Below are 120875 nucleotides of genomic sequence, written 5' to 3' on the forward strand. Positions count from 1 at the left end.
CAGGGTGAGTCATAGGATCATTACAGATTCAGCCCAATCTCCTACACCTTCTACATCTACAATGATACTTGATGTTGATAATGATGACCCTGAGGCACTGCAAGATCCTGAAGTGCCTTCTGAATCATCAAAGAAAGATTAAATTATGTTCAGTATAGTTTTAGTGTTGTGTATTTTTAGTTATCTGGGTGTTCGCCATGCACTGCCAATAGTGGTATGTAGTGTCATGAGAACCTACTCTATAGAAAACTTTACCTGTATATGACTAAGTGCTTCAAAAAACCAAACACTCTGCAGTGCACTACTACTACTGGATTGGTGAGTACCTGTCTACTATTTTATACTTTATTCCTTTTATTGTATTGTAATTCTTTGAAAATTGGTAATCCATTAGTAAGTATAACTTAGTTAACCAGAATTTTTGACTAACAGTCACCCCCCATTCCCTCCCCCTCCCCAACATGCTGGATAACAAAGCTTTTACTGTAGTTAACACACAAATTTGGGTTAACTACAAATGGGTTAACAAGATAAACAGATAAAACTGTACATCATCATTTCACAGGGATACCAAGAGTGGAACAGGGATGCCACAACAAGATCAAGATCAAGACCATGGCTGGAACAGGAAGGGAAGAGGACCACAACCAGGAACACCGCAGACTGGACAATGAGGATCACGAACGACACCAGCTCAGGAACTCACAAACAGGTATGTTAATCTTCTTTCTTGATGTTATTCTGCAGCCACTGGGCTGCCTCTGGGACAGACAGCACACTTTCCTCCTCTTTTTTTTCAGCTTGACTTGGTATACAGTTGGGCTAGCCTTGTTGGTTATGGCTACCCGACAGGTGAATAAAAATCTATGATTTTTTTTAATTTAAATCAGATTTTTTTGATAAAATGATTTTTGAGGGGAAAAAAAACCTATCTAAAGATATCTTTGAGCTATAGTGTATCTTAATTAAAACTATCTCATCATGGAATAGGGATAATAAATTCTAATTCTATAGTACGAGACAATACATTCGTGCAATGTTTAAGAAAAGTTTTGTAAATGAGTTCCAATAGTTCATGGATTAGGGACTCAATCTTGTGGAGTTCTAGGGGCTCCTGTATAGATTATTTAGGTTAATCTTTCTATCTTCCCAGTGGGACTCAGTGCTCAGTCTAGAAGATACCATCAGAGATGCTTAGTTTTGCAGTTCTCAAACTGTGGATTTGTGTCTCCAGAGATAACATGACTGCTTGCATCCGAAGAAGTGGGTATTCACCCACGAAAGCTCATGCTGCAAAACATCTGTTAGTCTATAAGGTGCCACAGGATTCTTTGCTGCTTCTACAGAACCAGACTAACACGGCTACCCCTCTGATACTTGACAGAGATAACATGCTTGCTAACAGCAAAAATGCTTTTAAAAATAATATATAGAGGTGAGAAATAACAGACCTCAACGCTATTGTCCCTCTGACAATTTATGTTCACAGAGTCGATCCCTTACCTCTCTCTAAAAGTGCAAAGTTTCAAAAAGTTAATTGAATAGAAGATTGTTGGAGGAGGAATAGATCTGGATAAGGAGACGAAGTCTGGAGATAAATGTGAGAAGGGAGGGACAGGTAGTAGAAACAAAAGTGAAACTGTTTGACCAGCACATTCCAGAAGTCTTGATGTCTTTCTGAGTTTAGCCTTCATTGATTTGAGATCTACCATACCATTCTCACTTTCATCATCATCATCAACGCAGCTTCCTCATCATTTGGGCAACCAGGCCTTGCATTTCGTTGTTGCACTGTTTGCATTTTGCACGCATGCCTGTCTTAACCATAGGTAGAGAAACTTCATTAGAATATTCCTAAACTGGGTCTCTTTTACGGCCTGTTGCCATTATAGATTTTCCCTTCCAAGACTTCACCCTCAGCTGCATAGAAGCTTAACCTGTGCAAGGTTTATCATGATAGAAACAACTCCCCTCAACCACCCAAATGTCTATCTTTTTGTTCCTTGCTTCTGCATATGTGAGACCAAATTTGAATAGGAAGTGAATTTCTTGCACATCCTTGAGAGGCAGGGGGCACTCATGGTCTTTCCCATGTTAATGAGGCGTAAGGGATGGCGGACAGATATGGTATTTTGATGACTTCAGTATTTTTGTTCAGTAAACTTAGGGTCCACCCCACCAATCTGGGGTTGGATACCCTTCCATCATCATTAATCTGTCTGGATAAAACATATTTTACAGGTGTATAGGTTGTTTGGAGCATAATGGTGACATGCCTATCAAGTAGTCCCAATGGTGCATGGCTCAGATCAGTGCCAATACCTCATGCTCACAAGGGGAATACCTTCATTCAATGTCACTCAGTGTCTTTGACCCATATGCCACTTGTTTGGGTCCATTCCGATTATCTTGAAGGAGCGCAGCACTTAATCCTTTCAGTTGTGGCTAACTGTAGCTGGAATGGCTTGTCCCGTCTGGGATAAGCGAGTGCCAGTATTTTAGTTAGAACCTGCTTAAGATTGTTAAAGCACTCCATGTGTTCTTCGTTCCATTTCCACTCTTGTCCTTTTTGTAGCAGTTGGTAGAGTGGGTGGGCAATTTGAGTAGTTCTCCACAAGAAACCAGTGAGTCCAAGAAAGGATCTCAGAGAAAAGATATCTTTTGGGGCAGGGAGCTTACATATGAGCTCTGTGCATTGGCCAACAGGTCTCCTACCCTCTACTCCAAGATAAGTCACTTTTTGTGAGACCATCTGGGCCTTCATGGGATTTATAAGAACGCCTGTTGTCTTTACTTTTTCCAGGACTACATTTAACAGTCTCAGCTTTTCTTCCTTGGTTGATGTTGCAATAAGGATGTCATTGACGTAGCTAATTATTTTATTCTTCTCTGGAATGGTGTTCCACATTCTTGTGACACTCTTGTGGCAGATGGAGAGTGCATTGTGGAACCCTTGGGAAACACGGCTGAATGTATATTGCTTATTATCAAAGGTGAATGCAAACTTGTACCATAATTCAGGATGAAGTGGGGTATAGAAGAAGGTGTTTGATAAGTCTATGACAGAAAACCACTGAGCTCCTGCGGAGATTGTTGCCATGATTTCCTGGTATTTGGCAACCACTGGAGTGAGCCTAGGTGTCACTTTGTTGAGCTCTTGATAATCCAGAGTTAATCGCCAAGTACATTTATTTGCTTTTAGTACCTGTCAGATAGGTGCACTGCACACACTAGACGTTTCTACCGGAACTCCTTGGTCTGTCAATGCTGCGATGGTTTCTCTCAGTCCATCCTCAGCAGCTTGTGGGTATTTATATTGGCACTGGGGCCTTGGATCTGGCCCAATCACCTTTTACTTCTTCCTCTATCTGCCCACATTGCAACTTGTTAGATGCAAACACCGTTATATGTTCAGTTACCACCTTCATTACCTTTGGCTCCCACTCAGGCAATTTGAGGTCTTCTGGTGCCTCAGTGCAGCCACTCAGTGTGATGCTGGGATCAGCCCACACTCTTCATTGGTTCCCTGCACCAAGGTTTGGTTTGGTAGGTCAACCACAGTCCTAAGTTTCTTCAACATATTTATGCCCAAAATCCCATGTCCATCTAGATATTGCACTCCAAAAGGTTGTTTTTATCTCAAACTTGCTGATAGTGCATGGTATGGGTTCCAAAAAGGGAAATGTACTTGTTTTCCCGTTGAATCTTTCTAGGATCTTAACTTCATGGACAGGTAGGTTTTTCGCTCTAGGTTCAGCCTTTGTGGTATAAGAGAGATGGTTGCACCTGTGTCAACTGATAAGGTCTGTTTAAAATCTCCTAACTGGCCCCTAAGAGTAGTTTTCACTACAGGCCTCCCCCATGGATCATTGAAGATGGGTGCCACAGGTGCTGGGGGACAAGGGGGAGCTTGGCCTTGTCACATTAGGCCTCCCTGTAATTGTTGCTGTGTGACACCTGCCATTTCTCCACCTTTCTCATGCTTTGCCAACCTTGCTAGCAATTCCTTGGTTGGAAGACTGTCTGTCCGGTCCTTAGATTTGTATTGGAGTAGATGTCTCCATAGCATTGCTCAGAAAGCTCTTGCTTCAACAGGGTCCTGATTGCTGATTTTCTTGTCTGATCTGTACTGAGCTCTTTGCTGGTCTTTGTTTTTACCATTACAGCTCTGTCCCTTAGGTTGCTTCCTGAGATTTTCCTTAAACCTTCTTTCTCTGGTAGTTGTTTGGGAAGGCTTCCCTCTGTATTTCAAAAGCTGCTCTGAGCTTCTTCTCTTCTAGATCCTGCATGGTAATGTTCCTAGGATCTACTGCCCCCATACTGACTTTTAAGGTAGGCAGAAATCCTTGAACCAAAGAATCCTTGAACTCGTTGGTATCACAGGAGGCAGCTCCTGCTAACCAGTAAAGCAGCTTCTTACGGCTTAAATATTTTTCTGGCCATTCGCCCATGCATTGTCTTTCAGTGTAGATTCTGCCAATGACATTGCTGCGCGGGAAGTAGAACTTGTATATGCCCTCATACATCTTCATGATGTCTTCTGTGTTAGTCATTTGTATGTTACCAGGCAAGGCACTGTAGTCTTCTCCAGACATGCACTCCCTCAATAGGACTTGTGCGTCCTCCTTGCTGACACCTGGGAGACTGCTAATCTTGGAAAGCCAGTCTAATGCAGACTCATGGTTCAGGCATCTCAATGTTTTTCCTATCGGATGCGCCTGTTCAAGAGTGTAGGCTTTTATTTCCTATCTGGTCTCAGGTGCTCTTGATGATCCATAGTTGACTAATGCCATGGTGACAGGGGCCATAGGAAGTCCTATCCCCTCCTGGGCATTTTCAGAAACTTCAGCTCTTCAAACCTAGGTGCTGAAGGTTGACACTTTGTTCTTCTTCTGTTCCAGGGACCTTGATCATTTGAGTCTTCCTCTTCTTCTGAACTTATTTCAGAACTGCAACCCCTTAGTGGATCTAGTCACATTGCTGCAACTACTCCTTGGATTCTTTTCAGTTTTCCCTTTAAACTGTTGATCTTATTTCAGCAGGCATTGTGGCTGACATGATTCTCTTGGGTTGCTTTGATCTTTCACCAGTTCTCACTGCTGCCTGAGATTCCTCATTCTTTGTTGGTAGAACATAGTTGTCGCTCTCCTTTTTACTTAAAGCAGTTAGCTCCTGCACTTGTAAATCTAACTGACTGATCTGAGCAGCCGGACAAACTCTGACCTGCTAATAGGTTGTTTTGAGCTCCCAGCTTTTCTAATTCTAACTCCCTTTTTGCTGTTACTGCTTTAAGATGAGAGATTTCTGCTTAACTCCTTAGCTACTATTACCAACCCGGTTATCAAAGTTCTTTTTCACATTTTGTAATTGGGTGTTGGTTTAGCTATTAAGAAGTCCTGCCATTTCTTACATAATACCTCATACGCATTGTCCCCCCACAAACAGACCCTCAGACCATGGGTTTTTTCATTTTCCAAAATGATTCACACTAAACTCAAACAATTTTTTATTTATCTCAGGGGTCCAGCCAGCCACTCCAAACGTCCTGTTGCTCATGCTTATACTTAATCTGACCCACCACAGACCATGTAAGCTTTCAGTGGCAGACACACCACTCTCTCTTACTGACTGTAAAAGTCAGATTCCAGCAGCACCCAGTTGTCTGAACTGGCATGTGCAAGAGCCTTTTTCAGCTCTCACAGGCCTATGCACCCCTTTGGGTCGGTGCCTGCTTGTCCACAGCTCATCGGGTCAAACAGACTGAGCTATCATGGACACACTGTCCCTAACAATTCACAGGCCCACTGGAGTTGTCTGGAATGGGTCAGCAGGGCTGAGTCTCCCGCTCGAGCCTGCAAGGAACTCATTGTCCCTTCTGCCGGAGCCTCCAGCCAAGCATGTCAGCACCCCGGGGGGCATTGCTGAGTCTCCAGCCAAGGTTGAGCAGTTCCCCTGGTGTGGCCTCATGCAGGTGAGTCATTGAATTGTAGCTCCCTTGTTGAACAATGGCTGTTGATGGGTTGTTTGACACGCACCCGGGCGTTGGTTACTTTCTTTGCTATTGTCTCTGGGGAGCTAATATCTGGCTGAATCCCCAATTTATGGTATGTTTTAGTGACAACCATACAATATAATTCTCATAACTTCATATGCGGTAATGATATACATATATGGATAAGTTATGATCTGCTGAAAGTCATTTCTCTTTCTCCTGATGCATATAAAGCATGCCTTGTAAGGTAAGATCACAATCATATATAAATGAGGAATATGGGGGTTACAGGACACTCCTCCAAGGTACAGAATGTCACAATGACATTTCCAGTAAATGAGCAGAAGCGACACTTCTCAAAGTCAGACTGTGAAAGAGTGCTTGAGAATAGAGAAAAACTGAATCGGTGCTGGCTAGTTTACTCAAAATCAACTGACGAAGTGTTCTGTTTTTCTTGCAGAATATTTGACAAGAATGCTAAATCATTGCTTGCACTTTCTGGGTACAATTACTGGCATAACTTAGTTGATGCTCTGAATCAACGTGAAAAGTCACCCAGCCATTTTATAGTCTACTCCAAATGGATGGAGGCAGAGTCCAGGCTCAAGCTGAATAAATACACAGATGCAGAAAACTAGTGCATTATTAATGTAGAAAACCAGCACTGGAGGAACATTCTCGATGTTTGATCTCAATTACCCTCTTGCAAAGAATAATATGGCTTTCCAGGACTTGTCAGATAAGTTATTCACTGAACATAATGGTAATTTCCTTGGTTTGGTAGAGCTCCTTGGGAAATATGATATTATGCATTAGCATGCATGTGGAGTAGTTCTTAAAGAATCTATGGACCATTATTGCAGCAAAACAATTCAAAACAAATTGATTGACCCTATGGGAAGGAGGAAGGTGCTTGATAACATATTGATGCAGCTCAGCAAAGCTAAGTACTATGCTGTAATAATGGACTGCACTTCCGACATTAGTCACAGTGAAAAGATGCCATTTACAATAAGATTTGTTGATGACAAGGATGGCTGTATCCAAGTAAAGGAAAACTTTATCGGTTTCTGGTCTGTGGACGACTCTACTGGAAAAGGCCTAACTGCTGTTTCTGAACATTTTGAATGAGAATAAAATAAAGCTTCAGGACTGCCGCAGCCAAGGCTATGCCAATGGTGCAAACATGAAGGGAAGAAACAGTGGTTTCCAGGCAAAGATCCTTGCACTGAATCCAAGAGCTTTCTTCCTGCCTTGTGGCTACCATTCCCTCAACCTGGTTGCATCAGATGTGGAGTCATCTTCTTTAGATTCAGTCTCTTTGGAATACTGCAAAGGATAAATGTCCTGTTTTCAGCAGCAACTATTGGGTAGAAGATCCTCACAGACAATGTTACAAGTCTGACCGTGAAGCCGCTAAATGACACTCGCTGGGTGAGCTACATTGACAGCATAAGGCCACTGAGGTACCAAATAACTGAGGTTTACAATGCCCTGATGAAACTGGCACAGTTGACTAAAGCCAAAGCCAGAATCCAACACAAGGCGCAAAACCTGGCAAACCAGATCAATGACTTCAAATTTCTGGTCTCACTTGTAACAGGATATTGTGGCAAACCACAATTAAACATTGTAAGCGAGGCATTACAAATTCAGTTGATGGACATCATGACCACTTTGATGAGAAGCTGCCTTGATTTTGTAGTGGCCTACAGAGACAGATTTGAAGACGCCATCACTGCTGCCAAAGAAATGGTGGAAAACTTAGGAGTTGAACCTTTCTTCAAGGATACTCGTATTTCTTGGAAGAAGAGACAGTTTGGTTATGAGGGCAGAGATAAGGTGATGAGAAGCTTCGAAGAAAAATTCAAGAGTTTTTTTTTTACTCAGTCATTGACACTGCTTGAGTGTCTATCCAATCCAACAAAAGTTCAGAGAAATGAAGCACCACGAAAACAGCTGGGTTATTTTTAATGAACTTAGTAAGCTGTCCGTGAACAAGAAAACATTCTTGAACTATTGTACAGACCTTCACCCGATGCTGACACCTGGGGAATGTTCAGAAATCAGTGATAAAGACCTTTATGTCAAATTGGACAACATCCATCACGTTTTGCAACATGGGAAGCACTCTCCACTCCAAGTTCTCCAGTTAATTCATGATGCAGAGCTGAAGGACACTTTTCCTAATGTGCGGATAGCTTTGAGGATTCTGCTCATGCTGCTGGTCACAGTTGCAAGTGGTGAGTGCAGTTTTTCAAAGCTTGGGCTCATTAAAACATATCTTCATTTGACGATGGCTGACGAGAGACTGACAGCACTTGAAAATGCCATTGACCAGTCTTTGGATCTCTCTGACGCTGTGCTTCAGTTCACGAGGGCAAAGGTGAGAAAAGCAACTATTTGAACTAAACGACTAGGATTAACATTCTAAGGCTGTCACCTACTTTAATATTATTTAATACTGGTCCACCCAATATTGATGTTAATACACTTCAGTTATTCTTAAAATTAAAAAAAGTTTCTATAAGCTTAGAGAAAATGATTATTTTATTTGCTTATATATGGCATGAATAAATAGAGATTTACAGATATTAACAGGCAAATTTTTTGTTTTATATGACAAGGATAAATCATGCATGCAAATTGTGCATCCAAGTCATGGAATGGGCTTCAAATGCAATAAAAATACGGTATTGAAAAGTTTAACAAATGGAGGGGGAGGGGCATCGAAGACGCTCCTCGCCTGGGATACCATTTGATCTAGGGCCATCCCTGCATAAAATGGGCTCTGCTACCCTGGGTTAAATAAACTTTGCCTGGCTAGTGCAGTGTGACTCACCCCAAATGTTCAAAAAATCATGAGCCAGGCCCCGAAACACACCTGAGATTTAAAAAATCCATCAACAATGTGGGCTTGTTTTACTTGTCACCCAGCTTTGGAGGCATTTGGGTGTATCACAATCACTTTTTCAAGCTTTTCTCTGCAACTCTGAGGGCCAGAAACGGAACTCTAAGAGTCTCATATCATCGTGTGCCCCCAAGAGCAAATGCTGCAAGTGTTGGCAGCACTGCAGCTGCACATCCCAGGAAGCTCCTAGCTGCAGATGCCTCACTCCAAAGGTGTGACTCTGTGTCATTCCCTAGTAGCTACACTACATAAGACGTTTATAACGCTATTAAGGCTTTATCTGCATGGAGAAGTTTTTTCAATATTATCTAAGGAATGAATTTAACCCATATAATTATATTGGTATAACCACCTGTCATGGGGTGACCACCCTGCTCCTCTCCTGAGGGGTTTAAAGCAGCCCTGGAGACGGCTGTGGTGGAGAATCATAGAATATCAGGGTTGGAAGGGACCTCAGGAGGTCATCTAGTCCAACCCCCTGCTCAAAGCAGGACCAACCCCCAACTAAATCATCCCAGCCAGGGCTTTGTCAAGCCTGACCTTAAAAACCTCTAAGGAAGGAGATTCCACCACCTCCCTAGGTAACCCATTCCAGGGCTTCACCACCCTCCTAGTGAAAAAGTTTTTCCTAATATCCAGCCTACACCTAGAAATGCTAGGCTGATTGGGGGAAGCAGCCACAGGTGGGGCCATGCCCCAATCAGGCCACAGCTGACCCTATAAGAGGCCTGAGGGTCAGCAACTGAAAAACAAACACACTCTCTCTAGCTCCCTAGAGAGAGAAAGACCTGGCTGCCTGGGAGCAAATCACTGCTGGGAAGGGCAAAGGAGTTGGGGAGCTCCAGCCTGGTAACTCCCCAGGCTACAGGCCTTTGTAAAGGCCCAAAGCAGGTACTGGGGTTGCAGAGGTGCAGGCCAGGGTTAGGAAAGGCAGCAGGTCTAACCCCTCCTTGCCAGTGATGAGTGGATTACAGACTGCAATCTGCCCCAGTGAGTGGGGGCTAGATGATGACTGGCAGTAACCACTGAGGCAAGGTGAGGATAGGGGGTTTGTCTGGGAGGGGAGATCCAGAGTGAGGGGGTACTGTGGTGGTTAGAAGCCCTGGGCAAAGGGCACCGGGTTCTGGGAAGGACACGGGGCCAGCAGCGGGCGAGACACTGGCCTGCAGAGGACACTATGGGCTGGAAGTGCTAATTCCCAGGACGACCAGCAGGAGGCGCCATGCCAGTGAGTCCTTGCCCCACCACCCCACCCCACATAGAAACTATTACTTCAGTATTAGGCCTGGACTACACAAAGATTTTCATAGACTCACAAAAGCATAGAAATGTAGGTCTGGAAGGCATCTTGAGAGGTCAGTTCATTTTCATCGAGCCCCTTGCACTAAGGCAGCACCAAGTAATCCAAGATCATTCTTGACAGGTATTTGTCCAATCCGTTCTTAAACTCTATTGACAAGGATTCTACAACCTCCCTTGAAAGCCTGTTCCAGTACTTAACTATCCGTATAGTTAGTTTTTCCTAATATCGGACCTAAATCTCCCTTGCTTCCATTACTTCATGTCCTATCTTCAGTGGATATGAAGAACAGTTAATCACAGTCCTCTTTATAACAGCCCTTAATGTATCTGAACACTTGTCAGATGCCTCCTCCCCTCTCCAGACTTTATTTCTGGAAATTAAACATGCCCAGTTTTTTTAACCTTTCCTCACTGGTCAGGTTTATTAAACCTTTTATTATTTTGATTGCTCGCCTCTGGACTCTCTTCATTTTGTCCGCATCCGTATTAAAGTGTAGTGCCCAGAACTGGAAGCAGTACTCCTGCTGAGTCTTCACCAGTACCAAGTATAGCAGGACAATTACCTCCGATATTTTACATGCAACACTGTTGTTAATACACCACAGGATTACATTAGCCTTTTTAGCAACTGCATCACATTGTTGGTCCATATTCAATTTGTGACCCACTGTAACCCCCAGATCCTTTTCAGCAGTACTACTGCCTAGCCAATTATTCCCCATTTTGTATATGTGCATTTGATTTTTTTCTTCTGCAGTGCAGTATGTTGCACTTATCTTTATTGAATTTAACCTTGTTGATTTCAGACCCATTTGTCTTGGTTGTTTAGAATTTTAATCCTGTACTCCAAAGTATTTCCGACCTCTTCCAGCTTGGTGTCATCCACAAATTTGTATAAGTCTACTCTTCACTCCATTATCCAAGTCATTAATGAAAATATTGACTAGCACAAGACCCAGGACCTCTGCCACAGCCCACTAGATACAGTATATCCAGTTTTACCTTTGACAACTACTCTTTCAACTAGGTCTGCACCCACCTCATAGTGATTGACCATATTTCCCTAGTTTGCTTATAAGAATATCATGTGCGGCTGTGTCAAAAGTCTTAGTTTACTAAAGGTATATCACATCTACAGTCGTTGTCGTCCCCCACCCACCCCAGGCCAGTAATCCTGTCCAAAAAGGAAATTAGATTGGTTTGGCATCATTTGTTTGTGACAAATCCATTTTGGCTCTTTGTTAGCCTATTATCCTCTAGGTACTTACAAACTGATTGCTTAATAATTTGTTCCAGCATCTTTCCAGGTATTCAAGTTAGGATGATTGTCTATAATTTCCTGGGTCCTCTTTTTTCCCTGGGTCCTTTTTTGTCCCCCTTTTAACTATAGGTACAATGTTTGCCCTTCTCAAGATCCCTGGTAATTCACCTGTCCTCCAGGAGTTCTCAAAGGTAATAGCTAATGGTTCCAAGATTGTTTCAGCTAGTTTCTTAAGCTCTCTAGGGTGAATTTCATCAGGACCTCTGACTTGAGTACATCTAACTTATCTAAATATTCTTTAACCTATTCTTTCCCTATTGTGGCTTGCATTCCTTCCCCCCTTTTAATATTGTTAAGTATCTGATAGCAATTTACCTTTTTAGCAAAGACTGAAGCAAAATAGGCCTTAAACACTTCAGTTTTCTTGATGTCATTATTAGCTCTTTCCCCTGCTAAATAGAGGGCCTACATTTGCCTTCATTATCCTCTTGCTCCCAATGTATTTATAGAACGTCTTCTTTCTGTAAATCATTTTGTGGCTTACCCTTTGCGATTTTGCCTGTACATGTTTTTTGCTATTCTTTTGTACTCCTCCTTAGCAATTTGTCTATGTTTCCACCATTTGTAGGATTCCTTTTCGATTTTCACTTCATTAAAGAGCTCCTGATGGAGCCATATTGGCGTCTTACTATTGTTCCTATCTTTCTGTCACATTGGGATAATTAGTTGTTTCACTTTGAATATTGTCTCTTGGAGATACTGCCTGCTCTCCTGAATTTTTCCCCTTCCCATGTGACCTTTCCTACTTGTCCTGAGTTTGTTAAAGTCTGCTTTTTTGAATTCAATTGTCCTTATTCTGCTGCTTTCACTTGTTCCTTTCTTTGGAATCATGAAATATATCATTTCACAATTTCTTTCATCCAAATTGCTTTCCACTTTCAGACTCACAAGCAATTTCTCCCTAATCAGACTCAAGTCCGAAATAGCTATCCCCCTGATTATTTCTTTAACCTTCTGAAACAAAAAAGTTCTTCCTAATACATTCCAAGAATTTATTGGGAATTTTGTGTTTTGCTGTATTTCTTTTCCAACAGATGTCTGGGCAGTTAACGCCCGGTGATGAGGTGGGACTCACCACTATGGTGCTTCCTGCTTTGCTGTCATGGGAATTAGCTTTGCGTGCCAGGACACCCTCCTCTGGCGGTGCCTTGCCAGCATCACTTTCGCTCCAGGACCCGCACCACTCCTAGGACTGCAGCATCCTCTTCAGTGACAGTGTCATTCAGCTGTGCCACACTCTGTGTTCTCTCCTTCTGGGGGACCTGCAGTCTTTATCCAGCCACTACCTCAGTGGCAGTTACAGTCCTTTATCCCAGGGCTCCAGCACCCTTTTCTGTCCTTGCCTCAGTCTGTAGGCCCTAGCAGCCCACCAGGAACTTTCTCTAAATCCCCCAGTTCCTGCTTGCAGCACTGAATTGTCCCAGGCATTGTGGCTTCTTCCTTCTGCTAAGAGCCTGGTCTTCTCCCCTTGAGCTCCAGTTAGCTACTGAACTCTGCCCTGCAGCCCTTTTTATATGAGCCTACCCGACCATGATTGGCTACTCCTCTCAGTCCCTTTCGAATTTGTTGCCTCCAGTGCTGCCTCCTTAGGTCTGGTTTTAACCCCTTTTCTGCCAGATGGGCAGCTGCCCCATCACAAGCCCCCATTATTACTAGCTCTTGCATTTTAGATATTGCTGTTAGTTGTTGTACCTCATCCACCTCCTCCTCTGATTCAGTGGTCCCTACTAGACTCCTACTATGATCCCTTTGTGTCCCCCCCCACCCCATCTTTACCTAGAGACTTTCAAGTCATCTGCCTCTCACCTCTTTCTGGCCACATTAGTCATCTTGTTGCTCTTAATCCATCTTAGATATCCTGTTGTAAAATGCTAGTGGAGGAAAGGCACTGTAGTTTTTACCATGAGGTCAACTACACAAGGTCAGCTATAGGATGGGGGTATAGTGCTGACCTTGTGTAGTTGACCTCATGGTGAAAACTACAGTATCTTGTCTCCATAAAATTTTACAGCAAGATAGCTAATCCACACTAGCTGTCCCATTGTAAAAAAAAAAAAAAATAAAAAAAAAATAAAAAAAAACCTTTTTTGCAGTGAAGACATAACCACTGTGAGCAACATGTGAGAAATTTTGCCTCCAACTTGTTTCCAACGAGTGCAAGACTCTGCCTATGTAAGCTCCAAAACTCTCAAAACTTGGTTCCCCCCCCCACAAAAAAACCATGAGATTTAAAAAAAAAATCATGATTTTTAGGTCAAAGTTGAAAGTTCTCTTTATTTGCCTTCTGGTTTTTGATGCTTTAAGGTACACAGCCACAAGGGTTAGAAGCTTACTTTAAAAGAAAATAAGCAAACTTAGATAGTCAGGTATCAGAGAGCTAGCCGTGTTAGTCTGGTTCTGTAACAGCAGCAAAGAATCCTGTGGCACCTTATAGACTAACAGACGTTTTGCAGCATGAGCTTTCGTGGGTGAATGCCCACTTTGTCGGATGCAAGAGGGATACTCAGTTAATCACTTGCCTCCCAGAGCTCAGGCTTTAAGAAAAACACCAAATGTTGCAAGTTGGCAACTTTGTTTAGAAAATTTACCTTTTTCAGAAAGCAAGCCTCATTCTCTAAGGTGTTATGGGGGGGATTAGATGACTCAGGGCATTGTTTTTGGGCTTTAGAGCCTTTCACCACTCAGTCACCAGTGTGAATCCAGCCCATCATGGCAGCGATTAAAAAGTATTCCCATCAAACGGATGTTTGATAGTCCCTACTTGAGCTGAGTTGGATCCCAGTTTCAGCTCTCACTGCTACGTTTTGCACTAGATTGTAATTCTTCAGGGCAGGGACTTTCTCTTTCCCTACCAAGATTTCTTGCAGCCAATATCATAGGCGCTGACTCTGTGGGTGCTCTGGGCTGGAGCACCAATGGGGAAAAAATGGTGGGTGAGCAGCCTCCCATTAGCTCTCCCCACCCTTCCCAGCACCTCCCACCTGCTGGTGGACCCTGCGGATCAGCACCTCCAGCCCACCGCAAACAGCTGTTTCGCAGCGGGCAGGAGGCTGGGAGGGCGGGAGGAGGCACAAGGGCACAGCATGCTCGGGGAAGGGGGCGGAAATGGGCAGGAAGAGGCAGAGCGGAGACAGGGCAGGACCTTGGTGGAATGGGGGTGGGAAGAGGCGGGGCATGGGTGGGGCCTTGGGGGAAAAGGTGGAGTGGGCGCGGGACCTGGGGCAGAGACGGTGGTCGAGCACCGCCCGTCACTTTGGAAAGTCAGTGCCTGTGCCCAATATAACCATACAGGCCATAAAAGTGAAAGTTAGTAACACTGTAATTGTCACACACAATTTAGAGAAGGGAGGGGGGCGTTTCATAAATGAGACAGGCCAAAACACATGATTTAATCCTTTTAAAATAATAATCTCATGATGTTTTGGAGGGGTCTGAACTTTTGAGGTTGCTATTTTCAGTACTGTTACTGGACTTCTGAGTACTGCTATTGAGCATGATCCAGTTGCCTGATTTAGGGTTAGGATTTCCCTCTTTTAAAATCTCTTTACAAATCACGTTCACCTCTGGTCAAATTCACTTAAATTTAACATTTTAAAATTAATGCTATGAATGAAATTAATAGGCAGCAGGTTTAAAACAAAAGTAAGTACTGAGGTGGTGGGTATTTTGCACTCATAGATAGGCTGCATATTTTAAAATATGCCTAAATTGCACCTGCAAATAATAAGTTGTCTATGCTAGAGAGGAATGTTGTGACTACAAAAATGGATGATAATGTGGGCAAACAGATACATTGTTCCTTATGAGCAGTCCTCTGTAAAGCACCATGTTACCTATTTTACTGATATCCTAATAATTAGAATTTATAGTCACTCCTTTTTGTGGTGTATAGGCCACACTAAGATTGATATACAAAAGAGGATCTTTTGCTACAGCTCACACGTTTCAAGAAATAATAAAATGTACTATTTACTCAATGCTTTAAGTGTTCAGACTGCTTCCTGAACAATACATAGCTAACTAATTAATTAAGCAAGATGCCTAAAGCTCTTTATACCGCAAACTTTAGCCTTCTTGAATGTGCCTGGCTGCAATCTGCAGCCCACATATCACAACATAATATTCACACAGCAAAGGAGATGTAGATACATCTAGTTACCATTACCCGCTAACAATAAGAACAAAGGACGCCTCCCCTAGATTCCAGTGTTCTCCAACTCTGGTGATTTTTAAGACAAATCTCACAGTACTTGGAGTTTTTCTTAACGCCTCAGCTGCTGAAATGCAGTGCCCCGCACGAGGCTCTCAGCTTTCACTAAAGAAGTTTCCACACCCAGGGCTGTCAAGAAAAGCTTGGAACCCTGACCTGGAGGAGTAGAGACACCACAAGGCAAATAAAAAGACCCCGCCATTTATTAGCTTTAACCGCTCTTCCTGGTGTTTGACCCCACGCGGCTGGCAGCACTAGGACACGTCCCGCGCCAGCCAGGCGGGCAGACTGCAGACACTCGTCCGGCCCGCTCGCTCGCACAGCGTGGGAACGAGCCTGGCCGAAAGGTTACAGACACACGCCCGCCCCTCGTGCTACCGACGTTCCAGGAGCGTCACGTGAAGAAATCCGTAGGTACAGTAGTCTCCAGATCACGTGACCCGCTTTGCCGGCAGCGCTTGACCTCGATTTCTTCCCTATATTTCCGGGTTGGAGGACGTTCGCCCCTCCCCTTTGGCTGGGCCCTGGCGCGCGCCGGCTCATGACCGAAGGTCAGCGCAGCGGGAGCAGGGGCCAGAGGGAGCGCAGCGTGTAGGCTGGTGAGTGCTATTGTCTCCTGTAATGGGGCTGGGGAGGCGCCTTATTTATTCTCTACCAAAAGGGTGGGTTAATCAGCTGCGATTGCGTGCGGAGCTAGGGGATAATCCAGCTGCTTTCTAACCCGTCTTTCCGTTGCAATTGCAGCTTGTTTTATCCTTCTACTATAACATTGTAGCAAATGCTTGGCATGCAATGGATTAAAGGCTAGTTTTATTCTTTCTACTGAAATTGCAGCAAGTGGTTGGGAAGCAGGGGAGGGATGAAACAGTAGGTGCTATTCTCTTCTTTTTGGAACGGCAACAGCGGGTAAAACAGCTGCTGCCTACTCTATCTCCATTTCACTAAATCACGAGGTGTGGGTGATACCAAGCAAAACTAAATGGAACTAGATCCTGAGGCTGGAGACTCAGTATAATTTGCTGATTCGAGGGAACTTGATGAAAGAAGGTTTTCAGGAGGAAAAAAACTTGAACAAAAGGAAGTTTCTATCTTTTACAATAGCAGGACAGTGATGAGGTATAAATAATGCATGAGAGAAATCCCAGCAGCGGTAGTTCCGTTCTCTATCACGTTTAAAGATGGGTTTTTACAGTGCCGCCCAGTAGAGTGAGTTAAACTTGGTGATCAAGAAAAGATTTTGGAAAAATCAAGTCTGAAGAATGAAACTTGCAGGAAGCAAGGATTCAGTTTCAGTAACTTCACTGTCGTAACGAGGGATAATGTATTGACTTTGGCAACAATAGAGGACAGATCTACAGTAGTAATGGGATAAATGACCTTGTGCTACCTAGACACAATGTAGCTGTCATGGAAACAGTTTTTGTGAAGGATTAGGGGAGGGGCTATAGAATGGAGAAGGAAGCTGTGAGATTAAATGAAAAGGAGCTTGCTGCGTGGATGCATGCATGTATTTTATGTGGAGGGGAAGGAAGATGCAGTCTGCCTGATGTATTGTCATGCTTGCACGACTATCATTTTTCATTAAAAGTTGTAGAACGCTCCTTTCGTGTAGGTGTTAGCTCTGAGTTACATATAGACAAGTGAAGAGCTGATCGTACCAGCAGCTCCCACTGAAGTTAATGGAAATTACATGTGCTAAATAGTTCTTAGATTCAAGGCATTTGGCACAGAATGTAAATACAGATGGACAGAATGAGACTCAAAGAGCTTGGCCAAGGTAAAAAAGAAGGTCATTTATGGCACTAGAAATAAAACTCTGAACTGCTGACTTCCACTCTTCTGCTCCAGTCATCAGATCATGCTGCTTTCGTATTTCGTATTGTGCATGTCTTTTCGAGTGGCTGGAAGGTAGGAGCAGGGTAGGTAGTTAAACGTGCAGAAGTTCTAGGCAAGGAATTTCAAATTATTTCAGTGCTGTTTCAATGAGTGGACTTGGGGACTCCAAGGAGAGAGTGATTGACGAGGTGAGGAGCGGTAGCCAATCATACAGGCCTTGGGGTAAGGTATGACTAGCATTGCTCAATGCAAGCAGCCAATGAGAACCCGCTAATGAGAGTGGCGTCGGGACGCCGGCTGCTCGTGGAGGTTGCAGACGTGGTAGCGCGTTTGTGCATTGATGGGGTTGGGGTGAGGATTGTCCTTTAAAGGGGGACCTTTTCGCAGGCAAATGTTACTTGGTAACCTGAGGTGGCACATTCATGTTTATTTATCCTACTAGTATTTTATTGTCCCTACTATTTATCCCTAGGGGATAGATTTCTTATCCTAAGTGCCTGTCTGAATACGTGGCATAAGCACTTGTAACTTACTGTGCTACAATGTTTTCTATTTATGGTAATTCCTTTAGAAACCATAGCTGCCTGCTGAACGTTGTGTGATGACTGGGTACTTTAGGCAGGGGAGTGGGGGAAAGGGGTGGAGTTTTTTCAGCTAGGAGAGCTGTGTGCTTTGCCAAAAGAGCAGAATTGGCCTAGCATATCTCAGTCTGTTGTTTTTTAAAGATTAAAATATTGCATGTGAATCATATTGCACGTGTCTCATGACTATTTTATTTTGCCAGCATTTGGTATAGGCTTTCAGAGCTGTACTTGACACTAAAAAGGAGACCAACAAATTATGGTAGCGAACATGACAGATGCATCAGAAAGGCACCATTCATGCAAGATGTTGTATGTGCCCAGGTCCTCACTGAAGGTCTCGGGCCACACAGAGGTGCAGAGGTTTATCTGTGTGCAATGCACTGGCTCCAAGCCTTCACAATTAGCAAATGTCTCTGCTAGCTGTGCTTAGAGTCCAAAATTGGAACGGCTGATGCCAAAATTCTCAGTAGAAGAAATTGTACCATGACTCTCTTAAGACCTATGCCAAAAGTCTACATGCCATCTCTACGCAAGTTGGTTTTTCTCTCTATTTTCTCATTTTTTAATTTTTTTTATAATTGAAGATTTAGACTACAGTCTTGATTTGTCAGTTTTCACAAGCTATACTTTATGGAGTGAACTTCATGTACCCCAGATTTCATAAATCCTGACTGACTGACTTTAATTTTAGTAAAATTGACTTAATCCTGAAGAACAGCATCCTGATGACAATAGTGACCTACTTGATAGCTATTGTATAGTGGTGTATACATTCAAGCTGAACCTTAGGTTCACTAACATAATCTCTACTTTTTGATAAGCAACAAAAATGTCTGAATTAAGTAATAATTGCATCTTGCATGGCAGCAGAAAAAGGTAATGTAAAATATTTTATTACAGTCAATTGACTTTGTTTATCAGTCTATATTTAAAGTGGATGTAAAAGCAAATGTGATTTATTGTTGGTGGATTTCTCTGGGGGAGGGTAATCACTGACATCAGATCTCAGTAGTTGGATCAACATTTGTTTATAACACTTAAAGGTTTAGTGTTATTGGTCAAATATCAATTTACACTGAGGGTTGCAAATGGCTCTTATATTTAAGAGACAGCATGGCAGCTGATGAAGCATGTGACTGAGTTGGGAAATGGATCTAATACCCACGATGTCATTGATGTAGTGTGGCTTTTGTCATGTCATGTACTCTTTTTCTGTTTCTCTGTAAAAGGGGACTGATATCTACTCTGCCTATTGAGTATTGTAACTTTGAACTAGTGCTTATAAAATGCTATGTAAATTGACTGTACTGTTATTCCTGCCATCAATCTGTCTATTTTTGATAGTTGCTCAGACTTTTTAGAAAAAAGCGGCCTTTGTTTTCTACTTGGACAGATAGGCACTTTGTGTGGTTTTTGTCAACCGAAATAAGCATCTGACTCTACACAGTTCATCTCTCTAGTACCATTAATTGTTAATGCCTCTATTTGTGATTTTTGTGCACAGCAAGGCTGCGGCAGGGATTCCACACGTGGCAGTCCTTGCTGTTAGATCCCAGGCAACATGGCGAGCCTCCTACGTACAGCAGTTATCAGCTGCTCAAATCCTCTCTTCAGCAATGTGATGTCACGAAAAGTGCAGACTGTGAAGATGCCATGCTTGCGAATGTTCCAAACCCAGCAGATTCTCTGGTGTCAGGCACCTGTAAAATCAGGTAAGTTAATTTAAGAAAACAATTTTGTAGAACAACTAGGTTTTCCTTTCTAAACATGGAAATTAAGCTTCCTAAGTAGGTATATTTTGAAAAGGTACTGCTAAGATGAAAATATACAAAACTCGCCCTGAATCATGTGAGTTAATTCTAGTGCATCAGAAGTTCTACAACTTTACATTTGTTTCACAGACCACTGTGTAACAGAGTTTCTCCTTAACCACCTCCTCTCCCAATTCCCAACACCTTGGGGCCCAGTTATGCTCCTGAGTGTATGTTCAGAGCTCCTACTGAGTATGCCCTTGATTTAGGAAAGTACTTCTGCATATGCTTGGGTTCCACTGCAGTCTAAGGCCTGGTTTACACTTAAGTTTTGCTGGCATAGCTGTGGGGAAAAAACCTCACCCCTAACAGATGTAGCTATGCCCTAGGTTAGATGCAGTTATTCCAACAAGTGTTCTTTTGAGAGTATAGCTTATTTAATTCAGGGAATAGTATGAGATATGTCATCAAAAGAACTCTTGCTGACATAAACTGTGTCTGCATTAAGGAGATTTGCTGGTGTAGCTATATAGGCAAACCCTTTCTACTATAGATGAGATCTAAGAGACTAAAGCACATATTTAAATGCTTCCCTGAATCTGGATGCATCCCTGGGCCTATTGGGAATTTAGTGTATTAAAATCTGAAGACAGAATTTAGCCTTCAGCCATAAAAAGACTTTGTTGGTAGTCCAAAAACCAGACTGCAGTTTGACAGCTTCTTTGGTAGTCAGTAATAATTGTTGCTACAGATTAGGATGGACATCTTCATATGATACTTGGTGTTACGCATTAAAGTATTTACTAACTACACAGTACTTTTGTCTTCAGAACTATCAACCCATGTGAAATATCACGTAAGTGTGACACTTACTTTTATGCCATCCAGTATTTAAAACTGAAAGAACCAAACTGATAGCCCTGTTAGTTGATGATTAAACTGTCCCACTTTTTTGTTTTTGGTAATCTGAACATTGGTATTCAATAAACAAAAAAGGCAAATGACGGGTAAACTTCTGAACAAAATGTCATGCTCTTCTCTATTATTGACTATGTATACTTTTTATTTCTGTTGAATACTTTCCTTTGGGTTGGGGGTTCTATAAAGAAGTTCATCAACATATGAACTAAATTACTAAATTTCACTGTAACCTCAAAATCACAATTTCTAAAAATAAAATTAGTAAATCACTGTGATGTAAAACTGCTTTTGATTTAACATTATATAAAGAAGATAATTTGAAAAATGTTAGGCTTGTAGCTGCTACCTCAGAATATATTCCCCATCTCTCACTCTGTATTGCAGAAGAGGCTTAGCCTTTTTTTTTTTAGGGAAACTTTGTGCTGATTCCCTTCTTCCATTTGAGATTAAATAGTCCGAGCAAAATGGGGAAGAGATTTACCACTGAGAAATCATTCAATGGAAGATGTTTATACTTGCATCTATTTAGAGATTGTTTCCACATTGTGTGATGTATAGAATTTGATGTACGCTCTGTAAGACTGAGGTTTGTGAAAGGACTTCAGTAGAAAAGTTGAAATTTAAAGGTTAACTTGAAGAGTGGATTCTTTCATGTCACTGTTTGGTCTGGTTGCCATTTTCTTCGTCTCTTAGGAACATAGGAATTGCCATACTGGAGCAGACCAATGGTCCATCTAGTCCAGTATCCTGTCTCCATCTGTGGCCACTACCAGATGCTTCAGAGGAAGGTGCAAAAACCCTGCAGTAGGCAGTTATGGAGTAACTTGCTCACAAAGAAAGTTTCTTCCTACACCCTCCCTTAGAGATTGGTTTATGCCCTGAAGAGTGATGGTGCATATCCCTCCCTAAACTTTTTTTTAAGCTTTTTAAAAATATTTTCTTTGTAATATTTCATATTCTGGTAACTGTCAATTATTTCTAAATCTTGCTAAGCTCTTAGTGCCAGTGAGTTCCACAGGCCAACTGTTCATTATGTTTATTAAAAAAAGAAAGCCCTGAACATTTCCTTTCATCAGTTAAATTTGCTACTTTTCGGTTTTGTTGTCCCCTTGTTCTTGTAATAAGAGGTGGAATTTGAAGCATCTGATCTACCTTCTCTATACACCATTCATTTGTGTTCATCACATCACTGTCCTTCAGAGTGTCTACTCGTCTTACTTCAGAACTTTGAGAACAGGTGAGCAGCTTCTTCTGAAGCTGATGTTAAAGTTGGTAACTAGCTGAGTTTTGTTCCTTCCTTCCCATCCTAAAGACATGGCACATAGTTTGATAGTCTCTTTTCCCCAGCAAACTGTCTTATTCTCCTCTCTGATAACATTTATTGGTATCACTCTGTATCACGACACTCCCTGAAGTTAAAGTACTATGAAGAAAAGGGCTTGTATTTTTCTTTGGATTTCTCTACCCAGTTCTTGTTAACTTTTCCTGTTAGTTTAATATAGTGACTTGTTCAGTATTTAATCTTTTAAGTGGAAGTTAAATGGGACTAGACTCTTAATAGGCTCAATTTCAATTGTTAGGTACCTTTAAAAGCTTGGGAATCTAATTTGTCTACCTATTTTGTATTAGGAGGAGATTTTTTTAAGGCCATGTGTGCTTTGAAAGTCTCATCAATGAGCAGCTGACTTTGCTGTTTACTTTTTGCAGCATTACAGCAGCAAGAATGTTGCCTTATTAAAAATATTTCTACTTGTTATAGTTTGTGTATGCTGGTCTTGAGGTCAGTGGGACTATGCAGTTTTGGGATCCCACCTTAGATACCCAGGTGATAAGGGGGCCTCTCATTACCTATGCTAGATAATAGATACATTGCTGATGCACAACTATGTATCTATTACTTGTATGCAAAATGAGTGAAAAGTTTAATGGCAGTTCAGTGCCTGTGAGAGGTTCCAGGAAGCTGAATTCCTTTATCCATGGCATGGGAAGCGGCAGTTCAACCTTCACAACATTCCCCCTCTCCCCCTAAGTTACCTCAATTCTGACGTGAAGAGACCATTTCTAGGGTAACAGGGCAGGTCCGTCTCCATGCCTATTCAGTCCTTGGCCCCTCTAGACTACCAACTGGGTTGGTGAGGGGAAGGGAGGGAGAGGCCCTGTGCTGTGAGGTTTGCACATGTATAAACCCAATTTCACATAAGCCATCAAAACATCTGCTGTTGCCAGAGGCTGCTCTTGAACTAGTGACTTAGAGTTGATAGGCTCAGTCTCCACTTGTACTTGATTCCCTGTAGAGGCTTGTTAATGTCACAAACTGTGCAGGCTATATGGAATAGCTAGGTTCTGCAGGAAGTGCTGTTGGTAATTCAGTAGGAAATGCTTCACACTCCCCTCCCTGTGCAACTTAGGCTACATTTACACTTGGATCTCGGGGTGTGATTTTTCAACTTGAGTAAACATATGCTAGTTGTCATCCAGCTAGTGCGCAAAATATAGAGTAGCAGCATGGGCAATGGCCAGCAGTGGTATGGGCTAGCTGACTCAGGTACAAACCCACCTGGATGCTGTGGGTATGCCCTCAGAGAGGCTAGCCTGTGCTGCTGTCCATATTTCCATGGCTATACCTGTTTTTAGGGCACTAGTTTGAGAGCTACAGCGAGTATGTCCGCTCAAATTGGGAATCACAGCCCCAGCTCCAGGTGTAGATGTAGCCTGTTATTTAAACCCATGACTCAGAATGAGTGGACAGTGCACTCCTGGAGATACTTCTGGGTTTTAAATTTCATTTGAAGAGTGATGATAACCCACAAGTCCCAGCTCAACTATATTTAAATTCGGCCTGTGTAAAATATCACCTGTAGTTTCCATTGGATGTAGTGATCTTGGTGTCCTGCCCTAACCCATTAATGTAGTTATTTTCTCTGCATTGTTAAACAGCTGCTCCTTTTTGTTGGTGAATGAAATGCCTGCACATCAAGATACAGGGCTTGAAAAGCATACTGCATTACTACTAGCTAGAGGCTGATAACAATGGTTGTGAGTGGGCAGCACTGTACTGAAGTGGAGTGTTACGGCTGGTGGAAAGCGTTTGGTGCATTTGTGGGGTTAGTGGAGAGCAGGAAAGTCACTGGGTATTTCTTAGTGACCTGCTTTCCCTGTGTCTTGGTGAAGGGCACACCTTTCCATATTGGCGATGAATTGTAGTGTCTGTTAGAAAGGACACTAAATCAGATTAAAACATTCAGAGAAATAGATCTTTCATGCAAGTAACATCTAACAGAATGAGTGAAAGAAATGAGAAAACTTTGCAACTGTCACACTGTGGATTTTTCCCTGAGCCTTCCACACAGCAACAGGGGAAAATAAATGTTTTATTAGTTTTCTTTTTTAATTCCAATCAATTGGCAATGCAACTTGAACACGTAGTGGCAGAAAATGCTTTAAAGTCACTTATTGAAACTGACAGTTGTCTAGATTAAGTTTGTGTTCTTTTAAGTTAGCAGCCTCCCTCCAGTGTCAGAACAATATAAGGGATTGATCATGCTCTTCTCCGTTTTATTGTTTGATTTTTCCCCCCAGGCTCCCCAAATGCCACTGCACTGTGGAGCTTCCTCTTCCTTCTTCCTGGCTTTGTAAAAAGGTGTGTGAGGGGGAGAGTTTTCCACCCTCTCCCTTCCTTTTGCCATTTTGTGTCCGCTGTCCCCAAATCACCCTCAGCCTCTGCTGTTCAGAACTTCCCTGAGCCACAGAGTGAACTTGACAATAATCTGCTTAATTTCACTTCTGATTTCTAAACAGCATGTCATTTTCACTGAGCTGAATCAGATAGAGGCAGGACTGGGTCCTCCACTACTTGGGTAGCTAGAAAAGCAGGGGAAAAGGTGCCTCTTCCAAGTAGCAAGAGAATAGAATTGTAACAACTTCCATTGACACCTATTTGGTTGGCAGAGAAAGCTTCCTACTTGCCTATGGTGGGAGTGGGGGATGCTGTTCCAGTTGTACAGTGATGTCTAGGAGGGCTGTACATTGATGAAGCAGATGTTTTTGTAAAGTACCTCTCAGGTACTTATGTGACTAATTCTATTAGATACAAATCATGTCTCCTACAGTGATGTAGCATTCTTTCAACACTGCTTATTTTGATAACTCTGTTTTGTCTGGTAAGGGGGGAGGAGTTATATAAAGAACTGTAGCTGTACTCTTAGTATTTAAACATTACATACTGGTGTTTTCAAACTGTTCTCCACCATTGCAGCAATTACATTTTGGGTGAAGACAGTCAATATCAAAGGAAGAACTGAAATAATTAAATGAAATACACCTTTGGCAGATGGTCTGTTTCCTTCCCTTTAATTTCAGCTACACTGGTGGGTAGCTGTGTTCTGGAGTCAGTTCTAAAGGGTGCAGGTGACTGGCTAATCTAATTAGCTCTTCAAATCCAGATTTTTGTAGCAGCAGTGCCAGATAATTATCAAGGATTGCAAAGTTTGTAACAGTTGGCATGAGTATTAACCTAAAAATAAGTCTCTGTTTAGATTAAATATAAACGCTTGGTGTTTCAAGTTCATAGCTATAAGATACTTCTGGGCTCAAGGGTGGGTCAAAGCATCCCCTTAAAAAAAGAAAAAGTTCTATAAATAAAGCATGGCGTGGAATAGGAAAGCAACACTTAAATCCCCAAAACACACACTTTTTGTATCAAATGTTTAAATTGTATAAAGTCTGTTACAAAGTGTGTTTACCACCATTTTGTATCAAAGGATGTAACATTCATGGTCAAATTGAAAACCTTGTAAACTAGTTTTGCAACAAAAGTTCGCTTTTAAAAAAACAAAAACAAATTGAGTATGACTGGCATATCCCTCTCGTCGATCTTTATGGATGAAATAGGCTATATAAATTGTAAATCTCCATAACCTTATTGCAAATGGTATGTAGGACCTTCTCCTGCAAATAACACTACACACACTCTTATTCCTATGTGGAAATTACATAGACTTCAGTGGTAACTGTTTGCAGGACTGGGCTGAGATTTGATAGAGCACACGTTGTTTTAATGTGCTTGTACCAAAATGGTGAGTATTGACTGACTGTGTGAGAGATATATTTATATAATACATACATCAGTTAGTCTGGAGGATATTTAGACACTCCCAGTTGGATTAGAACAGTTTTAAACTATTTCAGACTTGAGACTCAACAGTGGGTCTTAAACAATGCATAAATAAAATCAGAGGTTGATAATTTGAGAACCAACGTTGTCAGTAATAAACACAACTTATAAGCTTTTTAGACTACTGAGTTGACTTTTCAGTCCCCTATTTCTCTTGAAAATGACTAACTTTCAAACTGATAAAATTAATAGGCTGACATCCCAATTTTTTTAAAAAAATATTCACTTAGTCTTTAATAGCAACCATCATCCAAGATCCCAAACTGCTTTTCAAACAGTTATGTTTCACAAGATACCCCTAGGAGGTAGGTAAGTATTATGCTCATTTGTAAAAAGGGTAGACTCAAGCACGGATTAGTAGGCGTTCACATCCAGGCTCTATTGTACTTTCATTAAGCCAGTCAAGCCCATATATTTTAGTGTACAGTAACTCCTCACTTAAAGTCCTCCCGCTTAACGTTGTTTTGAAGTTATGTCGCTGCTCCATTAGGGAACATACTCATTTAAAGTTGGGCAATGCTCCCTTATAACATCAAGGGAGCATTGCACAAGTTCCTCTTCTCCGCTTCCTCCCCCTTCCTTCCTCCGTCCCTCCCTCTCAGCGCTTCCCACAGCTGTTTGACGGCGCTCAGGACTTTCTGGGAGGCAGGGAGCAAGCTGGGAAGCTGCCCCCCCACCACAGCAGGCAGGGCCACCTGGCACGCAGGGGCTTTAGGGGCTGCAGAGTCCTGGGCTAAGGGGGCCCGGGGGCCCTGGTCTGCAGCTCTAAAGCCCCTTTCGGAATGTGGCCCTGTGAGCACAGGCCAGAGGACTCAGGAGGAGCAGGTGTAACCATGAAGCCAGTGGCTGGAGAGAAGTGGCGCTTTCCCCTTCAAAGCCCCGCTTCTCTCCGGCCAGCTTTGAAGGGGAAAGCGCCGCTTCTCTCTGGCCACTGGCTGTGTGGCTGCCCCTGCTCCTCCTGAATCCTCTATCCCGTGCTTGCAGGGCCGCATTCTGAAAGGGGCCTTAGAACTGCAGGCCAGGGCCCCCTTAGTCCAGGACCCTGCAGCCCCTAAAGCCCCTGCGTTCCCAGTGGCCCTGCCTGGCAGGGGGCAGCTCCCAGAATCGCGGCCATGGGGACAGTGCTGTGCTGCACAGAGCCACCTGCACACCCCCTGTACCAGACAGGAGCTGCCCCAGGGAAGTGCTCTGCACCTCCTGCCTTTCCCAGCCCTGAGCCTCCTCCTGCAACCCCACTCTGAGCACCCTCCCGTACCCTAACTCCCTCCCAGACCCTGCACCCCCAGCCCTGAGCCCCAGGGGTAAGCCAGGGGCACCTCCCCACCACAGTAAAGAATATAATGCCTTTTGTCTGCCCCCCAGAAATTTCCTTGGAACCTAACCCCCCGCATTTATATTAAATCTTATGGGAAAATTGGATTAGTTTAACATTGTTTCATTTAAAGTTGCATTTTTAGGAGCATAACTACAACGTTAAGTGAGGAGTTACTGTATACCCATCTGAACCTTTAGAGACCTGTTGCTGTGAGCTGACTTTCCTACTACATTGTACTACTACTGCCACCTGTTGGTATTTAAGGGAAAGCGATGCTTGGGAGTAGAACTGCAAGACGTTACATTTCTGGAAAATATTGCTTAGCCTCTTACATCTGTTCTGGGAAAAGAGAATTGTTAAATGTGGGATGTATCTATAAGTGTCAATACAGAGTATAGGAAAATGCTGTAACAGAACATCAGTCCAGTAGTTCTTATTACTGCTAAACTAAATGCCATTTTTTCCTATGCATTTACAGGAATCCCATATAAGCAGTTGACTGTGGGTGTTCCTAAGGAGATATTCCAGAACGAGAAGAGGGTGGCATTGTCGCCAGCTGGTGTTCAGGCTTTGATTAAACAAGGATTCAATGTTGTAGTGGAATCAGGTGCTGGAGAAGCTTCCAAATTCTCTGATGACCACTACAGGGAGGCAGGAGCAAAGATCCAAGGGACCAAGGAAGTATTGGCTTCTGATTTAGTACTCAAAGTAATTATTTTTTTCCTCAATATAGTGTATTTTAAATATTTTAGGGCTAATATATGACTTTTCCAAACCATTTCATATAGTCTGCTGAACGTCTAGCTGATTTTTTTTATTTTTTTTTTTAAAGAGGGAGCTCTTGTTAAATTCACATCTTACACATTTCAGGTTTTACCTGTGTTTTAATTTTCATCAGATTTGGTGACTCAAATCTGGGCACTAAAAACCCTACTAAGCTGGAAAATGGAACTAAACCTTTGAACAGCAGTTTTGAAATGGTTTGAGGACAACTATCTACTGTTCGCACACTCAGAGTAATGGCATTTCCCAGAGCAAAGTAGGGAGAGTGCTGTTCAGAGCACTGAGTAGAGAGAATCCCTGCCCCAAGGAACCTGCACTCTTAAGACTAATAATAGAAAATAAATCAGTTATTTTGCTCCTGTAATAGCTCTACTTGCAGTGCTAGCTAAGAATGAATGTCATGCACCATCCTCCATTCAAAGACCTTATGGCAGCAGTGTGTTCTGAAGTGGAGTTGAGACAGGAGAACAGTGGCAGCTGATATGGTGAGAACATGAAAAACAAAGAAGCATGAGGCGTATTAAGAAATGTAGGTTGTAGCCAAGTTGCAAGGCGCATTGGAGATGAAGTAGAGAAGCTTAAGTTTGATGGTGGGACTTCCTTTAGAAGTCTTAGTTATGCGTGTCAAGATTTAGATATGGCATAGTGGAATTTTTATGGGCAAACTATCAACCCTTCAGAAAAGTGGGAATTTATAATGGAATGCTGGCCATCTTAAAAATATGCTCAAGAAAGGGACTGACTAGCTAACAGATTTGGACATCTAAGCCCTCTGGGTCTAATGCAGTCACCAGCAGTGCAAGCTTTTTTGTGTTTTTTAGCCTTTAGAGGTTGTGATATCTTTAAGAGTAGCCTGGTTCCTGATCTCTTCAGGAGTAGGTCTGAGACTGCCAGCGTACATGTTAATTACAGTAATGCAAACATCCTTCACAAAAACTATTACCAACTGAATAAGGGCCATTAACTCATTTCACACAGGTCCCTTGAATTCTATTTTTATACTGCAGGGCCAGATTAATGCAGGGGCTTTAGAGGCAGCAGCTCAGGGCCCTGGCGCAGAAGGGCTGAGGCAGGCTGCCTGCATGCCATGGCCCTACACCACTCCCAGAAGCACCTCGCTGCTGGCACGTCTCTGCAGCCCCTGTCGGGGTGGGGAGGAGGCGGCTCAGTGTGCTGCCCCTGCCCCCAGCACCATCCCTGCAGCTCCCATTGGCTGGAAACTGGCCAATGGGAGCTGTGCATGCAGGCAGGGCATGGAGACACACTGTCTCCCTTCCCCCAGGGGCATGCAGAGACTTGCCAGCAGCTGGCCACTTCTGGGAGTGGCATGGGGCTATGGCAGGCAGGCAGCCTGCTTGAGCCCTGCTGTGCCACCGGCCGGGAGCTGCCTGTGGTAAGTGCCTCCCGTCGGAGCCTGCACTTCGCACCCCCTCCTGGACCCCAACCCCCTGCCAGAATCCCCTCCTGCACCCAAACTCTCTCCCAGACCCCACACTCCCTTTTGCACCCCAATCCCCACCTCAGGTCAGAATCCCCTCCTGCACTAAACTCCCTCCCAGAGCCCGCACCCCTCACCCTCTCCTGCACTCCAACACTCTGCCCCAGCCTGGAGCCCCCTCCTGCACCCAAACTCCCTCCCAGAAAGAAACTAATATAACAGCTGTTCTAAGGTAAGAAGTAGGCTATTTTGAATTAACTTAACTATAGTCTATGTATTTTAAGACTGAAATATAACCACAAAAGGGCTTTATGTTAATTAAAAGGCAAGTTTAGTATAGCGTTAATAGCCTCGATGCAAATTGTGATCATTTCGTTTTAAATTAGGAAGAAAAAGACTTGTATACAGGGACCCCACAAAATCTAATAGCCCTGAGCCCACAGGAGAGTTAATAGGCCCTGCTGTACTGCCACTTAAGTACCTAGGTCTGATTTTAACAAGTGACCTACAAGCGAAAAGGCACCTTTCATTAGTTTAGTTGTGTAAACAATCCTTAATAAACCTCATTGTCTGTTTATATTTTTCCATGGGACATGCACTGATTTGTTTGTGTTGATTAATCTGAACCCTTCTTTTTTCCTTCAGGTGAGGGCTCCTATAGTTAACCCTGCACTAGGAGTACACGAGGTAGATCTTTTTAAGACAGCTGCTACCCTGATTAGTTTTATCTACCCAGCTCAAAACCCAGACCTACTGAATAAACTTGCAGAAAGGAAAACTACTGTCTTGGCTATGGATCAGGTTCCACGGGTCACCATTGCTCAGGGATATGATGCTCTTAGCTCCATGGCCAACATTGCTGGGTATGAAACTATCTTTTTTTTCACCTTGACTGTAAATATAGCTAGATAAAAGTAACCTAACATTCTGGTATTAATGTGTTTGTGTCCAAAACAATTCAGAATTTGTTTTCGTGCAACTGTTTCAAGAGGAATCAGTCTATTAGAGTTGTCTAAACTTGTCAGTCTCTTATGGTCAGCCTTGCAGTGATCAGATTTTTTTTTTAAATTGGAAGGCAGTTCTTAATCTGAGAACTTGTTTGTAGTGCCTCACCCAATGAATTAGATCAGAATGGGCTTAAGCTATAGTTGAGATAGTGATAGACTAAGATACACAGAGTGACTAATGTCCAACACAGAGGTTGGGGATAAGACAGTATAAAGCACTCTAAATGAAACCCACTAGCATGGCAGATGGGACTGAAAGCCTAAACTCCCCTAGGATTTGCATTCTCTGTAGCTTCTATGATGGCAACTTAGTTGGTAAACTGGCTGTCAGCAAGTATTACGAGCATTTGCTTTTTCGTACAGGTGTGAAAGTGTCACTCTTCAAAGTAAGAAAACATTTTGTGCCCTTCAAAATGTGTTTAGCCTTTTGCTCTAGGCAAATTACCAGCTTCTTTGTGGATGTATATAGCTGTTAATGTTTTTTTTAAATTATACTAGAGAAAACAAGGTAATAGCTTGAATATTCTGTGTCTTCTCATTCATCTTATATAGTTTTAATAGAATATGACAGGAAGTCATATTTTAAAGTTATAAAATTTGTATTATAAGTTTTGACCCAAGGAATAGACATTCTTTTGTTTACAGCGCTAGAGATAGTCATAAGACACCTAAAGAATATACACTTAAAATAATGTTTTGGTGTATCCAGAACAATTAGCATGTTTCTAATTGTGTTAAACACCTATATAACAGAGAAATGGGCTTGTCAGTATCCCATATCTTACTATAAGATGTTTGGACTCATGGTGATCAGGAAATAAGTCCCAGTTTGTTTCTAACAAAACAAGAGACCAAAATAAGAGAATTGGGAAATCGGGCATAAAGCATACACCAGAAGAACTTTATTCCCTTAATGAGGCCCCAAGGCTCCTTTGTTTCCTTCTCTGCTAGACTAAGCTGCGTTCTACACTGGAGAAGTTAGTAATAATGTCCCTGCACTTAAAAGGACATTCACACCTTTTCTTACAGTTTACTCTCTGCAAAATCACTGGAAAAAAGGGAAGATTGAGCACAACAGGAAAAGAGTACACTAGTCAACACATTGTTGTTTACAGAAATGCAACTTGGCCAAGGGAAAGACCTAATCAGGCAGCACCCTGTGATAAGCATATTACATTTACACTCTGTTGTACTAATATTCACTAAGCCTCCAAACACGCCTTTATGGTCAGGTAGAGTATTATCTGTTTTCAGATGGTGCAACTGGGGCAAAAAGATTAAGCAACTTGTCCAAAACCACACAAGGATTGGTAAATCTGGGATGAGAAAGTTCTTGACTCCCAGATCTGTGCTTACTCTCCCAGATCATGCTACCTTTACACCACATTTGCTGTGCTTGATTCTGCAGTTTCCCTGTATGCAGATCCTCATATTATGCATACATAACAGAGCTGATGCTGCAGACCTTAACTTCCAAGATTGTAAACTGTTAAAGTTAGTTGCTAAGTGTCAGTATATTTATCACATTTTAAAACCCTAAGCAAGGGAAATGAATGGTTAGAGACCTCAGAAATCTTCCACTGTCTCACAAATACATGCTCTTAAGTACAAAGAAGTGAATTGTAAGGTTTCAAGAAGATTTAAGAACTAATTGTATAGAAAGCATTTTGAGCTAAAGGGATGCATACAGACAAACATTTAATTCAGACTAAATTTTTTTTAATGGTCTGGAACTTAACTTTTGCAAAAACACTCACATTTTTAAAGAACATTTATGTTCAGAATAAATATGGGCAAGTTTCAATCAAAATTAGAAGCGCAAAAATAAGCGTTTAGAGTAGCTTGTTATAAGCTAGTTGCATCCTTATCTGGCTAGCATTTCTCCATGGCATATGACAAATGCTTGTTTGGGCTACATTTTCAAATGTTTTTTGAGCATAAATGTATAGCTTTCACATCAGTTTGCATGTTTCACTTAAATGCGTGGGTGTTGTTTGGGGGGAAGTAGAGGGGCATTCTCCATCACTTCCCCGCCCCCGACTGCAAGCCGTGGAATTGGCCCCAACACATGTGGCCCCATTGGCCTTACTGGAGCTGTCGTTCTCTTCCTCTCCCCCCTCGCCCCCCCAATATAGAAGTCAAACTATGCCTATGCTTAAATGTGTGCCTCTTTGACTGCTGCAATGGCTGGGTGGGAGTTGGACATGGAAAAATACTAATACCATGGTCTCATCTTTTTCCTTTGACAGTTACAAGGCTGTTGTACTAGCAGCAAATCACTTTGGTCGATTTTTCACTGGTCAGATCACAGCTGCTGGTAAAGTTCCTCCTGCCAAGGTATATGGACTAAGAAAATTTATTCTGTAGCAGAGGTGGATTTCATGAGTATAGCAAACCACTGCTGATGGGTGTTAAGTTTCAGAGTTTCTGTGTTTAGTTTCAGAGTTTCTGTGTTTAGTTTCAGAGTTTAGAACCTGTTTGTTAATTCTGAGTCACTCCTTATTCAGGCAAAGTTTCCATTGTCTGCAATGGAAGCTGCTCTGAATATAAAGAATGTTGAACTTTAATAAATTTCACCTATGCTTAACTTTTTCAAATCACGCTTCTGATATAAAATCAGTTCATGCATTGGCAGGGTGGTGAGGGTTTTGGAAACTATTTGGGATTGTCAGGCTGGAACTTTGGTGTCTTAGAATCCTGATAGAAGTGGCCCTTGGTTGGGTTTAGTGAGGAGAAAGAAAGAAAGAAAATCAGTTGAGAATGGGAAACCAGTTTCTGTAAAATGAGGGGGAAATGTATATTCCTTATGTCAGTCTATGTAGACTCCATGGCTGACTCCCAAATTATTAGACGTTATAAATGAATTTAATTAAATAATGTGATATTATGAACTATACCGTAGTCAATTTGGACCCTGTACTGTAAGGTAATCAGTTAAATAGATCTGGTCAATGAGCCATAGTTCCTATGGGGAATTCTGTACTGTGTCAAACTGAATTGGTGTCACTTTTCCAGATCACTTTATATGTACCTTGATCTCTAATAACAAATGTTATTCTAGGTCCTTATAATTGGAGGGGGAGTTGCAGGGCTAGCTTCTGCAGGAGCAGCTAAATCAATGGGCGCCGTGGTTCGTGGATTTGATACCAGGTAAGTGTGGGTGTTTAAAATCTTGGAGGCAACTCAAGCTCATCTTTCATTTTTCATGAAATGGTGGAGTATAAAAAAATCCTCCTGCCAAGGATTTTATTTCAGTTCACTCCCAAATAGAAAAATCATATCACCAGCCATTCACATTGTTCATAAAAAGTGGCTGTGTCAGACCCCACTATAAAGCCAGAGGATTATACAAGTAAAATGAGTGGAAGGGTGTTTACTTGTTCAGACTTTCAGGAGAAACCCCTCATCACCTTTCAGGTCTCTGCTTTTCTGGAAGCTGCAGGGGAGGAAAGAAAGAGAGGAGGCAAGGTCTATATACTCTTATTTCCCAGCATGTCTTGCCTCAGAGCAGGACAACATGGCTGCTGGAAGGAACTATGCTTCCCAGAAACCTTGCTATCCTGTATCCCAGAGCAAGGGCATCTGGGAATTCCTGAGCAAGGCTTTTTCCTTGCCATTGGATGGGGAGCGGAGATCCAACCCACTCTGCTCCTGCAGAGGGGGAAGCAGAGTCAGCAGTATGAGCCATTTTAAATGCTACCATCCTAAGACTGCTTCCTCTGCCTCAGATCATTCTCCTGTCCCAAAGGCATTTTTAAGAGGCAAGCCACGAATAATGGGGTAATGGTGGCTCAGAAAAATTTCACTCATGAGCCTTAAATGTTTGTTTCTCTCATTAAAGAATTTGCTTTTATTGAATTATTGTGTGCATATCCTAAAATCATAGGATAGGAAGGGACCTTGAGAGGTCATCTAGTCCAGTCCCTTGCACCATGGCACGACTAAGTATTATCTAGGCCATCCTTGACAGGTATTCGTCTAAAATGCTCTTAAAAATCTCAAATGATGGAGATTCCACAACCTCCCGAGGCAATTTATTCCAGTGCTTAACCACCCTGACAGGAAGTTAAGAAGAAAAATTTTTCTCCCTCCTTGTAACAACCTTTTATGTACTTGAAAACTTAACATGTCCCCTCTGTCTTCTCTTTTCCAGACTAAACAAATGCAATTTTTTCAGTCTTCTCTCATAGGTCATATTTTCTAGACCTTATATGTTGTATTGGTAGTTATACTATATATTTGGTTATATTTCAAGCGCTTAGGGTTTAGATATACCTTTTGTCAAATTTGAAGAAATAAAAATGAATACATATCAATTTTTTTATGGAGTGAAATGCTGCAAAAATTCTGGCAGAAGCTCTCTGATTTTGAAAGCTGTTTCCATTCCATTACGTTTAAAGTATGTGTGGGAAGGGGGAGGAGGGGAAGCAAGCATTCTTCGCAATGGATTATGTTTCTCAGAGGCAGAAATTAAGTTCCATCTTAAATTTTTCAAGTTTTCAAAATGTATGTGCTCAGCAAGCTGAATATTTTCATCTTGATGTGCAAGGATTTGTGTGCATAATTCCTTGCATGTTTAGATTATATTGAAATTGGAAAGTAGTCTCTGAAAACTTAATATTTTGCCACCTGATGATAATATCCTGCAATAATAAGCGCATGTAGGTGCAGGAACAATTGCAATCTACCTGGGGTGATTATAGCCTCTATTATCATAGTATGAGTGCCTCAAGATTTTTAATGTGGATGTATCCTCACACATCCTTGTCAAGTAGTAAAATTCTGTTATGCCCATTTTACAGAGGGGTAACTGGTCGTTGGACCATACTTTCTCTGATTGCTACTGTAAGGGTCTCCAATAAAATTCTGGATGGATTGAATTGTCACTACAAAAACTGACTTGACTTTTCTGTGGTCTGTGTTTTGTCTAAACCTTTAGAGCTGCAGCTTTGGAGCAATTCAAATCTCTTGGTGCTGAGCCTTTAGAAGTGGATTTAAAGGAATCTGGAGAGGGGCAAGGCGGGTACGCAAAAGAAATGTCCAAAGAGTTTATTGAAGCTGAAATGAAACTTTTTGCCAAACAATGCCAAGAAGTCGACATCATCATCAGTACAGCTCTTATTCCTGGTACGTCACCAATGCAACAGACACGTTTTCCTCTTCTGCTCTGAATACTTTTAATATTCCATCTCCACTATCCTCAGGTAAGTTTGTGCATCTTTGGGGCTATCTTGACTCCAGTGCGAGGGAGCAGAAGGCAGAGAAGCTGTTGGTAATTCAGCTTTACATAAATCTGTCCCTCTTCTTCTGTTGGTGGGTTCCAGCTCTTGAAGAGGTTGCCATATTTGTCTTTCCCACAGCTGATGCCTTGTGTAAAACAGATGTTCAGGCTTCCTTTGCTGTTGGAGTTCCTGGTCCTTAGCCCTTTCTGGGATGGCTCTCTTTCTTTTACCTTGGTGTTTTTATCTTGTGTACTCGTTTTTGCCACTCACTCAGCACTCTTCAGCAGCCCAAGGACTCTTGATTCTGTGAAGTTCCTTCAGTCTTGCTAGAAAATAATGAGGTATTAGAAAAATGTACACTGTTACTTATCAGTCAGAATTTTAAAAACTGTGCAGATTAAATAAATTTAAATATTTCTTCTTTTAAATGCAACCCTCATATTCTTTGTAAATATAACATAACTAAAATTATTTAAATTCTATACTATCCAACTTAGATGGTGGTGGTTAAATTATGCTCAGTTACACTGGTGTAAACATGAAGTCTATTGACTTCTGTGTATGTACTATCTTTATGCTGTTGTAAATATAAAAGGAATTTGCACTAAATGAAGTAAGGATCTGCAGGACTCCTGCCTAATTGACTCTAGAACATGTGCAGTGAATAAGACAAATTGTGCTGCAATAGTAGCTTGTGACCATGTCATTAAAATTTAAATCAAAACATGTGTGTGTGTGTGTCAGAGTGTAAGGTTGCATGGGCAAGCAATTTCTGAGTGCTTTGTTTGCAACCTTAATATTCTTTTAACAGTTTGTGTGTGGCATTGGTGATTGTTGGGTGTCACTTCAGCCGTGAGATCTGAAATTTCTCCTCATAGACCTTTCTTACCTTCAGTTCTTGTCAATAGGGTATTTCAGTATTTGCTGGATTTTTCTTATGTAAGAAATAAATGTATGCTCTTATTTAAAGAAGCTTGAAGTTGCTCTTTTAAGGCCCTTATTGCATAAAGACACTCACTTGCACAGAGTTTTTAGATGGATTCATTGGGATTCTACTGGCTGAATCCCTTTGCAGGATCCAGGTCTAACTTCTGCAGAAACCATATACCCTTTCAGAAAGATATTGAAGGTTCATTTACTGGAATGAATAGGGATAACAATGGGCTTAGATTCTATTGCTGCTTGTATTTGGAGACCAGAGGCACTTTAGAAATACTTTTTTGTGTTTTTTTTTTTTTTTTTTTAAGGTAAATTTGCAGGTCATAGCCTAAAGATAAATAAAAGTAAATGCAGAATAGCATTTTCTAACATTGTTTTTTACATAAGCAAAAATGTGCTTTTGGGAGAACATCATTTTATTATTTCTTGAGGGGTCATGAAGAGGTTTTCCACTTATTTGGGGAAAAGATTATACTATCTTTCTCTCTGCAAATACACACAAATGTAGGTCACATATGAGTTGAAAACATTCAAATTAGAGACTAAATTATCTCCTTAATGTTCACATACAATTTGTATTGAGTTCTGTGGTGGCTATATGCAGATAGTGTATATTTCTCTGAGGGGAGAATTTGGCCCTGGACATTATTCACAGGATATGATACTTACGTGTAGCCTGCTATATTTTTTTTGTCTTACCAGGTAAAAAAGCTCCTATCTTGTTTCGTAAAGACATGATTGAATCAATGAAAGAAGGTTCAGTTGTTGTGGATTTGGCTTCAGAAGCAGGAGGAAACTTTGAAACTACTAAACCAGGAGAGCTTTACGTTCACAAGGTATGGGCTTTCTTAAGTAGCAGTTCTGGATTTATAAGAGTGCATGTTGTTTGAGGACTCCATAGCTTTTAAACTAAACACTGAAAATGTGTAGCTTCCTGGCCTACCATTTAGGCTTAAAAAAAAAAAAATGAAGACTAACATTTTGTCACCAGTCATATTTTTGAAAGACAAGTGTCATTCAAGGCCTGCTCAGGAAGGATTGCCTTAACAGATCATGTTTCTTAGACTTAATACAGACTGATCTGAGGCCACGTCTACACTACCTGCCGCGTTCTATCGGGGATCGATTTATCATGTCTCGTCTAGATGCGATAAAGTGATCCCCAGATCGATGCCCGTACTCCACCTCGGCAGGAGGAGTAAGCGGAGTTGATGGAGGAGCCGCGGCCAGGCAAGTCGAACTAAGATACTTCGATTTGCGTAGCTGAAGTTGCGTATCTTAAATCGATTCCCCCCTCCTCAGTGTAGACTAGCCCTGACCCAGCTGTGACAAAATCTATGGCTACACTACAGAGCTTACAGGGGCGCTTCTGTAGCGCTGCTAGTGCAGACGCTCTGTGCCAATGGGAAAGCTCTCCTGTCGACTTAATTACTGCAGCCCCACAAGTGGCAGTAGCTGTGTCGGTAGGAGAAGCTATCCTGCCAACATTGCATTGTCCATACCAGCGCTTAGGTCGGTGTAACTTGTCGCTCGGGGTGGCTTATTCACATCCCTAAGTGATATAACGTACATAAACATAAGCTGTAAAGTAGCCATAGCCTGATAATTTTTTCCCCTTCTGTATTTAACTCAACTTGTTTTGGGATACCTAATTCAAAAAGACTAAATTACCAGTTAAATGTTGTTGTGTTCTGTTGAAAATTGATAGTAACAATTTTTTCTTTTGGTAGTGAATATAATTTACATCTCTTTGGCAGACTTCAGTTTCACAGAACAGAAATATGTATTCCTAGTCTTATCAGTTAAATTATTTTATTTCTTTACATTTGAAAAATAAAATGATACATATACAAAGGTTCTAAGCACCCTGAAACTAACTTAAACATTGCAACATTTAGTACTACACTTAAGAAGGAAAAATCAAATACACAAATACAAAATGGGTAATAACTGGCCAGGCAGTAGTACTGCAGAAAAAGATCTGGGAATTATAGTGGATCCCAAATTGAACATGAGCTAACAATGAAATACAGTTGCAGAAAAGGCTAATATTCAGGGGCGAATTAACAAGAGTGTTGTAGCTAAGACACGGGAGGTAATTGTACCGCTTACTAGACATTGGTGAGTCCTCTGCTGGAGTATTGTGTCCAGTTTTAGGCGCCACACTCTAAGAAAGATGTGGACATACTGAAGGCAGTCCAAAGGAAAGCAACAAAAATTATAATTTGTTTTAGAAAACCTGACCTATGAGGAAAGGTTAAAAAAGAAGGCGGGGAGGGGGGCGACCTGATGATAGTCTTCAGGTTTGTTAAATGCTGTCATAAAGATAATGGTGATCAATTGTTCTGCATATCAACTGAAAGTAGGTCAAGAAGTAATCTGCATAGTCTGCAGCAAGAGAGATTTAGGTTAGATGTTAGGAAAAACTTCCTAACTCTAGAATAGTTAAATACTGGAATAGGTTACAAAAGGAGGTTGTGGAATCCCCATTATTGGAGGTTCTTAAGATCATGTTAGACACTTGTCAGGGCTGGTGTAGGTATACTTGATCCTGCCTCAGCATGGGTGGATGGACTAGATGATCTCTTAAGGTCTCTTTCAGCCCCCCATTTTTATGATTTTGTGATTAAAAAAGCAAATATAGCCAAGGACAAATATCTTGACTCAGCCAGACAGCCAACTGCATAAAAGCTCCTTTCCATTCCCTCATCAGTCTGGGAACACACCCTTAACACTCTCCCAAAAGACTGAAAAGACTTAATAGGCTATTCTGTCCACCTCTCATCTGGCTGTTTAAAGTACCTGAAGTTGTAAGAGTATTATTAAAATTAGAGATGGAAAAATGCTCACATAGTGCGTGCCTCTTAACGTTCAGGCTTAATCTCAGGGGTGAATGGATTTACTCATGTTGTGATATAAACACTGGTAAAAAACACAAACAGCAAGTGTAAATCTTAATGCAACAGTTTGTTTTGTAACTCATTAAAATCTATACAAACCTGTACTAAAACTGAACTTGCTACTTGATGTGCATATCCAGAAAGGTTTTGGATGTTGAGAAACACTGTTTCTTCTGAGAATTGTACTGGACTTTTAAATGTTTCACTTGGTTTTATTTAGGGAGTTACGCATATAGGTTACACAGACCTTCCAAGTAGAATGGCTACCCAGGCCAGTACTTTGTACTCCAACAATGTTACCAAACTTCTAAAGGCTATAAGTCCTGACAAGGAAAACTTCTACTTTGATCTGAAGGACCAATTTGACTATGGCACTCTGGACCATGTTGTTAGAGGCACTGTGGTAATGAAGGTAAGTCAGCATACTATATCTTTTTATAACTGTATTTTTGTTTACTTCCAGACCTGTAATTGAAATCTCCTTAAATCCATCCTAAGGAGGTAAATATTTGCTTGTTTTTATATGTAGCTTATGAAACAAAGCCTTGTTTTTGTGTTCATGTTAAACATTCCTCTGGTCTCTGCAATGATTGTGTTTTCTTATCATCACTACTTTTTTTTATTAAAGGGCCACCATCAATGGAAAATCACATTTATCTGAAAATGCTGTGCCTACTACAGTTAACAGAAAAGCCTAAGATTTCTATAAGTGCAAAAAACAAAAATGTCTTTCTGTATTTTTTGTTTGCTTGCTTTGTGAATTTTGACAACACTTTCTGAGTAGACATTTATGCTATTCCCATATATAGTCAGTTTTCCCCTTGCTGAAAAGATCCTTATGAGCATCCCAAAGGGAGCAGAAAAACATTTCTAAAATCTATTGTCAAGGAATTTAAACAAATAAAAATTAGGAGATGGTACTTAAAGGGAGCTCTAGCAGAAATAGAATTTTAACATTACATTTAAAAAAGATCAAGTAGACAGTATCCTTTCAAGTTGTTTTTTAGCGTAGGTAAAAGCCAAAGGAAACGTGAAGGCCTTAATTTATTCATAGAACAGGTCCAGCATCGGCAATGGTAATACAAATGTCTCTTCTCTTTCCATATTAATGTGTCTCGTTTGTGATCTTACGGAACATTTAAGTGAGAGGGATAGTTCATTGTGATATCGGTGTCTGTCCACTAGAACCTGGAATAAGACTTCAAATTAGTTTCCTTGTATTCCAACTTTAGCTGGGAAGGGAGTGAGTTGTATATAGATACTGTATTGTGCCTTTTTTTTTTTTTTTTTTTGTCCTAACGTGTGCTTAATGGTTCACGTAATCGAGACAGACTCCTCTGAGCAGGAAATATGTCTGTCTATATGTTTGAGTGGCAACATGGCTTAGAGAAGGCACTGGGCAGATAGTCAAGAGACCTGAGTTCTATTACCTGCTCTACTACTGACATGCTGTATGACCTTGGACAGGTTGCTTAATCTCTCTGTACTTCTGTTTACCCTCCTGTCCTTTGTTTTTCTTGTGTATTTAGATTGTAAGTTATTTAGCAAAGGACTTGTCTCTCACTGTATGTTGTACAGTGTCTAGCATAATGGGGCCCTGATATTGACTGGGGATTCTAGCTGCTAGTATAATACTACTCCCTCAGATGCCTAGCACAATGTTAATTCTGTGAATAAATAGTAATGGGTGGTAGGGTGAGATGCTGTGAGTGAGGAAAGGGAGGGACCAGAGGAGGAGCGAGGGAAGCAGACTCCAGGCTAGTGAGGGATGATCTGGAAGTTCCTACTCCTGTTTATATGGCAGTTCCTCAGTGGCTGGTGCCTGGTGCCCTGCTCCCCACGCCAGTGGCTGGCACACACATTCCTGCCCTCCCCCAGGCTGGGTGTCTCTGCCAGGACCTGTAGTGGCTGGAACATGGGGAGAGGAGAATTGTTCTTACCTGCTTTCTGGTGGCCGACCCAGTCTTGTGTACCAGCCCTGCCTCTGGGTCAGAAACACAGCTGGATCCTGCCCTTGCCTCTGAGATATTGGGGAGGCGGGGAGACCAGAAACATATATCAGTCCCTTCAATATTTCCATTGCGGGGTTCTTAGCCCCTGCCCACCTCTGGTTCCACTGTCCTGAACAATAATCTTTAGCATTGACTGAAAAGATATGTTATGAAGAACATTCTATTCATAATTATGGCTCTTACTTGACAAGCCACAGACCAGATTTTCACCCATCATTCTTTGATTTTGATCTTGACTCTTGTCTAAAGAATTTTATTTTTTGAAGAAGAAGCAATGACCAGCTGGGCAAGCCATCTATCATTCTAGGGGTAACTAACTTTTTGTATTGTCAGGATGGCAAGGTGATTTTTCCAGCACCTCCACCAAACAACATTCCTCAGGGAGTCCCTGTGAAACAGAAGAGTGTGGCTGAGCTGGAAGCTGAGAAAGCAGCCACGATCACACCTTTTAGAAAAACTATGACTACTGCATCTGCATATACTGCAGGTGAGAGAACTCTGACACTGCAGCTACATCCAAGGTTAGGTGACTGTGTGTTGTGTGCTAATTTCAGCCTCTTGGAAACTTAGGTGTGTCTATATGGGGAAGAAGGTAGTTTATCTTAATTCACTTTGGAAGTAAGTCAAGCTGAACTGAATTAAGATCAATTTAATTCTGAATAAGAGCATCCACATAGGATGCATTGTAACTAATCCACTTTAAAAGTTAATTCACATGAATTTTCCTGGGCATAGCAATGTAGACAAGTTCTTAATGAAAAATAGTAACTTTAATCATTCCATTAGTAACTAGTTCTAACCCTATTTTTGATGTGTGAGAAACCGACTGGTTGATTACTGAGTTAGTGTAAAAACAATGCAATAATTGTTTTTTGGAGAGCAAAACTTACCTGCATTTCTGGTGAGATTCTTTATTTCAACATCTCAAATAGTCCAGAGTAATGTGACATGCATGGGTGTATGTTTGGCTTACTTAATTAAGAATCTGTGAAATACTTAGTATTCCAGCAAAGTCCTTGGAGTATGTGTGTTTGAATTCTTTTACGGTAGTGGATTTTTTCACGCTTTACTGGACAATAAGAGACACTGATTGCCCACCAACTTTGCTAAGTATTGGGAACAAGTGCTTGCTTTTGAAGAATAAGCAGCAGGCAATAGGAGTTGCCAGTAGGTATTCAATTAGCATTTTACATGCACCAATATTGTAAGTTAGCCTGTTAAGGAATTCAGAATATGTCATTGCCTGTCTGTTTTCTTTTCTTCTTTAAAACTCATGGTTTAAGTATTGCAACAGAATTTCAACGTGATTGTGGTACTTTTATTTAGCTTTTGCATTTAATCAAAACAGGAGAGACGTCACATTCAGCACTACCTTTCCTAAGGTAGAAAGCTCTTCTTCAGGGTAGCTTTGTCTGTGTGCATAAGAAAAATCCAGAGAGCATGTTTATTAATAAAGAGCCTCTCTTCAGGCCCACAGATCTGATAAGTTCATACACAAAACTGTACTTGATTTTTACCTCAATGCTGTCACAGTTCAGGGCAGCTGCACTTGTATTCCCCCTCATGGCCCAGCAAGAGCACTTGCTCCAGGCCCCTGCTCCTCAGCTGTTACCTCTCTTAGGCAGAGATCCACGTCTCTCTCTGTCCTGACTGGGGTATTTAATGACTGCACAGGTCCCTTCCTGTACTGTGACCTCCCCAGGAAACGGAGGCTCCCTAAGCTGGCCTGCTTTATTTTTTGCTTCAGAGACAGTAGACAGTATAATTACCTACAGTTCAACTACCACACAGGGCTTTCTAAGCAAGCATATTTATTCTTAAGGTAAAAGCATTACAGAGAAAACATTAACAATAATAAAAACCTACATGCATGGAAATAAGCTTACTAGAGATCACCCCCTTACTCTAATAAGGGCTCTGGCTTCAGACCCCATCCAGGGGTTTTCCTGTGGTCAGAGGTTCATCACAGCTTCAGCTCAGAACAAGCAAACTCATGCATCAGAGTCCCTCCTTTATCTAGTTTGGGTCTCTGAAGACACCATGAATAGATAATCAGCCGGACAATGGATTTCCCTCTCAGGGGGAAACTTCAGAAGGCTGATTTCTTACATAATTGGAGTGAGGGCATTTTCATACCCCTTAAAAGAAGTTACATACAATCCCACAATAGTACATAAGTATTTGCATTTTTAATACAATGAGCTCCTACAGTACTTAAACCTGACTGAATTAATTTTAATTTGTCAGTCAGGTTTGTCCAAGATATTGTCATATCTGTCACAAATGCTTTATTTCCATTGTACAGAATTTAAAGCTAGAAGTACATTTGCAGTCTGGACAGTAGTAGAAATCTGAGATGAACTCCACCCAACACCTTGGCTGACACAGACAGTTAAAGTCTATTGGATTTGTCAACTCAAATTTCGAAGTAGGCTTTGAGCTGATAAGCTATAATTGCTCCCATATAACTATAACTGTTGGGTTAATGATCTACTAATCAAGGAGTCTCCAGGTGGGCATTATTATTTTAAAGCCATTACAAGCTATTGGGTAACTTGATTTAAATAGTGAGCCCAGTGCAGTCTGGTTCAGACTGACTTGTTCCATTGTTTCTGACTGTCAGTTTGAAAAGGATGGCATTTCCCCCTTTCTTTCCTTATGGGAGTTTGCCATGTGTCTTTTAGCACTGGGAGGGAGCTGATGGGTGAGGACCCTCTGGACCTTGTCCTCTTAGCTTGTGTTTAGGGCTGGATCTGCCAGAAGGAATAATGGGCTTCCATTCACCTTTTACGCTGCAAGGCAGCAATCTTCCTTGGTTTTCAGACCTTGGCATTTCCTGTTGTTTTGCTGAAAATTAGTTCTTGTGATGAAAGACAAGGGGTGCACAGCCAGTGCTACTTGATGCACTCCTGCTGACCTGTGCAGGAAGCAGGGCCGACTCCAGCGCGCCAAGTGCGCGCTTGGGGCGGCATTTTGCCGGCAGGGTGGCAGGCGGCTCCGGTGGACCTCCCGCAGGCATGACTGCGGAGGGTCCGCTGGTCCCGCAGCCCCGGTGGACCTCCCGCAGAAATGCCTGCGGAGGGTTCGCTGGTCCCGCGGCTCCGGTGGACCATCCGCAGGCATTCCTGCGGGAGGTCCACCAGAGCCGCGGGACCAGCGGACCCTCCGCAGGCACGTCTGCAAGAGGTCCCCCGGAGCCGCGGGACCGGCGACCGCCAGAGCGCGCCCCGTGGCGTGCCGCTTTGCTAGGGGCGGCGGAATTCCTAGAGCCGCCCCTGGCAGGAAGGGTGACATAGTTGGCTATCTTCTGTGGCATTCATGGTCTGGTCAGATTGGGAGTGATGTTCCCTTGTCCCTTCTGATTGCGGGGGTCTCGTTGTACTGCCTAGGTCACAGTCCTCTTTGACAGCCATCTGATTGTCCCGTCCCATGTGCTATTTGCTTGGATTGACCATTACAAAACCCTTTTTTTTTTTTTTTTTCCTGTAAACTGTGCAGTTTTATTCTGGACACCAAAATGGAACTACAGGCTTCCATAATTAGTCACTTTTCAGTGTAGGCCTGCATTTCAAGTCTCTGTGTTTGTTCTCAGAGTAGTGTAATGTTGGCATCAGGTGTGCACTACTCATTTGTCCAAGCTAATAATGAATGAGTGTAAAATGCTGTGATGGAGGAGGAGGGAGGGTTTTTAATCCAAGCTGTATCTTCACCATAGTATCGGAGCACCTAGAAGTTTCAAGAAATAAAATGTGTTCAATAGTGTATGGTTGGGTATATTAGGGAAATGGGGTGGACACATTCATCAACTGCTTAATCTGATTTACATATTCAATATGTCATACAGTTTCAGTGGAGAAATGTAAATAAACCATTTAGAGATCACAATTTTGCATTAACCTTGTCCTCCTTAGGTTTGACTACCTTGCTGGGACTGGGCATTGCAGCTCCTAATTCTGCATTCCCACAGATGGTGACAACATTTGGTTTAGCTGGAATAGTAGGGTACCACACGGTCTGGGGTGTGACCCCTGCTCTTCACTCTCCACTCATGTCTGTGACTAATGCCATCTCAGGTAGGTGATTGCCCAGCAGCTATTCGTGTTGTGTAGAGGAAATATTGGGTGCAGTTATGATATTTTATGAGCTTTTAGTAGAAGTTTAATCCTCTGTATTTAAGCTGCAAAGGACCCAGGTTTGGGACTATTCCAACTGAACCTTTTGTCATAAATAGCAAAGATAACAGACTTCATGTGTGGTTCTAACTACTGGTAGCCTCCTTCAAAGAGAACTAGTTACAAATCTATACAGGCAAACATACTGCATATTTTTTTTTAAGCAATTTACGATGTAACTGGGTTGTCTCTCGCCTGGGGCATGGCAATCTGTTTCCTGCATACCACACCTCTCCCTTCCCATCTATCCAAAATCCTGCCACTAAAATCATCTCCCTCTCCTTCCCTTCTGGCAGGCTTGTTGCTCTCTGCTGCCCTCCCCTTCTATATCATATTCAGGTCTTTTAGTCCTCATCTTTCAGGTCATAAACAAACTGTGCTTCCATCTCTGGTTTCTCTTTTTCCTACTTCCTCTTTTTACTCCCTTCACTTCTCCTAAGCCCCTCTCCGCACTGCCCCCTCTCTCTCCTTCTGTTCTCATCTTCATGCCTTCTTCCGTGTTACTCTTTTATACTTGGAGTGGCCATCTTTCATGTTGCTCCTCAAAACTCACTTCTGGAAAGTCTCCCACTAATGACCTCCATGAGTTTTATAACCCCCTCCTTGCCCTTAAAAAATTACACCAGCACTTGAGCTAGTACAAGTCTGAACAGCTTTGTCTGTCTTTCCTGGACTGTAAGCGCTTTCAAACAGGGTCCGTCTCCTCTTAATGTTTGTACAGCAGCATACGGAGTTGTGATTATTGCCAGCTTAATAATGAAATTAGGATTGACAGTAAACTGGCCATCACTTTGGAAATAACGTCTCTTCTTAGCCCTCATGAACAACAAAGCAGGTCACATTTGTGACCTAATAACTCAGCCTTTCATTTATAGATGAACAGCCAGTGCTGCTTAAATTAACATATGATGTGTTATATTCCAAAAATATATTGGTCTGTTGCTTCACTAATGTGTTCTGTGGCACACAGGGATAGCTTTGCCAATAATTTTGATTTCGCTGCAATCTTGGTTCAGAGAGATTAAACTACAGTGTGTGGCAAAACTATAATCAAGCGGTGTCTGTTAATTCTTGAATCACTGCTTGGTATATAATCAGCTGTTTTATTCAGTAGCTTACTTGTATCTTTTTCTAATAGGACTGACTGCCGTTGGTGGGTTGGCATTGATGGGAGGAAACTATTTCCCTGAAAGTACTCCTCAAGGTCTTGCTGTGCTTGCTGCTTTTGTGTCCTCTGTCAACATTGCAGGTATGAGCACGTTAACTTTCTATGAACATGAATGAAAACGCAATGTGACCACAGTCCATTAGTGCCTTCCATTTTTGTGGTGGTATAGATTGAACTGACCCTAATTTATGGATTGGGTCACTTAAAAAGCAAAGAAGCTAGTATGGTTGTTGACAGTGGCATTCTTGTGTGCCCCTTCTATGATGTGACTTTCCGTTGGAGAAAGTCTTAGAATACCAGTTGTCCTTTATAGTTTAATCACTTTAGTGATTCCATGGAATACATGTATTCGTCTGCATTTTGAGATGGTATTGTATTTATCCATCTCCCCTCTTTCCAGATCAAAATTGTGGCCAAGCTACAAAAAGACTCATAACAAAAATAGGGAACATACCAGTCTTTCCACTATGTAACATGGAAGGGCACCTGACTCCTATGAAGGCTGTTACTGGGAGGGAAGGGAGCAGGCATAATCTCCCTTCCTATACCTGTGTTAGTAAAAGCTCTGACACATGGTTAGGGTTTAGGCGGCAGAAACAGAGGACACCCACTGCAGAATTTTCATTGGAAACTCCAGTGTGAGTCAGTGCTTTTCTATCCCACAGTAGGGAGGAGAAGTACGATATAGGCATGGATGATGAGTGGTGTGATCATCAGTGAGCTGTGCTGCTCAACAGGTAGACAATTGAGAGTAATGGCAGATGGGTAGGCCACCTTGCAAATCGGTGGGGTGTCCTACAGATCTTGGTATCTGTATGTGGTTGCCAGCCCACCAACCCCTCCCTCCAATTGGATGAATTCTCTGTGTAGTCTAAAGAAAGTAGTTATATTTGACCTTAATCCTAGATATCTATGTACTGGCTGATACACCAGATTCCAAGCTTTCCAAAGCTTACTCATGTTCCAATGGTTACTAGGATTAACTAAATATTTTCCTAGTAGGTTGGCCAAGGCCTAGTTTCAGCTTTTTTTTTTTCTTTTGTACTTTGGCAAGGTGGCTTTCTGGTTACACAGAGAATGCTGGATATGTTCAAGCGTCCTACTGATCCCCCGGAATACAATTACCTGTACCTGCTCCCTGCTGGTGTCTTTGTAGGGGGATATGCAGCTGCTCTCCAGGGTGGCTATAATATTGAACAGGTAAGAAGATCCTTCATTTTCTGTCATTTGCTGATCCAGCTTTCACCAGGTCTCTTTCCCATTTGGCAACTGGACTTATAGTACACAGTGTTCAAATCACTTTGATCAAACAGGTTCTGAAATAAACCTACAAAAGGGCTGTATTCTGCTGTCCTTCATCTCCCACCCAACTCTTTCTCAAATTGCCTCTAGTTTTACCTCTTATTTATATATTTGGTAAAGATGACATGGGCAAGGGATCAGAACCGGTCAAGACAAGGTCAAACGACTTTTCTGACATTTGCAGGTTTGTAAGTAACTTGATGCTACAGTAGTTTTGGCATTTAACTTCATTGTGGGAAAGGGAAAATTCACTCTGTCGGTCTTGTTCCCTTTCTCCCCCAACACACTTAATTGCTATTCTTTCAGTATTACTTTCTTCTCTGTGCTTTGCCACACTTTCCACTTGTTGGGAATGCGTCATGCTCCAGTTTGCATTATGAATTCCCTCTCCCCTTTACCTGATGGCTGGGATATGGAGCTTGTCTGTATGTCAAGTACAGGCTTTTAGAGCAAGCATCCACTGACTGCTAGTGACATGGCATATTTTTCTGTTGATGGGCTTTGGAGGGCACAAACTATTAATAGCTTTTCATCCTCTGTTTATTTCCACACAGGCAGCCAAGTGTTAGCTAACTCCACGAGCTAGCTCCAAACTGCAAATGAACCTTGGACATTGACTTTAGTGTTGCAAAGTTTCTAAATAACAACTTCCTTTTAAAATATCTTTATATTTCTAAAATAGCAGCAGGGTTTTTCACATTATAGACAAATCTCTTAAAAATGAATAGTAGAAATAAAGCTTAAATGCTATTGAAATGGGTGCTCTAGCAATACCTAAGAACAAAATAGAGAGCTAAGAGTTTTTTGAAAGTTTAAATTGGAGACCAGGCAAAAAAGGTAGGAGTTCTTTTACCTAAGTCTTGAAACTTGTAAACCCCATTTGTTGTGGGGTAGAGGGAGGGATGGATGGATGGGATTCTGAGCTGAGGCCACGTCTACAAAGATTCAGCCCAGAAGGAATGATAAGGTCTTTAAAAATAATCCCATTTCTCACCATGTAGAACATCTTATTACAGTTCTGCTTGTTCAGATTCAGATCATACTAGCTAAGAAGATGGAAATCAATTACCTTTTCTTTTTTATTGAAGTAACAATCTAAAATAACTTTGTCTCAGGGATTTGTAACATAGTATTTTACAAACACCTATTTTATGCTATTTAAATTATTATTTAAATTAAAGGTATCCATGTAAGCTAAACTTTTTCTTTTGTAAACAGGAAGCCAAAGGTATCATAAGTAAACATCAAAAATTGTTTCCATACCCATTAGGACAGTTGAACTCTGACAACATTAATTGGTGTTATGCTAAGAAAATCTTGTGCTTGCGAAGGGAAGACTTCAGGAAAGTTGTCTCAACTTAAAACTAATGTCATGAGAAGCAGGTGAACTAAACTAATAAAGCAAAAATCCTCACATTTGATTTAAATGTAACCTTTTTAAATGACCACAGTCACATTACAACAACAAATTTACACACCACAGTAAAATCTTGAACTCCTCCTCAGTAGCATTGGTTAAGATCAAATCCACCTTTGTGAACCCTCAGCATTAAAATCTGTCTTTTATGTAATGATCAGAAAGATTTTAATGAATATATGTTTCTGTTATTTTAAAGATGATGTATCTGGGCTCAGGCTTGTGTTGTGTTGGTGCTCTGGCTGGTCTGTCCACTCAAGGAACTGCGCGTCTGGGTAACGCTTTGGGTATGATAGGTGTTGCTGGAGGTTTGGCGGCTACTCTTGGAGGCCTTAAACCATCACCAGAATTGTTGGCTCAGATGTCAGGTGCAATGACCCTTGGTGGCACCATAGGTGAGTACAGCACCATGTAAAATTCAGTTTTATAACTTACAGGTGAAATTAATAGCTCATGGTTACATGCCACTTTTGATATCTTTACTCTGACTTAGTGCCTATAGAGTGCTTTTATCCATCTATCAAAGCACTTTACTCTGGTGGGATAAAAACTGTGATCCCCACTTAGCAGATAAGGAGCTGCCTGCTTACAACAAAGTACATTTTACCAGCTCACATCCCTCTGTCATAATAACGGGTGGGATCCCAGTCCTGCTGCAAGGCAATGAGATCAAGTCCAAAGACTGATCCTTGAGGAACTCCACTAGTAATCTTCCTGCAGCCCAATAATTAACCTTTCAGCACAACCATTGGTGTCATATCTTTAGCCACCCACCTCACAATTGTTGTACTAATCCCAATTTTCTCTATTTTAACTAATAATTTCCCATTTATTACTGTATAAAATGCCTTACTAAAGTCCAAATAGATTAAATTTACCACACTTCCCTTGTCTTTTTTTAAAAATAGTTATTAAAGAAGGATATTGGGATAGTCTGGCACAATCTACCTTTGTTAAACCTTGTTGCATTTTATCCCGTTTTCCATTTACCACCAGGTCTTTAATGATTATTTCCTTCAAAATTTGTTCTAAAGGCTTGCATACTATTGAGGTCAGACTAATGGATCTGTAGTTGCCCAGCTCGCTCAGTAAGAAAATTAAGGAACAGAGAGGCTAAGCTCACACTGCAGGTTAGTTACTGACTGAGAAATTGAAATCTGGTCTCCTGAGTCTAGTCAGATTCCCTCTCTTTTTGGACTATGCTGCCTCATATAAAAAGAATACTGACTCCAGTGGAAGCTTCTCAGGTGGCTATAGTCTAATACCAATACATTTCTGACTTTTTGATTTCCTTATTCGCACAATGTCCCCAAGGCACAAAATTACTGACATTACTATATTGAACAGAATACACAAGCTCATGATCACACAAAACATTCTAATATTTTAATTCTTTGTCTCCAACTCTTGCCAGGTTTGACAATTGCTAAACGCATCCAGATTTCAGATTTACCACAGCTAGTGGCTGCATTCCATAGTTTGGTAGGTTTGGCTGCTGTGCTCACCTGTGTAGCAGAGTACATGATTGAGTATCCTCACTTCGCTACTGACCCAGCTGCAAACCTCACCAAGATTGTGGCGTATCTTGGCACATACATTGGTGGTGTGACTTTCAGCGGCTCCCTCATAGCTTACGGGAAACTGCAAGGTGAGTGTTGTCCATGTTGGGTAGAAGCTAATTTTTTAATTTATTTTGTTTTTGTCATTTTTCTTTGACTCTAGCACCCATTTAATAAACTGTGTGTGTGTAGAGCTTAAAAAAAATTCTGTTTTACAGAAAATGCATCAGGTGAGGTTAATATAGGCTTAACTTGAGGGTTTTTTTTAATTGCTGCCTTGCACTCTTTTTATTTGTTGTATAGGGCCTTTTTTGTGGATGATTTGCATTCAGTGTCCTTATGGACAGTATTTCTCATGCTAATCACCAAATAAATGTAAACAATCCCTAGCCCACATTATGCAAAACTTAGTACTGATTTGGATTACTTATTTAATATACTTTCTGTCTGGACATAATTTTCTTTTACTAAAATTTATTAAAATTAAAAGTACATTCATCATCTGGCTGAGTAGACAATTTAGGGTGAAATCATGGTCCTATTAATGTCAATAGGGGTTCTGTCACTGACTTCCATGGGATTTCTCACTTAAAGTACAGATTTCTTTTACTGGATCTGTTGACGTCACAAATGTTACATGACCCTACTTTAAACAGTCAAATTCATTAAAGTAATCTTATTTAGATGCATTTCTGCTTACATACCATATGAAATCTGTCTCTTCTTTTAACATTTATAAACATTCCTACGAAACATAGAATCTTTAAAGATTCACCAACACCTGATGATTATTCTCTACCTGAAGTACTAATCCTTCATTTGATATAAATTGATTGCTGTGGAAGTGATTGAGTGAACACTTCAGTGCATAGGTACAAGAAATCTAAGACCTGTCCCTACTAGGGCACTCTAGCTAAAAATTCCCACCAGTGCTAACCCTGGTATAGCTTGTAGTAGCACCATTGGGAATTTTTATTGAAAATTTCTCTGTATAAACAAGGCCTCACAGAGATGGTGGAAATAAAATATACAAACAAGGTGTTTTGCCCTAGCATTTTATCTAGTAGAGAGCTTTAGGATAAGGCAGCTTGTGAGTGGAGGTCACAAGCGACGTACCCGGCTACCCTGAGCAGTCACTCAATGTGTGCTGCTTTTTCTCGCTACCTCATGAGCTCAAATCCCGAGATGCTTGCCCCAATCCTCCACCACCTCTCCCTTTTTCACCTCTGTAGTACTATTGTTGGGACGTCCTTGTTTCCATTACTGAGCCAGAGATACCAGAGTACTCTTCTTTGTTCCTAGCACTAGAAGACTGCCCATTTCTTGCCTTCCCCCTGAGAATGGTCCTCCTTCTGAATAAACAGGCTTTGGCCTGTGACAGGAGACACTCACCTCCTGAGTGCCTCCTGTTTGCTGGATGAGGTGCTGCAATTTTTCTTGGTTCTGGCACCTCCTGTGGGTTGTTGCCCTTGCTGGATGGGTCTCCAGTGTCTCAGCCCTCAGGCCAAGTCACACAGTCAGACTTGATGAATGAACCCCTTCTAGGGTAATAGAAGTTCAACACACAGTCTGCCATTATTGGGGTCTTCAGTACTGTCTCGGGATCCTTTACCTAAGGCCCAAGAAAGGGGCTAGATTTAAAGAGTCCAGTTGGTCTACCCTCACCAGGGTCTTCACCACTGGATCCCTTTAAGTCCTTCTCTTCACTTGGGCTGCTCAACTGAGTCTTGTCCCCTTCTCAGGGCTGAGGCTACTTTGCTAGTGGCTGGTGGGAGAACTGGCCCACTCCTCCAGGTCCCAGCCCAGGGACCCCTACACACCACAGCTACAGACTGCTTCCTTCAGTTTACTGCTGCTATTCCCTGGTCCTTTTCCCCTGTAGCACCTTTCTCTGCACCATGACCTCCGGGCTGAAGTTCTCAAATCCTTTCTCCTCACTGAATGCAAGTACCACCAGAACCTTTCTTCTGGTTCTGTTCTCGAGCTTCAATAGTCAGGAACAAGCACCCTTCTTTGCTGTTCTGGTCTCAGCCAGGAACTGACCTGCTCAGGCACTGCAGGTCCTTTTAACTGAACCTCTTGGGTTCTGATTGGCTGCTTCCCTGCAGCCTTTCTAGGTGTGAAGGACCCACCTTCACTGCTTCTTTCCTGGTGTGCGGTAGGACCGCAAAGCCTTCAGTAGGCCTGGTACACCCTGTCACAGAGCTCTTTTTTGTTAGTTTCTCATTAAATATATACAAATGTAGAATCCGTACCTAAATGGGGATTGGCATTATGTGGTACTTCTGGTCTTGCTGTGGATAGCACAAGTAAGTCTTCACCTTAGAGCTAGAACTGTTTATGTAATGCATGTTCCTCTCTACCTTCACATTCTGTCCCCTGCCCCCCCTCCCACCTAACCCAACCCAACCCGCTTGTTTTTATCATGAGAAATTCAGGTCAGATTTACCTTGGAATATTCTATGGTGACTGGAGAACTTCAGAAATTAATAAACATCATAAGGCACTTGGGAGAGAGGATATATTTGTTCCTTCCTCCTGTTAAAGTCAAAATACTCATCTCTGAGGGTCTCCCCTGCCCCCCCCCCAAAAAAAAAAGTCTCAAGCAAGAATAGATTTGATGTTCCTAGGAGTCCCACTTAACTTTGTCTGGCTAGCACATTGTTTCAAGGAGTTCTCTAAAGCTCATAACACTTCCTTGGGTATTCATTAGCTATGTCTCCTCCCTAGATACATTACACACAATCCCATGATACACACTTGCATTTTTAATGCAATGAGCTCCTAAGATACTGAAACTTAGTTCAATAAGGTTTGTCTAGGAAACTGCCATATCTTCCAGTTTCTGCCTTAACTTTGAATTTCACTTTGTTTTTGGGTGTTTTTATTTTCCTTTAATAAATTAGGGGGATGGGGGAGTCAGGTGTCACTCATGCATTTTAGGTTTTAAATGTGATCATATGTTTGATTCCAGGTGTCCTGAACTCTGCACCACTCCTTCTGCCAGGCCGGCACTTACTGAATGCGAGTTTGCTGGCCGCCAGTGTTGGTGGAATGATTCCATATATGATTGATCCTAGTTACACTACGGGACTTACCTGTTTAGGTTCAGTGTCGGCACTCTCTGCTATTATGGTAAGTCAGGGAATTGCACAATACTCAAAGTGAACAGCGATTACTGACATACAGACTTTGTTTTGTTGCTATATCTGTTTTGCTGCAATATATGCTGAATGCCCACATAGCAAGGGAGTCCGGGGGGAATCTGCATGTACAGAATTGTCAGTTGTTTTTTCCCCCAAATAATAAAATTGTCCCATCAATATATTGTGATGCAGTGGTTATCATGCCATAAACCAGAGCTACTGTATCATGGACCCCTATGGGCAGATGAAGCTAATCTGTAAGAACTCGGGTAAGGAGTGGTTTAGTATATAGCTTTGCAAGATATGTAATTTTTAAATCCCTTTAAAATGTAAAATATCACCTTTTTGCTGAAGTATGCTATATCATATGTCCACATATATTGGACAACTCTGCTGTGATGCCCTGGTAAAAACTATGGTACTAGAGTTAAATGGGAGTTGACGTGAGACTTTAAAGGATCTGAAATTGGGCCTGGATTCAGCAAAGTACTTATGCATATGTTTAGTTTTGCTGAATCTGGGCCTTTGTAAGGAGAAAACTAGTTTACTGTGCTGAATTATCCTTCTTGCCTTTGCTATTTTGGGCATTCAGCACCATACAAATACCTTTTAGTTCACTTCAAAAATAAAATACAGTAGAATTGCAATTCACCTTTTCAACTCAAGTATCATGAATTAATGGAACTATTCACAAATAGGATAAAATGAAGTAGATCAAAAGAGACCTGTTTAATGACACCACAACATATTTATACATCTTCTACAAGTCTTTTTTTTTCTTGATCATATTTCTTCACCTTGGTACATCAGCAGCACAGTTTCTCTTTGAATTGTAAACTTGCTGCTTTTAGGGATATAATCACTTCTTTTAAATCAAGGTCCGTGTTAACAAAAGACCTTATTTATGAAGCTGTGTAATGTGTTTTTTCTGTCTAATCTTTGAAAGCAGAAATGATCAGAAATCCTATATGTTAATCTCTTATGAATCTCTTTTACATAGAACATACTTTGGTGTGTGGATCAAATCATTTTGGAATCTGATTTAATGCTTTTTAGGAAATATCTGCAATATTAAATATATTCTGTCTGTGTTGCTTACAGTTTGTTAGATTATGGTGAAATGTATATATATTTTTTTCATCTTCAGGGTGTCACTTTAACAGCAGCAATAGGAGGTGCTGACATGCCTGTAGTTATTACTGTACTGAACAGTTATTCTGGATGGGCTCTGTGTGCTGAAGGCTTCCTGCTCAACAACAACTTGCTGACCATTGTTGGTGCTCTCATTGGTTCCTCTGGTGCCATCCTCTCTTACATCATGTGTGTGGTAAGAATTAAATAGAAATTGTGTTCATACTTGAAATTGTATTGCAGAATAACTGGGGAGCCATGCTCAGAATCTGCACTGGGCAGGGAAGGGATGTGAGGCAAAACTGCTATGACCGGTTAATGCTGTTTAGAGACTGGTAAATTTCTTTAATTCAAATTGTTGGGTTGGACAGACTGAACCTTTTGTGAAAGTAGAAGCAGCAATTCCGAGATTAAACATGCCTGACCTTTCTGCAATTCTGAAATACTTCTCCTTTATAAAGTCCCAATTCAGCAACCCTTCCCTAGGCAGCAAAGTAGTGAAGACTCTGTTTTTAATTCCCATTGACTCAGTGCTCAATTCAAAGTTAAGCATGCTCTTAAATGCTTTGCAGAACTGGAGCCTAGGAATCTGATACAAAATCCATTGACTTCAGTGGGCTAAGAATCACGCCATGAATACCTAAGTAGGCTGACTCCTCAAACTTGAACATCTTTGTAATCTTTAGGCTTAGACTTGTCTGTCTGTGTTCACAGGAAAACCTATTTTCATGAGTGAACTCAGCTATGAATCTTTACAAAGCCTGTAATTTGTGTGGTTCAATCTGACAATGGCTTTACTTACCATTTGAGTTAGTAATCTACAGTCCTAAGTGATGTTAGATGGTTTGTTCAGAGTTCGATGAATTTGAATCTCCACTGGGTGGCAGCAGATGCATATTAGTCTGTTGTTGACAAATCTGGAATAATGTTGTGGGTTTAAGGTTATCCCGTCATGTGTAATCATATTTTAGTATTAGTAATGGACTGTGCTCCTGGAATGCTTCCACACTAATCTTTTTTTCTTTTCCTTCATCTCCCTCTCGTTTTCTAAGCGGGATAGATAGCTGAAAACTGTGCAACAACTGCCATTTCTATCTGTTCCCATTATATAATTTTCGGACCTTCCGTTTCTCCTCCCACTCTTGCCTTCTTTCATATCAGTGTTGCCATCTGTTCCCCTCCTGATATTTCCCTGTTACCAACTATGACTGTCTTCCATTACTCTGTTCCTGGTAAACTAGAGCTGGTATTGTGCGAAATGTCCTGTATAATTTAATGTAAACTTTTGTTTCAATTGTTGCTCAAGAAAGATAAATAAAAAGGTATGGTATGCATGGCCTGATCAGGTCTGTACATAGGCAAGTTTGAAGAGTAGGGGCAATCATGTTATATTTGCTAACTTTGGAGAGTTTAGTTTTTAAGATGCAACTCTTGTGCTGTTTTAACCCACTATAGATAACAGTCAATCAGCATAACTGCAACTGAGTTACTGAGGTGCAATAAACACAATAATGTGGTGATATTTTTCAGCAGGTGTCAATTTTCTACACTTCCCTAAGTAAGGGACTTTGTTCCATGTTATGAACTGCCTTCCAAAATGTCGCTTTAAATGCATTACTGTAATCCATGGGACTGAACAGCTTTTATTCTTCAGCAGCTCTATAATGAAAAAGAAACGTCCCTCCCATGACCTGGTAGGGAAAGTCAGATTTAAGATGATATAAACTCTAATAATGCAAACATGACTCAAACTGTGCCAGTGAAACAACATTCTTCTCAATGTGACTTCCATCCAAAACAATATATTTATTGAAACTTATCTGTTGCAGATGAGGAGGTGTTTGTGGAAATATCTTAATGGTTGAAAGGTTCATTCTACTGGATTTTTAATAACTTTTTTGTGATTAAAACTAACTTAATCCCAAGAAACATTCCAAATCTCTTAAAGATTTTATAAGTCGTTCATAGATGAATCTGCCTGACTTTCCCTGTTGTGCCTTGGACGACAGGGTGAGTTAAGGACAAAGTTTTAACCTCCAAACCAAAAAAGAAAAACACTTTGCTGTTAGAGCCTTCTTGTTACTGGAATTGGTTTCTTTTTCTTTACAACCTTAACACAGGCCTATTTTCTTAGAAAGTTTTTGCTTTGTTAGGAGAACCCTGTTCCCGTTTGCTTTTCGTTTACACATATAGATGGATAGGCTGTTTAACTAATATTTAAGCACCATGCAAATTGCCTGTCTGTGGAATGCACAGTGAAGTTTAGACAGTAAGAAGACTTAACTATTCTTGTAATATCTTGGGGCACTGTCTCCTTTTCTGATTTTGTGCTGTTCTTGCACAGTGAGGTATCTCTTTCCTTTTAACTTCTCTTGTAACCTTCCAAGTAAAGTACAAGTTTTTGAGGTTGGCTTGTGTATCTTTAGGGAGCTGCTGTTTTCTCTCTCTCTCTGCCCACCCCTCCTCTCCCAACCCCACAAGCTTTAACAAGATTGGAGGTTGCTCTATATCTTGCAGGATCAGCCCGTGTCTTTAAGGCAATTGAGTTTTGTTGGGAGCATTCTCCTTTTTCCAAACCACATTACCTGGCAATAAGCCACTACAGTGCAATTGCCAATAAATTCTATTTTTCTCTTCTCCCCTTGAAATAGGGGAGGTATTAAAGCATCATAGCATACATCCAAAATTGTGTACTAATTGTAGGTCTCAGAATGGGTCTGATCGAGTGCACATTTAGGTCAAGGGAAGGACTGCCATTGTCTTCAGTGGGCTTTGGATCAGGCCCAACATCTGTCCTCATGATATCTGAAATGCTGCTACCACATCACTTGTGAACAAAGGCCTTCCGCTTGTAACATCCTCATCTCCCTTTCTTTATTCTTTTGACAGATTTGAATTCTCCAGAGTGGCACCTCTTCTAAGGCTGTAGCAGATTTTGTTTAAACACTTAATTTGGCACTGTACACTTCCTTGTGGGTTTTCCCTCTCATTTGCATGTGTGCAGATCAACATCCGTTCTTATTAAAAGATTTGCTCTGGGCTATAACCTAGCATGGCGCACACACTCTTAACCTAAGAGCAAAGTTATTTCCCTTTTATTCCCCTTTAAAGTTTGTCAGACTGTAATTACAACAAATTTTGCCTATTTCCTGGTAGTACCTGAATATTTTGGGACCCTCACTCTTAGAAAGAGCATGCATCATAGTAGTTAGTGTCAGCTAGAGTGTTCTTGTTGTCAGTCCATGGAACTGAATTCTCAGGAGGAGTAGCTTTTTCAGCTGAGAGCTCATGCTTTTAGAACTCTTTTTGGTGGTTCACCAGTGTCCTGTTTCGGTCCTCTTCAGTTCCCTAACCCGTTGTATGAGATAGCATTTGGTTAGCTTGGCTTGTGTATTTTGCTTTGCTTTGTTCTATTTTATTGTTCAGCTTGAAGCAGTGGTGGCAGTGTATGAAGCTACCCATAAGGGCCATTTAATTGTCATACTATGGTTTAGAGATTCTATGGTTACAAGAAGAACTGGTCAAAAACAAGGAACATTTTTTGCAGAAATTTCATCATTCTCTTTATTATTGATATGTCTATTTTTTTGGTTGAAATGTTTTAATTTGGGGTAAAAAATGTTTGTTTTTTTTAAAAAACAAGTATTTTCAGAAAAACATGATACAGAAGAAAGTTTGCTCTGTAAAACTGTTTTTCTGTTATCCTTGGATTTAGTGATCAGCTGGTCACTTGTTTTTCAGGCCATGAATCGTTCTCTTGCCAATGTCATACTTGGTGGCTATGGTACCACTTCAACAGCTGGTGGGAAACCTATGGAAATTACTGGTACTCACACAGAAGTCAACTTGGACAATGCAGTTGAAATGATAAGGGAGGCCAATAGCATTATCATTACTCCAGGTAAGAGGCAGTGACAGTGGATATTGTAAGATACTAAAGGGACATAGTTAGGTTATAAATCTTCATGATTCACAATCATAAGAGGGGACAATGTGGTTTAGTGGTTAAGGTACTAAACTTGGAGCCGGTAGTCTTTAGTTCTGTTCCCAACTTGGCCACTAACCAATTGTGTAGCCTCCTTGGGCAAGTCACTTCAGTTTTGTGTGTCTTAGTGTCTCTTCTTACTGTTTATCTAGTTTTAGTTTGTAAACTCTTACAGTCTGGAGCTGTCTCTAACTCTGTCTGTACAGCCAACACATAGCACAACAGAGTTATAATCTTGGTTGGGGCTTTTAGGCATGATCATAATACAGCTAGTAGCAGTAATAACATTTCCTCTACCTTGGATTATTAGAACTGGAAGATTTTGTGGTTCTTCTCCACTAGCTCAATGTTCTTTTGTTTGGACTGCTGATAAATATCTAAATCCAACCACTGAGATAATAAAAATCCTGAAAACACTTCTCATAGGTTTTATAAAACCTTTCTCTTGGCCAAAAAAATGTAGGTTTTGTATACTTCTGTAGCAGAGTATCCTTTTAAAGAGAAGTTGGTCAATACTTATATTTCAAGATTCGTTTTCATTAAACCACATGATGCCAATGGCTGCATTGGACACAGGGCTGGCTCCCGGGTTTTTGCCGCCCCAAGTGGGGGGGAAAGCCATGATCGGCGGCACTTTGGCGGCAGCTCCACCGCGCAGCTTTCTTCTTTGGTGGCACTTCGGAGGGACCCGCCGCCGCCAAAGAGCCGGACGTGCTGCCCCTTCCCCTTGGCCGCCCCAAGCACCTCCTTGCTGCCCTGGTGCCTGGAGCCGGCCCTGATTGGACAGCATCTTACTATTAATGTATAAAACTCCACCAGCACTCTTAGTATCCTTTTATGTATGCCAATTTAGGCAAATACACTGTTTCATAAGAGTTACCTTTGCTTCAAATAGGCACACAGATTTATTGTTTTGGTGTTTGGCATTTGTTGCTATCGTTGGTACTTCTGGCACTATATTACTGGAAGAATGTTGCTTACAATTTATGCCCTTGAGGGTTTTAAGGGTGATGCATGTTCCTCCCATGCATTATTTCTGTACAAAGTTAATTAAAGTAAAATAATTATATATCCCTAAAGGCTGTATCCCACCTGGATTGGCATTGTAGATATCCAAAATTTGGTGGAAGTTACGAGTTTGAAGGTATGACAGTAGTTTGTGCACCAGATTTTGGCTATGTTTGTGTGAAGCCACCTGTTCCAGTACAACAGAACAGGATGTATGTTTCTGTAAAGCTGAAGTTTACCATTTGTAGATTAGTTGTCCAAACAGATGTATTGATATCACAACTGTAGTTCAGTCTGGAGAGCAAAGGGAAGAAGAAAAAAATAGGTTGTGCTGAAACTCCCATGAGTTATCGTGATGTTTGAGTGCGGCTTTTTTATGGTTAGAGCTTCTGGTGTACACGAAAAGGAAATGAAGCAACTTTTCCTACTTTGAACTGGAGAAACAATTGTTGAAGTAAGGGGAATGTTTCTTTCAGGTTATGGTCTGTGTGCAGCGAAAGCTCAGTACCCCATAGCTGACCTGGTGAAGATGCTGAGAGAACAAGGCAAACATGTCAGGTAAGTACCATTGTGGGGGTGGGGTGTGTGTGTGTGTGTGTGTGTAGAGGGAGACATAATAAAGGATTTTTCATTGTAAGAAAATGCCCTAGAAGTCTGCCTATTGCTGTCACCAATTATGCTTGTGCTGATATGAGAATGAGCTAATTAGAGGAATGTTCTAGTCTTATCAACCTACCACAGAGTATCAGACAGTCTAATAATTTCATGATACAGTTTAATCACACAGGTATTGGTACCGTTTATTGACTTCAGTGGAGTTGCATCCGTTTATGTCAGCAGTTAATTTTTAATCTTAGTATTACTTTGTTTAATCTGTCATGCTGGGCTGCATCCTTACAAGCAATACAACATTCTAACTTTTTACTACTGTAGCTCAATATAAGTGCTCATGAAATCTTTGGAAAGTTGAATCTCTCTTTTAAATCCCCTTCCCTTGTGAGTATCTTTCAAAGAACAATCATTTGGTTTTCTAAAGACACAACATATGGAGGAGACTTCTGTTCAGGAACAGCTGCTTCACTGAAATATAGTACGAATCATTCCTGTTCAAATCATTCCTGTTTCCTAACTTCTGCTTCCCTCCCGGGGAACCAAGCCCCATGCCTGTTGCACTGTCACTGTCTTCTGGGGAGGTTTAAAGTAGGAGAGGACGTGGCTCTCCTGGAACTTGGGAGGGGAGGGCAGGGAAGGGATTGAGAAGGGGAAGGGAATGCCAGGAGAAATCAATCCAATACCAGATGGAAGGATCTCAAGGTACCTCCACCTGAGGCAGCAATCTTCACACCATGAGTACAGGCTTTATTTCCCTCAGGAAACTTAACAATGAAATCCAGAGTAACTGATTTATACTAATGGAATCAGTGCTTACAGTCTGAGGAGCCAATAAAACATACAGTAGTAGCCAGTAAAAACACAAAAGGTGGGCAGCCCGCCCTGAGTGGCTTTATTTTCACTAAAAAGGGGGTAAAACAAATCTGCATTTAAAATATTGGCTAGATCTCTCTCACACAAAGGCTAATAGTATAAAAAAATTCTACATTTCAGCTTTTTCTCACACACCCACTAAATGTCATCCTGCTTATTTCCCCCTCCCTCCCCCCCCCCCAACATGTTACGAGTTAGCTAAGAATGCCGAGTACTTGGTGGCGCTGGCAGGCTTGCAGACACTGGAGCCCTTAGGTGACTCTGGTGATGGGGTAGGAGAGGCATACAGAGCAGCAAGAGCGGTTGGCGATCTCTCAGGAGCCCTTTTAGTCTGTGTCTAACAGTGGAGTGGTAGAGCCTGCTCTAAACTGTGGCAAAAGGTTTCCTTCTCAAGGACTTCTAGTCCTGAGGAGGGAAGGATCAGGCAGTCCCCTCTGTTAAGATTAGCTCTCTGGTCTGGCATGTTCCTAAAAGTCCTCGTAAGGTCTTCTTTCTGTTGTCTGTAGTAGAGACTGTAACTTGCAAAGGATATGCTGAGAGCTCTGCCTGAGCCCTCTAGTACCTTTGCAGCTCACCATTGGACTCTCCCAAATGACAGAGCTGCATCATTTAGTCTTTTACACCCCATGCCCTTGGGTGTAAAAGCATCTAGCTTCTGATTTGTTTAGAACATTCCTGGTGACTGCCCAGCCCACACTAGCTACTTTCTGAAGAGGTGGGCTTTTGTTGCCATTGTAGCTCCAGTCATAAGACTTTGGAGGCCAGGTTTTTTAACCTGTAGTTACCATTGCAAGTTGGACTATATTTTTCACATCTGTATTTACATCAACTCCTCTAGCTCTACAGGTAAAGGCTGTTGGAACTCAAAACAAATGTTAAATTCCATAGAATTTACCCCAATAGAGTATGTTACAAAAAGGGGAAGTAATTCACAATGAAGCTAACAAACATGGAAACTTCAGTCCTTTCCTTCTTCCTTCCTCATAAGACTTAGCTTTCCAGTGCTTTCAGTACGTGTCATCTCTCCATAGCTAATTGTTTTGGAAGCTATTTTTTAATTATGGTAATTTAATATCTTAAAAATTAGTCAAGTCTCAGTTGTCATATTAAAAAAAGGTACTCTGACCGATGCTGGTTAGCCAAACTCATTCTCTAATTTCTGCATGTTTATTTTAAATACATAGTGACTTTGCTTTGGAGTCCACGTTCTAGCAATTAGTGTGTTGTTTTTTTTTCCCTTCAGTATTTTCCATGTTCATAGAAATGATATTGATAGTACCCGGAAGTGTTTGTAGTATATAATTTGATGGCTAAGAATACCAGTTAGTAAAATTGTTCATTAGCAATCACCTAAAATAATATACTTCCATGTAGCAGTTTAAACTACATGTAGGAAAGCTGAATGAGGCCCCTGATGTCTTTCTTTCCCATGGCAATTCTTTTCATCCCTTATTTTTTCACCATTAGTGGAAGCTGGTTTCATTGCCGAATGTGTTAAAGATCCTGAAGGTCCATTAGGCATGTATCAAAAAAACCTCATTTGGGGTAATATGATGACAGTGTCCTGTTCTTCCTTTGATTTTTTCTTTTTATAGCTTCTGTGTGGGCTAGCTTCCTTTTTTCATAATGATATAAAGTATTATTGATTTCACCTTGCATGTCAGCTTTGTATGGGAAAAATATGAAAGAAGCTTTGTAAAGTAACTGGATTATATTTAAAATGAGTCAATTTCAGGAAGAGATTGCTGCAGTGGTTACCTAGTATTTTAATGAAATAAATCTGTATTTACAGTTTGTGGTAATTTAGGCCTTTCATCACTTTGTGGAGCTCCCACTGTGTTCATTGAGTGCAGCTGCTGTCCCTCTGGTTTCAGTAGGTCTGAATGCCTCAGGACCCAAGCACTCTCTGCATCCAGATGCAGTGACACACACACACATCCGCCGTGGAAGCGTGCCAGCATGGACATACGATTGTCATCAGTTTGTTATGCCCATGCTGTGCCAAGAAAAATTGCATTTGTCATATGGTCTTTTTTTGCTTCATGGCTCATGATTGATTCAGAGACACTGTTTCCTTAACTTTGCCTGTAGCCATAACATGCTCAGTGAAGAGCATAGATTATATAACATGATGTATAGCATTTTATGACCAGGTCTTAAATTCAGAAATACAGGAGGGCTTGCAAACTTAAGTCTGCTTTAGTTATTAAAATGCATTGCTAACATCACCACTGACTTGAAATGATCTTGCAGCAGATCGCATATTAAATGCATTATTAGAATCATGTAAGAAAACTGCATGTTACTCAACCTTCCTGCTGGCTTTTCCTTTCTTGTTATTGACTGGTAGAGCTACAAAAAGTGTCATAGCCTGGAAGGTTCCCAGAATCCATTAGGAGCTGAGGGAAGACACTTGGGGTATGTCTACACTACGAAATTAGGTCAAATTTATAGAAGTCGGTTTTTCAGAAATCATTTTTATACAGTTGTTTGTGTGTGTCCCCACAAAAAATGCTCTAAGTGCATTAAGTCGGCAGACTGCGTCCACAGTACCAAGGCTAGCATTGACTTCCGGAGCGTTGCGCTGTGGGTAGCTATCCCACAGTTCCTGCAGTCTCTGCCACCCATTGGAATTCTGAGTTGAGATGCAATGCCTGAATGGGGCAAAAACAGTGTCGCGGGTGATTCTGGGTACATGTCGTCCCTCCGTGAAAGCAATGGCAGACAATCATTTTGCTCCTTTTTTTTCCTGGGTTACCTGTGCAGATGCCATACCACGGCAAGCATGGAGCCAGCACAGCTGACCGTCCCTGTAAGTCTCCTGGGTGCTGGCAGACGTGGGACTGCATTGCTACACAGCAGCATCTCATTGCCTTTTGGCAGCAGACTGTGCGTTATGACTGGTAGCCATCGTCGTTGTACTCTTGGGTGCTCTTTTAACCGACCTCGATGAGGTCAGTCGGGGCGCCTGGGCAAACATGAGAGTGTCTCAGCCAGGTCATTCCCATCTTCTGCCGAGCACCCAGGAGATGATGATGGCAAGTAGTCCTACTGCACCGTCTGCTACCACCCTAAAGATGTAAAAGATAGATGGAGTGGATTAAAACAAGAAATAGACCCGATTTGTTTTGTATTCATTTGCTTGCTTCCTCCCTCCGTGAAATCAACGGCCTGCTAAACCCAGGGTTTTGAGTTCAATCCTCGAGGGGGCTATTCTCTGTGACTGTTGTTTGTGTTTCTTCTTGATGCAAAGCCACCCCTTTTGTTGATTTTAATTCCCTATAAGCCATGTCGTCAGTTGCCCCTCCCTCCGTCAGAGCAGACAATCATTTCGCGCCTTTTTTCAGACCAGACGCCAGAGCACTGGGATCATGGAGCCCGCTGAGCTCACCACGGCAATTATGAGTGCTGTAAACACCACGCGCATTATCCTGGAGTATATTGAGAACCAGAATCTGCCAAAGCAAAACCAGGCAAGAAGACAACGGCAGTGCGGTGATGAGAGTGATGAGGACATAGGGTAGGTTTACACTTACCTTCCCGGTTGACGCGGTGAGTTCGACTTCTTGGAGTTCGAACTATCACGTCTGATCTAGACGCGATAGTTCGAACTCCGGAAGCGCTGCGGTCGACTCCGGTACTCCACCACTGCAAACGGCGGTGGCGGAGTCGACGGGGGAGCCGCGGAGTTCGACCCCGCCGCGTCTGGACGGGTGAGTAGGTCGAACTAGGGTACTTCGAATTCAGCTACGCTATTCACGTAGCTGAATTTGCGTACCCTAGTTCGACCCCCCTTCTTAGTGTAGACCAGGCCATAGACATGGACATAGACTTCTTACAAAGTACGGGCCCCAGCAATGTGCACATCCTGGTGTCAATGGGGCAGATTCATGCTGTGGAACGCCGCTTCTGGGACCGGGAAAGCACAGACTGGTGGGACTGCATAGCGTTGCAGGTCTGGGATGATTCCCAGTGGCTGCGAAACTTTCGCGTGCGTTAGGGCACTTTCATGGAACTTTGTGACTTGCTTTACCCTGCCCTGAAGCACCAGAATACCAAGATGAGAGCAGCCCTCACAGTTGAGAAGTGAGTGGCGATAGCCCTGTGGAAGCTTGCAACGCCAGACAGCCACCGGTCAGTCAGGCATCAGTTTTGGAGTGGGCAAATCTACTGTGGGGGCTGCTGTGATCCAAGTAGCAACGCAATCAAAGAGCTGCTGATATCAAGGATAGTGACTCTGGGAAATGTGCAGGTCATAGTGGATGACTTTGCTGCAATGGGATTCCCTACCTGTGGTGGGGTGATAGACAGAACCCATATCCCTATCTTGGTACTGGAGCACCAAGCCAGCGAGTACGTAAACCAAAAGGAGTGCTTTTCAATGCTGCTGCAAGCACAGGTGGATCACAAGGGATGTTTCACCAACATCAACGTGGGATGGCTGGGAAAGGTACATGACGCTCGGGTCTTCAGGAACTCTGGTCTGTTTCAAAAGCTGCAGGAAGGGACTTTCTTCCCAGACCAGAAAATAACTATTGGGGATGTTGAAATGCCTATAGTTATCCTTGGGGACCCAGCCTACCCCTTAATGCCATGGCTGATGAAGCCATACACAGGCAGCCTGGACAGTAGTCAGGAGCTGTTCAACTATAGGCTGAGCAAGTGCAGAATGGTGGTAGAATGTGCATTTGGACGTTTAAAAGTGTGCTGGCGCAGTTTAATGACTCGGATAGACCTCAGCAAAATCAATATTCCCATAGTTATTACTGCTTGCTGTGCACTCCACAATATCTGTGAGAGTAAGGGGGAGATGTTTATGGCAGGGTGGGTGGTTGAGGCAAATTGCCTGGTTGCTGATTACGTGCAGCTAGACACCAGGGCAGTTAGAAGAGTACAGGAGGGCGCAATGCGCATCAGAGAAGCTTTGAAAACCAGTTTCATGACTGGCCAGGCTACGGTGTGAAAGTTCTGTTTCATTTTCCTTAATGACCCCCTCCCCTTGGTTCACTCTACTTCCCTGTAAGCTAGCCACCCTCCCCCTCTCCCCTTCGATCACCGCTTGCAGAGGCAATGAAGTCATTGTTTCTTCACATTCATGCATTCTTTATTAATTCATCACACAATAGGGGGATAACTGCCAAAGTAGCCCGTGAGGGGTGGGGGAGGAGGGAAGCACCGGATGGGGTGGGGGAGGAGGGAAGCACAAGGCCACACTGCACTTTAAAACTTTAAAACTTTAAAACTTATTGAAGGCCAGCTTTCTGTTGCTTGGGCAATCCTCTGGGGTGGAGTGGCTGGGTGGCCAGAGGGCCCCCCCCACCCCGTTCTTGGGCGTCTGGGTGAGGAGGCTATGGAACTTGGGGAGGAGGGCTGTTGGTTACACAGGGGCTGTAGCGGCGGTCTGTGCTCCTGCTACCTTTCCTGTGTCTCAGCCATACGCTGGAGCTCAATCCTGTTTGATCTTCCAGCAGCCTGAGCATCGACTCTTGGCTTCTGTCAGCAAGCTGATGCCACCTATCATCTTCAGCCCGCCACTTACTCTCTTCAGCCCACCACCTCTCCTCGCGTTCATATTGCTCTTTCCTGCACTCTGACATTGTCTGCCTCCCCTGCATTCTGCTGTGCTCTTTCAGTGTGGGAGGACAGCAGGAGCTCAGAGAACATTTCATCCCGAGTGCGTGGTTTTTTTTTTGCCTTCTAATCTTCGAAGGAGAAACATTTGTAGCTGGTGGAGGAAAAGGGGGAGTGGTAGTTAAGACACATTTTAGAGAAAAATGGGTACACTCTTTCACGTTGAACTTTGCTGTTCACATTATACAGCATGTGCTTTCGTTACAAGGTCGCATTTTGCCTCTTGTATTGCGGGCCTGCTGGTTTAGTGTGAGAGATCACTCACGCTTCATCCCTCTCCCCACCGCGTGGCTAACAGTGGGGAACATTTTTGTTCAGCCACAGCCAAACAGCTGAGTAGGAACCGGCACCTCTGAATGTCCCCTTAATAAAAGTATCGGAGGGGTAGCTGTGTTAGTCTGTTAGGCATGCATCCGACGAAGTGGGTATTCACCCACGAAAGCTCATGCTCCAATACGTCTGTTAGTCTATAAGGTGCCATAGGACTCTTTGCTCCCTTAATAAAAGCACCCTATTTCAACCAGGTGACCATGAATGATGTCACTCTCCTGAGGATAACACAGCAAGATAAAGAACGGATGGTGTTTGAATGCCAGCAAACACCGGGACCATACGCTGCCATGCTTTGTTATGCAATGATTCCCGACTACGTGCTACTGGCCTGGCGTGGTACAATGTCCTACCATGGCGGACGGAATAAGGCCGCCCTCCCCAGAAACCTTTTTGCAAAGGTTTTGGGAGTACATCCAGGAGAGCTTTAAGGAGAGGTCTCTGGAGGATGTCCTCTCCATCCCCATACACATTAACAGACTTTTCTAGTAGCTGTACTGGCTGTGAATGCCAGGGCAAATTTAATCATTAAACACACTTGCTTTTAAGCCATGTGTAATATTTACAAAGGTATACTACCAGAGATCCCTTCTCCGCCTTCAGGGTCCAGGAGCCTGCCTTGGGTGGGTTCGGGGGTTACTGGCTCCAGGTCCAGGGTGAGAAACATATCTTGGCTGTTGGGGAAACCGGTTTCTTTGCTTCCTTGCTGTGAGCTATCTTCAATCTCTTCATCATCTTCCTCGTCCCCAAAACCTGCTTCCGTGTTGCTTGATTCTCCATTGAGTCAAAGCACAGGGTTGGGGTAGTGGTGGCTGCATCCCCTAGCGTGACATACAGCTCATCATAGAAGCGGCATGTTCGGGGCTCTGATCCAGAGCAGCCGTTTGCCTCTCTGGTTTTTTGGTAGGCTTGCCTTAGCTCCTTAATTTTCACATGGCACTGCTGTGCGTCCCTGTTAGGGCCTCTGTCCTTCATGCCCTTTTGAGACTTTTTCTAATGTTTTGGCATTTCGTTTACTGGAACGGAGTTCAGCTAGCACGGATTCGTCTGCCCATATGGCGAGCAGATCCTGTACCTCCTCTTCGGTCCATGCTGGAGCTCTTTTGCGATCCTGAGACTCCATCATGGTCACCTCTGCTGATGAGATGCCATGCTAGCAAACAGGAAATGAGATTCAAAAGTTCGCGGGCCTTTTCCTGTCTACCTGGCCAGTGCATCTGAGTTGAGAGCGCTGTCCAGAGCGATCACAGTGGAGCACTCTGGGATAGCTCCCGGAGGCCAATACCGTCAAATTGCGTCCAGACTACCCCAAATTCGACCCAGCAAGGCCGATTTCAGCACTCATCCCCTTGTCGGAGGTGGAGTAAAGAAATCTATTTAAAGAGCCCTTTAAGTTGAAAAAAAGGGCTTCATCATGTGGAGGGGTCCAGACTTAAATTGAGGTAACGCTGCTAAATTCGACCTAAAATCATAGTGTAGACCAAGACTTGGTCTTCAAGCAGTTTTATTCTCTATTACTGCCTTTGTAGTACTACAGAGCTGTCACTGAAGGCTCTCCATTTACCATATATCTTGAATGGTTCACTACAGTGCATGTAAGGGCTTGATTCTGAATTATCTTACTGCACTTCAGAAATGGATCAAACTAATTCAGAATAAGGCACCCTTAATCTACAGCAAAAGCATCCACATAGGGAGTTAATCAGGAATAGCTAGTCCACTTTTAAATTCATACCCTACCTTAATCTGAATTAAATTCAGTGTAGGCAAGTCCTAAACATCCATCCATAGAATTTTAATCTCTTAAATTATATATTATATGGTGTGTTTAAAATAAAGAAATGCTCAAATACATAGCATATTGAACACTGTCCACAGACATTCTAGATTCATTATATTTTGGCCATGATATCAGTTGTGTGACTTTATAGCCATTCTTATAGAATGTGTGTATTTTAAAATTTCTGCACAAGGTGCAGTAGTAACCAATTACAATAGGTTAAGGAAGTTGCATGCAAGTGCTGAAAGCGCACACACTTAATTTTAAATCTATTGACTAACGCCACAGGCATGTGGGTTCTTGACTTTTTAGCTGCCATAATCAGTGGAATATGCAGTTGTGAGAGAAAATGTAGATTACTGTCTGAATATTTTTCTCAAACTTCAATCACTAGATGGCTGGTCTTGACTAATTTTTATAGGTTAATATATTGGAAGGACTTATGTGCTAGTGTCTCATGATCTTGGGACACAAGGCAAAGCTCCTATCTTCTTTCCTAGGCATTTGAAAATGGGGGAAATTGTAAGGTAGGTGGACTTGAGTTTTTAAATTTACCTAGGTTACGGGTGTTGGGATGTAGTCAAATTGTATTGCTGCATGTAGGATACTAGGTATTGCATTTTAATTATGCCAAGGGTTTCTGGAGCATATGGATGGATGCCATCTTTAACTTTTCTTTACATTTAAATAAATAAAACTAATTTGTTTGAATTCTTACATTATTCTTTCAAATTACATGAATTTTTCCATAGAGTCATAGCGTTTAAGATCAGAAGGGACCCCAGATCTTCTACTCTGATCTCCTGTATATCACAGGCCACAAACACCAGCCAGAGACTGCACACCAGACCCAACAACAGAAATTAGATCCCAGTGTGGTCTCATGTGGTCTGTAATACTGTTGTGCGCCACAGGGAAAGAATCAGAGGGACCAAGTTGCATCAGTGCTTGAGGCCCTTGCAAGGCCCAGGAATTGATTAGGTGAGATATAACCAGAAAATCCTGGCAACAAATGACCCACGTCCCATGTTGCAGGGGAAGGTCTTAGTTTCCTAGAAGAAAAACTGGAAGTGTTTTTTTCTTTTTTTTTTGACTGAAAGCTCATTTTGTAAAAATGGACAATTTAAAATCTTTTCCAATCAGGCCTTATGTTTTTCGTAACTCAGATTTTTGTGAGCAATAAACAAGTGCTAGAGTATCGGCATGACCTTTGTACTTAAATTGTCATTCATGTTATCTCTCCATGAAACTAGAGTGTGTTTTTTAAGAGAATTGGCAGATGTGTATGTGCTTGGAACAGAGAGGCTGCACGTTTGGGACAGAGGGCATAGAAAGTTAAGAGGGGAGAAATTGGGTTCTGTTGAGCAAGCTATCCTGTGTGTGAATAACTTCTACAAATGTTCAGAAATTTAAAAAAATTGTTGAGCAAGCTAAAATAGGCACCAAGCAGATGTAACTTACTTAGAGCACCCTATGTCTCATCAACTTTGGCATAGTTACAGAAATCCTATTTTTACATGGATGAAGTGCTCTGGGAGGAAGATGGTTGGACACTGACTCCTGTGTGTTGCGTTTAACATTCATGCATTATGCATTCTTTCAGTGCAAACACCAGAGTCACATGACAATGAAATGATCTTGAACCACTTCTGCAATGGATTAAATATAAATAAGCTTATTCAGGATTGAGGAAAATAGTATTGTTTTCTTGTCTGTTTTGAGTAAAAAGATTGACTACGTTAACCGCAAATAGTAAATCCCACTCTGAAGTTCTTCAGTCCTCAGTAAGCATTAAAAATAGAATACTACTGCATCTGTAATAACATCCTAGGCAACTGAGTTTAAATTCAACAGAGATAAAATTGCACAAATCATTAAAGCTCTTTTATCAGTGCTGAAAACTTATCCCAGGATTCCTGACATAGTCTGTTAAAGTGTGTGTGTGTGTGTGTGTGTGTGTAAATGCACTAGCACTGGTAGTGTCTAGTTTTGTAGTTTGGGAAGGGTTTGTTCGTGATGGGGTGTGTACTGTAGGGGAATGTTTAACATGTGACAGTCTAGATGTATTTATAGGCTCACATGGCATCTTCAGAATTTGCAGAATCTAAGCTTTCATTTTAAAAAAAGAAAGTTTCTAGCCAATAGGGCTGCAAAGAAGACAGTCCAAATGTGAGCTGATTGTAACAGATGCAGTACTGTCTTCCTGGGTCAGCAGAGAGTCTGAAACAGTAACCCTTTATTCATGTCACTGAGGTGGTAAGACTGGGAGGGCATTGTACTGTAAATGCTGGGCCATCTCTACAAGTGGGTTTGACTTCTTCAGCCTAGTGTGCACCCTCATCCCACTGCTTAATTTTACATATATGCAGAGAATATATAGACAAAGGCCTTTTGTGCAATGGAAGACATCTGCGTGTGTAAACAATTCTACCAATCAATTTTCATGAATCCAAATGCTTCTGACTTGCCCATGGAGACTAGCTTTTTCTAGAAGAAACCCATATAAAGAGCTGGATTTCAAACCAGCTCCCCACTTTATTTTATTTTTTGGTATAGTTTTGCACCTAAAATGTATTCATGTATTTTTTTCCCCCCAATAACTCACATGGGTACAAAGTTTGGGCCCAAGATTATTCCTCTGAAACTAGAGACTTAGTTTGAAAAAGGGCCCAGAATTGTATAATCTGATTTATTTGAGGTCCAAAAAGAGAACCTGTGTTTCAGTACAGCACTGAGCCAACCCCTCTGATAAACTAGAGCATGGTCATGAATTTTAGTTCTTTGGACTGAACTTGTAGCCAACACACTTTGCCTGACATATATAAGTTCAGCATGAGGAGATGCAAACATTTTCATGATATAAGGTCCTTTAGTGTTTGACTGAAAAATAAGAAATTTTAAAAACATTTTCCTTCATTTTTTTTCATTAGAGGAGAAAATCTGATGTTCTTGCAGCACTAACATTAGAGACACTTGAAAGAGAATACTTCTTAAGCAATTAAAGATTATTAATCATTCTCCATATTTTCAATTTTCAATTTATTCCATAAAGTTTGTATCTTGTTGTATTTTTAGGTATTTCCAGAGTGGAATGAATAAGTACGGGGGGGAAAAAGGGATTTGTTTTAAAACTTGTTGTGGGAGAGTACATTTGGCAAATATATTATGCCTTTAAAAAAGCTTGTCGTTTTCAAGAACTGCTGTTGTAATGTGCAATGAATAGGACATGTCGCACCCATTGCATGTGATGGTGGTGAAATCAAGAGGTTATCATAAACCGGAGGGGATTTCAAGTTGAGTGCAAATTCTTCAAGGCTATACAATGTTTAGATGGGGCATTTTTAAAAGTGTCCTTTCTTTTTTTTCCTGGTGTTTCTAGTGTAATCTCTTCTGTGTTTATGAGAAACTTGGTCTGCTCTTGCTTCTTCTCAGCGTTGCCATGCTCACCTGAATGGCTGGTAGGATCTTCCTTTTTGAGATGAGTGGATAATTTCACTAACTATCTGTGTAAATGTTGCCTGTATGAAATCTTTATCAACATGATCATAGTGAGTGTCTGTGTCCATCCGCGCACACACGCACGCATCTGGTTTGACGATCCTGCACGCATTTGTTCCAAGAGGTACTGGCAAGCCACTGTCATATTTGGTCATCAAGACTCTCAGAAACAAACTCCCTTTGGGAGTCATCTAAATGTGTCCTGTCAAATAGATTTTGTGCAAACAGTTCATAAACCTTCCACATGTGCAGTGTATGGTTTCTGGCAGTGTTTGTCAAAATCTGTGACAAATGATGATCCATACCATAACTCCTCCCACCAACCAAAAATATTTCTTTCCCCTTCATTTTCTTTCTTTTTCCTCTTCCCCTTCCCTCAGCAGAGGCAAAGTCAAAGGTGAAAGTTCATTCACTTGGCAACTTGTATGTTGGTTTGGGGATCAGCCCCGGAAACAAGGTTGTGCTCGAGTATTTAATAGAAACCTCAAGCATATTTTGTGTTTTTGTTTATTTAATTTATAAGCCAGCTTTAATCACAAAGAAGCTCGAATAATTTTATTAGAAACTAAAGAGAATTTTGTTGGGAAATCTTTGTTCCTGGCCAAAATAGTGATGATATTCTAATGTGTTTCAAAATAAGAGTTCTTCTAATGTACTAAAAATCATTGCCTTTGGGCACAGTTTGGAAGCAGCTGTGCTGCTGCACATGGTTTACATTACTGAGTGGTTGGTGTGAAACTTTAGGCCAGAGGTGGGCAAACTGCGGCCTGAGGGACTCTCCTGCCTGGCCCCTGAGCTGCTGGCCCGGGAGGCTAGCCCCCGCCCCCACCCCCGCTGTTCCCTCTTCCCCACAGCTTCAGCTCACTGCGCTGCCTGTGCAATGCTCTGGGTGGCGGGACTGTGAATTCCTGGGGCAGGGCAGCTGCAGAGCTGCACCCTGACCTGGTGCTCTGTGCTGCGCGGTGGCATGGCTGGCTTGGCATGGCTGCCTGTCCTGGTGCTCTGAGCTGTGCCGCCAGCCACCGGTGCTCCAGGCAGCGCAATAAGAGGGCGGGGGTGGGGGTTAGATAGAGGTCAGGGGAGTTCGGGGTGGTAGTCGGGGTTGGGGTGGTCAGAGGGTGGGAAACAGGGGGTTGAATGGGAGCGGGGTTCCGGGGGCAGTCAGGAAGGGGAGGGCGGGTTGGATGGGGTGGCGGGCAGGGGCAGGGGTTCTGGGGGTGGTCAGGGAGAAGGGGTGGTTGGATGGGGCAGGGTTCTGGGGTGGGGGCAATCAGGAATGAGAGGTGGGGTTGGATGGGGCAGCGGAGGGCAGTCAGGGGTGCGGGTCCAGGGGCGGTCAGGGGACAGGGAGGGGTGGATGGGGCAGAAGTTCTGGGGCCGCCATCAGGGAACGGTGGGTTGGATGGGGCAGGAGTCCCGGGGGGTCAGGGAGCGCGCGAGGGTGGGGTGGGGATAGGGGGGGGGCCCAGGCCAGCCCCCCCCTGGCTGTTGGGAGGCATAGCCCTCTCTCCGCCTCCCCATACACAATTCAGAAGCCTCTACATGTCTCTCAGTAAAAAAAATTCCCACCCCCACTTTTTGCTGTTAATATTTGTTTTGCTGTCCTGTATCTGATTATAGGTATTGTCCTCTGCATCAGGATCTCAAATATTTACCAGCTAAATATAATGTATTATTTTTCCTTCTTGTGCAGCTCTTGTATAAAACTGGCTTCCATTCCACTCTTGAACCAAAGTTTAACAATACAGTAACTCCTCATTTAACGTTGTTCCACTTAACATTGTTTCAATGTTGCATCCCTGCTCAGTTAGGGAACATGCTAGTTTAAAGTTGTGCAATGCTCTCTTATAGCTTATGCTTGGCTGCCTGCTTGTATCTCTGTGGAAGAGAGTGACTTTTACACAAGGGCACAGCACAAGTTCCACCTCCTCCCCTCCCCTCCCTCCCCCCCCTAAGTCTGCGCCACAGTTTTTGTGCTGCGAGGTGCTTAGGGTGGGAGAGGAGGAGATGTGGCATGAGAGAGGAGAGAGTGGTGGGGGTGGGGGGGGCCTGGAGTGGAGGGGGAGGCGAAGAGGACAGGAGAGCATTCCAGCCAGCATCCAGCCTGCCTGCTGTTCTCTGCCTGCTGGGCTGCAAAGCTGCTGCTGCTCTGCTGCTCTTGCTCTTGCCGCTGTGTGCGTGTGTGTGGGTGGTGTGTGCCCAACTACAGTACAGTTCTGTCAGTACATAAATTCCTTTTATACCCCCAAAAATTTCTTCCTTTAACCCCCCCAATTTTTATATAAAATTTATATTATATTTTTTTTTTTTTTAATTTTGTTTCACTTGAGTTGCATTTTTCATTCACATAACTACAAAAAGTAGAGGAGTTACTGTACTTGCATGTCATCAGCATCTCTCATAGTGCTGTGGAGAGGTGATCATACAATCATATGGTGTTTTGAAACGAGTTCAAATTACCTGATGTTCAAGTTGCTTTAACTCCATCTTACTACTGGTAGTTGAACAGATTATTCTGATTCTAAATTTATTTTTGTATAGCATTAAAAATTAGTATCCACTATATATCAGTGGTTCAAAAACTGTAGTTTGTGGACAACTGGTGGTGGTTGTGAACTGGTTCCATTGTAATGATGAAACATGCACAATGGAAAGACAATTCTCCTGTCTTAGCAAGTTTCAATTGCTCAATCAGTCTTCAAGCAGAGCTCCTTTTATATTTCTTTAAGAACTCCTTTATCACACCTCTGATTCTTTGGTTCGCTGTATAGGAACTGAAGTCACTTAATTATCTTTTGGCATTTCTTTGTGTAAATTCAACCATGACCAAAATTATTGACTCCAAAAGTGGAGGGTATCAAATGTATAGGACAACATAACACACCTACAGGGTGGCCTGAAGGAGAGACTAGAGAAGTAGGGGCTGCAGACAAGGAGGTGATTTGGGTCTCATAACTGTAAATACATGTACCTGTTAAAGAAATCAAAATAGTGGGAGGAGTTGCAGCTAAGTGGTCATACACATTGCCGTTGCTTCTTTGGAGAACATGTTGGATTGTGACTAGTAATGTGGGAAGGAAATGACCATGAGAAAATCTGTTATATGATAATGGTCCTCAGTATGGAAATATTCGAGACTCTCTGCTATACAGGGCTCCAACATAAGGGTGAAAAGCAGCATTATAATTAAGACAGTTTTTCAGTTTTACAGAAACAAATCTCCATGTATCAGAGGGGTAGCCATGTTAGTCTGGATCTGTAAAAGCAGCAAAGAGTCCTGTGGCACCTTATAGACTAACAGATGTATTGGAGCATGAGCTTTCGTGGGTGAATACCCACTTCGTCGGATGCAAATCTCTCCATATTATCTTTGGATTCATAAGCAGGGGAATATAAAGTAGGAGTAGGGAGATGCAATTAACCTGTGTGCATAGCCTTAGTGATGCTGGGAGGAACTGTTCTGTGCAGGTGCCGTCATTTAGATGAGATGAAAAAAACAACCATTTGCCTTCACCAAAAATTCTAAGGCTAAAACTCCATCTTCTGTTCACCCAGAGTAGTGGATATTATCTCTGGTGTCCTGGTTAAATTTGGGAATAACCTTTTGGCTATCTGAACTTGCTCTGCAATGTCATTAGGATATATGGTAGAGACTTAATATTCTGGCCTGCATTATTTGTAGTTTTGCTGCACTGCTAGATGTAAGGTACTGGAAAACGTTCTATACCTATAACTGTATCCTCTGGTATCACCTGAATGTGTGTTGAAGGAAAGGGAAGAGATGAACTGTTAAATAAGGCTTTGTTAGGTAGAAAAAATTGCAGTGCTAACTTTGTACCTTTTGTCAAAGTTGCTATGGTAAAATATTGAGTGGAGAAGAAAAGGAGATCTCTCAAAATGTGCACTCTAAGAAAATAAAAAAAATTCGAGTAAAAACTAAATCATCATTAAGGAGACCAGACTTCTGTTCCTACTGTAAAGACCTTAATTGCTTGCATTTTTCTTTTAATGACTACCAGATGAAATGGTCATAATTCTGTCTGACAAAGTTCATTTGTAACAAAGTAGATCTAATCTGTCACCAATCTTATATTGTTATAGTATCATATTTTGCCTGAAAGTTACAGCATAATACATCAAGCAAAGTACAGATGACTTGTTTTACTCTTGTCTTCCTCTCACTGGAATAAAGTTGTTGTTAATGTCAGAGTCTGGGGATTAGCGGGATACATGCCATGAGATGGAGAGGCCTCTTTCATTCTAAGGAGATTGTCATGTTGTTTGAAAAGATGCAAAGAGCTACATGCCAACTTCTTAAAAACAGATTTCTGATGCCCCATTTGAGTTCATTACATGAAGTAAATAAAGTAGAGCACACAGCCTTTTCCCCCAGTTTAATCTTCTCATTTCATGAGAGTAATTTTATGGCAATTACTGTTGTTACCATGATAAATTCAATAGTTCCCATCTTTCAGAAATTTAAAATAATTTTATCCAGAAGCAGCTGAAGTCCTAGATAATTGGGACAAACTTTAATTTAAGGAAAATCTGTGTTTGAGTCTGAATTCTTGAAAGGATGTATTTTATTTGTAACCAACAGAGTAAAGTATTCTCTTTCTAACTTAGCCTTGAAGATTCTTCTGGAGAAAGTTGGGAGATACCTTTTGGTTGTGGGCCACCCCACATCGTCTTCCATTTTTCATAGGAGAGTTGCTGATTCTGGTCACACCCCTTACGATATGTGGCACTTGCAGCTCTTAATAACCTAAGGAGCCTTCCCAACATCTGGTGTGGGAGCCAAAGACAAATATGCTGTTCATATGTTTTTAATTCTTCTAGTATTGTTTGGGAGGTAGACACAAATGTTTGGCATATATGTCTCACTTTGGCTGGTGACAGAAGGATTTGTCAGCCAAAAGGATTTGTCAGCCAAAAGCAGGAAAAAGGCAATTATTTTTAAAACTATTTAAAAAACCCCACCCTATTGAAGTAGAATATTACCTTGTGGAAACTTTACTTCACTGTTGCTGTGTTGTTCACCAGCAATGCATTTCCTGACGGTCCCATTCACTTATCTGGAAAGCCTCTGCCACTAGTTCGTCCACTGTTGTAATTGGGAGTGCCTCTGGCATTCTCATTGCTGCAGGATCTCCAGAGGCAGCTTCCTTGTGGATCAGCATACTAAAAGGGCTAGTTCCATTAAATAAAAGTTTAAAATCTACTCAATTTCCAATAAAATCTGTGAGAATTTGAAACCCTTTCTCTTGTCCTGGATGCGTCAATGGTTCTTTAACGTTATAAATGGTCATCTTGTCTCAGGGTAAGAGGGAAATTTAGGAGTTTTTCTTGCCTGTGGTTTCCAACACACAAATTTGGTTTTGACAACTTTTTTCTGAAGGATTTAATCTGTGGTCCTTGAGGCTGAAGGGTTGAGATTTAAAATCTTAATCTAGTGGATTTATGTGATTTCAAATATCTTCCTCTTCTATAGCTCCTTCCCTCCCACTCTGTCTCCCCAAACTCCCAGGAAATGTTGGAAAATATATGTGATTTGTCTTTGGAGATTTAATTTTTTTTTTGAGTAATTCTGTAGGTATTAGCACATTTAGGAACTAGTGTTCTTTCCCACACTTGGCCACATCCTTAAAGTATGAAATGAAACAGGCTGTATCTGCTAATGGGTACGTTCCTTTTTTTTTTGGCTAGGTTTGGTATTCACCCTGTGGCTGGTCGGATGCCTGGTCAGCTGAATGTGCTCCTAGCAGAAGCAGGTGTGCCATATGATATTGTTCTGGAAATGGATGAGATCAATGACGACTTCCCAGGTTAGAGAGAGTGATAATTTGAAAACTACATTATTTGCTAGTATATTAAACTTGCAGTGGTTATTTTTTGTTTGTTTTTTTAAAATGAAAATAGAGCCAGATATAATACACTATGTGTGTTCATTTGTCCGCACACATGTCTATAACAATAGGCAACAATAAGCATTGTTTCCAGCTCTGCTAAATGCTTTCTATTACAAGCCTTTCTTATTATACGCTTTATAAATTTACCAAATTTAACCATTCAGGCTGAATTTTTTTGGAACGTTTCAGCAAAAACAGTTCAGCTGTTTTGTGAACATTATTAGAGAAAAATCTTTTGCCAAGGATTAAAACGTGCTTCATTAACAAATTTTAATACCTTCATGCTCTGGAGTAGGGACTTGAAATGTGGCAGACGGGTTACCTTGGAGTCAGAAAGGTGCTGTCCTCATGAATGTTCACCCAAATTTGGCCAAGGTATAAGCCTCTGAAAATTGCCATGGCACATGTTCAGTAGAGGTTTGCTAGAGGTTGGCAACTAAAGTCTGGAAAGTTCCATCTGCACTGAGCATGCCCTAACTCAAGGCTGCAGGGGCTGAGCAGGACTTTCCCTTGGCCGTGGCACCAAGTACTAAGGGCAGTGTTCTCTTCCCCCTCACCCTCTGCTGATGCTGAGGGAGCATGGAGGAGAAGGAAGAAGCAGGCTGACTCAAAAGTAGAGGAATGAGGAGCAGAGAGGAGATGTAGATAGGCTAAGGATGGGGAGGAACAGGAACAAGAATAGAGGGGAACAGAAACAGTGGGATGAGTAGAAGTACAGGATGGGGGGAGGAACAGAAATAGTGTGGGAAACATAAGAGCAGAGAGAAACAGGCTGGAAGGGATAGGAACAGACGGAGACAGGCTGGGAATGGGCAAAAAAATCTCTAACCACTAGAGAACACTCCTCTCCAGAACCTAAAATTCAGCACAGGATTTCTGATCTATACATAACTCTGCTGTGAAGGCCTAATAGCTGTGAAACCAGTGGCATGTGGTGTCTCATCTCCCTGTAGTGGCTGGTCAACAGGAGATAATGGTACTAGATACTCCATTAGTTTAAGTGGCTGGGTATCTAAAAGCTTCGATGCTGCTATTGATCCGTTGGATAATATAGCTCCACGTATTAGAATTTCTGTTTTTCAATTTGTTTGTGAAACTTTGTGGATTTAAAAGGATTTAACTTAGGGAGGCAGCATGGACTAATGGATAGGGCACTGGATCCGGTAGTCAGGATACTTGGGTTTTATTCCTGGCTCTACCACTGACCAGTTGAATGAGAAACTTCACCTCTGTATACCAGTGTCCATGCTCGCTTTTTGTGTGTCTTCTGTATTTAAGTTGTAAGCTGTTCAGGGCAGGAACTCTCCTGATGAGTTTGGGTCTCCATTGTGTGAGGCAATGTACAGTCTCTGACACCGTAGGTTCAATCATAATGCAAATCAATATTCGTAGTAACTTCTGTATTGTGGTTCCTGATTTTTTTTCAAGTTATGTTTTTTCCTTTTTATTTTTTTAATGCAGAAACTGACCTGGTCCTTGTAATTGGTGCTAATGATACAGTAAATTCAGCAGCTCAAGAAGATCCTAACTCTATCATTGCTGGCATGCCAGTTCTAGAAGTTTGGAAGGCAAAACAGGTAAGGCGAACAAATAAAACATAGTAGCAACCTCATTTAGCCACCATTTCTTAGAACGGTTTTGTTTGGAGACACTAATAAGATTATCCTACTTTTTCTATTTGAGTACAAAGTTTTCCCATCACATACTGCACTGTGCACAACACAATATTCTGTGCTTCAAAAGTGCACTTCAGAGCATTAGTAATGTTTCAGTAGAAGCATATTGCTGTGCTCTGATCCAGTGAAGCTAATGGTGGCTACAACTGACGAGGCTAAAGAGTAGAATTCTGTTGGCAAGTATATTTGGCACTGTTGGCCTGGGGAAGGGTGGAGTGGACAGACAGCCATGTAGTTTCCGTATTAGCTATCATTCCTCAATAGTGAAAATAATAAAGCAGCCAAAGGAGTTAGTCTGATTTGAAAAAAGATCTAGCATGTAGAAAATTCTTAGATGTAACTCTGCTTCTTATCCACACCTCACCCAAACAGTATCTCTATCTGTGCAGCAGTACAACTGTTATCAATTATTCTTCATCACTACTGTGAATTCTCAGTATTCAGATTTGCCATCCTGAAACACTCAAGTGCTTAGAGTGATGGGGTTATTATTAGTGTTCTCTCAATAGCCCATTATCATGATTGGAGGAATACATATAAGCAAGCAGAATGCCTTGTTATGGCCTCATTTCACATTATGCTCCAGTAGCTTCCCTTCCTCCAAGTCTGCTGATTAATTTCCTTAATTGGCTCTAGCATTAATTATCCCAAACCTATTTGTTTCTTCTAAAAGACCCATGTCAGAACTGACAACCCATTATGAAATAATGGGTTATCTTGGAAAATAGTTACCAAGAATGTGATCTTATCAAATATTGGTGCTGGACTTTCACTCAAATATTCCTTTATTTTTTGTTGTTACTGAGAGGCTGGGTTCTAAAAGAAAGCAGTTGCTTTGTTTGTATAATATTCTTGAGTGCTAAAGTCTTGCTTTGGTTCCTTTGTGATAGACAAGGTGTAAAAATAATGTAGAGCTGTCCTACATCAGATGAAAAGATTGTGGCGAACAAGAGACTTCACTAGAGGTGTGGAAAAACCTGTGCTCCTGAAGCTGGCATAGTCTTAAATTGTTCAACTTCTAGAGGATGAAAATCAGTTAAATTGTAGTGACTAAGAAGGCACCATTTTGCCAAGCTATGCCTGCTTCTTGGAGCTCCACAGCCTGAGATGGTTAACTGTGGATTGGAACTAGGCACCTTTGAGAGCATGGAAGACTCTTGAGAATTGAATCGCCTCAATATTAGAGCCAACAATGGACTTTAGGTAACTCACATTTAAAAGATTGCAATCAAACATTAGGGAGTGATGTCAGGGGATTCTTTAATCATGCTTTAAGGGCCTTCCTGACATCTTTCTGTAGTCAGCTTTTTCTGCCTGGTTAATTGTGTTCTCCCCTGCACAGTAAACCTTAAATGCAGTGGTCAAGAGTAGAATTTCCATAGGTAACTTGTGTGTGCAATAAGACTTTTAACTGGCTCATTATTACCCAGTCTCACATGCTGTGAATCTGAGATGCTACATGCACTTGGAGTTAAGGTGTCTTGTCCTGCATTTCATTACATCCATTTGCATTGTATTTTTAGCTTCTCTAGTATTTTGTACAGCATCCAGTGTACCCTTGCTGTATAATAATTCCTTACACTCCTAGTCATCCTCAGGGTAAGTTTAGACTGCAGCTTGGAGCAAGACTCCCAGCCTGGGTAGACTGACTCATGCTAGCTAACATCCTAAAACTAGCGGTGTGGACCCGGCAGACGCTTAGGCTAGCTAGCCATGCTCAGCCCCAGAGCTGCCACCTAAGTCACAACATTCATACTGCTAGTCTTAGCATGCTAGCTCAAGCCAAGCTAGGATAAGTCTATCTACCCAGGCTGGGAGGCGCTCTCTCTCAGCTGTAGTTTAGTCATACCCTTGGTGGCTGGAGAGCATTGGGTTAGGGCTTGTGTGTGCCAGTACAGTCCCTAGTCAGCCATTGGTCTTGGTTTTGATTAAAGCAAGCCATTCCTTCCCTGAGATCTAGGAACACACCTTACCTATGCCGGGGGTGAGGTGGAGACTGAGACTCAAACCTATGTTTCCTGCATGGGAACATTACTTGGAGACCACCTATCTACCCTGTTCATGTGGCGTAGTGACATTGGCCTGCAAGTAGTATACTTGTAATATACAGTAATATACTGGCACCCATAAAGTGATCTATTACAGGGCATAATATCAAATCCCTTATTTTATTTTATTTTTTATTTTGTATATTGAGATTATTTTCAAATCTCCTGCACTAAGGGAGAAGATTAATAGATCACCCATAAAGTGATCTATTACAGGGCATAATATCAAATCCCTTATTTTATTTTATTTTTTATTTTGTATATTGAGATTATTTTCAAATCTCCTGCACTAAGGGAGAAGATTGATATGTGCTATGTCAAATATAAACTCTTCCCTCTGCAGATCATTGTTATGAAGAGATCTTTGGGTGTCGGTTATGCAGCTGTGGACAATCCAATCTTTTACAAACCCAACACCGCTATGCTTTTAGGAGATGCCAAGAAGACCTGTGATGCCCTGCAGTCCAAAGTCAGAGAATCCTACCCGATGTAAATACTGATAATCACCTATCAAAGTTAATATTTGGCCAGTATGAAAAACAAAAACCATTATTTTGTACATCAGAATGTAAGGCAAAGTTATGAGAAAAAAACAAGTGCACAAATTGGCTTATATAATTTTGACATCTGAAAAACAATACTTTGCTAAGGGTCTAGAAAAACCCGAATTGTGTTTCTGTTGTGGGTTTTATAGATGCTATGAATCAGGAACACTTCAGCAGAATGAGTCCATCTTTAGATTAATCCAGTGGGGCTGAATTATTTTCCTCTCCCCTAGTAGTCATCTAGGTAATATAAATTGAAATGTAGGGATTTCATGGACCTGTTTCATTAACTTCCATGTATGACATGATTTAAACATATGCACCTAAATTGCTGAAATATATTTTTCAGTAAACGCAACTAATTCAAATCTTTATCCCCCCTGCAGTTGTTGCCATTTTAACTGTTATGAGAAAACAATGTCCCCAGTCCTGCAATCGATTCTGTTTGGGCACCAGCGGTTGCCTACACTGACCTGATTGTAAAATCTTGGCCGCTGCAGGCTATTTCAATTTCTGTTCACTTTTGACTTTTAATTATATTTTGCTACTTTCAAATGTGTATTGATGCATTCTTAATCAACATTTTTGTATTGCTGGAAGAAGGCACTTTCTTAATCAACATATTTAAGATGCTGGAGAAAATGCGGATCAAGAGTTTCTTTATCACAATTTTTTTAAATGAATCAACTATCATTTGGGGACCATAAAAGCATGCCAATCTTACAATCAATGTTTTGAATATTTGACTTTCCCTTTATCTAATTAAGAGCACTATTTAAATGTTCACAAGTACAGCTAAGCAGTAAATCAGTTTGGCATATAGTGCTATTTTATTTTTATTATGTTAAGAGTAGTTGAATGGAACTCAAATATTTGCCTAATAAAATGAATTTATCATGTTTGCACAACAATGTAGCAGCTGTCCTCGGTGACAAAAGCTAAATACAAATAGCTATACTTGTGTTAGAAAGCATTAACATCTGGGAAGAACAAACTACTCTGAAGCAAGTTTAAAATTAATCCATCCTGACTGTTTATAAAACTGATTTTTTTAATCACATCATGTATTGGGACCTTGCATAACTCAATAGCATTTGAGAAATATTACCACTTAGCTACCTCTGTTTTTATGTAAGGATAACTTAAAATCCATTTTTTGAACAGGTAGTAGTATATCAAGAAATGTAATAATGTATGAAAGAAATGGCCTTTTTAGAAATCTGTCTTTTCTATAGCTCAAAAATAAAATTAGCATATAAGCATGAATATGTTGTTACACAGCATAGGAATACTTGAGGTGTTAAATTCTAACTTAACACATTGGGGCAGCTATGTTTGAATGCAGTATGTATGGCCTCTTAATATAATTGTATTGATAGCTATATTTCTGTTGGGTCTGTGCGCAAAAAACAAACAAACAAAAAAACCCTTGAGAGGGGAGAAAAGGGACTTAAGTAGAGGGCAATTTTGTAATCATGGAATATTAATTTTTTTCCTTGACTAAGTCTGATTTAAGTATTATTGGCTGCAGTGTCCAACTTATTTCTGCTTGCATGTAGCTAACTAAAAGTTAATCTTTTCTTAAAATGCCTTTTCCTTTGTATTTGAGATGAAAAATGCAATTTGTTATGGATCAGAGGTGCCAGTGTTAACTTTAGAACTGTTTTATCATGAAACATCAGAGAATTATTAAAAAAATATTAAAAATGTGGTGTTCGTTCATAATCATTGGTCATCTCCTCTCCAGTATAGTGTGCCCTAAAAAGGTAACTAGCCTGATGCTCCATTTTGGGAGTTATAGCATCAAAATTACACTGAAGGCAGGGCAGGTTGGTTTTATGCCCTTTGTAGCAAAATCTCTTTGGATGCTTCTATTTTTCACAGATAGTTACCAGTCCTGAGCTGACATATGTTTGCTTACTTAATTACACAATCTAACTTCAGCCAATCTTGCAGTCAGGTCTCCCAGGGGAAAAAGGAAGCTGTTCTCTTCAAGTTTGGATCTGGTCAGAACTTAGCTATTTCTTGGAGGTGTCCTATCCAGGAGCAGCAGTCAGAGATCTTGATTCAATAGGTAGCTTTCTCTTCCTCTTGATTGATTTCTCTAACTTGGAGCCAGGACCCTTTGTGGTGCCAAAGTTGGGTTAAATTGTAAGAGTTCCTGCACCTGGGTAGTGAATAAAATATCCATGATTTATTTTTTTAAACTATGTTAATAACCATATCCCAGGCCACATTCCAAGTTCAGTAACTAAATTCTGCCTTCCTACATTTCTCCTGCACTTTCTACTATCTAGTATCACAATCACTTTCTGCCCTAAACTGTGTGTCGTTTTGCACTCTACTGTTACTGTCTATTTTGACGTTAGATGTGGCTTGCATTTCAGGAAGAGGTGAAGTGATCCCAGTATATAACTTGAGTGAATAAATTGGTAAAGTACTCTGCAATCCTCTGGAATGAAAGCTCTTTGCAACACAATAACTTTCATTTTATATTCAACCTTACATAGTGACGGCATAGTGTAAATTGTATTAACATGGCTCTTAAAAAGGAATACTTAATTAAATGACTCCAGGGATCAAACTTGTGACTCCAGGGATCAAACTTGTGTTTTGCTCTGGTATTTTTAAAATGAGATGATAATGCAATGAATAACTCATGTCTTGCTGTATCAACTGTTAATTTTTTTCACCTGGAAAGTATAGTGAGACTCCAATTCCTTCAGAGATGGAAAGTGATGGAAACTGAAAGCATCAGAAGAGGCACCATAGGCTGCAATTCACTTTCAGTCTTGCAGATTTACTTTGTAATGACTTAATCATAAACTTTATGCTCCTCTGCCATGTGTATTCTTTCCAATCCCACAGGAGAACTTATTGCATTCAATAAGTTTGAGTATTGGGAAAGTTAGGCCGCCCTGTTTGTATGTCTAGGCAGAGTAGTTCAAATATTAAATTTATGAGACTTGCCAGTTTACTGGGTATTGTTCCAGCAACTGTGTTTGGTGTAGGATGGTGAAAAAATTCCTCTGCTAAAATGGCAGTGACTTGCATAATCCAGCTGCTCTGTAGTCACTCAGAGGAAATAAATATTACATTAATTAGGTTACAGACTATTCTCATGTGATCCTTAGTGTTGTATAAAAGAAACAGAACACACTATTGAACAGAACACACTGTTGTAGCTAGTTTAAAACTTTCAAAGATGCAAGTTCCTAAAAATGTCTAGTTAGATATTTTGCTGCAGCACCTATCCTAAAATCTTGTTTTGAAAAACTCTGCTTGGAATTAAATTATTTTAAAATGGAAGAATGACTGCTCCCAAGACATTGATCACAGTGGCCTGTTGGATGTGGGACCTTTATCTCTATAAGCACGGATATGAAACATTCAAATAACAAGAAGTCAATTAAGAAAAGTGTTAAAATGAAACTTTAAACCATTTGTTCTATTAATCTGTCTTTACCTCTCTCTGAACTTTGGAACCTCCAGTCCAGTTTTGCACACAACAATGATTTAGGACACCTGCATTTTTGGGTCCATCTTCTTACCAAATTTAAATAAACTGTTCTGTAAAATCCAAGAGGCTATCCCCTTTCTAATTTTTAAATCCACCCCTCTTGAAATTTTCAAATGTTCCTTTTTATGTAGGTTGTATTTTAATCCTTGCAAGGCAGCTGTAGAAACAGCAAAGGAAGCAGACTCACTAATAAACCAAATTTAACTGCTGTGCTCATATCAATATTCTTAGTATGCAAACAAGGAGAAAATTAGAACCATGTTGGCTTTTGCTTTGTGATTATGTGATGTGCCACATAATAAAGCCAATGTTTTTTCATGAAGAGAACAAGTTGTTTATAAACAAGGTTATTAAAGTAACAAAGTAATCATTAAAGAAAAATGAATGACAGTGTCCCAGAGATAGCTTTGTGCCTTGTACATCTCAGTTTTGTTTATGAAGAGCAGAGGTGTTACGTGTAAGACACAAATCTGCTCTTTGCAGCATATGTGCTTTTATTAAATACTCTGATGTGTGAATCTGCTAGCACTGTGGATATTTTGCATTCAGGCTTTAGATCCCGTAAAGGCCCTATAAGGTGTCTCTGCTTCTTGACCCTCTTGTCCATCTCCCCAGTTCCTTGCTGACTAGACCTTGAGAGCTGGTTCTTGTCCAACCCCATCCTCTTGTGGGAAGGAAGCCACAGAAGAACAAAAGGGCTGACAGGGCTTTACACTCAATAAGAGATGTGTACAAAAAAGATTGTGGTTGTTCTCTAGTACAGTATAAAATTGTTATTCTGTTAAATAGTCTAACCGATAATTTAAAAAATTTCCAGGGACACAGAAACTAACAGCTAGCACACATTTTGAAAAGCCCTAGCAGATGTTAAAGTTGTCTCATGCAATAATAGCAGTTTCACGTTTTCTTTATTAAAATATTACAGATGTGCATAGGAAGAACTATTTGAGAATTGTTAAATCAGAAAATCATAGTTATCTTTATTATAGCTTATGAGACAATGTAAATGTTTGGTTTTTTTCCTTTCAGGAGGGATTTACTAACATATAGACAACACAGGAAGATGACTTTTGCCTTTGATTTACAGGCACACCAACTCTTTATTTTAACATTACTGTTCTTTTTTTGAAGTGTCAGTTTAGAACTGGTTTAGTGCTACATGCAACTTTAAAAGTTATAATTAATGTATTTACATTACATGTAAGTGCTAAGTATTGCTAAAATCACCCTTCTATGGCACAGCATGGCCCACAGTGGTCATAGCAGGAATCTTTCTCCACCCCCTGCTCCCATTTCTTGGCCTTGGGATTTTATGAGGTTTCCAGGGACATCTCACCCTAGTGGACAGGTAGTATGACATGCTGGCAACAGTGATTAGGTCCTTGGTTGAGATTCAGGTAGTCTCCCTGGCTCAGAGGGGACTCCTGGAAGTACAGGAAGAGCAGTATGCCACAAGTACGAGACAGACATTGCCTTTTGTGGTTAGTGCAAGAGAAGGAGCATTGTGACCATTACGGGCACAGATTTAACACCACTTCAGGGGAGGACAAGGTGCCAGCTTTCCTCAATAAACACACTCTGTCTCTGGATAGAGACAGCTTTCCAACACACTAGTTATGCGTGTCTCTAGCATTTCCTAATCCTGAGAAATTGCTGGGTTTGTAGTCCTTGGAGTTCCTAGACTTCTTTCAATCTGGTTTTTGGCCTGACTGTGATATTGACACTTCACTGATTCATTGGTCAATGAATTCCTTGCCAGTAAACAAAGGTCAAGCATCCATATCTATTTTTAGATCTGTGAACAACCGTGCATGAGGTTGACCATCAGGCTGTTGAACTTGCCTGCAGACCGTTGGAGTGGATGGAGTTTTGTTTCCCTAGAGGATGCTATTGCACAGTTGCTCAGCTGCCTGTTGAACCCATCCCGTTCAATGTGTATTGGAGACCACTGTGGAAGATCACATTGCAGCCCAATCTCACTACCTGTACCATCTGAGACTGAAGGAGGAGAGACAGCCGTGTGTCTGGGTTCCTAGTGCTTGGCCACAGAGGCATAGATGAGAGTGGGGGTTTGAACCCCAAAACAGACAATGACAAGATTGTTGGTACATATAGAGGAAGCACTTAGTGTTGTGGGGTAGTATCTGTCCCCTCTGAATGTCTATCCCCTGGGTAGCTCTCAGTGATCGAGAAGAGCAGATGGATTTAGTCTCTTGCAGACTGGTGGCCTGTGTTCTTGTTGAGCACTCTGCTCTAGAATTAGCTTCCACAGTCAGTCTAGATGACATGACATGTATCACTGTATCACCATGGTACATAAGCCAGTTTGAGGTGTTACTATAAACTTTTGTGTTTACTTTCAGGTCTTTGACTAAAGAGTGAACATGGGCTGAATGGAGATCATGAGCAAGGGAGCTCTGACTTCTTGGTGTGCTGGGTTGAAGTAACTGTATGTGCATTTTATAATGGCCACAGCTTTGTAATTAAAAAGTAAATGGTCGTCTTGATAAGGAGTCTGCTTTCAACATTGGGTGAGAGGTTTCAGAAAAGTTTTTCCCATGGCAATGCCTTCAACAAATTCATTGTTAAGCTGCAAAAGACAGCATTTAAGACATGGGGCTAGATTCACAAAGGGGACTTAGGCATTGCAATGCCTAACTTTTAAGTGATCTCCTGCCTACAATGCACAGGGAGAGTTAGGAGTCTAAAAAATTCACAAAAAAAGCAAGCTGAGCTGAGGCTGTCTGCTCTAGCCCCAGGAGGAAATCTGGAAAAGAAAAAGAGTGTGGTACAACTCTCTGATGAGCACCACCTGCACCACTCCTCACTCACCATCCATTCTCTCTCTCCTTCTAGGAGTCTAAGCCAGGTCAGTCCTTTCTCAAGAAAAACTGAAAGATGGTGTTATCACTCCCTTTATATTCTATATCTCAATGATTGGAGCCCTCAGGATATGGCAAATCGGGTTGACATTGCTGCTGTGCCTGATTAGTGTATAAATTCTTAAACATTGGAGCAGGGACTGGAACTGGGCTCTCTTAGGTGAGTCTGCTAAACACTAGGCTAGAGTCTCACTCACAATGGCGCATTGAAGCATTTATACAAAGTGGAACAGCTTCCACAGAAGAGCTTGAGAGAGCCTTACCTCAGCATAATCATAGCCCAGTGGTAAAGACATTGACTTGGGATGTGGTAGACCAGAAGTCAAGTCCCTGCTCTGAATCAGGCAGAGGAAGGGTTTGAATTTGGATCTCCCATGTCTTGGATGAGGGTGCTAACTATTGGGCATCCAAGCTGGTCAGTGGTTTCAGGTGGTCTAAATGTTGGACTTAACTGCCACTTTAGGTGTTTAAGTCTCCCATGTGCATCTGGCCTTTTTTTTTCACTACCTATTTTTTTTCTTCCAAAAAACTTTTAGGTCACACACAAAACTTATGTAATGTGTTTTAAAGTTAATAAGTATTTTTAATTTCCCATCCTTCTTTGGTCCATTTATTTTCAGGGTTTTCTTCCCATGCAATCTGTATTTTTAAAAAAAAAAGTATGGTTTTTGAAAAAAAAAAAAAGTTTAGTTTACTTGGTAAAAAAAAAATCAATCAATGTTTTTTTAATCATCTTTGCTTTTTTTTTAAAAAGTGGACAGAGATGATGGAATTGATATGATAATGGAGCCAGGGAAACATTAACTTTTTCACTATAACATTTTATGGACATTAAATTGTGAAGAAAACTAAATTAGCATAGTACAGGGGAGACTTTCAAAGCACAAATAAGAGTCAACTCTCATTAGGAACTGGACCACTGAAAATCTTTCACCCTGTCCCTTAATATTGCATGAGCATTAAGATGATAAAGATACTAGGTCCAATCTGTATTCTATATGTTCATAGTTTACATTGCTACTAATGGGAATTATGTGTGTGTGTTTTGATGGGAGAACAGAACCTTTAAATATACCTAGCACGCTGCTGAAGCTGAAATGAGGAACACAGGATGCAAAGTGGAGCAAAGTAAGAAAAGGCAGGATTCTCTGAGAATTAATAGATTTTAATTATAGATCACAGGTTTCAAGTTCAATCCATCTTCCCCTTTCTTGATAGTATTATTGTGGGTGACAGATACATTTGGGCTAAAATAAGGGACAGGTGAAATATATATCTGGAGGAAGGATTTATTGAGGTAGAACATTTTGAAGAGGAGACTCTCAGCTTGGTTCTTGGCTGCCCTGAAGGAACTGCCTATGCTCATGACTCTCACAATATAGGGTGCATGATGCGAGTTATCACAAGATAACTGCCCACCTTGGCAGCCTTCAGTCATCAGAAAGCATAATAACATGCCACCAAGGCCCAAACGATGATGTATCACTTGCGTAAGATGCAGTTACAAACACTTTTTTTATCCCATTTCCTCTTTGCATCTGCACATTTTGCAGTTAATCACTTAGGTGCCATCCTTTGAAAACTTGGTCCAAAATGTCCTCCTGCAATTATAATATATCTTTGTTTTAGCCATAAAAAAGTGTACCGCAAATAATTTTGGTTATAAAAATAACATTTAATGGGAGGATACACTATCTGCAAAATGTGAAATGGATGGTTACAGCATAGTTCTTTTGTAAAGGATCTTTCCTCCTCAGGAAAGATTGTCCTGCTCTCCCCAGGTACTGAGGGCTTTCAGTAATATGTCAGCCAAGCCCATCACGGCTTTTAACTTTTTCTATTGAGAAACCTTACTCATTGGTGGTAGTGGTGGGGATCCTAAAATTCTCCTGTTACTGAAGCTCAAAGCTGGCATTAGCTTACTTTTTTTTCCTGGCATTGGCACATTTCTGGCTTCCATAGCTATTTCCCTCTATGGCAACAATGATTTTAACTTAACCTAAAGTGTTGAAAAACATCATTTGAAAAAGTATAATAAAGCGTGAAAGTTAACAGTAATACAGCCAAGAGTAAAGCACTATGGAAAGAAAGATGGCTGTGATCAATGGCTTGATGTCAAGTTGGCTTTGTTCAACATCTTTATTAATGATCTGGATGATGGGATGCCTCAGCAAGTTCACAGGTGACACTAAGCTGTGGGAGAGGTAGACATGCTGGAGGGTAACAAGTGCAGAGGCCTGCACTTAGGAAGGAAGAAGGGATTACAGTGGATGAGAAGCTGGATATGAGTCCTCCATTTGGCACTGATGAGGCCACACCTGAAGAATTGTGTTCAGTTTTGGTCCCCCCACTACAGAAAGGATGTTGACGGTTATTTAGTCTGCAGAAGAGAAGAGTGAGGGGGGAATTTGATAGTAGCCTTCAACTACCTGAAAGGGGGTTCTAAAGAGGATGGAGCTATGTTGTTCTCAGTGGTACCAGATGACAGAACAAGGAATAATGGTCTCAAGTTGCAGTGCAGGAGGTCTAGGTTGGATATTAGGAAACTATTTCACTAGGAGGGTGGTGAAGCACTGGAATGGGTTAACTAGGGAGGTGGTGGAATGTCCATCCCCTGGCTGGGATGATTTAGTTGGTGTTGGTCCTGCTTTGTATTCTATGATTCTATGAAAGCAAGAGGTACAGCAAGAATATGGAGACTGTATGTGGTGTAAGGCTGAAAAAAGCTATTTTAAAAAAGAATAGCAGAAATTAATTTTACAAAAAGGTCTTTAAAATATTTTCACTTAGGATTTGATGTCTCAAAATTAGAGTGCTTGTTAGCGCTAACTCATTGGACTGAATCCACCCCATGTCCATAGTAGCTAAAAGTCTACCACATAATGAATGCCTACGTGAAATGATTTGTAGTTCTCAGTTAATATCTGCCATCAAAATGGAGACATTTGTTGGCAGTCAGTGGAGATGGGAAAGTCTGCTTGTTGGTGCATCTTCAAGCCCATGTTTGAAGCATGTTGGCAGGTCAAGTACAGGCAACATCATTCTTTGCTTGTCTATGCTTGAACATAATGATTCAGCCTGCAGAGCTTTGACTCCAGTTTTTTTCCACAAGAACTAAATTCACAAAATGTACATTAGAAGATGTACATTAAAAACCAGTTTGAGTTAGAACAATGGTTTTATAAACTGATTTAGACAAGATGCTCAAACCTCAGTGATAGGCAGGGTATAAGAACCTGAACAGAATAGAAACTAATGAAGTTTAGTCAATGACATGGAATATGAACATGTATACTGTTCTCAACCAGGGAGATCACAGGATTCATTGACAAAGCAGATTGCTCCCATTTAGCCAAGACATTTTATAAGTAAGAAGTATATGAAAGTGTGTGTCATGTGTCCATATGTTTATACTAGGCACGCAAGAAATTACTGAAAATGTTTTATGAGAAAACTTGTTTTAAATAGTATTGGTTAATGAGTTTTAATCTGTAACATAATTACACCATGTGGAATGCGCACCCATTACCTAATTGGATTGTTTATTAAACATCTAAGCCATTTAATAAATTTCCTTACCAATATTTGTTGTTAAGCCTGTTTGTGGAGATGATCCTGTTGTCTCTCTGCCACATAGGCCACGTTAATCTATTTTTCAAGGTACTCACTCTATACCTCACTCTTTCAGCAACAGAATTTGCCTTGGATTTCCGGAGTGGTTTGATAATTGTATGTTTGCATGTTTTTTCTGTCAGTGTTTTGAAATAGCATAGGATTTGCTAGGGCTGTTATGAAGAGTCTCAGCTACCTGTGGTCTTTCTAAGAAATCTTAGTATCAGACATCTCAAAAGGAACAACATAAATTCAGCTCATGCTGTGTGAAAATGTCCTATTCCTGAGTCTGCCCTAGGAGATCTACCTTTTAGAATCATTCCAGAATGGCCAAATTAGAGATCTGCCAAATACTATTCAAACAACTCCTTCCACATCATGCGATTCTCTGAGGCGCCCTGTTAAATTTTTTCTTTCCAACTGAGAAAACAGAGATGGTTTCCCTGTGGCGTCCTCGACAGAACTGTCCATTACAGAAATGATTGATCTCTGGAACCCACAACAATGTCTCAATTTGGTTACACTTAATTTCAAGTGTTTACAAATATTCCTTGGGGAGGATGCCAAGAGCCCCCTCCACAAAGTCTCACCCCTTATCCCCACTTGAGATTATGTAGGCTGTTGCTATGCTATACTATCAATATACTTGTATATTTTTCAGGAGCAAAATATAAATGCTCACAGTCAAGTGCAGCTTTAGATTTTTTGCCAAGTGCAGTTACCTCCCTTCCTTTCCTTATGACCCAAAGTGCCAGGCAGCTCCCTGGGATTTGTGGTTTCATATGGATACAAGAAAATTTTAGAGGGACCCCTTTTAAAAAACATTGTCAGTGTTGCTTTAAGATTCAAACAGGGTTTGTTTGACGTGACTGACCTGGTGATCAAACGGTAGTACAAAATTTGGGATTCCAGTTTGCGATAAAGGATGGTGGTTGCTTCTTTATCTGCCTCCTTAATCCTGGTATCCCTCTTCAGCGTGCCCTTGTGGACCAGTTCTTGAAGGAGAAGTCTAGCTATCTTCAGCCAGAAGGAGAGGTTAACATGCTGCAAGCCCTTTGCCTGGGCAGGACGCTGACAAAAGAGAGCTAGGGAAGGATCATGAGAGAACCTGGCTCAAAAAGTGAAGGCTTGAAATACAAATAGTAATTAACTGAACCAGCCACTGGATGTCACTTGTTTCACACAAATATACCTGAGAAGTTAATAGTCTGGCAGCAGAGAATTTGTGAGAGTCTATTCAAGATAGTAAGATACAGATAGATACATGGTATCCCACTTTAACAGCTACAGGAGGGAGAGAAAGGGGATATTCACTCTGAAGCTAAGTGTCAGCTCAGAGTCTGAGATATCTACAGCAAATGGTCACCTGCATGACCCAATTGTGAACCCACCCTGCCACACCACTTCTTGAATGGCATGCTAGTGTTTGCCTCTCCATAACTGGCATCTGTGGGACTAGCAGCTGCAGAAGGACTCTAAACCTGCCATGCAACTAAGCTAGCTTTTGCCTTGCTGCATGAATATGACTCAGAACATAGACCTAGAGACACCAAAGTGTCTGAGTTTTAGTGCAGCTGCAGACTTTGCTGAAACAGAAGTCAGAGACTCTATTTGCACATCTTTCAGAGAGAGAGAGAGAGAGAGAAAACCCACCCCAAAAGCAAAAACAGGCAGAAAGCCATGAAGAAAAATTTAGACTAAAAGGAGAGATGCAACAAAGAGGATACAGAAGGGAGAAAAATAGGAAGGAGAAATGAGTGTCTTCAACCAGCCAGTAACTACATCAGACTTAATTAACTAAAATCCCCATCTTGGAGGGATGCATTAGGTTGAATTCTAATCTCACAGTGGTTTTAAGTGCAATAACATCCATAGAGTTACTCTTGATCTACACCATGGGAAGAGAGAGTGGAATTGGAGCCACTGTTTGTAGCCTGCTTGTTACCACAGTTAAAATGGAATTGTATGCCAGCAGCTGTACCAGATGATCTAAAAGGGGGGAGAGTCTCTTCTTGGTTAAGCCCTCAGGAGCTGGGTTAAGTTTCTCTTCGGCAGAAGTCAGTATGTGCATATGTAACTCAGTGTGAGATGTGTCTCATCCCCTCTTTTACAGTTCCTAGCTATAGATGTTCATCTTTTTTTTTATCTCAAATTGTAGTGGCCCATGCTTTTACCTCTGGAGATACCCAGTTCAATCCCTCAGTCGTGACCAAGATGATGATTCTCTCTCACATTTTACAATGAGTGGACAAAACAGTTCATAACCAAATAGCTTGACTAATGCTGGAAAATGACTTTCAGTTATAACATCATGGAGAATTAATGTATTGCTGAATTCCAGGAGCTATAGTTGCTCTGGCTCCCTACAAGTGCTAGAGTAAGTGGGACTGATAAGTCCTGTGTCACTAGTTAATAAGTGAAAATCTCATCATCATCATCTTGAGCAATATTACTGACCATTTTATTCTGATAGAACAGCAAGATTAGAAACCGCAGAGAAACCTATTTAAGGGGTCCCTAGGGGTTGGCCAGCTTTTTAAAATCACCATTGGCACTTAGCTACATAAGCACTGGGGTGAAATTCTGGCTTCAATAAAGTCAAGGTCCGTCTTTCTGTTGACTCCAATAAGAGCAGGATTTCACCCTTTTCAGTTGTTGAATTTTACAACATTTAATTCACACAAAAATCTAGAAACATTTAGGAAACAAAATAGAAATCCACTTTTTTCATGCATCAAGACATTAGGCCTCATTTTATTCCGAACCAAACTATACATGAAAAAATCAGTTATATTGCTATATATAGAAGCATGGGGATCAAATGCATTGGAATTAATGCATCATTAAACAACTACAACCCATACTGATGGTGACCACATCCAGAAAAAAATCTTTCCTGAACCCCCTCTTCTGTCCTTCACACAATTCCCTACCTTGCCAAGCTTATCAGAAGCAAGCTCCCTACAGACCGGGACACACCAACTCAAAGCAACACCAGCCCTTGCCAGAACAAATGCAAAACCTGCAGGACATATCTCAACTGCTATGATGACGGGTGTGTTGTGAGGGGTACTGATCAAGATCCATTGGTCCTACGCATGCCTGTCACAACGTGGGGGACCTCATCCAATGCATCAAATGCCCCAACAACAACAAAGTGGGAGAAACCCGACAGTCACTGCACTCTTGAATGAACTCTCTCAGAAAAATAGTAAAAGACAAAAATGCCATATCGCCCAAAGGCGAACACTTTTTACAAAACGATCACTCCATATCTGACCTATCAGTCCACATCCTCAAAGGAAACCCACACAACACTTTTAAAAGACGAGCCTGGGAACTTAAATTCATAACTCAAATCCATGTTATTTGGTGTCTAGTAAATAAAGACACTGGATTTATTGCTTCTTTACACCTGACTGTAGCGGTATAAACTGCTGATTTAATACCTGTTGCAAAAGACAATTTAAGATGAACACTGTATCTGTTCCACCCTTGTATTTAGCTGTGATACTCTGAGTACCTTTCCCAGATCTGAAAAACAGTTGTGTTTTAAGCTTGAAAGCATGTGGAATCTTTCACCAATAGAAGTTGGTCTAATAAAAGATATTACCTCACCCACCTTTTTCTCTTTAATATCCTGGGACCAATACAGCTAAAACAACACTGCAAACAACTATTAAATGAGTCATTCTTAATTGAAAGTTATTGGTATTTTTTCCCTCTATTTATCTTTCATCATCTTGACTCTTTCATGGTATACTTAGAAAGAAATACTTTACATGGTTAGGTGGTTATCCACATCTCTAGCTTTGGGCAAACACTACTCCCTTTCCAAAGAGCCTACTCATTCCAAGCATTTCTGATCTGCTGCTTTATCACACAGAGGTTCACATCTTTTGTGAACAGCTTTGACCCTCCAGTTTTGTTGTATCTTATAACCCCACAGCCAGTCTCTTGCCCCTGCTTCTCATTACGTTATACATTTGCCTCTCCATGTTAACTATAAACCCATACTAAATGCCAAGGGGAAAACTGAGCTCATGCATCTTAATTACATGCAATCCAAGTACTGTACAACACAAACCTATACTAATTTTGTTTTTAACAGTTAAACATATTGGTCAAATTTGGGTAAATGATGCCCTAAAGAAATTAGTAACAGATTACAAGGATTGTAAACAGTTTTTCTTGTGAAATGTAGTCACTTTCTGCACTGAATGTTTTAATTAGCAAATGTAAGTGGAAATATGTTAGCGTTTTCACTGACCACAAGTGTGTGCCTAAGCAATTAAGGATTTGTATTTTACTCTGTTTTTCCTACCACTGTGCACTTTTCTTTCTCAACACCATTTTTGTCACAAAAGGCCACTGTGAAATTTCAAATTGAACTTCCCCTTCCCCAGATACATTCCTGGAAACAGAGGAGAGGAGGAAAAAGATCATTCTCACCAGGACTGTTCATGGAGGGGGCCTTCTGTGTGCTAACCTCCATCCTCCTTTTCAGAGGAAGCCACCCTTAAAAGTCCTGTCCTACGTTGGATGCTGGGTCTGGACATGGACGTCCATAGATCCTGGGCTCCACATGTGAGGGTGTGTGTGTGTGTGTCGGGGGGCACATATACTTCCTTCATCTCCAATTCATGTCCAGCAGGCAGGGTAAATTCTACCATAAAGGGAGCCCCAAGCAATATCCCCTTTTCTGCAGTGCCCTTTGTGTGGAATCCACTTCCACTCTTCATGGATGGGGGTAGTGAGGGCAGCAGTAGAGGGAAGGAGCAGGGAATCCTAGAGTCAGTGTGGAGCAAACCTCACCCTCCACAGATCCCTCACTGAGTGTTTCTCCCTCCAGGATCCAGTGAGGGGGTTAATCTGTCTAATCCTGAGGAAATGCTTAGAAACATAGAAATGTAGGACTGGAAGGGAGCTTGAGAAGGCATCAAATCCATCTCTCTGCACTGTGGTTGGACCAAGTAATCCTAGACAATCCCTATATGTGTTTGTCCAACCTGTTCTTAAAATCTTCCAATGATGGGGATTCCACAACCCCCCCTTGGAAGCCTATTCCAGTCCTTAACTACCTTTATGGGCACAGTTTCTGGGTGGTTTGGCATGATTTGTTCTTGACCAATCTATCCTGTACTATTCCTTATAATCCTTTGTGACCGTGGCCCCAGTGGGGGCCAGCTGTGGTCACTCAATTAGGGTGAGCTGCAAAGAATGAGGCAGACAATCCCCAAACAGAAAGTTTTACCTAATACCTATCCTAATTCTCCCTCGCTGCAGAATAAGCCCATTACTTCTGGTCTTACCTTAGTGGACATGGAGAACAATTGATCACTATCCTGTTTATAACAGCCCTTAACATATTTGAAGACTTATCAGGTCCCCCTCAGTTTTATTTTCTCAAGACTAACTGTGCCCAGTTTCTGTAACCATTTTGTTCCCCTAGGACAGGTTTACTAAACCTTTTATGGTTTTTGTTGCTCTTATCTGGACTCTTTCCAATTTGCCCACATCTTTCCTAAAGTTTGGCGCCCAGACTAGACATGGTATTCCTGCTGAGTCCTCTCCAGTAGAGCAGGACTGTTACCTCCCGTGTCTTATATATGACACTCTTTTTAATACACCTCAGAATGAAATTTGCCTTTTTTGCAGCTGCATCACATTTTTTATTCATATTCAATTTGTGATCTACTATAGGATCCAGATCCTTTTTTGAGCAGTACTAGCATCTAGCCACTTATTCCCCATTTTGTACTTGTGCATTTGATTTTTTCCATCCTATGTGAAATACTTTGCATTTATCGTTATTGCATTTCATCCTGTTGATTTCAGGCCAATTCTCCAATTTGTCAAGGTCATTTTGAATCCTCTCATTCAAAGTGCTTGCAACCCCTCCCAGCTTGCATCATCCAGATATTTTATAAGTAAACTCTCCATTCCATTGTTCAAGTCATTAATGAAAACAGTGAATAGTACTGAACTGAGGACTGACCCCACTAGGTAATGTCCTCCCAATTAGACAGCAAGCCATTGATAATTGCTCTTTGAATACAGTCTTTCAACCAGTTATGCACCCACCTTATAGTAACTTCATCTAGACCATGTTTCCTTCATTTACTTATATGAATATCATGTGGGACTGTATCAAATGCCTTACTAAAATCAAGATCTATCACAGCTACTGTTTCCGTCCTCCCTCCCGCCCCACACCCCCTTTGGCCAGTAATTCAGTCAAAGAAGGAAATTAGGGTGGTTTGGCATGATTTGTTCTTGACCAATCTATCCTGTATGATTCCTTATAATCCTTTGTGACCGTGGCCCCAGTGGGGGCCAGCTGTGGTCACTCAATTAGGGTGAGCTGCAAAGAATGGGGCAGACAATCCCCAAACAGCTGGTGGATATTCCAATACTTAGATTTACCAAACCAGCACAAACAGCTTCTTTATTACCTTGCTGGTTACTCAGAAATCCAAAAACACAGGTCTCTTAAAGTGATCCAGACTCAGGCCTCCATCCAGGTACCTAGGTCAAATATGATGACGTCTGAAAATCTTATTTCATCATATAAGATAAAAGGTTCTACCAATCCCAAAGGATCAGACACATTATCTCCCAGGTTAATGAAAATTTCAGATCTTACCAAAATACACACTACAGCCAATTCTTATTAAAACTAAACTAAAATTTATTAAAAAATGAGAGAGTATGTTAAAAGATCAATGTATATACAGACATGAGTTCTATTCTAAAGATTCAGATTCATAGCAAAGATGGTGAGCTTTGTAGTTGTTCAGAAATAGTCCATAGGTTATAGTCCAATGTTTATATTTCAGGGCGATCCAGTTAGAACTGGGATCTCAGTCCTTATGGCCTAGGCCTTCCCTGCATGAAACATTAAGCAGATCTGAGATGAGCAAGATCAGGACCCAGTGATCTTTTATACAATTTCATGTCCTTTTTGACAAGTTGGAGTTCCTTGGGGAACAAAAGGTAATTAGGGTGACTTTGAAGGAGGTCCATCGCTGGTACTTAGCTATAGAATTAACATAAGGCAATTTGCTTGTTCCTCCACCATTCACAGATTATTTGCTATACATTTCAAAGAGAGATGAATACAGAGATACCCATGTTTACAATTAATTTAAGTGCTAGGATGTTCTTTTGATCTCTGAATTATTAGATTACAGCATAGACAGGGACTGTTGATTACATTATTGACCCTACTCATACATATTGTGACAAAGTCCCTCTTCTACCTTGGTGGGTCCTGCGCTTCTTGGCAGATTTGCTCACCTCAGTGATCTTCCCCTCTGGTGGAACCCACAGTCTGGATCAACTCCTCCTGTGTCTGATCAGGAGTTGGGAGGTTTGGGGGGAACCCAGGCCCACCCTCTACTCCAGGTTCTAGCCCAGGGCCCTGTGGAATGCAGCTGTCTATAGTGCCTCTTATAACAGCTGCATGACAGCTACAATTCCCTGGGCTACTTCCCCATGGCCTCCTCCAGACACCTTCTTTATCCTCACCACAGGTCCTTCCTCCTGGTGTCTGATAATGCTTGATTGTATGATAATTCCTCAATCCTCCAGCAGCACACCCTCTCAGTCTCAGCTCCTTGTGCCTCTTACTCCCAGCTCCTCTCACACTTCTCTCCTCTGGCTCCTCCTGCTTGACTGGGGTGAGCTCCCCCTTTTTATACCAGGTGCCCTGATTAGCCTGCCCTGATTGGCTGCAGGTGCTCCAATCAATGTAGCTCTCTCCGGTGCCTTCTAGAAAGTTCTTAATTGGCCCCAGGTACCTTAATTACCCTGGAGCAACTGCCATTTTGGTTCCCATGGTCCTAGGGATTTGCTTAGCCTGGGGCTAACATACCTGTTCCTGAGTACTTTCCTGTAGCCATCCGGCCTTGCTCCATCACAATATGTAAATACACAGAACCACAACCATTACCTCACCACATGTCTTTAAGGGTTGAATTTGAGTCATTTTTTTTGCAGGATGTTTAACTCTTTCTAGACATGCGTCACACCCTTTTATCCTCCAGGTGCTTTACAAATTGGTTAGCAATTTGTTCCAGTATTTTTCCAGGTATTAAAGTTAGGCTGTGACTCGTATATAATTCCCTGGGTCCTCTTTGTTCCCCCTTTTAAAGACAGATACTATGTTTGCCATTCTTGAATCTGTTGGGACCTCACCTGTACTCCAGGAGTTCTGAAAGATAATTGCGAAGGGTTCTGAGATTGCTTCAGCTAGTTCTTTTAGTACCCTAGGATGAATGTGATCAGGCCTTGCCAACTTGAATACCTCCATCTTATCTAAATAATCTTTAACCTGTTCTTTCCCTATTTTGGGTTGCATTCCTTCCCTCTGGTGGTTAATGTTAATTCTGTTGAGTAGCTGGTCAGCATTAACCTTTAAGTGAAGACTTAAGCAAAATAGGCATTAAACACCTCAGATTTCTTAATGCCATCAGTTATTAGCTCCTCTCTCTGCTAAGCAGATGTCCTACACTTTCCTTCATTTTTCTGTAGAAGCAGCAAAGTCTTGTGAATTTATAGATAGATAATAGATGTTTTTGTTATGAAACTTTCTGGATGGTGACCCACTTCTTTCCTCGGCTGGCTTGCATGTTTGAGCACATGCTGCTAAACACTAATTAGTCTATAAATTGCTGCCATAACAGCTGCAGCTGCTGCTACTCTACCACTACAGACTAAACCCCTCTGATACTTGACTTCATTTTTCTCTTACTCAATATATTTATAGAACCTCCTTTTATTGCCTTTTATGTCCCGTGATAGGTGTAACTTATTTTATGCCTTATCCTTTCTGATTTTGTTCCAACATGTCCTTTTGTGATCCTCCTTAGATATTTGTCCATGATGCCACTTTTTGTTTGATTCCTTTTTGATTTTCAGATCATTAAAGAATTCTTAATGGAGCTATGTTGGATTTTTACTGTTCTTTCTCTCTTTCCTTCACATCATAATAATTTTCAGTTTTGCCTTAACATTGTCTCCTTGAGAAACTGCCATCTTTCCTGAACTCATTTTTCCTCTTGCATTTCCTTCCCTTGGGACTTTACCTACCAGTTTTCTGAGTTTGTTAAAGTCGTCTTTTTTGAAGTCCATTGTCCTTATTCTGCTGCTCTCACTCCTTCCTTTCCTTTGAATCATGAAATCTCTCATTTCGTGCTCACTCTCACCCAATTTGCCTTCCACCTTCAGATTCAAGTCTAAAATGGCCTGATTACCTCCTCTGCTTCCTGGAACAAAAAGTTGTCCCCAATCCATTCAAGAACTTATTGGAAATTTTGTTTTGTCTGATTACTTTTCCAACTGATGTCTGGATAGTTAAAATTCCTTATTACTAGTAGGTATCTGCTACCATAGATAAAGCAAACAAAGATTAATCAGCTCTACCTTACTCTAACTCAAGTTCATGATCCATGATGCCACAAAGGGTGGTGTCCAACAGAAAATCATGTTGCTGTAAAAAAAATCCCCTTAGATCCTTAGGACAGTTATACGATAATCATGTGAGAACCAACTGTCATAGTAAAATTTCATGTTTAATCCCCGTGGAGCTAATGCATGGGATTTAGGAACAGTAAGTGCTAACAAAAAACACTGGGCATGCCAGGGTTTTCTTTTTCTCAGCATTGCAAACAAATCAGAGTAGGGTGAATGACGAGCTTTTTAGTATTATATAACATGATATACATAGATGTTTTTAAATGCTATACATAAGGGACTTATTGGCAAAACCTGAGAAAAGAACAAAGTGTGTCACAACCTAGTCAGTACTATGCATACTGTGACACCTACAAAAAACTTGACAATGGTTAGGCTGCTGGTTTGTGGACACCACTGCTTATCATGGTGACCAATATCATCTCATTGTTTACTTGTACTCCCCTGTCTATATCCATCTCTTGTCTCTTGGCTTTTAGTTAGATTCCAGGTTCTCTGGGGCAAAGGGCTGTCTCTTTGTTCTGTGTTTGTATTGGGCCTATCATGGGGTCCTAGATGCTATGGTAATAAAAATAGTAAATAATAATGTAATTGATAATGGCAGGGTCTTATTCATTTGTTTTTAGTCCTTGTTTTAGAATTCTGTACCCTTTGTTCATAGCAACTCTTTGGAAGCTAGAAATTCAAATGTTTTCTCTTACTGAAGATATTTCCTTTGTTAGAGTCATTCACTTTGTTATTAAAGGCTTGCTCATGAATATTTTTGGCAAACTTCCCCTAAAAACACACACCCATGCACCTAACAATTTACAAAATAATATTTGGGAGAAAGGGGTAAAATATTGGGCTCCCTAGTGTTGATAGACTTACTGTAGATAATTAATAGAGCTGGTCAAAAAACTGATGATTTTGTCAACATTTCAAATTTTGGCCAAAAATGGAGGACAAAACTTGGACTACATTTTTGCATTTTTTTTTGCCAGTTCTAATAACCAGGGAATATGTGACACTATAATAAATGTGTTGCTGATATAGATATGGTCAAAAGCTAAACTGCACTTGTGCGGATGTAGGGCCAGATGCTCAAAGGTGTTTAGGTGCTGAATTACAGTGTGATTTAGGTACCTAAATACTTTTGAAGATCTAGGCCTAAACCTGCCACTGTCTGCTCCAAAAGCAAAGGCCTCCTATGTCTTGAGCTAAAGAAGAATTTCTGTTACTAATCTTAAGATGCAGTAATTTTAAGGAATTTACACTACTGTATGTGTCAAGCAATAGAGATGAACTTAGTTGCCTACAATTTAAAAAGGGCAGGCATTCCATATAGTAGAGGAAACCAATACATTACAATAGGGAAAGTCACGAGTGCAGTGCTTTCTGTAATTAAAAAAATGTTCATATGAATAATCTCTTAGGAAATGGGGGAAGACAAGCAATTTTCCCACACTATGAATCCTAGAATGTGGTCTTTATAGGGAGAGTTATCTGTGCCAATATGTTTTTGAATGAATGATTTTCTTCAGTTTGACATTTGACACTTTTTCTACCCATTAGTAAATCAAAGCAAATAACCGAGGGCAAAAGTGTCAACAAAAGTCAACTGATTTTAAAGAGAAGGTGTGTGGCCGTGAGTGTGTGTAAGGTAAAGAGAGGGTGCATTTTTTTCCTTTTAAAAGAGGTTGCTCATTTGCTTAAAGTTTTACAGAATAAAACATTGTTTACACATTTTCCTGTGTTCTGTATATCTGCCAAGATAATTCTTGCACCATACTAATTCCTGTTTGAGAAACAAATGGCCCCTTTCACATTACAGCTATGCACAGTTTACATGAATTTTTCCAGGACTCCACTTTAGAAGAACTGCAGCAACACATATGCTTCTCTCTTCCCTTGGGTTCAAACTATGACCTCTTTATCGAGGACCCCATGATTGTACAAGCCAAATAACTAGTGTGATAACCTATAGGTGTTACGCAAAGTACTTTACTAAACAGGGGCACTGCAAGCTTCTTTAGAGAAAATGCCATGGTTCTACTATCTCAAAATTTGAGATAAGCAGGCCCGAAATGGGAATGAGGAAAAAGTTTGATGTGAGAATAGGATTAACTGCTTTACAGAACAGATACTTTCTATCTTTGTTCTGAGTGCAGATATTTCATTAATGTTGAGGGGCACACTATGCTTGAAACCAATCACATAAAGTTTGCTAAGTTGATAATTCCACTGTGGCAAATGTGATCACATTAGCAACATGTAGCTCAAATAAAACTCTGCTTTCCTTTAACAAAGGAAGCAAAATGAGCCAAAATGGCAGAAACTTTTTCCAGGTAGGGTCTTTTATAACATTGGCTTAGTTTAGTAACAGAGTCTCCAAAGCTTATCAGGGCTGTTGGGAGATATGGCCAAAGGGATCTGTTCAAGTGTGATTCAAGAAGCTTCCTTTTTCTCTTAGGGGCTGAGAGTAGTGCTTCCTCTTTAACCCAGCAAAGCCATTTCAGTTATGTTTAAAAATATACATGTTAATGACAGGCAAAGGTGGATTTACTCTACAAATATTTTAATACATTTCTTAATCTCTCTTGGTGGTGCTATAATTTGTAAATATTACCATCTCTTCTTTCTTCAAAGTCGAACCCAGCGTTGTTCAGTCAGTGCTCCATTTCTCCAACTAAAAGAACAAGAACAAATCTTGTAAGCTCAACTTTTTCCTAGAGTGTCCTCACACATCCCCAGAAACACTTATCACTTGATTTGATGCTGATTCTAGACATATAAATATATATCTATATATGCTACACATAAGGGACCCTAGTGATCCCATGATCATGGAAATGCTGTACATGAGGGTGCTGTCACCTAGACCATGAGATGGAGGAGGAGAAAGAGGGTATGGACAGAGTGGCCAGGAGTGGGAACACCAGGTGACCATAGTAGCTGAGTAGGAGGAACGTGCAGTACCTTCATGTCCTAGTTCACACATCTCTAACTACAAAGTACTCATGCCATCCAAAAGGGGAGAAGGGATAATGTGACTGAACAGGCAGCAGAAAAGATATGGGACATGGTAAGGAGGGTGGTGATGAATCTGATGCTCTGTACAAGAAATGAGAATCAGCAGCACTGAATATGTTTGAGTTTCTTACATATGATGAATCAAAATGCGGCATGTTCCCCTTCCCCCAAAACACACAGTGACACTCCTGATGTAACATGTGCCCTTTGTTCTCTATAACAGAGGAAGGTTTGCCAGCATATCAATAGAAAATGGCTCTCATAAGCCATATGCAGAGATGTGGTGTTATGTTCAGGTGCCCACCTAGAGAGGTTAGATAAAAACACAAAATACTCTTGCTGGAAGCTTGTGACATGACATAAAACTTTTATTCTTAGACTCAATGATGAAACCTAAAAAGAGAGAGAAGAAGCAGTCTGCTCCCTAAGGTATGTCTACACTTCAGTTCGGAGTGTGCCTTCCAGCCCAGGTAGAAAGACACATGCCAGTTCTGCTTGAGCTAGCATGCTCAAAATAGCAGTGTGGACATTGCAGTACAGGTGGTGGTATGGGCTAGCCACCCAAGTACAAGCCTACCTGACACCCCGGGTCCATAATTGGGTGGCTAGCTTGTGTCACCACCCATACTGCAGAGTCCACATTGATATTTTTAGCATGCTATCTTGAGCAGAGCTAGGGTGTGTCTACCAGGCTGGGAGGCACATGCCCAGCTGCAGTGTAGACACACTTGTAAGGTTCTACGCTGGTTCTTTCCAGAGTAACTCTAATTACACATTTCACTATAGAGCTCCCTAGTCTGCAAGCAAGACCAGGAATCTCCTCCCTGCAAAGTGACAGCTGGTAATTCCTACACAGTCCTCAATACACCACATGGGGGAGCATCAGATCTTGAGTGGAGTGTAATTCCCATGTACAGTGTAATGTGATGTACAGTGATGAGGCAAGCATCTTTGATGGGAAGGTTGGCAGCAGCACAACTAGTGTGGATCAATTTCCTCCTACTAGAAGTCCAGGGACCAGGCCCAGAACCCAGCCAACCTAGCAAATATTGGTGGACTCACCATTAGTACCTGTTGCTTATTGCTATGGGGGTTTAGTAAGCTTTTTCCACTCACACGTGTAGCGAAAGAGGGCTTCTGCAGACCAGTGGGCAAACCAATGATTATATTGCCAAAGAGCCAAATGGGTCCATGCTATAACAGTTCATTCCATGGATATGAGTGCTGTGCACAGCAGAATTCTCTTAGCAGGACGCTCCATTGGTCAGTCTATCAGACCTTCCTGACTGAGAGAGAAAGACCATTAAAAGCAAAATAGAAGAAGGATGATCAAGAAATAATGCAGCATCAAACTGAATGAAGATAGGGTGAGAGAGCATCCTATGGAGCTTGTACCTAAAAATGAAAGTACCTGTAAGTGGTTTACCCTTTTCCGCTCTCTGCTGCCAGTGTTGATCCCTTCTGCCATGGGTCTGATTTATTATGTCATTAGTTTTATTTTCCTTTATGGAGAATCAAAAGCAGCAGTACAGTAACTGTGCAGGTTATTCCATTACCTGGTCTGAAAAATCGGGGTGTCTACTCTGCCCAGCTTGGGCTGATTGCCCCAGTCTTGGCTATAAGCAGAAGCAGCTGACCACACATGATGAGTACATTTTAGCCCAAAGATGATACCCTGTATCTGTGAGCCATCACTTGGGTAGAAGTGAATGCAACAGCTGGAAGCATATTTACCCATGAGAATGGATTCAATCTAGATGTTTCTGAGCAAAATAGAATCGTACATTTTAAATGCAGGGAGGGACCATCCTGGACATCTTGTAAGACTGCTGAATCACAGAAGATTGATTCTTTACAAACACATGCTCAGACCCTAGTAAATAATTTATCATCTTTTACCGAGGAAATGAGAACCTTCAGAACTTGGCCAAGGACAACAACAGGCATAAACCACCATTCCTCACTCACATGAGCATCAATCTCCAAATAACATTTAAAAGATACCTGATAAGTGTGGCCAGCTTCCATAAAGGGAAACTTGCTACTTTGGGCTCAGACATATTTTATGTGTGTACCTTTGGGAGCAATTTTGTGTATGGATGCACGCTGTGTCACAGACATTGCAGGGAGACCAAACAGTGGCTGGTTTACATAGAAGTAAAGTGGGTGGACATACGCAGGCAAAAGGAAATCCAAGTCTAAGGGGCTCTCACCATCGCCACCATACCCTGAATTTGGCACTAAGCTATTATTTAAATGAAACAATTGTCATTCTGATGTGTTTTAAAACGGAGTGAAACATTTTAAAAAACCCAGTGTTAACTTAGCCTCAACCAAAATGCTTTTATCATGGAAAACCAAGTGCACATCCTTCATATTAACCCATTGTCTGAGGGTGTAGTACAAGGGATGCTTCTAACTCAGGCAAAAGCAAGAATCTGGGTGGTCCCCTTTGCCACAGTATCTGAGCACTTCATAACCTTTAATGCTTTTATCCTCACAGCACACCTGTAAGATAGGAAACTGCTATTATTCCCATTTAGCAGATGAGGAACTGAGGTACAGAGAGAACAAGCAGCTTTTCCAACATCACAGGAAAAACCTGTGCAGAACTGGGAATTGAATCTAGATCATCTAAATCCCAGGCTAATACCCTAGTCACTGGGCCATCCATTTCCAATACAGTTTCAAATGGGCTGTTTCTGTATTGTTAGTTGCATAAAGGGCTTACATTCATTTCCTGTTAAAGGAACTGAGAACATCCATGCAAATTTGAATAGACACAATCTCTAGTTATCTAGTAGTTTTCTGAGGCTTTAGTGTATGACTAAGAAATAGTCTTCCAGAATCAGGAAGCAGCAGGGCGGGGGCACCCCTCCTCAATAACTGATCATAATTAGTGTTTATTGCTGACCAACATCAGTCAGGCACACTTCCTCTATCAAGAATATTCCATAACACTCAAGAAACATATTTTGTAAAATTAATAACCCCTCAGCTATTCCCAGTTGAAGAAAAAAAATCTTTAAAATACCTCTCATATCACTGGGATTAAGCATTATTTGTTTTCAATGTTCCATGCTTTTGAAGTTATCAGTTGCAGATTTGCTTTTAACCTTAAGCACTACCCGCATTTTATTGAATATTATTTGGCAGCCATTTTTTCCTGCCAGCAGGTTTCTCATCAGTTGAAACTATTTGCTGCAAGATCTGATTATATCTACCTGCAGAGCAATCTTTTCTTAACAAGGCTGCATTTTCCATCATGTTGTGATAACATTGGCCTGCTAAACCCAGGGTTGTGAGTTCAATCCTTGAGGGGGGCCACTTAGGGATCTGGGGCAAAAATTGGTCTTGCTAGTGAAGGCAGGGGACTGGACTCGATGGCCTTTCAAGGTCCCTTCCAGTTCTAGGAGATTGGTATATCTCCTATTATTATTATATTATATTTTTTCACTTTGCTGCTTTTTTCTCATAAACAAGCTAATACAGGCACAATAAAGCAAATCTATAGAACCCATGTTCCATCAAACAAATTTCAATTTGAGATATTTATTGTAACAAATATAGATTTTCTCATTAACGTATATCCTTCTACTGACTTGAGAAGAATTTGGTCAATGCTTCTTGTGTTTTAATGACCATGGGTATGCCAACAACAGCAACCAGATATAGTCTAGACATTTGACTAGTGAAAAACAGGTCCCATATTACCATCTTCATTAATAGTTGTAACTCAAGCACTAGGACAAATGCACTTTTTTTGAAAGGGATACAGTCTATCAGGTTGTAAATGTCATATTTAAAACTAAATATTTGTATGTGTCATTAATAGAACCTCAAATTATTAAAAATGAAAATTCTAAAAATATAATGTACTGTTCACCATTACATCACTGCGTAGGAAAAATAGGAAGTATGGCAAAAGACCATCCTGTCTTAACCAGATCTTCAATGATCTGAAACTCAAAAAAGAGTCCTACAAAAAGTGGAAATTTGGTCAAATAACACAAGCGCGTACGGACAAAATTAGAAAGGCCAAGGCAGAAAACGAGATTAAACTAGCTAGAGACATAAAGGGTAACAAGAAAACATTCTACAAATGCATTAGAAGCAACAGGAAGAGCAAGGACAGGGTAGGAAAAACAATAACAGAAAATGTGGAAATGGCAGAAGTGCTAAATGATTTTTTTGTTTCAAAAGTTTCCACCAAAATGTTTAGTAGCAATTGGACGTTTAACATAGTGAATGGTAGTGAAAATGAAGTAGGATCAGAGGCCAAAATAGGGAAAGAACAAGTTAAAAATTATTTAGACAAGTTAGATTATTCAAATCACCATAGCCTGATGAAATACATCCTAGAATACTGAAGGAGGTGCCTAAGAAGATAGCTGAGCCATTAGTGATTATTTTCGAAAAGTCATGGAAGGTGGGAGAGATTCAAGAGGACTGGAAATGCGCAAATATAGTGCCCATCTATAAAAATGGGGAATAAGAACAACCTGGGAAATTATAGACCAATCAGCTTAACTTCTGTACCTGGAAAGATAATGGAGCAAATAATTAAACAATCAATTTGCAAACACCTAGAAAATAATAAGGTGATAAGTAACAGTCAGCATGGATTTGTCAAGAACAAATCATGTCAAATCTAATAGCTTTCTTTGACAGAGTAACAAGCCTTGTGGAGTGGGGTGGGGGAAGTGGTAGATGTGGTATATCTTGACTTTAGTAAGGCTTTTGATATTGTCTCCTATGACCTTCTCATAAACAAACTAGGGAAATCCAACCTAGGTGGAGCTACTCTAAACAAACATCATTCTGGGATATATTAGCAAGAGTGTTGCAAGCAAGACACAAGAAGTAATTCTTCCCCTCTACTCTGCTCTGATTAGACCTCAGCTGGAATATTGTGTCCAGTTCTGGACACCACATTTCAGGAAAGATGTGGAAAAATTGGAGACAGTCTAGTGAAGAGCAACAAAAATTATTAAGGGTGTCTAGAAAACATGACCTATGAGGGCAGATTGAAAAAAACTGCGTTTGTTTAGGCTGGAGAAGAGAAGACTGAAAGGGGACATGATAACACTTTTCAAGTACATAAAAGGTTGTTACAAGGAGGAAGGAGAAAAATTGTTCTCCTTAACATCTGAGGACAGGACAAGAAGCAATGGGCTTAAATTGCAGCAAGGATGGTTTAGGTGAGACATTAGGAAAAACATCCTTATTTCAGAGTGGTTAAACATTGGAATAAATTTCCTAGGGAGGTTGTGGAATCTCCATCATTGGAGATTTTAAAGAGCAGAGTAGACAAATACCTGTCAGGGATGGTCTAGATAACACTTAGTCCTGCCATGAATGCAGGCGCTGGGCTAGATAATCTCTTGAGGTCCCCTCCAGTCCTATGATTAAAGCTGTTTATTAGTTGCATTTATCTCTGCTTGGACAATGAAAGTAGACTAATCTGTTTCAGTTTTGTTTCTAGTCAGTTTCATTTCCTGGTTTTTAGGTAGTAGCATAATGAGACATTACATGGAGTCATGAATACTACAGGGGCCCCTTTAAATACAAACAGCTATTTTCAGTGAAATATTTTTTTAAAAAAATCATGATACATTTTCTATTAATTTTATACTTTGTAAAAGCCTAATTTTACAAAACCTAAATTTTAGGCCTAGATTGATCTGACACTGTCCTTTAAAGAAATGATTATGTAAAGAAAGCTCTTTGGGTATGTGTTACATTTTATTACTTTAGAGTTGGGGGCGGGGGCATTGGGCAACTCATATGAGAGGGAAAAAAACCTAGCAAATTCTTGGGTTGTAGCCAGTTCCTTAGCTAAGCCATGAACTCCATATTTGGCTTGAAATGAGGAATTTTCCCCCCAACAGCTGTCTGTGGAGTCAATATAAACTATTCTAGAATATTTAGTAACCAACGGAGTGATACTACAGAAAAGCTTAAAAAAAGGTTGTGTAGCATTGAACTTCATAGGGAACTATGTTAGAGAACATTACATAACATTACAGAAATTCATATTCATATTTTCATTTTTACAGTACATTACCTAACAAGAGTGCCCTCTGAGGGTTTTATCCTGCAACCCAAAGTCATGTGAATAGTTTTTTTTATGAGTAAATCCCAGTGAGATCAATAAAACTACTTTGAGTAAAGACCAGGCATTTTGTTATATAATAAAATCTCTTTCATTTATTTCTTGTGAGATTTTTAAAATATCCTTGCACACCTTTTTTCTCTAACTATGCTTTTTTAAGATCCGTTGCCTGAAGGGAGGATGCTTTCTGGAAGAGTATTTGCTGATGGCAGCATTCACCACTTTACACCTCAAACAACCCCCGCTTCTCCTCCCCACAACTCTGCAAGGAAAGATTTTCCTTGAGTAGAGTTTTACCATTTTGAATTAACTGAACGTTCAATCACATTCCCCAGCCACAATTTAGAAAACGCTTTCTAAAGTGGATGCTTCTTTTTGTTCTTTCATTTTATGCACCATTATAAAAAAATGAGGCAAATCAAGTTTTTTAAAACTCTGATTACATCCCCAGTTCAGCTGAAATTCTGTGCTGGTCCAGTGCAGGAAACTTGGTAATAGAACAGAGCTGTGGTCACCTACTCTAGGTGTCTGATATTTATACCACAGCACAAGCAGCAACCTTACTGTATATTTAAACAACGTATTAAAAAGAGTGCACACAAATAAAGAATGACAGCTAGATATAAACCAGAACCAGCTGGAGTAAGGGGGCTGTGGTACTGTATCTTCTCCCATGGAACATTTTGCCATCTGCTAAAATCACTGTATATTTTATAATTATCACAGAAGATGAGCTCTGTTGAACTCTGAAGTATTGACTTAGAAGATTTGGATGATCTCTAGAAAGAAAAGAACAGGAGTACTTGTGGCACCTTAAAGACTAACAAATTTATTTTAGCATGAGCTTTCGTGAGCTACAGCTCACTTCTTCGGATGTGAAGAAAGAAAGTATTACAAAAATGTATCGCCGAAAAAATAGTCTTCTTGGGATTCCTCCCTTTAAGGGGAAATCAAAAGAATGTAATAAAAATCAGTTTACTTTGTACAGAAATGCAATAGGATTTTAAAGCTGTTTTACAAATAAAAAGAAAGAATAGACCCACTTTGGGGACTGATGTGGTACAATGTTAGGACATTTAATCTGAAGTTTTTAACTCACATGGTATTATGTTTATGTTTTAACAAAGATCAGTTCTATGGTGGTTGTAAAGGTACCACATATTTGGAGTAAAGCTGTTCTAAATCTGTTTAACCAAATCCAATTAGTGAAACTGTAGGAGTCTAAGAAGTGCAAAAAAGCTTAATGCTCACCACACAGGCTAGATCTCAGCTGGCTTGATGTATTTATGTGGCTGATAAGATACATTCTTTTCTGATCCTGATTGACTGATTTTTAACTTTTGTTTAAATTAATTCAGTTTCTAGTCCTTGTGGTTGCAAAAATAACCTTCTAATATGATCTGAATGTAATGGATGCAGCGCTGACTTCCTAAATCTGCAGACAGCTTGAAACAATGACTTCAAAAGGTGTAAACTTCTCTACTACCATTAATCTGATTGGCATATTAACGACAAATAGCAAATGCTCATGTTAAATTAACTGCTGATCATTTTAACAGATGAGATCTAGGAGGAGGTGGGACTTGGGAGTTGCTGCAAGGGAAGAACAGAGGACACCAATATACAAAGATATAGAGGAGGAAGAGAAACAGAGAAAGGAGGATGGAGAAGAAGGTGAAACAAAGGGCAGCGGTCCTAAAGGAGAGCAGATGTTCTTTCTGAGTGGCTCTGGATACAGCAATAAGATACTGAGCAGCTAATAGTAATAATGAAAGCAACTAAAAGTATAGTTACTTACATAAAGGCAAGAGTCTATGCTGGGTGTCTGTGCAAATCTTCCACGGATATCAGTAGGAGCTCCACTGAGGATTAAGAACAGTATGGCATCCTATATTTGCATGTTGGCCTCTGAACTATAATTTAAAATAAAATTTCTCTCTCTCCATTGAATGAGTTTGATGTTCTGGCTTAGTCGGTAGTATTTACTTTTGTACCCTAGCAAACCATTTCCTCACTGTTGTCTTCAAGGAGAATAGCTTCTCCACATCCGTGATGCTGACAGACCACACAGCAGGCACATATTCTAGCCCTTGTTTATAGGCCCAAATTCTCTGTCCCGTGCCCAAGCTGAGTAACCCAGCTGGCTGGTGGAGATCCTACCCCTAGAGCTGAAGTAGGCTTTGTGGCCCTAGTGTACCATAGACCAGCTGGGAGGGAAAGGGATCACGATCCATGTAGGCAGTAGCTTTTCTGTCCCTTGAAGCTATTATGCATGACTGTGCCAGAAGCATCTGAACAGTGGTGCTCCATAGCTTGGAGAGTTCTTAGAAAGTTCTGATGTGACATGTAATTTAGACTGAAAAACTTCAGGTTGTTTCAGTGCAATGCAATGAGCTCAGTCCCAGCAAGTCAAGTGATAATGGACCTGTCCACTGCCACTATCGCAAAGATATTTGTGAAGAAGAAGGTGACATCACTGCAAGAGGAGACCACTGTATAACTCAGCCAGGACACAGTGTTATACCCAGTGCCCTACGACAATTAGAGAAAATTTAAATCTCACTCTTCTGTGATGTTTTCCATACATATTGTGTAAAACAGGCTCCCAGGACACCTTCTTAAGGGTAGTTTCTGGGCATGAAGAGGGAGGTTGTGCAAATCTTAAAGTAGTCTCTGACTAAATTAATTTTGTTCTGGATTTCCCATAGGCTTCAGGGAAGGATGATGTTGGTTTCTTGGCCCATCCTCTCTACATCTATGGATCTTTGACTCTGTGGAGAGTCCAGGCCTGGGGATGCTGATACAAAGACAGGCAACACCTGCCTTCCACCTAGGATTTAGATACAGAAGGCCTCCTCTACCCTGATAATTTTGTGGGAATGTTTGGACCCAAAATTATGACACTACAAGGAAAGGTGAGGATTTTTTGGGGGGTAGGGAGAGGGAGAGGGAGAGGGAGAAAGCAAAGTTTACGTGCTCAGTGAGAGTTTACATTTCTATTATTTTCACCCTTCCCAGTCTCATTCTTGTTTGCTCACAGATATTTGAATAGACCTCTGCTGCACACCATTCATTCTGTGTTCCAGTGTGTACCATAGACACCAACTATAAATCTTTTTCAAATCTATGATGCTTTATCTAGGAAGTATTAAATTTACAGAACGTCAAGTCTGTGTCACTAAATGAAATCCATTCACTGTAACTGAACCAACTGTCACACCTGCGCTCAGATGTTAAAAGGCTAAAACTTTCTGCCTTATGCTATTGCTAGGTTGGTATAATTTACTCTAAGAATCTGCATGGCATAATAACATTTCAGATCCTAGATTGAAATCTCCTCATGGTAGGGTTTTGGAGTTATTGTCTTGCATAGTAACAAGACTGACAAATAATAACAATAATCATTTGAATCTTGTAGCAAAATACATGTTTTGAAAGGTGATCAGTGCAGGTCTATTGCAAGAAGTTTCAAAACCAGTGTTTTAGCTTTAAAGTTGTGTATATATTCAGAGCTCCAGTCTCTTAACTTGCCAATAGTTTGTTTAAAATTAATCATATGCCTGCTTTTGAACTTAATGGTAAGGTAGCTTCTTTATAAAACCTCTGAAATGAAAACAGTCACTTAAAACTCTCAGTCTACAGTCTGCAGTAAATCAAATGTCTCACTTGTTTAAATGTTACTGAACATATCCTCATCAAAGAAAAAAATATATACTCATTGTTCTCAGTTTTTGGAAAGCAATATCAGCTTTAAAATTTATTATTTTTTAGAAAAACAGCCATTTAATAAACGTTGATATTTATCATTTCAGCACAGTTTAAATTAATATTAAAGTGGATTTATGCTTATTATATTGATAGTATAAAATTTATGATGTCCTTAACAGTTCACCTCCTTGCCTTTTAATAAATCAGGATGAGTAAATGACTTGTTAGAAAAATACATTGTTTTAATTTAATTACTTTAAATGCTTTCAGAAAAAAGTGTGTGTGTGGGGAGTTTGGATTGTATTGCAACCTTGGTAAAGGCTTTTAGAGTAAGGAGGTCCAATTCTGCAATCCTAAATCACATGAGTAACCCTGTTAAAGTCAATGGGACTGCTTGTATGAGTATAAGGATTACAGTTTTGGGCCCATAATTTTAGTGGTTTAAATAAGTCTGGGTCAGATTCTCTGGTCTGCTTAGCCCGGCTTGCACTGAATGGTCATCTGGTGGTGACTGAAGAACTGCCCCTTTGCAGGGGAATTCTCCATTGGCAGAGGGAGTAACTCTTCCTGCTTCCACCCCACCCTTGGCAAAAGGGGATAGAGGGAGATGTGTCTAGCGAATGCTGAGGATGTACCATTTCCTGTTTATCAGTGACCTCACATTAGTGGAGAGTTGAGCTTAGTGGAATTCTGCTCTTCCACACCCCATTCTCCTCCCTGTCGGGCTTATTTCCCTCTCCCAGAATGCCCATCATGGACTTCCATCTTCCCTTGTGGACATTAGTACATCAGAGGTGTAAGTCAGAGCTGCTCGTGTGCATCTCTAACTTGCATTGTGGCCAGCTGACTGAAGATCAAGGGGCAGACAATCTGCCCCATCTGTTTCCAGCAGCTGTATCCTTCCTTGAATGTCCCATCTGATCAAAATTGTGTCTCACCTATTTTTCATGTCTTTTTCTGCAGGTGGAACAATACCTTTCCCAAACCCTACAACAGCAGCAGCATAGCCAGGGCAATATTTTATAACCAATAATTCATTCTGTAACATTATACAAGACAAATCCTAGGATTCCTTTCCCAGTGTTTGATTTGCATATTAATTGATGACAGATTCAGGCTCCAGAGTACCGCCTATTGATGAATACACAAGGGGTCAGTCCCAGAGCACCCGTTATTAGTGTTAATGTAATTGACATCAACACTTCCCTCTGAAATCCATAACCTCTAGGACCAAGCAATCAAGGAAACTTTTGGAAACAACTGACATGGGCCTATTTTTGTTGTTATTGTATCTGGGATTAACATGGAGACATTTGTTTTATTGCAGACATTAGTCTGAGTGTTCAGAGATTAGCTTCTGAGTCCAAAACTTCTTATGAAGAAACTAATATCACATGATTACAACTTAAAATGGAGACTATTTATGGCAATACAACCTTTTTCTGGGATCTCCTCAGATTTCACAGGTTAAATAGGGCCAGGCTTGGATGGGAGTTGGTGTGGGAGTCATTAGGTGGCATACTGCCTTTTGAGTCAATATTGAACCAGTGCCACATATTAGGGTTAGTATAGTTTACATCAGGGGTTGGCAATCTTTCAGAAGTGGTGTGCCGAGTCTTCATTTATTCACTCTAATTTAAGGTTTCACGTGCCATTAATACACTTTAACATTTTTAGAAGGTCTCTTTCTATAAGTCTATAATATATAACTTAACTATTGTTGTATGTAAAGTAAATAAGGTTTTAAAAATGTTTAAGAAGCTTCATTTAAAATTAAATTAAAATGCAGAGCCCCCCGGACTGGTGGCCAGGACCTGGGCAGTGTGAGTGCCACTGAAAATCAGCTCGCGTGTCACCTTTGGCATGCGTGCCAGAGGTTGCCTACCCCTGGTTTACATCTTCTCTGGCCTCATTCTTCAAGGTTCCAGTGTGAAAGAGGGAATGGGATTCAGATCATGTGGGGAACACCGGCCAAGTTAAGGAGTGAGGTTCTGGCTGAGGAGGGTGATCCTATCATACCCTCCCATGGTAGAAACTGCAGAAACTGTAGCAGAGCCAGAAATCTGTGCCAGACAGAAAGGATGGTCCTGTGGCTGTAATGCTATGCTAGAACTTAAAAGACCTTGGTTCAGTTCCCTGATCTACTACAGACTTCCCGTGTAATCTTGTGTAAGACAATTAGTCTCTCCGTGCCTCAGATGATCCACATCAGCAAAGTGGGGATAATAGTGCTGCTCTGCCTCACGGGGTACTAGAGATGGGCAGGAATTTCTGTTAGGAATGATTCTCTTTCCCTCCAAAAAAAACCCCTTATTCCAGGCAGGCAGCTGAAACATTCTGTTTTGGCTCACCCAAAAAGCAGTTTTTCTTGAAATCCCTTCCTGTGAAAAACTTCATATTTTTGACATTTTCTCATGCCTTGGGGTTGGGGGGGGGGGGGGGGAGAGAATTTTGTCTACAAAACCTTTGTCTACAATACCGATGGTTTAAAAAAGAAATTTTTGAGGGGATTCTGATTCTCTGGCCAGCTGTAATAAATACATTAAAGATTGTAAAGCTCTCAGATACTATGGTAACAGGTTATATAAGTACAATAGCTAGTGTATTTCTCTTTACTATGTGGTCTGTGTAATATTTAAGATGTCCTTAAATATTCATTACCTAGCTTTTAAATAGTTAGGTTTTCTAAATACATTGTTGTCATTTAGCTAGCTTTGCTGGTTTTTAATCTAGATCTCAATGGGTGTTCATGTCAATACAGATAACAACTGGAACTCTCAATACAACAAGAGGGCACTACTAATCACTATATGCTTGTCATCCATTAGCAAACAAACAAAAAATAACTGGGAGGGCTTGACTGCAGGACAGTTACTTTCTCTCTTAAATTAAAGAAAAAGCAAATAAATTGCAAAGTACTTTTCCAATTTTTTTAATTATTGCATTTTTCATCATCATTTCCCAACTTTTGTTCAATCAAATGCACTCTTTGTATCTGTATAATTGTGTTTGTATTTACATTTTCCCAGGCTCTTGTAGCGCCTCAAGGAGTAATTTATGGGGCTGTAATAATGTGTTATATTATCATGGCCCCGTAAATGACTTCCCGAGGCACTAAAAGAGCCTGGGAAAATGTAAACACAAATACAAACAAGAAACAAATACCTGCGAAACAAAGAAAGCACAAAGAAGGGTAATATATGACCCTATGCTCACCTCTGTTTAAAGCCTCAACCCAGCTCCCTTGAGGTCAGTAGGAGTTTTACTTTTGACTTCAGTGGAAGCAAAACTGTGTCTTAAAACCTCAGCTGTAATATTGTAGTTGCTTAGCTTTTATATTTAAAGACACTGATTGTATCTATTTAGTGATATAAGGCTATAATTAGTCACTACTAAATATAAAAAATGTAATTTAGTACTGAATATTTGGAAATACTCCCTTTTTTATTTTTGATTCATTAGTAAGTTGTCTAGGGATTTTTATTCCTTCAGGAAGCAATATAGTCCAGTGGACTGGGAATCAGGGGATCTGGATTCTATCCTCAGCATTACAAATTGCTATGTGAGCTTACGGAAGTCATTTAGGGCCAGACCTCTAATTCCAGGTATCCAACTTTAGCCACGTTGCACTGACTGACTCTTGAGCAGAAAGCTGGCTAAATGGGGGCCTGAGGATACCCCAGTGAAAGGGCAATTCTTGGGCGACAAATAGTTGCCGTAGCACCATTTTGCCAGCCCTCCTTCCTTGGTTCTTGATTCATGGGATGTTTCCAGGAGGCAAGGAGCAAGGCCTGGATAAGTTGCTTTGCTATCCCCAGCTGCTGGAACAACTTCTTGATTCTGTGGGCAGCTGGGTGTAAGTCAGAGCAGAGACCAGGGTACTCTAACATATCCCAGTGTCCAGACTGGCACATGGAAACCCCAGGATCCAGAGATGTAAAGCCACTTTGGCCCTAGGCATAGGGGGGATTTGTGATGTCCTGATCAGATAGGCAGTGCAGAAATTAAGGCAGGTGAGAACCCTCCTTACTTGTCAGGAATTGAAATATAATGAAAAAAACCCAATTTATCTGATAGACACTTCCTCCAGACTGAGGCATGTGCATATGGTACTGAGTTGCCATTCTCTTGTGTCTGAGGTGCATTTAGAGAATTACCTCTTTCTTTAGATTTAGAACACTTTTTCATACATGTAATGAATGGCTACTTAAATGCTCACTAAGGATCTAAGTTCACGGAAGCAAAAAGTCATGGGAGTTGGAGAACAATGAAGAGTTGATTAAAATACTCAGATCTGAAGATCAAAATCAAATTGTTATTTTCCAAATGATAAGCAGCAGACGTATGATAAGATGTTGGGGATGATGCACAACTTAAAGTCCACTTTGCTTGGCTGTGTATAGGGATATCTGTAATGATCGTGAAGGACTAAGTTAAGGAGATGAATATATTTCAGCCACGCAGAACAGGGGAGAAGAACTGAATATATCTCAGCCGTGCTGAAGAGGGGTGAAGTCAAGTGATGAAATCATGTAAGCATCACACAGCTGCAGTCCTGGCAGAGTCTAAGAGGAAGGTTGTAGAATAAAGCTCTTCAGGACTCTTTAGGCCTTGATAGTGTATTGGTATCTTACTGACTTCTATTAGACCTTTGTCCAAGTTGCCGAGGAAGAATGTTTTCAGCTAATGTAATCAGAGGCCAGGTTGGAGATCCCTTACTGGTGAGCATTTACTCACTAGCTTCAATGGGTCTGCTTGTGGGAGTAAATGCTCCGCCACATGAACAAGTAGTGCACAAGCAAGCCCTATACGGTTTGATGATTTAGGCCCAATCTTGTTCCCCTTAGATTCAATAGGAGTTTTGCCAATAACTCCCATGAGAATAGGATCAGGTCCTGTGTGAGAATATTTAATGAAGTTGAGGCAACCTCCATTTACTTTTTGTCATCATGAGGAAGCATATACCAAATGAAAAAGAAATGAAGTAGGGGGAGATAATGAGGTGGGCTTTGTCTACAATACCGATGGTTTGTAGAAGTGGGGGTTTTATCCAATGAACGTCCAGTCAACACTGTATGAGCCTCTAACCCCCATATCCCGGCAGTAAAGTCAGTTCTGAATGATAGATCTTGGCCAAATGCA

The 120875-nt window shown here is 41.1% G+C and overlaps 1 protein-coding gene and 1 long non-coding RNA gene across 4 annotated transcripts; one reads left to right on the plus strand and one right to left on the minus strand.

The window, feature by feature from the left end:
- The first annotated feature begins 16035 nt into the window (after window positions 1–16035).
- On the plus strand, window positions 16036–85114 carry NNT (nicotinamide nucleotide transhydrogenase). 3 transcript variants are annotated; one of them, XM_039544857.1, is made up of 22 exons: window positions 16036–16335; window positions 19661–19868; window positions 27795–28024; window positions 30183–30400; window positions 32794–32881; window positions 33606–33694; window positions 35484–35671; window positions 37408–37541; window positions 39826–40017; window positions 41951–42104; window positions 45529–45690; window positions 46928–47038; window positions 48012–48157; window positions 49876–50071; window positions 51091–51324; window positions 54210–54370; window positions 55529–55708; window positions 59254–59413; window positions 60982–61063; window positions 78936–79054; window positions 80600–80715; window positions 83206–85114. In XM_039544857.1, exons 2-22 carry the CDS (start codon window positions 19718–19720, stop codon window positions 83353–83355), a joined length of 3261 nt encoding a protein of 1086 aa, XP_039400791.1. In that variant the 5' UTR covers window positions 16036–16335; window positions 19661–19717; the 3' UTR covers window positions 83356–85114. The 3 variants fall into 3 exon arrangements, with proteins under 3 accessions (XP_039400791.1, XP_039400793.1, XP_039400792.1); XM_039544859.1 differs by having other exon boundaries at window positions 19665–19868; XM_039544858.1 differs by lacking the exon at window positions 16036–16335 and adding an exon at window positions 17842–17923.
- A 72-nt stretch (window positions 85115–85186) lies between these two features.
- LOC120408199 lies at window positions 85187–99950 on the minus strand. Its single transcript, XR_005600507.1, has 3 exons — window positions 99877–99950; window positions 94296–94506; window positions 85187–85574 (listed from the first exon to the last, which is right to left on the minus strand). It is a non-coding gene; the product is annotated as an uncharacterized LOC120408199 (long non-coding RNA).
- Between the last annotated feature and the right edge of the window lie 20925 nt (window positions 99951–120875).

Source organism: Mauremys reevesii, linkage group 6 (assembly GCF_016161935.1).
Source record: "Mauremys reevesii isolate NIE-2019 linkage group 6, ASM1616193v1, whole genome shotgun sequence".
In the NCBI taxonomy this organism is placed as follows: Eukaryota; Metazoa; Chordata; order Testudines; family Geoemydidae; genus Mauremys; species Mauremys reevesii.

Coding starts and splice junctions, on each gene's coding strand:
- NNT (XM_039544857.1), top strand. CDS start 19,718: ATGGCGAGCCTCCTACGTACAGCAGTTATCAGCTGCTCAAATCCTCTC. Junction 51,325..54,209: donor AGCTTACGGGAAACTGCAAG/GTGAGTGTTGTC, acceptor GTTTGATTCCAG/GTGTCCTGAACTCTGCACCA. Junction 55,709..59,253: donor TCTCTTACATCATGTGTGTG/GTAAGAATTAAA, acceptor CTTGTTTTTCAG/GCCATGAATCGTTCTCTTGC.